Source organism: Vigna umbellata, chromosome 1 (genome assembly GCF_029865625.1).
Source record: "Vigna umbellata cultivar VRB3 chromosome 1, Vumbellata_1.0, whole genome shotgun sequence".
NCBI classification, from domain to species: Eukaryota; Viridiplantae; Streptophyta; class Magnoliopsida; order Fabales; family Fabaceae; genus Vigna; species Vigna umbellata.
This window is the reverse complement of record NC_142165.1, coordinates 75704868-75819867: the sequence shown is the minus strand read 5'-3', so window position 1 is coordinate 75819867 and position 115000 is coordinate 75704868. Positions and strand designations below refer to the sequence as shown.

At 35.8% G+C, this 115000-nt stretch overlaps 3 protein-coding genes, 4 long non-coding RNA genes and 1 pseudogene across 19 annotated transcripts in view; 3 read left to right on the top strand and 5 right to left on the bottom strand.

Moving 5' to 3' along the window:
* LOC148206360 (protein LAZ1 homolog 1-like) overlaps nucleotides 1-6612 on the bottom strand; it is a 16146-nt pseudogene extending 9534 nt beyond the window's left edge. Inside the window, exons 1-3 of the transcript XR_015783558.1 lie at nucleotides 6493-6612; nucleotides 5667-6127; nucleotides 5499-5555 (exon numbers count right to left, since the gene is read on the bottom strand). The product of XR_015783558.1 is annotated as a protein LAZ1 homolog 1-like (transcript). The remainder of the gene's footprint in view (nucleotides 1-5498; nucleotides 5556-5666; nucleotides 6128-6492) is intronic.
* An 8873-nt stretch (nucleotides 6613-15485) lies between these two features.
* LOC148206359 (putative UDP-glucuronate:xylan alpha-glucuronosyltransferase 3) lies at nucleotides 15486-18990 on the bottom strand. The gene is made up of 4 exons (XM_088104241.1): nucleotides 18696-18990; nucleotides 18114-18323; nucleotides 17142-17779; nucleotides 15486-16704 (listed from the first exon to the last, which is right to left on the bottom strand). The coding sequence occupies exons 1-4, from the start codon at nucleotides 18752-18754 to the stop codon at nucleotides 15674-15676; spliced, it is 1938 nt and encodes a 645-aa protein (XP_087960367.1). The 5' UTR covers nucleotides 18755-18990; the 3' UTR covers nucleotides 15486-15673.
* Nucleotides 18991-48973: 29983 nt separating this feature from the next.
* LOC148206358 (uncharacterized) lies at nucleotides 48974-51896 on the bottom strand. 3 transcript variants are annotated; one of them, XR_015786001.1, is made up of 3 exons: nucleotides 51856-51896; nucleotides 51113-51284; nucleotides 48974-49179 (listed from the first exon to the last, which is right to left on the bottom strand). It is a non-coding gene; the product is annotated as an uncharacterized LOC148206358 (long non-coding RNA). The 3 variants fall into 3 exon arrangements; XR_015786003.1 differs by having other exon boundaries at nucleotides 51113-51239; XR_015786002.1 differs by having other exon boundaries at nucleotides 51113-51250; nucleotides 51856-51894.
* Nucleotides 51897-58656: 6760 nt separating this feature from the next.
* LOC148206357 (uncharacterized) lies at nucleotides 58657-62290 on the bottom strand. 5 transcript variants are annotated; one of them, XR_015783557.1, is made up of 6 exons: nucleotides 61954-62290; nucleotides 60966-61067; nucleotides 60251-60328; nucleotides 59348-59444; nucleotides 59057-59233; nucleotides 58657-58938 (listed from the first exon to the last, which is right to left on the bottom strand). It is a non-coding gene; the product is annotated as an uncharacterized LOC148206357 (long non-coding RNA). The 5 variants fall into 5 exon arrangements; XR_015783554.1 differs by lacking the exon at nucleotides 60966-61067 and adding an exon at nucleotides 60473-60627; XR_015783553.1 differs by lacking the exon at nucleotides 60966-61067 and having other exon boundaries at nucleotides 60251-60627.
* Nucleotides 62291-62642: 352 nt separating this feature from the next.
* LOC148206356 (uncharacterized) lies at nucleotides 62643-66264 on the top strand. Of its 5 annotated transcripts, none has more exons than XR_015783547.1 (6): nucleotides 62644-62979; nucleotides 64306-64460; nucleotides 64605-64682; nucleotides 65477-65573; nucleotides 65688-65864; nucleotides 65983-66264. It is a non-coding gene; the product is annotated as an uncharacterized LOC148206356 (long non-coding RNA). The 5 variants fall into 5 exon arrangements; XR_015783550.1 differs by lacking the exon at nucleotides 64306-64460 and adding an exon at nucleotides 63866-63967 and having other exon boundaries at nucleotides 62645-62979; XR_015783546.1 differs by having other exon boundaries at nucleotides 62643-62979; nucleotides 64306-64682.
* Nucleotides 66265-67691: 1427 nt separating this feature from the next.
* Nucleotides 67692-75466, top strand: LOC148206354 (serine carboxypeptidase-like 42). Its single transcript, XM_088104240.1, has 10 exons — nucleotides 67692-68527; nucleotides 69636-69743; nucleotides 69966-70058; nucleotides 73010-73102; nucleotides 73378-73463; nucleotides 73596-73874; nucleotides 73970-74103; nucleotides 74673-74765; nucleotides 74872-74989; nucleotides 75099-75466. Exons 1-10 carry the CDS (start codon nucleotides 68269-68271, stop codon nucleotides 75264-75266), a joined length of 1431 nt encoding a protein of 476 aa, XP_087960366.1. The 5' UTR covers nucleotides 67692-68268; the 3' UTR covers nucleotides 75267-75466.
* LOC148206355 (uncharacterized) lies at nucleotides 70555-72824 on the bottom strand. 2 transcript variants are annotated; one of them, XR_015783552.1, is made up of 3 exons: nucleotides 71462-72824; nucleotides 71253-71381; nucleotides 70555-71155 (listed from the first exon to the last, which is right to left on the bottom strand). It is a non-coding gene; the product is annotated as an uncharacterized LOC148206355 (long non-coding RNA). The 2 variants fall into 2 exon arrangements; XR_015783551.1 differs by having other exon boundaries at nucleotides 71253-71378.
* Nucleotides 75467-83435: 7969 nt separating the features above from the next.
* On the top strand, nucleotides 83436-84431 carry LOC124839816 (uncharacterized). Its single transcript, XM_047315747.2, has one exon. It carries the CDS (start codon nucleotides 83496-83498, stop codon nucleotides 84228-84230), a length of 735 nt encoding a protein of 244 aa, XP_047171703.2. The 5' UTR covers nucleotides 83436-83495; the 3' UTR covers nucleotides 84231-84431.
* Nucleotides 84432-115000: the final 30569 nt, after the last annotated feature.

Below are 115000 nucleotides of genomic sequence, written 5' to 3'. Positions count from 1 at the left end.
GAGCCGCATCTCTTTGTGATAGGGAATTGTTTGGTTCTTGAAGGGGCCATACTACTTTCCTCCCAGCTTGAAGGGAGTTGGGATCCTGGAGTGGGCTGCTGATAGAGCGGACAGATTTTTTGACTTGCAAGGGGTAACGGAGGATGAAGAGAAGGTACGGTTGGCGTATATAAGCATGGAGGGCAGTGCTGGATATTGGTTCCAGTTCTGGAAGGAGAAAGCCAGAAACCAATCTTGGGAAGGGTTGAAGGAAGCGATGGTAGCGCGGTTCGGGGGAAGAAGCAGGGGAACCGTCTATGAAAGGTTGGCCACCATCAAGCAGACCGATTCAGTGGATGAGTTCAACAAAGAATTCGAAATCTTGGTAGGACAAACGTCGAAGCTACCGGAGGAAATTTTGTTGGGATATTTGATGGTTGGGTTGCAAGAAAAAATACGTAACCAGGTGCGATTACTCAACCCTCAGGAACTGATGGTCGCAATGCATATTGCGCGCGACGGGGAAGAACTGCATAGGGGTGCGAAGTCAGGAGGAACGGGAAGAAGCATGACGAACTGGAATAAGCCGATCGGGACAGTGTCGCGGGTGGAACCCATACGTCAAAACCACAACCGAATAGGGCCAGCGGAGAGTAGTGGGTCGGTGCGTAGAGAATCGACACAGGCGAGTGGGGTGGCGTCATCCAATATCGATAACAGAGGAAGAAATTTTCGAAACTTGCCTTACGCCGAATATGTGAAACGTAGGGAAGAAGGCAAATGTTTCAGATGTGGAGGGGCTTTCGGGCTGGGCATCGATGCCCAGAAAGGGGTTTGAGGATGTTGATTTTGGCAAAGGACAAAGAGGGAACTGAGACCAAAACAGAGACGGAGTTAAGTCAGATGCAGATGGAGCTCTCGGCGTGCTCTGCAGGAGGTCTGACGCAAGCTAAGATGATGAAGTTGCAAGGAGAAATCACAGGGAGAAGAGTTTTAGTCCTGATTGACAGTGGCGCGAGCCATAATTTCATTAGTAGAGAGCTTGTGGGAGGACTGGGATTAGACACGACAGAGACTGGGCCTTACATGGTTAGCCTGGGCGATGGGCAGAAAAAAGAAACCCGAGGATGCTGCGAAGGGGTGCAGATTGGTATAGGGGAAGTGGAGGTGACAACTAGATTCCACCTATTTGAATTAGGAGGAGTGGATGTGATTATGGGGGTGGAATGGTTGGCTACTTTAGAGAGGTAACTATGGATTGGAGCAAGCTGACCATGACTTTCAGCCTGGAGGGTAGGAAGGTAACCATAAGGGGGGATCCTACGCTAACCAGAAGCTTGGTAGCTCCAGAGGCATTGTTGAAAATAAAGGAGGCGGAGGTTTGGATGCTAGTGTGGGAATTGGGAGAGATGGAGAGGGGTGGAGTAGGGGCACCTTACCCAGGAATAACAGAGATCCAGAGAAAAGAAATAGAGGAGGTACTGGACTAGTATGCAGGGGTGTTCCAGGAACCCAACGGGTTGCCCCAGAGAGACTTATGGTGCATCAAATACCCATGAAGGAGGGAGTTGACCCAATAAACGTGAGGCCCTACAGGTACCCACATGTGCTGAAGAATGAAATAGAGAAGCAAATGGCGGGAATGCTGCAAACAGGGGTGATACGGCCAACCAATAGCCCATATTCCAGCCCTGTTATATTGGTGAAGAAGGATGGTTCTTGGAGATTCTGTGTGGATTATAGGGCCCTAAACCATGCCACAGTTCCGGATAAGTTCCCAATTCCAGTGATAGAGGAGCTGTTAGATGAGTTGAGAGGAGCAAAATATTTCTCCAAGGTTGATCTTAAGGCAAGACATTCAGAAGACGTCGTTTCGCACTCATTTGGGGCATTATGAATTCTTGGTAATGCCATTTGGCTTAACCAATGCCCCTGCAACCTTTCAAAGCGCGATGAGCAATTTACTGCAGCCCTACCTAAGGAAATTCGTGCTAGTTTTCTTTGATGATATATTGATTTACAGCCAGTCATGGGCAGAACATATGAGGCATGTGGGGATGGAGTTGAGGAGGCTGGAGGAAAATCAATGGGTTGCTAACAGGAAGAAGTGCGAATTTGGACGTGTTCAGATAAGGTATCTCGGCCACTTGATTTCTGAAAAAGGGGTAGAGATGGATCCAGGAAAAGTAAAAGAAGTGTTGGATTGGGAGAGACCAAGGAGTGTGAAAGCCTTGAGGGGATTTCTTGGGCTGACTGGGTATTACCGGCGTTTCGTCAAGGACTATGGAAAAATTGCTAAGCCCTTGACCGACTTATTGAAAAAGGGAGAGTATAGTTGGACTGAACGTGCTGAAGAAGCTATGTCTAGATTGAAGAAAGCAGTTACTTCAGCTCCTGTGCTAGTGTTACCAGATTTTGATCAGCCATTCCACATAGAATGTGATGCGTTGGGAGGGGGAGTTGGAGCAGTGCTGACACAAGGCCGAAGACCCATAGCCTATTTCAGTAAGGCCTTATTTGAGGGGTCATTGAACAAGTCAATTTATGAGAAAGAACTCACGGCCTAGGTGATGGCCATACAACATTGGCGACCATACCTGTTGGGACAACGGTTTGTAGTTCACACAGACCAGAGAAGCTTGCGGTACTTGCTGGAGCAGCGGATTACAACCCAGAATCAACAGAATTGGCTTGCCAAACTGCTTGGGTATGACTTTGAGATAGTCTATAAGGCAGGGAACACCAACAGGGCAGCGGATGCATTGTCCAGAAGAATGGAGGACCAGGGGGAAGGGGAAAAGGAATTAAGGGTAGTGACTAGACTTTATTGGCAGGATTTTGGGGATATTTTAAAGGATGTGGAGCAGGATGAATACTTAAGGAAGGTGGTGGAGGATATTAAGAAGAACCCAGAGGCACACCCACCTTTCACTATGGCTTTCACTATGGAGAATGAACGGCTGCATTATAAGGGTAGGTTGGTGATATCAGCTCAATCATCCTGGTTTCCAAAACTGCTAGTCGAGTTTCATCTGACCCAAACTGGGGGGATTCCGAAGTGTACAAGACCTACAGAAGGGTGGCTCAGTCTCTTTATTGGGTGGGAATGAAGAAGGTTGTTACAGACTATGTGGCGGGTTGTTTGGTGTGTCAACAACACAAGTACCTTGCATCTTCCCCTCAAGGACTGCTGCAACCTCTACCTATTCCTAATGTGTGGGAAGAAGTCAACATGGACTTCATAGTCAAGCTGCCACGATCGAATGGGTTTGATGCAGTGGTGGTGGTGATGGATCGCCTTAGTAAGTATGGCCATTTCGTACCCTTGAAGAACCCTTATTCAGCTCACACGATAGCTGAAGTATTCATTAAAGAAGTGGTCAGGTTGCATGGTATACTAGCTTCTATTGTGAGTGACAGGGATCCCCTGTTTTTGAGTAATTTTTGGAAAGAGTTGTTTAAGAGGCAAGGGACTCAACTACAGATGAGCACAACTTACCACCCAAAGTCCGATGGCCAGACGGAGGTGTTGAACCGGGTATTAGAGGGGTATTTGCGATGTTTTTGCTCGGAGCAACCTAAGGGATGGAGTTTTGTTTTGCCTTGGGCGGAATACTGGTACAATACCAGTTTTCAGGGAGCAGCGAAGTGTACACCTTTCGAGGTAGTCTATGGGAGATCACCTCCATCTTTGCATAGGTTTATTCTAGGCGAAACAGCAATGGAGGCAGTAGCACAGGAGTTACAGACCCGAGATGAGGCTTTGAAGCAATTGAAGTTCCACTTAGTGCAAGCCCAAGAGTTGATGGTAAAGTAGGCTAATAAAAAGCAGAGGGTAGCAGATATTGAGGTGGGCGACTGGGTATATCTCAAAATCAGGACGCATAGGCAAACATCCATGCCATCGAGGCTGCATCCGAAATTGACAGCGAGATACTATGGGCCTTTCCTAGTTGAGCAGAAGGTAGGACAGGTGGCTTACAGGCTTCAGCTACCTGAAACAGCTCGCATACATCCTATTTTCCATGCATCACAGTTGAAGAAAGCAATGGGGGCTAGGAGTGTGGAGAAAGAATTACCTGCGGATTTACAAGGGGAAGGGCCGTTTTATTGGCCTATTAAAGTCTTGGGTAGGAGGCAAATAAGGCAGGGAGACGAGGAAGTGCCACAAGTGTTGATTGAATGGCAAGAAGGGGGAACATTACCATACGTGATCAATACCCGAAATTCAACCTTGAGGACAAGGTTGAACATGGGGCGGTGGGTAATGATAGGCCCTGGTTAGTTTACAAAAGGAGAGAAAGAATTAAAGAACCTAATTGTCTTAACAGTTAGGGGGGGCGGATTGTATAAATAACCTCTGTTTAGCAGAGGTGGGGATCTTTTGGCAGTTATTGTACAGACAGGTTCTTTGAACCTTGTGAGGGAGGTTATGTTCCAAGACTATTCTTTGTACAGGCTATCTCTTGAGAAATAACAGAATTCTTTCATTCTTCTTTGCATTTTGTGTGTGTGTGAGTGTTTTGGCTAGGTTTCATACTTACAAACCTATCAGCTGCTCTCACCCATGGCATGTGTCATTGACCACCCAAAAGATCCAAGTGTTTTTTTTAGTTAGAGAGTCAAATAAACTTAACTTAGTGTTTGTTTAGTAGAGTAGGAAGAAATGAGTGAATGAAAAGGGTCAATCTAAATACCTAAGAAATAAAGTGAAATTAAAGGATGTTGGTTAAAGAAAAATAGGAAAGAGATAGGAAAAACATTATAGATAAACGAAAAAAGGTGAGAAAAAGTAAAGTGAATCCCATCAATTTAAAAAATGTTTCCACTCTTTTTTCTCTCACAAAATACCATACTTAATTTCATCCTCTCTCTCCCCCTTACATTTCATCCCAGCCAAATAGAGATTACACTTTCCATGACTGAATAGTTCTTTCAGTATGTAAAAAGCAAAGACAATTAACCCTGAAGCTGAAAAGGTAAAGTAACTAAACAACATGCACTACAAGTGTTAGACTCAGGAACTTCCAATGAAACAGAATTTCCTAGATCACAATTCTGGAACTAATAAGAACTAACGCTCACAACTGATAACACAAGTTTCTGCTCTAATAAAGAGAATCCTCCTTCAGCACTGCAGAAACAATGAAAAACAGACACCCAACCTAATTGATCTCCTTTCCTATATCTATAATCCAAATTGCCTATGCCCACTGATATTTAACAATATTTTATTGATACTAATAACTGCCCTATTTAAAAAACTGTCATACATAAATAACAAGTGTCTTTTATTTTTTCTAACATATACCTTCAATGGAATAACAGTAAGTTCCAACCTACTCCCACCGCTAGCAACTAAGTTCATCCAAACATGTGAATCAAAACCAGCGGCAAGATGAAAAACAAAAGAGGAAAACATGGATGCTTATTCCCAAGAATATATGTCATAAACTCAAGTATAAAATGTAATAAAAGGAGAGCAGTAAGTATTATGTAATTGAGTTAGTGTCTCTTACTGATTCCAATGCATAAACAGGAACCATTAAAATGATACCAATCAAAAACTTTTGTTCCTGTAAAGTGAAATTGAAAAATAAAAAAGACAATTAGCCATAGAAAATATTACAAAAGAAAAACACTGAGGTGAAATAGGAAAGTCAGTTAAAAGTGAAAACAGAATTAACCTCGGGCTGATTATAGGAGGCTAAATGCTCAAATACTAAATACATGGAGAGAACAAGAGCAGCAACAACAAATATACTTGCACTGAAGACGGTCAAACTCACAGTTCCTCTGGACTCCTCACCCAAGTTTTGGAGCCACATAGTCCCTTCTCTTCCAGTAGATTCAACTGGGATAAAAAGAAATATGGAAAAACAAAAAATCCCCATCAAACCCATTCGATAGAAACTTGTAATTGGTACTAATCACACATGGTCACATTCACATGTACGATTCACTACAAGAGTCTATGCTCCCACGGAAACTTTTATTTTATCTAAGTTTCCCTCCCTCCTTGTCTAGATGTAACAGAAATTCCTCAAATTCAATAGGTAAATGCAGAACTAACACATTCCTCCAACAATTTAATGCAGTTCTTGCTTTTTATTCACACGAAAAATCCAAAACGAGATCGCAAGGAATCCTGCAATGACAATCATGTCGACTAATGATTAACAAAAAATAAAACAAAAAAACATTAAACATTTTAAAAATCTCAAAACTCTGCTTCAAGGCAGGTACTGTTAGTTTAATCAACTAGTGCATATATGTATAATCTTTAACAGAGATAAACTAACAGAAACACAAAACCCTCAATGTTACAACGTTAGTTTCAAAATACACATTTCACACCGATAAGGTTTTAAATAACGGTATTGATCATTCATCATTAATGAAACGTCAAAACCCTAGGCTCTGGAAAACAAAGTACTCACTGAAACTGAAGAAAGAAAACGATGCCATGTCAAAAGCATTGAAAAGAAAGAAAATGAAGAAGAGAGTTCAAACCTGTTCTCTCGACTCTTATTTTCCTTTTTCTTTTTCCAGGAAAAATGAAGATGGTGCATTTTACCAAAATATAACGCGACTTTGCCTTCGGAGTTGGAAAACAACGTTGCAAAAAATCGCTAAACTCGAGGTAATAAATAAATAATTATATATATATATATATATATATATATATATATATATATATATATATATATATATATATATATATATATATATATATATATGCAATTTGGCGATAAGGGCAAGAAATCAAGATAAAATAATTTATATGGATTAAATTAATTTTGTCTTGAAATATTATCTGACAAACAAAAATCTTGAAATATTATCCATTTGGTTTTTTGTTTGTCACTATAAACTATTAATGATTTTATATTTATAAAGCAAAAATAAAAATTATTTTAATACTTATTGAAAATTAACGTTAACTTTTGTTTAATAAATATATGGTGATAATTATTAAAAATATTCAATTACTTTAATAATTTATCGAAAACAAATAAAAATAAGAAATTTAAATACTTCATATTTTTATAATATTAAATATTAAATATGGAATATGTCAATAATTGATGTATTAAATGGATTATTTACTTTTATATTAATTTTGATATTGTAGTATTATATTATTATAGATAAATGTGTTAATATATCATGAAATGATATTTTAATATTTAAAGCCCAATATAATAAAATATAAAACATATTCTATTATCACTTATAATATCCTAAAATTCTATCTATAATTTCTATAATTTTATATAAAGAGTATTGCATTTGTAACTGCTCAATAACTTTATTTGGAATATACATTTCATTATCATTTTATCTTTAATAATATAAATTATTTTATTAGTTATTTTATCCTTTAAATTTTGCTTCTATTTTTTATAATTATCTTTTAGGAATATATATTTTTTAATTTAATACATTTTATATTTTAATAATAATTAGAATAATTAATTTTCATTTTTTTATTATCATAAAATAAAAATTGATACAATGTGCACTAATATAATATAAAAGTAATCATTACTCTCCTTTTTTTATCATTACATAATTTAAATTCAAGATAAAGAGTTGGCTTAAATATCCTTGTAACCCTTACATGTATTATCTCTCTTGTTTATTTCAAAATGTTGAAATTGTATTTCTACTTTTTTTAAGTTATTATTATTAATTATTATTAATTATTAAAATATAAATATATTAATTAAACCAATTAAAAAAATTACATAAATAATTCAGTTAAGTAAAATATTTAATATTTTTTATGATTAGCAATTCTCAAAAACTAAAACATATTTAAAGGTAAAATATTTGTTTGTGATATATTATAAAATAAATGGTTTTATAATCATAAAACCTACAATTTAAAATAATGTATGTTTCTTTTTCTTTTTCTTTCACTTTAGTTTTTCAATTTTATGAGCTTTCTAAAAAATCAATTTTGTTAACGACAAACAAAAACTAAACTCTAATATCTTAGGAGAGAAATTTGGAACTCTCATTTCAAATTGAGAACAAAAATAAAATGAAAATGTTTCAAACAAAGATAAATGTTATGTAAAAAGAAGACAAAGTTAAATCTCATACATCATACTCAGTATTGTTCTAAATACAATTAGAAAGTGTAAAAGTGTTTGATCAAAGGAGAAAAAAAAAATTGTTGTGGTTTCTAGGAAAAAAGGTGCTCGTGACATGTGACAAACTAAAGGTTTATGTTATTTTACCTAAAGAAAAGCCAATAGATTAATACCAGAGAATAAATATAAATCTTAGGTGGGTTAAATATGTTTTTAGTCCCTAAACTATCACGCGATTTTGGGTTTAGTCCCTATTCGAAAGTTTTGTTTCTTTTAGTCCTCTTAGTTTTGAAACTCTTATTTTTAGTCCTTAAAATTGAACGGCGTTAAATTTTCTTTGATGTGGCAAACAACGAGCCATGTGGTATGCCACCTTCACTGACTACTTTTAATTGACGTGGCAGTAAAGGTGTGGTGATCGGTCGGCCTGGTGGGTGGTCGGCCACTCGGCCTGGTCGGCCACTCGGTTTGGTCGGCCACTCGGCATCTACTCCAACGAACCGTTCGACCTCACTTCCTTTTGTCTTACCGTTCGGTTTCTCCTCTAGTGCACCGTTCTGCCTCAGTCACTCTTCTATCTTTCGCTTACCGCTCGGTCTTTTACTCACCTCTCGGTCTTACACCCACACACTGTTCGGTCCTGCACACAAACACACACTTAAGAGGTTCAATGGATTATGCCATTGAATATAGTGGATTTTCCGCTGCACTAGAAGGGTAATGTTATGCTAATTGGATATCTGATTCAGATGAGACAAAATCCACTAGTGGTTATGTATTCACACTTGGGGGTGGTGCGATTACATGGAGATCAGTCAGACAAACAATTATTGCAAGATCAACAATGGAATCTGAGTTTGTTGTTCTTGAGATGGCTGGTAATGAGGCTGAGTGGTTGGAAAACTTCTTAGCGAACATTCCACTAGGAATGAAACCAACTCCATCAGTATCAATACACTGTGATTGCCAATCGGCATAGCTATAGATAAAAACAAGAATTACAATGGAAAAAATAGACATATTCAATTGAGACACAATTTGGTGAAGCAACTGTTAAAGAGTGGAACTATTTCCATTGATTATGTGAAGTCAGAACGAAATCTAGCAGATCCTCTGACAAAACCCCTGGGAAGACAAATGATATTAGAAACATCGAGGGGAATGAGACTTAAGCCACTTGCAAACAAACAAGTGATGATAACTCAACATTTATGATTGGAGATCCCATGAATAAGGTTCATATGGGTAAAAACAAGTCTCTTGTTAGTTCTGATAGCACTAAATTGATTTTAATCAATTATGTCCCTTTCTATGGTGTGTGAGCGAAAATGCTAGAGACTGCATTATTAAGAGGCTGAACTTTGTCATTAAAATTCTATATGGTGATAGAATTTTATCTTAAACAAAGTTTTTAATGATTGTCATATCCCTTATGGGTGTTGTATGATTTGCAACATACACTTGATGAAATCACCTATATGAGTGTCAAGTGGGGCCGCTTGCATGAGATCTTGGCATGATCTCTAGAGCACTCATGAATACCGGGCACGCGCATGGCCTAGTAAGCGCAACACAGCGATAACAGCAAGGATTGTGGGAGTGTATTGGGATTGATAAACCTCTAACACACGTCAAGTGTCTTTGGTTCATATAGCTTGCTATACCAACTACACGTGTGTTAAGTTTCTACATCTAAGATTGGTTCATATAGCTTGCTATACCAGCTCTGATGCATTACATCCTTTGAGACCCAGAATAAAAGTTTTTATCTTTTCTTTCAACTCTCTTTTGCAATATGTGGGGGATTGTTATAATATATAGTGATATTGCAAAAGTTAAAGACTTGGAATGTTTAGAACGTTGGTTGGCAACGGTAAAAATATATTTTATTAATTGCAACGTTAAAAGATTTTAATGAGCAACGATAAAAAACTTTAGTGCTCCAACGTTAATTTGTTTTGCTTTTATTGTCTTTTTTGTATTTTATTCTTTCCTAGTTCTATAAATAGAGAGTTATTTCCTCATTCCAAAACACACCAAAATCAGTCTTCTCTCATTCTTCTTTTCCTTTTCCTCTTTTAAAATTATTCTGGGTTATTCTATACTCTTTTTAGAGATCCTTGCTAGTTCTGAGATCCTCATAAATATTCTGGGAAGTTCCTGTTATATCCTACGGGGTTGCGCAATACACCGCAGATAAGCCCTTAAGGACAACGACTCTACACGCCTTAGGAAATATTGTTTTGTCAGCTTATCTACAACACTTTAGAAAGTAATATAATGGCTCAACAATTTGACAGCATTTCATTACTAATCTCAAAGTGAGAATATAAGGATGAAGACACTTCTATTTATAGGCTAAGGGTGTCTCCAACTTGTAGAAGCAAAATTGTAAAAGCGCAAGCTTGACCTAACTTGGAAATCAAGGGAAAAGTCATATCCAACAGTAGGAGGACATGTGGCCACTACCTATGGAGAATCCTCTCCATTCCTAGAATCACATATGGCCACTAACTATGGAAAATATTTTCCAATGTGAGCATGATACATGGTCACACTCATAAAAGTGGGACATCTCATCCTCTTGTTCACTAAGCTAAGTTAAAACTTTGACCACATGGTCAACACATGCTAATAGACATCCATTTGGGTCAACATTGAGTGTTGACCTTTTTAGGTCCAAGTTGACCAAAAATCCTACACTACTTGACCTAAAATACAAGGCCCAAAAAGAAATCTTAGACTACTTGGCCTATAATACAAGGCCCAAATTATTCATACTCTACTATAAGCTCCATGATGGTCCAAGATGGCCTAAGAAAAAAAATCTAGGCTCATCTTTCATAGATGACTTCAACCCTTCTTGAAAGTGCTTGGCTAGGGGGTATGTCATCACAACTGAGTTTGTTGGTGGCAAAAGATACAATATGTTCATTATAGATGATTACATTAGATGGACCTAGCTTAGGTTCCTTGTCTCCAAAGATGAATCTTTTAAGGTCATTTAAAAATTATACAAAAATACTTGAAATGAAAAACAAAACTTGTTTATTATAGCAATTATAAGTGATCACGAATAAAGTAGAGTACATAAACAGGCGTTTTCAATTATTTTGTAATGAAAGCCCGCATCTCAAGTTTTCAGTTATGTTTGTTGTTTAAGGTTCTTTTCTTCTATCAATTTCATTCTTCATTGATGTTATTAAAATTTTTTTTCATTCCTATTTCAATTTATAAGTGTTTGTATTTTAAATTTTGCAATCTAATCTTATTCCTTGTATACTCATGATCATGTGTTGAAATCATTCACTCAAGTTTTTAATGGGTTATTATTGATTTGAAATAATAAAAAGATTTTTGACTTTTGTATCTCATGTGCTAAATTACTTTTCATGCTTAAAAAACTCTTATAACTTATATAAAGAAGCATATTAATTCCATGAAGTACAAAAATAAAAGTAGTTTTTACATGTGTTTTTATAATTAAAAGTCATAATTTTTTTACTTTTCTCTAAGCTTTACTTCTAACTCTTTATATTGTGTTTTTATTAAGCCGATTATGAGGAACAATATAAAAAATATATTAATGTTACAAAAAATTATTTGACAAGTAAATTCAAACTATCATATGTGCAAAAACATGCACAAAATTTACAAGACCCTTCTACACAAAACACCACAACAAATTGTCTTTATAAGTATAAAATTATTGTGATATTTGACATTTTCTCTAATTATTATTTTCTCGTAAAGTCAAATAAATGAAAGAAAATCGAGCTTTAGAAAGGAGAGTTGGATAAAACTTTTAAATCTTTCAAAAAAAATATTATTGTAAGATGGTTTATTCGATATTGTTAAACTATTTGATAATTTTGAAAAAAGAAACTTCATAATTGTTGCAACCGAAATTACGACGGGACGGCGATCCAAAAAAAGACGGATTTTGAAAAAAAGATTTGGTTGAAAAAGAGATTTGGATTCGCCATCATGGTTTATTCTGGAAAACTACGGAAAAATCATAAAATGATAAGCTCCTTCGTAAATGCACCCCACACCAAACCCTAATCCATTGACGAAAATGAAGAGAAACATCTTATAAATGTTTTACTGTGTTGAGAATCCAAAATTTTGGTGAAAAAGGTGCACACAAATTTCTTCTCAATCTTTTAGGTGTTGTGTGGGAGAAGAATCAATTTTCCTTATTCTTAATTTGAACAGAATCGGTTCTTCTCCTCTTAATAATAACAAATATAATAATGATAACAATAACAAATAATATTAATAATAGTTTATTTAAACTAATTATATTTTATTTTAAATTAATTTTAATTATATAGATAAAATGATAGTGAGTCAATTATATCAATTAACATATTTTTTAATTTATCAAATCTATTATATTATTCTCTAACTTAAGTTTTTCTCTTCTCTTCCTTCATTCCTTATAGAGGTTTTAGGGTATGCGTGCTTTTAATGATGAATGTGAAGGATAGCAAGTAGATAGATTTGAAAAGATATAAAGATAAAGTTTATGTTGATTGTTTTAAGAAATTTGAAAGTGAAAGAGAAGATATTTAAAGATAAAACTTGTGAAAGTTTTTGAATCAATGTGATAGATAAAAATAATATTTTAATAAATTAAAAATGTAAGATTACAATTTTACACTTATAGTTAAAATAAGGTTTAAACCCTCGGATGATCCTCGTATTTGTACGAGAATCTCAAGTGAGTCCTCATATTTGAAACTGTCTCAATTGAGTCATAATATTTGTAAAATTGAGCCAATTTTGTCCTAACCGTTAAGTTGTCACATACGGCGTTAAGTAATGATGACGTGGTGTATAGATAATATGTTGATGTCTATTATTTGATTATGTGGACTTTGTTATTTAAATAAGCAGTGTTTGACATAGCACAAATCTAATTGTTTACTTTAGGAAATTAGGGATTTCATTTGATCTCTTCGTCTTGTCTAAGCACTTGATACTCTTCGTCTTGTCTAAGAAATCTGTGTTGGTGCAGTAAGAAGCTCTTTCTTTAGGGATTTCTTCCAAGAACGAGAAAAAAAGAGGTTGTCCCATTCTTCTTCCTAGCTAGCCGCAATAGAGGGTTTCTCTTCTTCAAAAAGAAAAGGGTTCTCCTTTTGACCAGTGTTGCCACGCACCTCCGTGGCCGGCCGAAATCGCTGCCGGCAACGTCACCCATGCTGGAAGCGCCGCTGCCACCTGCAATGTTTCTCCCTTCACGTGCTATGACTCCTGGACTGTGCCCACCTCCACGACCAAGGCTCGCCACCAAATCGCCACACTATGCCACTACCAACGCTCATCGTCACGTCGTCGCCGGTAATTCTGGTCGTTACCAAAGGCATCGCCAATGAGGGAAAAAACACACTCTATTATGTGAATCCTGAGCTGTCGTGATCGATTCGCCTATACTCGGAATCCACACTCGTCGCCGGCGATGTCGTCGACGATTATCTTCTTATTTGTATTGTGTTTTATTGGGTATGGCTTTGGGGTTTCGGGTGGTTGGAGGTTGAACATGGTTGTGGCTAGGATGTTGAATCTGTTTTTTAGTGTTCTCTGTTATTGGGGGCAATGAATAGGTATTGATAAATGGGTTTCAGGTTCTTGTCTCTTTTTCAGGTGACGATCAGTGTTTAAATTGGGTGATGAAGACATTACAGAGCCTAAATAGTATCTTTGAAAAACATATTTGTATACACAATAAGTACAGGCATTAAAATATTGAGTTGGGGTTGTTCGCAAAATCGAAAGAGATATGGGAAAGAAGATAAGTGCTCTCGTGAAGGAAGAACCTTTCCCAAAGTTGGGGTTGTCCGCGAGACCGAAAGAGATATGGGGAAAAAGATAGGTGCTCCCCTAGAAGTCCTCTTGCACGAGATCAAAGAGCCCTCAAGCTAGGTTTTATTTTTTGAGAATTAGGAGCAAAAGTCTGAACCTTTTGTTCAGAGTTCACAGGATAGATTGAGAAAAAAAAAACCCTAACGTATTTAGAAGAGGAAGAGGGACTACCCAGATTGGGTTTTCGAATTAAAGAGAGGAAAGCAATATTTGGAGTTCAATTTAGGTTTTCTAGGTTCAATTAGGATTAAATTGGTTTAATTACATTCCCCATTTCTTCCATGGGGAGGTTTGGTGGCCGGTGACTTACGACGAGGTCCATCGGGAGCGAGTCTCTGTAAATTTCGATTAGAAACCAATTTCTGTGATTAGGAATAAATTTTGCCACGTCAAAAACTCTTACTTTAAAAAAAATTCCACATAATTAGATATTTTTACATCAGCGTGCACCATGTCAGCACCTCTTAACATGCACCATGTCAACACCTCTTAACAGTTACAAACATGAGGACTCACTTGAGATTCTCATACAAATATGAGGACTATCCGAAGGTTTAAACCTTAAAATAAATATAAAATAAAATCTAATAATTATTATTATTTTTAATATTATTATTATTATTATTATTATTATTATGTTTAATTACTCAGTTTTCATTATTATTATTTTTAATTAAACCTTATTATTATTAATCACATCTTCTGCAACTGGTTCATTTTCAACAATGCACATCTTCAACCTTTTTCCACACCTCTAGATCCACCCGCTGCCACCAGCCCACACTTTTCTTCAACTTCTTCATCTTCAACCATTCACACATCCAAGCTCTTTCACCACCTTTACTTCCTGGCACCACAACCACAACATCACCAGAATCAATTTCAAACGAGCAAAATAGGTTCTCATATATGGGACAAAATAAGCATTGACCGTTTTATAATTTCACTTTCCATCCCTTCAAATCTTCTCATCTCAGTGAGGTTGTTGGTGATCTTTCTCCCTCAAATCCGCGCCTGCAAATCCACCCAAATCGGTTGAAGCAAACACACATAAAAAGTGAATAACATTAATCATAATTAAATTCGCCTAACACGCGTAACAACTTTAATATGCACAATATAGTTCGCCGTAAATGGCATATGTGTATATACATATACTCTCTAGTGATGAAAATGAAGATAGTGATCGCCATGCAAGAGCGTGAGCGGTACTTTTGACCTTGAGGAAAATAAAATCTCAGAAATAAATTTGTGTCAGGATAAAAAGGAAATAAATATATTTAACTCCTCAACTTTTATCGTTAATTCTCAAATAATTCAGAGTGTTTTGGCAGAGAAATAAATCAGTGCAGAAATATCAAGTCCTCATGCCATCCATAAACCCCATCATACTTTCAGTTTCAATAAGATCAGAGAACCAGTATTAATTCATCATTCGTGCCACTTTTTAAGGTAACAGTAGATGCCTAATTACTGATGCCGAGTTACAGCATGAAAAGATAGAAAGCACAGCGAAAACGGCGGCAGGAGAAGATATTTAATGAAATATTAAAGTCATTTACTTTGAATATAAGAGTAACTGATGCACTTTCAACGTATAATCCTTTGACCTAAACCATACTTTGGGACCAAAAATAGCCTTATGCCATCACTTGCCTGTAGACGAGGGTAATGAGAGAAACACTACAGTAAATATATGGAAGTATGAACTACGAGAAGTAAATTCATAAAGACGAGAGAGATTTGGTTTGGACAACAGGTGGCGAATTGTTAACAGTGGAATTATCTGTCCAATTCTTTTCACCCCAATGCCATAACATGCTCTCCCAAAAACAGAAATCCTCAAAGCACGTTTTCAATCTTGGATCTTCTATCTTGATTTTCCAGTGACCGTCACTGTAGTTTCCCTTTTCTGCTTGTCTACGATCCCACTCTAATGAAGCCTTCTGCTTGGACCTAAGCAGACAGTACTTATGCAAGTTTTGTGGCATTGCATCATGCACCTTCCACCATCTTGCATGAGCCACATCACTTGCAAACTCCTGCAGAATGTCCACATTCCAGTTGCAGTCATAGTCTCGAAAGCAAAGCCATGGTTTATAACCCAGATAATGGATGACATAAAGGATTGGTGGATCGGCTCCGAAGAGACGGGTTTTCATCACTTTTTTCTCTTCCTCATCACCTTCCCAGAAGTGCTTCAAGAAGTTCATATGTTTTGGAATCCGGTGCCACCATGTGAAGATTTCATTAAGATACCCCTGGTCCCCTCCATTGTAGGAGACAATCTCATTGATGTGATCCATAAGCAGTTGGAATGTACAATTTGATGGTTCAACCACCATTACACCTGAGTTGAACAGCGTAGCATTGTTTCCTATGGCAGTTATTTCAGGCATCTCAAAAAGGAAATCGATATTTCTAAGAATCAGAAGGTCAGCATCAATGAAAATGATTTTATCATAATCTGTTAGCTGCCAGAGACGGAATTTGCTGTAGTTCCACTCGTTGTATGCCTCTGGTTCTGCTTTTGGATTCCTGATTCTTTGGATTGTGTGAATCTTCCATCCGGCAGCCTCCAAGCCACCTCTATGATAGTCAGTAATCGTGTCGTCAACAAGAATCACAAGATCTCGTGTTGAACCAGCCATTCGAATACTCTGAGCAGCAGTAATAGCTCCACAAACATATAAGTGTGCAGAGTGCAGGATGGTTGCATAAGCTTCTCGGTGTGGCCTTTCTGAATAGAAATTTTCTGGTAAAAGAATATAGTTAGTCTCTGATCAGTGTATCCAGTTAATTTCAAAGATCAAGAAACTTCAAAGGCAACGGAATAATATACTTTCAGAAGCCACATTGCCTTTCAGGACTATATCATAAAAGAAGTATAATAACCTAAAAAATAATTTTGATGCAACAAAACAGGATTTAATTAATTTAAAAGTTCATGTTTTCAGTGGCACTACAAAGGAAACCTGTTGTGACATCATACACCATGCTCCTTGGCCAACCTTTTATTTTCCATTTTAGTCTTCAATAAAGAAAAATGTGGTACACTTAAATTTTGAAACTCAAACTGATTGTTGCTTAAAAAACATGATGGAAACATGATTCCGGGATAAGGAGACCAAATGAAAAAAGCAAGGACGAAATGAGAACATGGCGTAAGAAACAAGTTTATTTGAACCTGACCTTTAGCCTTCATAGGAACTGCTAGTTCACATGAACCAATTGGTAGCTGCAGCTTATCCCTCAGTCTATTCAGGTTGGGTTCATAAAGCCAGGCACTCCCTTCATGCTGTATAAGGTCCTTGCAAGTAAATAGATTTGGAATCGGGAAGCAATCCGTGACCAAAAGCACACGCACTGGATGATATCCTTTGGAAGAGGCAGCAAGTCTTGCAGCTTCAATTTGCAAGTGCAAACGAGCTACATCTCTAGACCAGCGTCCTGACGTGTGGCAGGGAAGCTTGACAGCAATAAGATCAAGCCGTGGCTTTCCTGGTACCTGAATCCTAGGTAGAGCTGGACAAGTAGGGAACTCATATTCTTCTTCTTCATCTATCCATTCGGGATACAGAACTTCCCAAGTAATATTACTTGAAACATAGTCCAGACTAAGGACTACATGCTCTGCTTCTGGTATCAGCTCCTTCCAGTGGTCATTCTCACTGTCATTGAAGTTTAATAAGCCAACACCCTGATATGTGTCCTTATCCTTCAAATTTTCGAGAACATTAGATATTTGGTTCCACTCAATATTGAGAAATGATGCATAACGTGAATCAATTCCTCCAAATCCTCCTCTCCAGCTGTTTATAAAAGTTGGCCTGCATAAAAAAAAAAAAAAAAAGACAAGTTAAGACAATGAAAGATGTAACCGTACTAAATCACCCTTTACGATCTGAACAAATACATTGCCGCAGTATTTCAAGAACACCAGACATAATCTTCGAACCGACACATGTTTATACATAACACTAAATGAATTCTCCTTCTAATACATACTGCAAGAAGAAGAAATCCAAGAGCAAGCTTCATCTTCCAGAAAAGCAAAATTTAAGAAACAAAACTACTACGAATATATAACAGCAGGAAACTACCAGAGCTCGAAATAGAAGGATGCAAAAAATGTGAAAATACGGAGAAAAACAAAAGACATACCGCGACATAATAGAGTTTGACAAATGATCGGTATTGTAAACAGCTGGAGGATGGAAAATGGTAACCAAGGTTCCCAATATAACAATAACCAAAACTAATTTCCAATTTGGCCTGCATGTTATACTCCTCTCTTGGAACGGAGTATGCAACAACTTCTCAACATCTTTGTAATCTTTACTTCTTTGAGACCTTCTCTTGCCGGTATCTTCACTGCACCAACAAGAAAGAAAAGTAAACAAAAATTCAGTATCCAATAAACATGAGAAACAGTCCAAGTAGCACGAAATCATCAAGATCAAGGTTCAATTTCCCTCATCATTATTGCATTGCTGAGATACCAAGATCCTACGAACATATCGCGCCAATTTTGAATTACGACACAAGAAATACAGTTCGCCGGCAAAAGATTCCGTTATCTTCGTAGAAATAAATAAAAGCAAAAATTGAAGCAGATAGCGAGGATTTCGAAATTCTCTACAGCTCAAGTGCTAAAAATAGATGTGACATCTAAAATGCAGTTCACACAAGAAGATACAAAAACAAACGCAAACTAAAGTAAGGCATGAAGTAACGGTGCAAAACCTAAAGGAGGCGGAGGAGCGGTGGCGTGGCTCCACGAAGTTCGGAGACGGTCCCCTCATTTTCCGATTCGGTTCAAGGAAGCATCAGATTCGAATACAGAACGAGGAAATGGCAAGGGAAGAGGAAAAGTTGGAAGTAGAAGAAGTGAAGTATGATTGGATTCAAATGGAGGAAGATCAAGCCAAAGAAACAGAATTGAAGGAAAGAGGAATCGACAAATGTCGCAGACGGTTTAAATGCTGCGTTTGACGAGTTTGTAAGAAGCAGAAACACAGAGACCTAGTCTCTCCCTATATACATATATAACTCTGCTGTTACACTCCACCTTTAATAACTTGAAAATAATCACATTTTGAGATCATTTCACTGTTGCTGATTCGACCATTTATCACAAACCTAGTTTTCTTTTCTTTTATCTGGAAAGTCCACCGTGTGTGAATTTAATCATTGTGTTACTGTGAGAGTTGCAAGTTTTCACATATTACTAATTTTTAATTTTTAGAGCTGCAAATTTTGTGAAATAGAAAAAATAAAAATAAGTCAACATAAACATAAAATTTAAAGCATAACTACTTATACTCTCTAGTTAAAAATAAAATACTATATAAAACTAGAAAACATAAAGATTTGCCAAAGAAATTCCGCCTTCTAAATATTTATTGGATTAGGAAACAGTCAACACTATATTTTAAGTATTTATTATCATTAATTCATACATTTTTATATACCAAAGTAGTAATTAGTTCTGACCAAAAGTTATTGTTAGTGTGTGACAGGCAATTTTTTAATATTAATTACTAATGACCCAGAAATCTTTATTTTATTTATAAAAAATACGTTATTTTTTTTAAATAATTGACATTTAATAAGTAAATTATAATGATGTTCAATGTAAATTTTGTTATCCTTTCACCGTTAGAGATTATTTGACCAAGTGAAAAAAAAATGCAAACGAAAACTAAAACTAAAGTTAGAAAAGTTTGTGAATTTGAGTATAATGTTTAGTAGTTGTTGTATGTAACATTTCAATTTTTGAAATGTTAAAGGTCATTAACCATTGATAAAATTTAAAATTTATCATAACACGAAACGTATTTGATGAGGAAGCTTCAGGTAAGTTTTTTATATTAGAGATAGCTAAAGTAGTTGCTTGGGGTTTGACAGCAATGGTGTAGAGGGATTCAGTGATGTTGATGATGGATGTAGAGCTATTTGGAGGGTGGAACTCTAGCTCAAACGGCCTTCACGAGAAGGAAGCTAGGTGGAGAGGAAAAGCTCAATTTAGAGGTGACTTTTGGTTAGAGTTTGGGTGTTGGAAATGATTTAGCATGGTAAACTCTCATTTCATTCAAAAGTGAGTTTACAAAGAGGAGGTGGGTGAATTTATAGGAGATTCACCCTTCCTGATACAATGCTGATCATCAGCCATGATTTATGAATCTAATGCCACATATAGGGAAGCAAATATGGTGTTGGGTTCATGACAAACACGTGATCCATGCGTTGAAATAGCTGGCTGAAGGAAGTCGCGCTCGAGTGCTCCACGGTCCTCGCTCAAGCGTGCGATGATCTTTCTGGATTTTGTGAAGCAGCGCGTACTGGCTGATTGGCGCTCAGGCGCCTCTTGGTTGCGCTCAAACGCGCGATGGTCATCCTACAAAGTATTCCAAGGTGTGTTGGCTTGTTTCCCAGGTCCTTGTAATGCCTTATTTGTCATTCTTCTAGTGATGGGTCCTTGACTAATTGATGGGCTTGGACCCAAGTCATCATCTCCTCCCCCTTGCGAAGGATTTGTCCTTAAATCTGGTGGGTCGTTTTGATTATGAGGACTTATTTTTGCTGACTTCACAAGAATTCCTCCTGGGTCAAATGTCCATCTGTAGTAAGCATCAAACATATCTCGAATTAGATTTATTTCACCCATTAAAATATATAAAATAATATGTTTAGAAGAGGGTTTCCTGGTTTTGCAATTGTCAAATTTAATACAACAAAGAAACTTTGCTTCTTTTGAAATTTTATTTTTGCCTTGAGTTAGTGGTATCCATAAAGGTAACCATAACTCAAGTTGTGAATTGCCAGGTCTTGAAAGTTGTGAATTATGAAAATATGAAATGACAATTGCTCTGAAAGACAAGTTAAATTTTGAAAACTTAAGGATAGACGGAGAAAAGTTAAAGGATAGAAAACCTCCCCTTAAGAGTCTTGGTTCTATGAGGAGTGTGGGAGGAGGTTGTGTTTTTAGTTGTTCTTTCTCCCTTATCTCTTGTTCTCTTCTTTCATATTTTTCTATTCTCCCTTTTTTCCTTCTTCTCGCTTCTCTTTCCTCTTGCTCTCTGCTTTCTTGATCTATTTTCTCTTGTTGTCTTTTCTCTTTCTTTCTTCTTCTTCTTCTTCTCTTTCCTCTTGCTCTCTTCTTTCTTGTTTTATTTTCTCTTCTTCTCTTTCCTCTTGCTCTCTTTTTCTTCTTTCTCTTTCTATTTCTCTTCTTTTCTCTTCTTTTCTCTTCTTCTCTTCTCTTTTCTTCTTCTCTTCTTTTCTCTTTTTCTCTTTTCTCTCTTTCTTCCTTTTCTCTTATCTCTTGTTCTCTTGCTGATAACGTTTGAAAAAACTGTTATCTGTGATGTAATTCAGATGCTAAATGCACCCATTTATACTTAGAAACTTGGTTGAAATAATGTTTTTGCTTTAGTTTTGTGAATAAGAGAATTGAGGTTATACTTAATGATTTTATTACTAAATTCCCCTAATCTTGTAGGTTAATGGAGTGATTTGGAAGAGGAGCAAAAGTATGAAGGAGTCGGAACTCAAGGAGCGAGCAGAATTGCAAAAAAAGAGAAAAAAACACAGTGCTGAAAAAAGCTATCCAAGCCTGAGCGCCCCTTTTAGGGGGGCTGAGCGCAAGAAGTTGTTGTCCAAAGCTTGGGCGCCCTTTTAGGGGCGCTGAGCGCCAGCGAGATGGGCTTGGGCTTTGTTTCTGTTTTGATTCCGCTCTATTTAAAGGACCCAGACGCCCTAGGTTTTGTATCTTTGGCAGAGGAGGCGCAACAACACACTCTTCCACTCTTTGAAGGCGGATTTGGATGCGGGAGCTTCCATCTTCAACTTTTAGGGGTTTTCTATCTCATTCTTCTCCATTGTACATCTAGTTTCACCTCGACAATAGGGAACTAACTTCTATTTGTTGTTGGGGGATGATGTAACCTTGTGAACTCTCATGTATTTGAATTTATTCTTAATAATATATGCTTCTTTTATTAATTGTTAGGGTAATTCTTTTGTGATCAATACTTGCTTTGTTTAACTCATTCATAGCGTGATGTATTTACTGCATGAGTGCCGGGAGGTTCCTTACAATTCAGGTTCTTGTAGAATTACTCCCAAGAGCAGTATTTCTCAGGGATGAGGGTATGAGTCTTGGTTGTCTTAAGCTCCTGATCTTCAGAGTTAATTATTAGGAATGCTAGGAATCATATGAACTAGTAATTAAGGATAGACTTTCTTCACCGAGGGATCGGGTTTTAAGTAATTTAGTGAGTGACGTTGACTTTAATGAAAGAAGAAGAATTCTTATATACATGAGAGTAAACTTAGTGAAATCTAACCCCAACAACATATTCATCTCATAACATAAACATCACTCGTTCATCGCCGTGCTACTCTTCAATTGATCAAAACTGCATTCATATTTAATTTTCTGTATTTGCATTCTAAACCAATGATTTCATTCCCTTGTAAGTCTTAATTAATCGAGTTATCACACGACTGTCCAGTGCCGAGAGTATCTAGGAGACGGTACTTGGTCTTACCATTTTATATTACTTGTATGATCCGGTACACTTGCCCCTTGCTCTCTTCTCTCTTGCTCTTTTCTTGTTTATTCTTCTTTTCTCTTTCTTTATTCTTATCTTCTTCTCTCTTCTTCTCTTCTTTCTTGTGATTCCTTATGTGCTCTCTCAATTTTTCTTTTACTTGTCTCATTCATGAGCATCAGAAGTTTTTCTCTAAACTCATGCTTCCTACGAGAAAACCTGCTTAAATTTTTAATGAATGCCTTGCCTTCTTTAATGAGTTCTCTCATAAGCTCATGGTTTCTCTCAAACGAAGGAGGAAGATGGGTTCTTCTCATGCAATCTTTTAATTCACTCTAATCATGGATGGGGGATTTTCTTCCGTGTCTAACACTGATTTGCTTGTTATCCCATTACTCTTTTCTATAATCTTAAAATTGGGAAGTGTATAAACTAAGGAAATAGGATTCACTATTGCTAGCAAAGAATGGATGTAACTCATCAATTTTCTTCTCCCAAACTAAATATGATAACGCACTGATATTCCTACCAAAAAATGGGATATCTCTCCAAGCTTGATAATACACTTCACTCATGTTCTTATTTTGCTCATGTCTTTGTCGCCATAAATTGAGCTCTCTAAGTTCTTGTTGTTTCAAAGTGATGATTTCCTCAAAATGAGGCTCTAAATGGTGAGAAAACATATTTTAATTTCAAAAGTGATTTCCTAAATTTTAAAGGTTTAAGATTTCACCAAAAGACAGTTCCCAAGTAAGAGAGGTGAGCCAATGGCTACTTAAGTACCAAGTCTTGCATAGCCAGAATGTCTAAGGTTACTTACATGATCAATTTTCAAAAGAAGATTCACTATTGAATTTAAAAAGTGGACTCAAACAACCAAAGGTTAAAACATTTAGACTCCTAATTGCGGACTTGTAAGACTTTTCCTATGCACTTAAAAGAACTGAAAGAAGTGAGGTCCCCTGGGTGAGGCTTGGAACTTTGGATCCAAGACACCCTCACCGTCTACCAATTTTAATGAGAGATTAAGAACAAAAGTTTGCAAGTGATGGAAGAACACTTGTGAATTCTTCCAAATCACTTGCTTAATGGCCAATTACAAACATTTTGCAAAGCAAATGAATTTAAAAAAGGAAATGGGAAGTAAATGATGTGTGGCAGCTTTGGCTTCTCTCAAAGGATTAAACTATGGTAGTTCACGGCAAATCTCACAGCTACTGTTGTAATGAGCTACTACTGCAGTACCTAGAAAATGTGCAGAACAGTTAAAGACGTGGTTCTGCTGTACCAAAAATCAACTCCAAAGTTGATCTTTCCTTGCTACCAGTATTGTAGGACCATCTGAGATAGTTCTGCGCTCAAAATAAAGCTCACACAGACCACCATCAAGTGATTAAATTGTAATAAAATTGGTCCTGCTGCTGCCAGAAAATGCTAAACTAGAATGCACCACTGGACTTTTGTCAAACAATTTATGTGTAGGAAATTAAACAACTAAAAGCAAGCAATTAAAAGGGATTCCAAGAACAGAGGCACTCAAAAGGATCCTAGGAAATGCTCTAGATTAGATTCAGAAAGCAAGAAAACATTTACAAGTTGCATAAGATGAAATTCAAGCTCAATTGAGAATTAGGCAAAACTGTTTGTGAAAATGCCTGAATGAAAAATACTGAAAGTAGTGCATCAAGTATAAATCATAACTGGCACTGGTTTGGTGATAGACGAAGACTCTAAGCGAATCGATGAGAAGACATGAAATCGAGAGTAGCTCGAGCTGACGAACCGAAGAAACAATCGAGAAAACGATTTAAACCGTGAACCCGTAGGTTTGGTATCGAAGAAGCAACGGAAGACGAACACAGAGGCAACCTTGGATTTAGTGGTTTGATCGGGATAGATTCTAGGGTTGGGCTTCTTGAAGGTTTTAAACGATGAACAAAGAGGATTCACCGATTGAATCGATGGAATGGAATAGATCTTAGTTTTAATCGGTCAAAAGTGAGGGTAGGGTTCGGTGAGGGTGAGATCTTGAGAGAAAAGCAAAGACGATGGTGAAAGTGTGAAGAGTAGGGTGCTAACCGTGGATGGTGGATGAAGATCTCTTGAGAGAGAGATGGATGACGCGATGAAGACGAGAATGAGGAATGACGTGATTCTCTGAGGTGCAAGAATGAAACGTGGCTGATAAGGCTGATGACACAAGCCACGAGGAAGCTACGGATTGGTGAGAGTGGCGTGAGATGGATGCCACGGTGGAGGAGTGAGAAACTGATGAGAGTGAATGAGAATGGTAGATGTGAATGGAAGGTGGCCAGAGAGAATCCCTTGGATTCTCTAGCCTTGACTTTCAAGGTAGAATTATTCTGGAGTAATCTCTATAGAATGACAATTCATTATGCTCAAAAGTTATTTACAAGAGGTTGTGACATGTCTATATATAGGACTAAAAGTCCCTCCTATCTACCACATGCCTAACACCTTTTACACATGCTTTAATAAAAATAAAAGAAATACTATACTAAGATAATTGGGCTTGGGCCCCGTCTATCATCCCCTCCCCCTTAGAAAGAATTTGTCCTCAAATCTGATAGTGCTCCTGAGGACTTGTTTTTGTTGGCTTCACAAGAATTCCTCCTTGGTCAAATATCCATCTGCAATAATCATCAAACAAATCTCTAATTAGTTTTATTTGATCCAATAATATATATAGAGGAATATGTTTAGAAGAAGGTTTCTCTATTTTGAAATTTTTACTTTTAATATAACAAAGAAACATTTCTTCATTTGAAATTTTATTTGTATCTTGAGTTAGTGGTAACCATAAAGGTAACCATAACCCAAGTTGTGAATTGCCATATGTTGAAAGTTGTAACATTTTTAAAGATGGAATGACAATTTCTTTGAAAGAAAAGTGAAATTTTAGAAATTCATAGATATATGGAGAAAAGTGAAAGGATAGAAAACCTCTCTTTAATAGTCTAGGTTCTATTATGTGTGTAGAAGGAGATGTTGCCCTTAGTTGCTTCTTTTCTTCCATTTCAATTTCTTCCTTTTCTCTCTTTTCTTTTTCTTCACGCTCTTGTTTTTCTCTTCTTTCTTCCTCTTCTCTTATCTCTTGCTCTCTTCTTTCTTCCTCTTCTCGTCTCTCTTTTTCTCTTCTTCTCTCTTTTTCTATTCTTCTCTCTTCTTCTCTTCTTCTCTCTTCTTCTCTCTCTATCCTTTCTCTTCTTTCTTGTAATTCCTTATATGCTCTCTTAATTTTTCTTTTACTTGCCTCATTCATGAATGTCATAAGTTTTTCTCTAAACTCTCTTTCCATATGATGAAACATGTCTATATTTTTAAGAAATGATTTTTCCTCTTGAATGATCTCTCTCATTAGCTTTAGGTTTCTTTTAAATAATAAAGGCACAAACCTTCTTCTCATGCAAGCTCTTAATTCATACCAATCATGAATGGAGGATTTTCTACCTTATCTAACACTAATTTGGCTTTGATCGCACCACTCTCTTGCATGCCCTTCAAACCTAGAAATGTATAACCAAGGAACCCAATTTTCTTTTGTTTTAGAAAAAGCATAGGAATTACAAGGATCACTAATTTTAGCTAAGAGTGGATGTATTTCATTAATTTTCTTTTCGCAAGCTAAGTAGGTTAATGCACTTGTGTCTCTACCAAAAAATGGAAGTTCCATGTTAGCTTGATCATATATATCACACTAAATCCTATCCAATTCCCAAAAGGTACAATATTTCATGGTTCTTTCAAGTGTTTCAATCATTTCTTTGAAAGTATGTGGTTTGTTGATAACAGTTCAATATACCGTTATCTATGATACAAATTTGATATTAAAACAACCTCTTTGACTTAGAAGCTTGCTTGAACTCATGTTTTCAACTTATTTGTGTGAATAAGAGAGTTTAGGTTATACTTGAGGATTTTATCACTAAATTCCCTTGATTTTGTAGGAAATTGGAATGAATTTGAAGAGGATTAAAATATCAAGGAGTTGGAACTCAAAAAGGACAGAAAGAGCACCAGATGAGAAGGTTGCAGAAGCTCGCATTCACACCTGAGCGCCCTTTAAGGGACGCTGAGCACCAGTTCTCGCGAACCGTGCCACGCTTGAGTGCCCTTCTTAGGGCGCTGAGCGCCACTTCTCTCGCAAGCTCGCTTGGGCGCCCTAAGTAGGGGCGCTGAGCGCTGGCGATGTTAGCCCATGATCCAATTCAGTTGTATATAAGGACTTGGACGACCTAGAGGGAGTATCTTTTGACAGAAGGGACGCAAATTCAGACTTTTTCAGCTCTTCAAATATAGAATTGGATGCAGAAGCTCTCCTTTTCAAATTTTAGGGTTTATCTTTCATTCTCATTCCATTGTTCATCTAGTTTCTCTATGACAAAGGGGAACTAAATTCAATTTGTTGTTGGAGAAGATGTAACCTCTAAACTCTCATGTATTTGAATTGATTCCAATTTATTTATGCTTCTTTCATTAATTGTTAGGGTTATTCTCCTTTGCTCTATGCTTGTTATGTTTAGCTCATTCATGGCATTGCAAGGCCGAGGGTTAATGCTACAAATATGAAGATGAAACCTGCTTTGATTCAATTGGTGAAGAACAACCAATTCAATGGATTATCACATGAAAATCCATATGAGCATCTGACCACATTCAATGAGATATGCAATATTGTGAAGATCAATGGTGTGCCAGATGAAGCTATTAGACTTAGTTTATTCCCTTTCTCTTTGGGAGGCAATGCTAAGATGTGGTTGAACTTTTTCCCAGAGAACAACTTTACTGAGTGGGAAGCCGTGGTTGAAAAGTTTTTAAACAAATACTTCCCACAATCAAAGGTGAACAAAGGTAAACAAGAAATTTCTTCTTTCAGACAGGGCATGGATGAAACATTAGGTCAAGCGTGGGACAAATTTAAAGGCTTGTTGAGGAAGATGCCCACTCATGGCTTTGATGATCCTATAGTAGCCATTCTATTCCTTGAAGGTCTAAGCTCACAAACTAAATTGATGTTGGATGCCTCAGTTGGAGGTAATATCAAGTGTAAGACTCTAGAGGAAGCTTATGAGTTGATTGAAAATATGGCTACCAATGATAATGAGATGCACAGTGAAAGAACTCAACTTCAACAAAAAAAGAGTTCTACAACTATAGTCTCAAGATGCTCTGTTGGCACAAAACAAGATTATGACTCAACAACTGGAACTTTGATGAAGAAAATCTCTCAAGTTTCTCAAGTTCAACAACAACTTTGTGATTTGTGTGGTGGAGAACATATTAATGGTCAATGTGGTATGCCAGAAGTTACCCAAGAGGAAGTCAATTTTATGGGTCAAGGTAATCAATTTCGTCTAGGTAATTACAACCAAGGATGAAAACCTCACCCAAGTATAAGTTAAGGACAAGCTGGGCAATTCAATAGACCACAACAACAATAATGGCAACAACAACCCTCATTATATGAAAGAACTGCAAAGCTAGAAGAGACACTCCAACAGTTCATGCAAGTGTCTATCTCCAATCATAAAAGCACTGAAGCTGCCTAAGGAATTTGGAGATACAGGTTGGCCAACTGGCTAAAAAGTTGGAGGAGAAATCTGAGAAGCAGTTTGGGGCTAATACTAAAGTTAACCCTAAGGGGGAATGTAATGCTATCTTGAGCATAAGTAGTGAGAGGTTGGAAGAGAGAAAAATTGAGAAATCTCTTCCTTATCCTAAAGAGTATTCTAGAAAGGAAAAAGAGAGACAATTAGGTTATTTCAAGGAGGTTTTCAAGAAATTAGGGGTTACTATTCCCTTGACTGAGGCATTGCACCAGATCCTTGGGTATGAAATTTTTTTGAAGAAGTTCCTCAAAAAGAAGAAATATTTAGATGAGGAAACAATTGAAATCCAGGGCAGTTGTAGTGTTATTCTGTAGAAGACACTTCCTCCTAAAGTCAAAGATTCGAGAAGTTTTACTATTCCTTGCACTATTGGGAATTATGATGTAGGGAAAGCTCTAATTGATTTAAGGGCTAGCATCAATCTAATGCCTTTATCTATGCTAAAAAAGATTGGTGGTATTGAGGTCAAACCCACAAAGATGGTGCTACAAATGGCGGATAGGTCTACCAAGAAACCCTACGATGTAGTGGAAGATTTAGTGGTTCAAATTGGTAAACTAAAATTCCCGGTAGACTTTGTGGTGATGATGGGGAAAAATGTGGAAAGCCCACTCATTCTTAGAAGACCATTCATGAAGAAAGCTAAGGTCGTCATTGATGTAGATGATGGATTGTTAACATTGAGAGATCAAGATGAGGATGTGACTTTCAATGTCTTTAATGAGGAGCAACCGATTCAAGGAGGTAAAAATTGTTTCTTGTCACAGGTAAAGGAAGAGAAGAAAGAGAAGATAATTCACCAAGACTTGGAGTGTGATGATGAATAATTCAAACCTGGCAAACCAGTCAAGTATAGGGACATGTTATGGGTTGTGAAGGAGATTAAAGTGAATGGAGTTATTGAGATTAAAGCTCCATATTCTAGAAGAGTCAAGAAGGTGGACAGGAAGTTGTTGAAGATATGTTGGTGTGATGAAAGCAAGAAGAGCACCAACATCAAAGCTTCAAACTGAGCATAATGGCGTCAGGCTCGTGACGTTAAACAAGCGCTTGCTGGGAGGCAACCTAGTGTTTTAGAAACTTTTGTTTATTTCTTTGGTTATGTTTTGTGTGCTTGCTATTGTGTGATGTGATCTAGTTTGCATTAGGGATGTTTTTATGGATGTATGGTTATGATGTGCATCGAGAGTCTTAATTATTTTAAGTGTGAGATGTTAAGATTGAGTTAGAAAGTGGAAAGTTTTGAAAGAGCAAAAATCTAAAAAAATTAAGGGTTGAAGTTGAGGGCCCCTACCTAGGGACGCCTAGGGCAAGCAAGAAAAGAAGGAAGGAACACCTAGGAACGACGCTGTTTTGATTCTTTGGGCTCTTTGAAGCTCAGTGTCATTAGGCCCAATTCAATCTTTTAACCCTAAAAGGCGCGACTTTACCCTTATTTCTCACTCCCACACTTTCCAGTCACATTAAACCCTTCCCTAGAGTTCTCTCTCACTTTCCCCTTTCATCCCATCACAAAAATTCACCATTTCCACTCACCTTGCTTCATTCCATCAATCAAGTTTGGGGTTTTTAGTGTGCTATTGCAATTGTCCACACAAGCTCTAAGTTTTCACAATATTTTTTGTGCATCTTTCAAAAACTTTTCTATCCACTCAAGTAAGCATCTTACATTTTCAATTTTTACTCTTGAAAGGTTTGATTTTTGATGAAATTAATGAATATGCATGTTATATTGTTGATGCTCTTGATTAAATTGAATTGGGATGCATTATTGATGAATAGAGTACTGTGGAGAGCATTTGAGTGAGGTATTTGGCCAGCTAGGGCTTTGAAGTGTTTGCTAATATGGCGTTGAGGACTGCCTAGGGCGTTCCGCGCGAGCGCGGCTATTTGATGTTGTGTTGTTTTGTGTTCTGGTGGTTTTGGTTGTGTGTAGGTGACGCTGAGGGCCCCTTGATTAGCCCTCGACGCTGGAGAGAAGGTTTTGATGCTTTAAATTTAAGATGCCTATGTTTGATGTGTTATGTCAAAAGTGTGAGTTGAGTTATGAGCATTAGAAAGCATGTCTGTGATCACTGGTGAGTATGTGTTGAGTGAATTGTTAATGTGGATGACTTATTAGTGGTGTGTATTATGTATGTTTGTGGTGAAAATATGGTATCCTCCTCTGGTAAGCGTATTAAAACCACTGCCTCCAAAACAAAAAGAGGAAAGAAGAGGCAAGAACAAGTGTACTCTAACAAGTTCCTCTCGCCCATGCATGGGAGGCCTTTCCAGATATTGCAAAACAGAAGGTTGCTGATGGAAAGAAAGGTGAGATTAATACCTACCATGGCTCCTGAGTTTGAGAGGGAGCTTGGAAGAAGGCAGTAGGAGAATTTAGCTTCTTATCCAGCACCTACCAACATAGTTGTAGTGAAGCAGTTCTATACAAATGCAAGGGCATTCGGTACTGGTCAAGATGCCTATACCAACTATGTGACTGGAAAAAGAATACCCTATGATGCTGCCACAATCAATATGTTTTTTGGTACTGAATGGATAGGGGAGTAGTGTCAGTTTGTTGTAGCACTAGATGAGGATATTAATTATGCTGATATGGAGGGGATTTTTTGCATGTCAGGTGGCCAATTCCAAAGAAATAGGAATGATACACCTATTCATATTAGAAGGTCCTAATTAACTCCTTTGGCAAAGTATTGGATGGAATTCACACATGCCAATATCCAATCCTGTTCACATGTATCAAACATCACCATAAACGTTAATGTGGGGCAGGTAATAGCAAATGAGATCAAGCACTATGCCCATGCTGTGAGCAACAAATCACCTCTGGGACACCCTTCTCTTATTACTCACTTGTGTGAGCTTGCAAGAGTGAATACCTCCACACCGCCACTTGAACGTCCAAGGAAGGAGATTGATGCCTCCTATTACACCTAGTATTGTATGCTGGATGAGGCAGGATTACCTATGCCAGCACCACAACCTCCTCAAGCTCATAGGAGAGCGTCATAACAGGCCCAGCAGGAGAAAGCTCATGATGCTGCTCCTTTTCAGATGAGAGACATGTATATGTCTCTAATGGAATCATGGATGCAGGCACTGCATAGAGGCAAGCAAGTGTTACTGATGACCCTTACATCTGCCTCTCTTGAGCACCAGTTCATGTCTCAGGATGATTTTATGGCTCATGTTGCATGGCCTACTGATCCGGCTCAAGCCAGTGGAGGAGTTGGAGCATCTGGAGCTACTGCTATGGAGGAGGATGGTGATGATGAAGAGGAGGATGAGGATGAAGATGAAAAGGAAGAAGAAGAAGATGATGATAATGATGATGATGAGGAATCCGATGACAGTAGAGGCTGATGACTCAGAGGATAACATCTACTGATGGATGCTATTAAAACATGATTTTAATTTTTTTTATGCATGATTGAACTATATGTTGTTTTAACTTGTGATGTACTTTGCTAACCAGATTGATAGTCTGTCTTCAATGGTTTGGCTATGATGAACTGTTTTGTGGTGAGTAATATGATCTTGTGTTTGCTCTATTGTTTTGGGATGCATGATTGAGATGATGATTGGTTTAGCTTTCAAGCATAGATGGTGGTTGCTCATAGTTGTGATGCATGATTTCAATTGTGATTAATATGTTGGGCAGAATGTTTATCAAATGTGGAACTTGAGTTAACCTGTGAGAGTTTGGACTCTAGAGTCTTTGATTGATTGAATGCTATTACTTTGGAAGCATGATTGATTTTGCTTGATTTTCTACGATTGAATCACTTGCTTGCTTGTTACACATGATCAAGGCCATGTTTTTCTTCTCCCATATAAGCCAATGCCAATATGTGAATCCAATAAAGAACAATGTTTGTTCTATCCTTTGAACCTTGAGCCTAAATATGAAATTTTGAATAAAACCCTTTTTTTGAAATCCTTACCTTGAGTTGAGTAGAGTATGTGTATGTGGTAATGGAGAATGGTTCAAGTTTGCGGTTGTGAGAAACTGGAAAGAACTTTGTGAAATTCATTAAAGAGCATTGAGCAAAAGCAAAAAAGCAAAAGAAAAAGAAAAAGAAAAAGAGAAGAAAAGAAAGAAAAGAAAAGGTTAAGCTCAATGCAAGGAAAGTTGAGAATGAATTGAAGATTGGTTTCTCACATAAAAGCTAAAAAAGAGATTAATGATGTATCATGAAGTAAATTGTTCACTCTCTTAACTCAAGGAATTTTATTGTCTAGAAAGACCAATTTTCTTCTTAGCCCGACCTCAATATAAGCCTAGAAAAAGTCCTTGTGATGATAACTTGCTTGTGAGTGTGTTTGATATGTGGTTAAATGAAAGGAAAAATTGTTTCATGTGACATTGTCATAGTAGAGTGTAAGAGTGTCACCTCACTATACACCTTTGAGTTTGAGTGAAACACTATCTTGGGTGAGGAATTATTCCATACACTTTATGATAACATTCTTGCTTGGTTGTTGATTATTCATGAGGTTTGCATCTGTTATGTATGTTTTCATGATGTGAGCAACATAGTTGAGTTTGATTGGTTAAAGCATTGTTATGTCTTGATTGATGTTGCTATGAGGAGCAGACATGAGTGACTTACTTGTCTTAGAGAAAAATGTTTTTGGTGTGCTAGACCATTGTAGTTTTGCTATGTTGTTAAGCCAGGTTTTGTTTTGCTTGAGGACAAGCAAAATTTCAAGTTTGGGGTTGTGATAACGGTTGAATATACAGTTATCTGTGATACAATTTTGATATTAAAACAACCCTTTTTTACTCAGAAGCTTGCTTGAACTCATCTTTTCAGCTTATTTGTGAGAATAAGAGAGTTTAGGTTATACTTGAGGATTTTATCACTAAATTTCCTTTATTTTGTAGGAAATTGGCATGAATTTGAAGAGGATTAAAATATCAAGGATTTGGAACTCAGAAAGGACAGAAAGAGCACTAGATGAGAAGGTTACAAAAGCTCGCATTCAAGCTTGAGCACCCTTTAAGGGACGTTGACCGCTAGTTCTTGAGAACCGTGCCACGCTTGGGCGCCGTTCTTGGGGCGCAAAGCGCCACTTCTCTCGCAAGTTCGCATGGGCGCCCTAAGTAGGGGCGCTAAGCGCTGACGATGTTGGACCATGATCCCAATTCAGTTGTATATAAGGATTTGGATGTCCTAGAGGGAGTATCTTTTGACATAAGGGACCTAAATTCAAACTTTTTCAGCTCTCCGAAGGTAGAATTGGGGAATTTCTCCCATGGGAACTATTGCCTAGACATAGGGATAAAACGCTTGGTTGTCTTAAGCTTCCGTTCGTAATGCAAAATTAAGGTTTAATGTCTCAATAGGTCCCTATTTTTGTTCAGAATTTGAAATAGGTCCCTTTATTTTTTGACGTCTCAATTGGGTCCTTATTTTTGTTAATTTGATGCAAATAAATCCTTTCCGTCAATTTCATCAAACGGCGTTAATGAATGTGTGACGTGGCCATACACGTGTCAATACTGTCCTCAGGCCACGTCACACATTCATTAACGTCGTTTGATGAAATTGACGGAAAGGATTTATTTGCATCAAATTAACAAAAATAAGGACCTAATTCAGACGCCAAAAAATAAAGGGATCTATTTCAAATTCTGAACAAAAATAGAGACCTAGGAAGACATTAAACCGCAAAATTAATTATTAAGGAGACAAGACATTGTAAACTATAGTAATTAAGGATAGACTTTCTACGCCGAGACATCGGGTTTTAAGTACTTTAGAAAGTGACATTAACAATTAATAAAGAAGAAGAATTCATATATGCATGAGAGTGATTAGGTGAAATCTAAACCCCAACAACATCTTCATCTCATAGTTTAAACATCATTCACTGTTGCGTTTCTCTTCAATTGATCAAAATTGCATTCATATTTACTTTCTTGTTTTTGCATTTAAAACCCTAAATTGTTCTTCAAAGTCTTAATTAGTTGAGTAATCACATGATTGTCTAGTGCCGTGAGTCTCTTGGGAAACAATACTTGGTCTTATCATTTAGGCTTAATACTACTGATGGTCCCTATTTTCGTTAGGTGTGTGCGATTTGGTCCTAGTTTTTTTTTTCTGTTCAATGTTGTCCTAAAGAATGTAATTTTTGTTTAATTTAGTCCTTTTTGCAAACAGCGTTTAAATCGTTAACGACCATTGCTCCAACTGTGCAAACCCCAAATGAGATGACATTTAACTTCTGCCAGATCACCATATTCTTCAACCTTTAGCCCAAACAGAAATCGAAACCCTACTTTCTCGAATCGCACCACCAAATCGCTAAGTCTTCACCGTCAATAATGTCGCAAGCCATCATAATATCGAAGTCCATTCGAATCTTCATTCTCATGCATCAACCATGAATCATCCAAATCGAGAGCTTCATCGTCAGCGCGACAATCCTTGTCGCCGTCGCGCAAAGCTCTAGGGCCATCATCTTCTCCAACTTGCAGAGAACCACAATGAAATCCAAAAAAATCCCAAATCAAAGAAACCTAGAATCGCGTCGCTGCTTGCCTCCACCAGCCACCATGAGTGCTTTCTTACACAACTAGGTTCGACTTCTTCATGCTACCATGAGACGCACAATTCGCGAAATCATCCTCCATTGAAGCAAAACCGTGAGCAGTGTTTTCCTTCTTCTCACAGCACAAGCGTAGGAAGGTTTCCCCCAAATGCAGAACCCTAACTTTGGGGTGGTAAAGGAGCTGCCACGAAGACTTTACTTTTGACGTGGTAGTAGTGAAATGTCATCTCATTAGTTTTGTGCACACTTGGACTGTCTGTCGTTAACGATTTAAATGTCGTTTGCAAAAAGGACTAAATTGAAAAAAAATTACATTCTTTAGGACAACATTGAGCAGAAAAAAAAAAACTGGGACCAAATTGAATACACCTTGCGAAAATAGGGACCATCAAGGGTATTAAGCCTATCATTTATTATTACTTGATACGATTCGGTACACTTGCCGAGGTCTTCACATTTGTCAAAACTAAAATTATTACTCCTATAAGACCTATAACTTGACATCCTTTGTTCTTAAAAGTTTTTCTAATCTAAAGGGTTATAAGCTTCACCTAGACAAGTCCCAGGTACGAGAGGTAAATCACAAGGGTTGCTTAAGTACTAAGTCTTACCTTGCCCGAGATGTCTTACACTAATTAATTACCCCTTAAACTAAAATCACCTTTAAAATCAATGTTCATGACTCACAAACAAACACAACTAATCAAACACAATTAAAAGACTAGACTCATAAAGGTGGACACCTAATGTGAAAAGGCTTAGAGTTTAATCTCTTGTAGCTAAAATCACTCCTAAACACGCAAAACAAAAATTCAAACACAAACACAAATCAAACAAGAAATGTTGCCAAGAGTTGAAAGAGCACCAAGGACTCTTCCAAAACACTTGGACTTTAAATGGCCTTTTACAATGGAATTAAGAAAAACTAACACAAGAGCGTATTACACATCAGATTAAAACAATTACAAAAAATAAACAATCCTATGCTATGGTCCTAGTCCACTTCTACATAAAGAATCACATGCTCCACTTCTGTTGCTTCTGGACAACTTTGTGCTTTCTAACTGCTTGATTCAATTCTTTTGGTCTGATTTTCCAATCTGATACAATGATGTTTGTCCCTCGCAGTTACTTGGTAGCACCACAGATTCAATTCACAGTTTGCAACTCCTTGATTCAAGCAAATTATTGACTCTGCACAATGAAACATTCAGCAAAAATAGTTAGATGAAAACTGATTCACTCTCTCAATTTATCAAGGAAATAGGCCAAGTCAGCCACTTAAATCTCATAGACTAATATTCTCTCTACTGGAATGCACTCAGCTGATTGTGTTGAGAAAAAAATCAGTCTTGACCAGAGAATCCTGTGAATCACCACCACCTAATATGCTGCCATTCACATTACCTTCTTTTCAAATCCCATAATTCAAAATAGAATCAGATTTCTCAATCAGGAAAATGGCTAGGCTAAACAATGCAATGGACAAAACAGGACATATCAGCCACTCAAAAGAGTTAAGCACAGGCAATGAAGATGACAACAGAGTAGACTCTACTCAAGGAGACTCTAGACTAGATGAAATAAGCAATTAAAAGCTTCAATTAAAGATTGGCAAAATAGATTTCACATGTGATGTAGACACAACCAGGACATTCAACAATGACAAGTCAAGAAAAAAGCAATGAATAAGGTAAGCACACAAATACAACCTCACAAGGGTGCTAGAATGGATTTTAAAAGCAATAAAAGACAACAAGAAGCTGTTGAAATGTCTCAGAGAAACCCAGTTTCTGGTTAGGTGTTTTATTTTTAAAAACAAACATAGATTGCACAGGCCTATTTGGCTTTTCAGAACTTTCTCTTGATCTTTTTTTTGATGAATATTTTATGCTAAAGATAATATGACCACTCCTTTTGCTACAATTGAATTACAATGCTCAAAACCAGAATCCGAATTATACATCTGATGTAACAACTTGTGAATGAAACATGTCAAAAATTTGGTGGTTTAAATCATGAAATTATGTATGGCAGCTAGAACTCATACTATTTTTTTTGCATCAACAAGTTTAATGCATAATTCAAACTGGTTTAATCAGGTTAATGATGCAGAAACAAAGTACGTCATAATATTGATGTTCCAACCCCCCAAATTCATTCAAAACAAGCAACTCTACCACCCAAATTTTGACTCAATGATTAAAACTTGAAAAAAACACCAGGAAGTTAATGCAAGATGTCCATCAATGATCTAAATGTCAAACAAATTTAAAAACATAAAAAGGACTCAAGCAAAGAATGTGCAGATCGGCCAACTACTACAACAATGTTAAGTTATGTTCACAAGTGCTACTGATCTAGGCTATCCCTTTCATTGATCTTTGTTGTATGGACTTGATTTTTAAGAAGAGCTCAAAATCCAGAAATGAATTTAGCAAAAGAATCTGGACTAAAACAGTTTTCAACTTTAAAGAATCAATTGGACTGGCCAATGGATATCTACCAACCAACTCATTCGTTTGAATGTTTCATTGCTTTTGTGGTGTGATAAAGTTTATACCAAGGCTCAAACACAATTTGACGATCAAATGCACAACTGAAATCAGTTTTAGGACAGATCAAAAACTATACCAGTTTCAACCAATGCACATGACTTTTAGACAAAACTGAACTTGGATTTCAAAAGATAGTTGACTCAAAATAGAATGCATTGATTTAAAATGAGGAAACACTAACTCAAGCACAAAAAAATGCACATACAGAATATTATAGAATCCTAAACACGAAACACATAACAATGAACAGATCAAATTGAATTGAAAGAAACAAAACTCATATCAAAGAAGTGACTCAAGACAAACTATAAATCAACCCAAAACAACACGAAATTTTGAAGAAACCAAACGCAAGAAACTTAAACTCAGATCAGAGACGCGAATCAATGGAGAGAGATACTTAGCTGGTCGGAGCAGCGCCATGGCTCTGAATAACACTTGATAGGTCCAGGTCGAGGCGAATCGATGAGGAACCGTGTAATTTGGCGCAAATTGAGGTGAAGAACCGAGAAGCAGCAGAAGAAACAAATCTACTCAAGAACCCTAGGCTTCGAAGGTTTAATTGGTGGGGATTCTAGGGTTGGGGTTTATGAGGTTTTAATCGGTGAAAAAGAAGGTTTCATCGATTGAATCGGTGAAATGGAACGAGAAAGTGTTTTATTCTGTCAAAAACGAGGGAGAAGGTGTGAGAAGGATGAAAATGGTGGTAATCGTAGTTTCAATTGGTGAAATCAGAGGCAAGATGCATTCAACCAGTAGGAATGAAAGAATTCAGTGGTTTAAACGGCCAAAAATGGAGAAAATTGGGTGAGTGATGACGAACCCTAGCAGAGGCCGAAGATAGGATTTTAGGAGATGTTGTGCTGTGAAAATGGAATGTCTCGCAAAGGCAGTGGAAGCAATGAAGACGTGGCGTGAGGATGGTGCAAATTAAGGAGAGGATGTGGCTGATGCGGAACGTGCCACAAGCGTATTGGTTTGAGTAATGGTTGCGTGGAGGAGTTTGAATCTGAGGGAAAATGAGAGAAACAGAAGTGTGAGATTGAAGGTGGCTAGAGGATATCCTTTGGGATTCTCTAGCCTTGACTTTCAAGGTAGAATTGCTCTGGAGTGTTCTCAACAGAAATGCAATTCAATTAATCTCAAAAGTTATTTACAAGAGGTGGTGGCATGTCTATATATAGGACTAAAAGTCCCTCCTATCTACCACATGCCTAACACCTTTTACACATGCTTTAATAAAAATAAAAGAAATACTACAATAAGATAATTGGGCTTGGGCCCCGTTTATCATTTAGTCAGCTTTTTAAGAGTGTTTGTTCTCATTTTCTTTTGACATTTGAGATTTCTTTTAATGCAATTTGACCAAGCTTTTGCTACCAATTCTCACACAATTATTGATGTACCAAACTAGCAAACATTTATGCAGAGGAAAGCAACTTGTTTTAAAAAAATAAGTGCTGCATTGGTGGTTGGAATATTCAAATTGCACAAAGTTGTTAAAACATACAATCTTATGGCACGAACAAGTTTAGTTTATGATTTTAAACTTGTAGATTCTACCAGCTGTGGTTAGATATCAATATTTCCAAAATTCACTAGTCAAGTTCCTTTTAATCATCAATTTTAACAACTCCACCAACCAAATTCAAGCACACAAGAGTGAAAGGATTTTGAGCACTCGAAATGAGTTCAACACAAGGATTTAAAACTGGAGAAGGGCACTGAAAAATCAAATTAAGATGTTCATCAATGAACTAGATGCTAAACCCGATTAAAAACTGAAAAATGAATCAACTATTGAAGTGTAGCTCGGCCAACTATAGTGATGTAGTTTTTGGACATTGTATGATGATGCAACAAAGCTTGTTGACTTAAGCAATTCACTGTTCATTTGGTATGCACATCCTTCATATCACAGAATTCAAAAACACAATCAGACTTCATTTGCTACACGCATTGCAGTCCAAAATATTCAAGCAGATTTAATTACTGCACACAACTGAAACTGCACTTGATGGCAATCATGATGCACTCCAGCTATTGCTCTTATGATGTGCAGTTATTGAATAACCACTCAAGTCAAGTAGATTTATCCAGGCACATTTTTAACTCAAGATTTTGACAAAATGAATCAAATACACATGAGCAAAGACAAACAAAACAGATTGTAAAATTTAAAATGACTCAAATCCAGATTTGACTGAATAAAATGATAAACACCATCAAAGAAAGGCTGGCACACAAGAAAATAAACCCAACAGAACCTAATGGATTTAGATTAGCAATGTAAGGACAGTGGAGAATTAATGAAGAACGCTTAGTTGGAGCAACCACACAACACCGTGAGCAGTCTAGGCTCTGAATACCACTTGATGAGGAAGCTCCAGGTAATTTTTCAGATCAAAGGCAGCTGAAGTAGTTGCTTGGGGTTTGGTAGCAATGGTGTAGAGGGATTCAATGATGTTGATGATGGATGTAGAGCTGTTTGGAGGGTGGAATCTCTAGCTCAGACGGCCTTCACTAGAAGGAAGCTAGGTGGAGAGGGAAAGCATAATTTAGAGGTGACTTTTGGTTAGAGTTTGGGTGCTGGAAATGCTTCAGCATGGTAAACTCTCATTTCATTCAAAAGTGAGTTTACAAAGAGGAGGTGGGTGAATTTATAGGAGATTCACCCCTCCTGATACAATGTTGATCATCGGCCATGATTTATGAATCTAATGCCACGTATAGGGAAGCAAATCTGGTGCTGGGTTCATGACAAACACATGATCCACGTGTTGAAATAACTGGCTGAAGGAAGTCGCGCTCGAGCGTCCCACGGTCCTGCTCAAGCGTTCGATGATCTTTCTAGATTTTGTGAAGCAGCATGTACTGGCTGATTGGTGCTCAGGCGCCTCTTGGTTGCGCTCAAACGCGCGATGGTCATCCTACAAAGTATTCCAAGGTGTGTTGGCTTGTTTCCAACGTCCTTGTAATTCCTTATTTATCATTCTTCTAGTGATGGGTCCTTGACTAATTGATGGGCTTGGACCCAAGTCATCAGTATTTAAATAAAATTTTATCGAATTATATTATTTCAAGTAATAAAATAACGAAGGAAATATTTCAATTATATTGTCTTAACTTGTGAACCAAAATAGCTTTAAATGAATCCGAAGGTTATTCCTCTTTCTCTCTCGAGTCAATCATGTCTCTGGAACATCTGTAATATTATATGCTCACGTATAACACACTATACGATCATCGCCAATAATTTCTGTTAAAATAGAATGGCTCAATTTCTCACACCAAGAGGGGGGTGAATTGGTGAAACGTAAAAACAAAGTCTTTTGAAATCTATTTCGCAAAAGGTGATGCCTTTAAAGCTTTCTTGAAACGCAAGGTAAAAGACTTTCTAATGCAGCGGAAACTTAATCGAATAAGTACAGAGTAAAGTCGATTAAAAGTAAAAGAGTAGGGATCAAAAAAATTCAAAAACTGCTTTTTATACTGGTTCGGCAAACCTGCCTACATCCAGTGTCCTTCCAACCACAGGAAGAAAATGCACTATAATGATCAAGGTTTTTAGAACAAGGCTTTTATAGAGACCTCACATCAAAAATATAAAACACCTCTCTAACCCTCTAATCAAATATAGGCAGTACAATAACTAGACTAACAACAAGAATCCCCTCTTGTGTTGTTTAAACCCTTTGAGACACCTCTCAAAGTCAAGAACGCCACACGCTCTTCTTCCTGTAGTCACAATAGGGAACCTCAATCCAATCTTCACAAGATTGTAGACTCTGATCTCGCAGTTACACCCAAATGTGCAGAATTGATTAGCCCTTTGAATACACAACAAACTTGCTCTTTAAGAAATCAAAAGGAGATGATCACCACAATCACTTCTTGATTCTTGGATCTCTTTTCCTCTTTCTGCGAGATAGCACTTTCTGAAAAATATCACAAAAACTAGTAGATTCAAAAATTACTTACAGAAATTAAATTCGCGTCAATTTATAATATAACACATCTCTGACGCATTTTAATCGACTAAGCTACTAATGCAGTCGAATATAACACTTCTGTTATAGCAGTTAGCAGCAGTCAAAGCAATTAATTGAATTCGCAATTAATGCAGTCGAATGACATTTAATGCTTGGTCAACATATTTAAAAATATGACTGTTAGACAGTTATATCAAGCATTAACAGAATTTCAAACAGTAACAGACTTAGTCGAATGCAACATGCATATAATCAACTGTGTAACAGTGTAAATCAAAGTTTTGAAAGCTTTTCTCTTTGAAAAATCTCACAACACACTTTGAAAAAGGTTTGTGCAAAGACACAAGTTTTAATCGACTCATCCCATAATGAAATCGACTTAAAACTTTTGTTTTGCCACACAATTAAAATTCAACATTAGTGCTTGTGGTTTTTCTCATCCAAAAACATGTGTCATGCATTCATGTATAAAATCACATTATACAACACAATGAAATGTAGTGAAATGCAATGAACAACACAGCAACAACACAATCATGTTCTCATATACGCATATAACATGTAAGCATAGAACATGTAACACATAATACACATGTGTTATTAATTATGCGTTGTCACCATCAAAAACTTAGATATTATTGAGATTGTGAGTTCAGGTAAACAAGTGCTCCCCTTATCAACAATCTCAACAATTTCATTCACAAACACACAAACACATATATGGGTTAAGCTATCGATAAAACAATCATAACAACAAGATACATACATAGTGATTATATCAACCATAATCAAACACAACAAGATACATATCTTCTGATTATACTAATCATAATCAAACACACAAAAAGATACATACCTTTTGATTATATCAACCATAATCAAACACACAACAAGACACATATTTTCTGATTATACCAACTATAATCAAACTCACAACAAGATACCTACCTTCTGATTATATCAACCATAATCAAACACCCCATACATAGTAGTAATAACAATAGGATTCCTAATCCTTTAACATAAACAATCCAATCATACTGAATTGTTCAATCCCCGATCCTTGAACTTCGATCATCGATTCTTGATCTCTAACCCTTGATGTCATCATTCACATCTCACACATAGACCCTTGGTCTATCCACTCATTAACACTCATGTTAACTACTTACTATAACCATTATAGTAACACTATCATCATAACATAACCTGAAGCATCTCAAGTACCATGATCATCATCATAGATACACCACCATCATGATTATCCCAATCATTAACAACACCATGAGCATCACCGTACCATAATACCATAGTGAAAAGAGTCCATCTCACTCCTATACCCTACCTCACTGACTGTAGCCGCTCCTACAGCTCACATGTAGCCTTCCTTACAAGACATTTATAGCCTTCCCTACAGATCCTCTTCTTTCAATGCACACAAGGCAAAATGAAGCACATATTCGCAGATAGAATAAGGATTTACGAGTTACAACAAGCTGACTTAGCCTCCAGTCTCATGCATATCAATCACATACTCAAGTACATCCCAACACAAGTCAAACTGACCCTAAACATAATCACTAACCTCAATATCTAATTATCATCAAGTTTCATGTAAGACCCTTCAAAATAGTTGTAATTAAGATACTAGATTTTTTTGAAATAAAAATCATAATTTTATGTATAAAGCTATAGTAAAATGCTACAGTAAAATATGTATAGTGCTACAGTGAAATATGTATTGTGCTACACTAAGAATACCTCGTGAATCATGTGTTGCTATAGTACTGCTACAGGAAAAATGTAGTACAAGCTACAGTACTGCTACAGTGAATTGTAGTACAGCTACAATACTGCTATAGTAAAATGTAGTACAACTACAGTACTACTACAGTTTTGCTACAGTAACCCTAACTTCAACTATAAATACGGGTGAGAAATGAAGTTTTGGGGGAAGGAGAGTGAAATTGAGCAAGACTTTCATCAAAAATAAGGAGATATTAGGACTAGAATCTGAGTTGAAGAGAAGGTAGCAAGAACTTCTGAAGATGTGTTCTTCATCCAGGAAGGAGCGAGAATCAGGTAAGAGGAGCTAACCTTGAGTCTTTTGTTTTTTTTGGTATGATCTAAAATCTTGAATATGTTTAAAATTTTGAGTCTATTTATGGATTTAGAATGATATTATGCTTCTGTTGTATTTTTCTGGAAGGATAAGAAGTTGTCTAACCGGCTATGCCAGATTTAACTTCTTGTTTCCCCTAGGACTTTTATTGTGTTTCCTTTTCTCTTGCATTGTTTTTTTTTGGAAGGATAAGAAGTTGTCTAACCGGCTATGCCAGATTCAACTTCTTGTTTCCCCATGCCTTTTATTTAGTTTCTTTTTCTCTTGTATTTTTCTGGAAGGATAAAAAGTTGTCTAACCGGCTATGCCAGATTCAACTTCTTGTTTCCCCAAGACTTTTATTGTGTTTCTTTTTCTCTTGCATTTTTTTGGAAGGATAAGAAGTTGTCTAACCGGCTATGCCAGATTCAACTTCTTAGTTCCTCAGAACGTTTATATTGTGATATTTTATTATTGTTAATTTATTTTTTGACATACTCATTTTGTATGGAATCTGTGATGAATACACTTTATTATGTTGAATAAGTAAACTATAAAATTGTGGGAGTAAATACTCAATCAAATTGTGAAATTTAAAATGTTTTTTTTGCGAAGTTATCTTAGTAAAACTCTAATTGCTACTTAGTCTACCGTTTGATCAATCTGGAAATTTAATACATAGTTTATAAGACATAGAATTTAACTTTGACCATTAGGATCTTTAATTTAAAAATTGTACTTAGAGGAAATAATATTATAATTTTGGGTAGAATGACCATCACTTTATTTCTATGTCTAACTTATATCGAAAAAATCTAAATTCCCCCTTCTTTTTCCAATAGATTAAGTTGGAAATTTTGATAAATGATTCCAGAAATATATTCCTATATTTTGACCACTCAGATTTGTAACTGGATGTCTGTACTTGGAGGAATTAACTCTGCAATTTTGATAGAGTCGACAACCCAATTGAATAATGTTTTCGAGTTGTATAAATCTCAATATCTACCTAGATAACCGTTAGATTAACCTAAAATTTAGATATGTAGTTCCTAAGACATGTTGATGTATTGTGACTGTTCCATTTTTTTAAAACTAAGTGGTGTTTATTAAGGATCTCAATTTTATGTTCCTGAATTACAAATGCAAAATTTCAAATTTTCACTTTATTAATGGTTAGATCGAACTGAAATTTTTATCTAAGATTCTAGTAAATTATGATTCAATTTATCAGTTTAGATCCTGAATGAAGAACTTGTACTAAGAACAAATTTTTTTGTGTAATGTCAAGAGAAAATAATAATAAAATTTGGTTGATCTATAACCTTTGATTGGTGAAATTATGTTGAGTTTGTACTCGTTATGGGAAAGATGAGATGATAAGAAGAGTATTATATCTGACAATATGTTTATTTTATTTTGGATATTGACACGAAAATGGGTTATTATCAATTTATGATTAGAGAACAAACATGATTCAATGAGGTGGATGAAATGATATGATTTATTGATTTTAGGAAATGTTGGGGTGAATATAAGAAATCATTAATTATGAAATGATGTTTACTACCGGGAGTAGTATATTTGGTTTATATCATGAGACCTTGATATAAGCAGAGTAACCCATAAGGTTTATGAAAGCAGGCAGAGAGTGGTCTGACCATAAGGATTTGACATAAACATATTACTCATAAGTCTTATAGAAGCAGGAAGAGAGCAGTCTGACCATAAGGCTTCAGAAAGTAAAACATAGTATACGGGTTAGATGTTAAGACCTCGGCAAGTGTACCGAATCGTATCAAGTAATAATAAATGGTAAGACCAAGTATCGTTTTCCAAGAGACTTACGACACTAAACAATCATGTAATTACTTAACTAATTAAGTATTTGAAGAACAATTTAGGGTTTTTTAAATGTAAAAACAAGAAAGTAAATATGAATGCAATTTTGATCAATTGAAGAGAAACGCAAAAGTGAATGATGATGTTTGTACTATGAGATGAAGATGTTGTTGGGGTTTATATTTCACCTAATCACTCTCATGCATATAAGAATTCTTCTTTTTTTATTAAATGTCAGTGTCACTTTCTAAATTACTTAGAACCCGATGTCTCGGCAAAAGAAGCCTATTCTTAATTACTAGACCACAATGTCTTGCATCCCTAATAATTAATTTTGCATTACGAACGGAAGCTTAAGACAACCAAGCGTTCTATCCCTATGTCTAGGCAATAGTTCCCTTGGGAGAAATTCCTCAGTTCCAGGTTTTTAGGTATTTGTCAATAACAAAGAAAACCAAAAATCATGCCATGAATGAGTTAAACATAACAAGCATAGAGTAAAGGAGAATAACTCTGACAATTAATGAAAGAAACATATATAAATCGGAATCAATTCAAATACATGAGAATTTAGAGGTTACATCTTCCCCAACAACAAATGAATTTAGTTCCCCATTGTCATGGAGAAACTAGATGTACAATGGAATGAGAATCAAAGATAAATCCTAAAAACCAAAGAGGAGAGCTTCCGCATCCAATTCTGCCTCTAGAGAGTCGAAGAAGTCTGAATTTGCATCCCTTCTGTCAAAAGATACTCCCTCTAAAACGTGCAAGTCCTTAAATAAAGCCAAATTGAATCATGGGTCAATGTCGCCAACGCTCAGCGCCCCTACTTAGGGCGCCCAAGCGAGCTTGCGAGAGAAGTGGCGCTCAGCGCCCCAGGAGGGGCGCCTAGGCGTGAAATGGTACTGGAAGCCTAGCGCTCAGTGCCCTTAGAAAGGTGCTTAGGCGTCGATTCGAGGCTTCCTGCACTGAGGGCTCCAGAAAAAGGCAGTTAGGCGCCCATGTGAGACATCCTGCGCTGAGGGACCAGAATGGGCAGTCAGGCGCCGATGCGAGACATCCTACGCTAAGGGCCCCAGAAAGGAGCAACTAGGCGTCCTATGACCTTCTGTAGCCTTCTTTTCTAGTGCTTTTTCTATCCTTTCTGAGTTCCAACTCCTTGATATTTTAAATCCTCTTCCAATTCATTCCAATTTCCTACAAAATCAAGGGAGTTTAGTGATAAAATCCTCAAGTATAACCTCAACTCTCTTATTCACAAAAAATAAGCAAGAGATCCAACAAGTTTCTAAGTCAAAAATGGTTCATTTATTATCAAAATTGAATCCCAAATAATGGTGAAATCAACCGTTATCATAAGGCTTAAGGAAGTAGGCAAAGAGCGGTCTGACAATAAGGCTTCGTGAGTAAGCATAGTATACTTGTAAGGTTTATGAAAATGAGAAGGATGATTTTAAAAGAAGTTAAGGAAAAATGAATTAATGACATCGAGATAATTGTGTTTATAAATTATAATAATACATGATTGAATTATATATTATAAATAAGTTTAATGATTGTATGTTATGGTTAGCTCACTCTTATTTGTTTGTGCTATGATTGTATAACTCATGTTATACGTGAGTAGATAATGTTGAAGATACGATTGAAAAAGCATAGAGATGATGAGAGACATGCTGGGAAAAACTTTCAGTGATTTTTGTAAAAAAAAAATATTGTATTGGAAAAATATGTTGTGTAAGACTTGTAAGTTTAATTTCGAACTTATGTTAAGTGGTGAAGACTATATTGTTTAAAGTTTGTAAGTTTGTAACTGTACTTTGGTTGAATTGAAATAAAGTTTGGTTGTTTATATCAGATATCGAATTAATTTAGTTTTTACTACTAGTAATACCCTTAAATTATTTGGGTGATACATTTCATAGCTCCTCAAGCTTGGTTCACGTTCATTCTTCATCAAATTCATCATTTTCACCAAAATGAATTGTGATAATTGACTATCACTTACGATAATCAATTATCTCACCGAAATTTACCCCAAAACATCACACAGGAAGGGATAATCAATTATGATGATAATCGATTATTCCCGAAACCACACTCAAAACCAACGTGTAGATAATCGATTATAAGTAATGATAATCGATTATTATCGAATCGAAACACATCCTAGACATGATTTAAGCATTCAAACATACATAAATCAACCCTAGATCACGTGGAAACATAGTTAACACATCATACATGCATTCAAGCATCATATTCCCATGTAAACATACTCAAACACATATAATACATCACTTGAATCGTCTAGATCCAATCATTGACATGTTATACCCCTAATAATAGGGTGCAAAAGAGTCTCCGATAAAAACACCAAATAGAGTTTTTAATCAGCTAAACTAACTAAGCATAATGGTTACAAATGAGAACCAAGAAGATGAAACTTCTCCAAAATGGAGCTGCTAATGCGAGGCTCTTTACTCCCAAACTAGAATTCCTATTGAAGATCTGAATAGTCAGAATGAAGAACCATACGTTTGGAACCTACTGTCCAAAAATCAGCCCGATCCAACGGTGAACGACTTCACAACGACGAAAACACCAGTGTAGATTTTATGAAATTCTCCAAAACAGAGCTATTAATGCGAGATTATTTTCTCCAAAACTAGATCTCGAATTGATGATCCGAACGGTCAAATTGAAGAACCATACGTCTGGAACCCACTGTCCAAAAATCAACCCAATCCAAGATGAACAACTACACAACGACGAAAACATCAGTGTAGGCTTTATGTTATGCGGGAATGAGTTCTTCTCTTCCTTTCTCTCTCACTTGGCTTTTCCCTCTCTTCAAATGACTCTAATGTGCCATACTAATCTGACTCATCTACATTAATATAAAATGAGACATAATAGTCCATATTATTTGGCCTATTCTTCACATAGGAAGGGAGCCTAATGACCTAACACTTACAACATATATTTACATGGAAACCCCCAAGCATCATAATTGTGTTCTCCCTTAGCATCAAACCCTTTTTTGGGATAACTCAACAAGACATACATAATATATTCATAGGGAAAACTCATCACAAATATTACATAAACCCTATGTCCATTCATACAAAAACTTTTACCCAACAATAACCATAGATAATCATAATCATATACACATGTATCAAAACAAGGATTACCAAGCAAGATAATCAAGAACACATATAACATACAACCATAAACAAACAAACACTACAAAAAAAGGTTATTTAGAGGAGGTTTTTTTTTCGATTTGCGGAGGTTTTCACCCTCCGTAAAATAAATTCCGGGGGTTTTTCAAACCGCCGAAGTTTGAGTCGCCACAAACTATCTGCGGGGGTTTTTTGCGACCCCTGGTATCACGTTCAATTTGCGGAGGTTTTTCTGCAGAGGTTAAAAACCTCCTCTATTACTGACTATTATTTTGTGGGGGGTTTTAACCTCTTTTATTTTCAACTATTTGATCACAAAAGTTTTCTATATTTTTGTCAGTTTTTTTATTTAATGATTATTAAAATATATAATATTGTTTTTTGTTTAATGATTATTAACATATATAATAAATACCTATTTTCACCAATTTCTTTCTTTTCTTCTTTTTTTTTAATTTGAAAATTAAATAAATTTATTTTTTTAAAATTATTAAATACCAAACAAATATGATTCCTCTGAATAAAAAATTGATATCATAGAACAAAAACCCCTGAGTAGGAAGGAATTTAGAAAAATAAATTGAGAGACAATTGTATGTTACAGAAGGATAGACTAGAAGTCAATGTAATCCTATTGCAGAAATAGTTACAAAGAAAGAAATGTGATCCCAATTCATAATAAACTAAGTATACTTTGATCCTAAATCAATATCATAAATTTCCTAAAGATTACTTCCATCAGATGATTGTCTTGTTCCCAAAGGAGACTCTGACTCATTTGCATCACGAGCTTGCTGAAATAATATAAAAAATATTAACAAAATAAACTTAACTACATGTGCTCACATTTTGAAAATAATATATAAACAATAGAATTCAAGACGTGTAGCTCATGCACTAGGTACAATAATGTGTCAGTTAGTTTGGATCATTCTGTGAAGTACAATAACGCACCAATTAAATGAGTGAGGGTTAGTGAGATCGATGTAGGGGAGTGGCATGAACCAAGTCCTTATGTAATCTAAGTTGAAAGTGAAAGAACGATGTTATATATAATAAACAATAGAATTCAAGTTAAAGTAGTGACAATGTTTGGGCCAATGTTTGTTGATATTAGAACTACAATCAGACCAAACCCATAAAAAAAGAGGTTTCTAAAAAGCAAATGGTATAATTTCACAACATCATAAAGGACAATCCAGCCTATATATAATCCTTGTCCTACTGAAAGTACCACAAATCATAATAGAATCAGTATTTATCAAAGAAGACTTGTTAAGAACGAAAAAGTTAGATGAGTTATCAAGATTGGATGTTTAGATAAAATTTTGAATATATCATTATTCATCATTCACAATTTTGTTAAGACAAATAATAACTTATTGGTCAAATCACTCCTGCTTTTCGAATATCATTTTCATTAGGGCTTCAGCTGCAGCAAGCAAGCCCATGTCTCTCAGAATAGCAGCTTTAATAATTACCAGAAGAATAAACCCTGCATTTCATCCCCAACTATTTCTCACTCATAAATACTTCCAAACTATAAGAAAATTCATACTTAATATTTGATAAAAGTATACTCTAACAAACAAAAACTAACACTACTCAGTAAACAGTGTCAGATTCACATCTCACAAACAGTAAATAATTTACACGGTATTCCTAAACCCTATGTATTTTTTTAATTGCACTAAATAATTTTTAAATTTAATAAATTATAAGTTTATATACACAATTAGTAATAATATATGACATCAATTTTTACATAAAATAGTTTTTATTTCAAAGATAGATATTATCAGACAAAGTCTTGTCAACCTACAAATTTCAATCCAATTCAAGTTACATTGAAGTCATGCTTCCACATACAACTTCAGTTGCAATCAATTTACACAGTTTATTTCAGCTTTAGACGACTTTCGTAAAAATTAAAATCCAATAAAATTGTGCTAACTTTTCACAATTTCTGTAAAACTTAAAATTTAATAGTTGAGCCTATTTCCACGACATGAATTAAAATGGATAAGAAATTTGTAAAAGGAATATAAAATTTGAAGGAAAAATTGTGTTATAATAACTGTTTTTGAATAAAAAATTGGGACATGAAGGAAATTAAGAATGTAGATTTGGGTGATGTGTGGAAATGTAAAATGGGGTTGTCTCTGAAAGACTGAGTAGCTAGTCGTGTATGATGCATGCTACACTACAGTACAAGAAAAGAGAAATGGCAATGGGCATTGATAAGACATGTTAAGATTAAGGCGTGCCTAATTTACTTAATTTTCTCATCAGTAAGCTTCTCCATTTCTATTGGAATCTCGCCAGTAAGTTCATTCTCAATAACACATATGACCTTGGCGTTTGTTAAATTTCCTATATGGGGAGGGATGGATCCGGTGAGTTGATTTGAAGATAAAGATAACAGGGTGAGCCTGGACAAATTCCCAATACTGGCAGGAATGGATCCAGAGAGTTTATTTTCGAAAAGGTGAATGGATTCTAAAAGGAGCAAGGTTCCTAAGGTAGGAGGGATTGACCCAGAGAGGTTGTTGGTAAATATATTGAATGTGAGAAGAGACTGGAGATGATCCACTTCATTAGGAATAGAACCAGAGAGACTATTGACACTAAGATTCAGATACTTTAGTTTGGAAAGATTACAGATGGTTTTACAACTGTTCAATGTGTGGAGGAATACTTCCAGACAAGGAAAAGTTTGAAGTGTACCTTTTAATCCAACACGTGTAAGATTTATGTGAGAAACAGAACGGGAATCATCACATTCTATTCCCAGCCAGATGCAAGGATTAGTGCCATTCCATGAGAGAGAGAAGCTTGACTGTGGCTGTCAAGGCTGCCTTTCCACTTCAACAAAGCATTTGCTTCCGAATCAGAAGAACTGACAGCATCATAATGTGGAAATGCACAAAACAATACAACAAGCATCGATAAAGGTTTTAGCTTCATGTACAGAAGCGTTGGAAAGACGAACACCATGATGAAATATTCAATTCAAGAGAAATAACTTGCATGCAGTTAATGGGATTTTGCAAATACTTATGAGCATAAAAGTCAAGAAATATTCTGCTGTTTTCTTTTCTTGAATTGGTCGTTGTTACTGCAGCGTATTTTATCAGAGACAATTTACAATTACCCCACCGAAAATTTACCATTATGTTGGAACTAAAGACAACGTTCTTATCATTCTCACTAAGTTTAATCTCTCTCCACCCACTGACACTAGCACTGCCACCACTGGAGAACATCATTTTGCTAACAATGCACTTACACAAATACAGAATTTCATTACTATACGGATAACCAAGAGAAATTTAGTCTACACTCCTCAACTAGAATCGGTGAGCTTTATGTAAGGCAATTCAAGGTATGTACACCCATAATCATTGGGATAAGGTTTATAGCAATTAACTAGGAGTAAACGACCAAAGCAATTGGTGTTAGAGTTAAACCTTAGGAATTGGGGATTCTGCAGAACCTAGGTGTTGCCGGTTGATGAGTCAATATTTTATTCACTTCACTTAGTTTAGTGTGCTAGAATTAATCAGGGAATTGTGCTTAAATGTCCGGTATTTTTCCGTTTTTGCTAATTGTGCTTAATTTGACCAAAAATTCTTATTTTAATTAATTTGAATTATTTGAGCTAATTATTTGCATTATTAATTGTAGGAAAATTGTTGGATAATATTTGGGACATTTGGAGGTGAAAAGAAATACCACATCAATTATGTTTTAAACTAAGATGAGAGAGGAGGTGTGGATTTCAATTTTAGGGGTGCACATCAAGAAGCTGGATTCATTTGGAGAGGTGAGCACATGGCATGCAGCACACGTCCAGCGGGGTGCACCCAGCAAAATTGGGGGTGTGTCCAATAGCAAGGGGTGCATCCAGCAAAGAGATCCACGTCCACGCCCAGCTGAAGCAAAGAAGCATGCGACCCACATGAGAAGCAGGGTCCAGGAAAAGGAGAGAGCTGCACGGAAGGGGTCCATCATCTTTTAATTTTGAAAGTTCCAGCTGCAACCGAGGAAAGGGGCTGTTACGGATGGAGTAGGAGGTGCAGCCAGCAAATTAGAAAGCACACACCTGGAGCTTGAGGCCGGACTTACACGTTCTTTTGGGGCTGGAGTTTCGGGTCCAAGAAGGAGGGTGACGGAGCGCTGTTACATTGGGGGTCATTCACCCTTATTTTTAAGGGCTACACACATTGGAACAACGGGGGGGGGGGGGGGGGCTGTTGGACGTGCGTGGGAGCCGCCACTGGCCATTCTCTCAGTTTCATGATTTTCTTAGGTTTGTGCTTGGTTTTTCTGAAAAAATGTAAAAAAACTGGGAGTGTATTCATGCTGTCTTTAGAAATGGATTGAGCACTATTTTGTCTTTTTGATTCCAAGGCTGTCACGGTGACATTGTTTGGCATTGGTTCTTTATTTCGTTTTTTTTATTACGCTTACCTTTAAGCACATGGCATGGTGTGTGTAGAGCACTGGAAATTTTTCTTTTACGCTTTTACGTTTATTTCCATGGAATGAAGAAGTGGATTAGGATGGAGTAGGAGCTGTCAAGTGCTACAAGCTGCACACGGTCTGGATGGGATTTTATTTGAATTTTTTTTGGAAGCACACGCGCAAGAGAAATGGAGCGGTGATTGAGATTGGATGGAGTGGAATGGAAAGCATAGCACGTACGGTGTAGTGTTTCTTTTGGCTTGGAGCATACACCTGGATGTCTTGGAAGAGTCATGGCTGGAAAGAGTAGCACACGGTCACAGCATTGATTCACTTTGTTCATTTTGGAAAACCGTGAAAGTTGATTCACGTGAAGAAAGAGATACCCACGGTCTAAACAAAATGTTGCAGCATATTTCATTTTATTTGAATTAACAGTAGTGTGGACATTCCATGCATTGCTTTTATTTGGTCCGTGCACTTTATATTTAAGTTTTCGGTCTACAAAAGGGGATTGTGTGACACGGAGAGGAGGAGTTGATTTAATTTGGCTTGGAGAGCTCATTTGGCAGTAGTATGCATAAGTGGTGTCGCGGCCTCAGAAGAAAAAAAAAATGGTTCACAACAAATTTTATTTTACAACTTCAAGCATTTATTTTTTTTTGCCATTTCTGTGATGTATTATTTATTTTATGTTTAGGTTACAACATTGTGCATTTAATGTTCTAGTTTAAGTGTTGCATTTTTACAGCTTGAATTGTGTTTGGATATTTATCTGTTGTAGTTTCATTTTAATGCTTTTATTTATATTCGGTTGTGTTTAATTTTCATTTTTTTTAGTTCAATTGCATTCACAAAAACATTTTCAAAACCCCCCACTATGTGTTTGATCCGAGACTAGAATCACATTTGGTCCTTGAGAAACGACCTAGGAGTCACTTCCTAGTCTATACTGCATTCTTTTATGCACAACTTTTGTGGGAGGTGCGACCCTCTCATCACCGGTGCTGGTGCTGGCGCTGTTGGTGCTTCGGCTGGTGTGGGGGATGCTATTGGAGTAGGTAATAGTGGTGAGTCAGCTGGTGGAGATGATGTTGGAGATGAGACCTTGGGAACCGCTGATTTCACAGGTGCAGATGATGTTGGAGATGAGACCTTGGGAACCACTGATTTCACAGGTGCGGATGATGTTGGAGATGAAACCTTAGGAATTGGGGATTTTGCAGAACCTAGGGTTCAGGTGAGCGGAGTGAGCGGAGTGAGCAGAGAGCAGAGTGAGCTAGGGTTCAGGTGAATTGTAAGAAGATTTTTAGAGAAAAATTAACTTTTAGAAAAATAATGGTTTTAGGCACAGATGTGTTTTAAATCTGGAGGGAATAAAATTTTAGAATTGTTAAAATGAAACTTAGTCTAAAATTTTTAGAGGGAAAAATGTAAAAGAATTAGAAGATGATGAATAAAAATATATTTTTATTTGAAGAGGTTATAAACTTCTCTTGAAAGGAATTAAAACTCCCACAAATATTGTTAGTTAGATAATTTAAATTAAACATCTTAAAGTATGTTAATTTGAGGGGGGTTTTTATAACCTCCCCAAAATAACCTCCTCTAAATAAGATTTTTTTTGTAGTGAAAGGTAAGTTTCCCCACCTTGGTTAATCATAAGGCTTTATCTACAATCCTAAAACACCATCAATCTTCCTTTACACTAAGAGTTTCTCGTCGCTCTCTCTCTTCTTCTCCCAAAACATTAATATCCTTTCTTCCTCTGTTTTCTCTCTTTGATTTAGAGTTTTTAAATACGAAACCACTCCTTAATTAATTTTTACATATATTAATTAAAGGTAAAAGATCCTTTTGCTCGTAGGCAAAAATATAAAATTAAAGAAATAACATAACAATTATGTTCTACCAAATATACACTCAAAAACACTAATTTTCAAACAAAAACCAATAGTCTCAAAACTATTTTATTTTTAAAATTCTTATTTTCTCGGGTCTTAACTAAAAAAATTTAATTATATTTTAATATATTTAGAAAATAGTTTATAAAATAAACGTTTAAAAATATATAAATGTAAAATATATTTTTTTAAAATATAAATTAAAATAAAAATTTAAAGTAAATAAAAAATTATTATAAATTCTTAATATATAAATAACTAAAATAATTATTTCATTTGATGCCAAAATTTAAGGTGATTAATTTTATTTATTTATTATTTTAATATTTTTTTTAATTATTTATCTGTCAAACTGAGCTCGTCACTAGTACAGAAAGGACTTTAGACGTCTGTTATTTTGGGTTTTTAACGTTTGATCTCTGTCCGACGTCTATATGGGTGACGTTAATGAGACGTCGGACCCTTTAGGTCAGACGTCTCTATAGACGCCGGACCTATATAGGTCAGACATCTCTATAGATGTCGGACCTATATAGGTCAAACGTCTATATAGACGTCCGATCCATACAAGTCAGACGTCTCTGAGGTTGCTCCTGACTCATGGTGATTCGAGTTTACAACTTTATAATTTAGTTGAAGAGAATGTATTATACATTTTTTTTATTGGATGGTTTTAAAAACATAGTGGAGGGAATTGGAGGAGTGCAAAACGCAAGAAATCGCCAACGAAGAAGCCGCCCAAGGACACGAGAATAACTGCACCAAAACCCAACCAAAACACATTTTAATCAGTTCAAATTAAATATAATGCATCAAAGAGTGATGTAATCGGAGTAAAATTAATTTAAAACGGTGCAAAAGTGAGAAAATGAACCTGAAAAACGTAACCCGTAGAGAGAAAACGCGATGAAGATGATGAACAATGAGTGCGCGTAACGGCTGTCTTGCATTCGCGGTGTTTTAATGTCGACATTTAGATGTCGGTTCCCCCAATAACAAACGTCTAAAGTGCTTTAGAAGTCGGAGTGGCGTGATCAGACGTCTAAATGGAGTCAAAAAGTGACCTTTTAAATTTCGGGGTTGTGTATTTAGACATCGGTTCCCCCGATAACAGACGTCTAAAGTGCTTTAGAAGTCGGAGTGGCGGGATCAAACGTCTAAATGGAGTCAAAAAGTGACGTATTTAGACGTCGGTTCCCCCGATAACAGACGTCTAAAGTGCTTTAGAAGTCGGAGTGGCGGGATCAGACGTCTAAATGGAGCCAAAAAGTGACTTTTTAAATTCTTGGGTTGTGTATTTAGACGTCGGTTCCCCCGATAACAGACGCCTAAAGTACTTTAGAAGTCGGAGTGACGAGATCAGACGTCTAAATGGAGTCAAAAAATGACTTTTTAAATTCTTGGGTTGCGCATTTAGACGTCGGTTCCCCCAATAATAGACGTCTAAAGGGCTTTAGAAGTCGGAGTGACGGGATCAGACGTCTAAGTGGAGTCAAAAATGACTTTTTAAATTCTTGGGTTGCGCATTTAGACATAGGTTCCCCCAATAACAAACGTCTAAAGTGCTTTAGAAGTCGGAGTGGCAGGATCAGACGTCTAAATGGTGTCAAAAAGTAACTTTTTAAATTTCTGGGTTGTGTATTTAGACGTCGGTTCCCCAATAACAGACGCCTAAAGTTCTTTAGAAGTCGGTTCCCCCATAATAGACATCTAAATAGAATAAAAAATTATTTTTTTTTATCTTTTTTGTTTAGTTTTGGCGTCTATTTGGGGGAGCCGACTTATATGAGTATTTAGACATCAGGTCCCTCCATAGCCGACGTCTAAATAGTTGTTTTATTTACGAAAAATGTCACTGGTCAATTTTTACGTTGGATATTCGAGGGTCAGACGTCTAAAGGGTGACATTAAAGGTCTTTTTTGCACTAATGCGTTTTAAAATATTATATTATACTTATATATTTAATTAATTTACCGTTTTTCTTTTGCAGTTTAGCATAAACAATTTTATTCACATTTCATTCTTGATTTATCATGTATTTATTCTTCTTAAAGTTTGTACTTTCTCAATTTTTCTTCTTACACATTAAACATGCTCTCTTTTTTTGGTCTTTTGAAACAAACATAAGTGATTAGTATAGAGATTGTGTACATGTAAAGTTTTGTTTCTTTCAATTATCACATTCGGTTGAAGAGTTCTTGGTGGATATAGAAATATGAATTATGCCTTTTTAAACCCTCTCATAATCACTCGTAATGTCTGAGATGTAAAATCATTTATTCATATGTATTTTCTTAATAATTTTCAAAACACTCTTTAAATCCACTTTTATAGTTAAAGAAGAATACTCGTGTAAATATTTTGTAGTTGTCTAGCATAACCCGTTCATACTTATTTCCTTTTAAACTCAATGTTTTAGTTCGTCCGAATATATCTATGTGGAATAGTTACTAGACCTAGAAGTGAAAACCCTTATACTTGGTTTGAAAGATTTTTTAATTTTTTTCCCTTTTTTGTTAGGTCTAGCAAAAGAAATTATTAACACAAAAATAATTTATTATGTTATTAAATTTACATCTAACATATAAGTAACTAGCATAAAAATTGCCATGGTGACATTTTTGTAATATGAGCATTAAACTTAAAAAAATGTTTTTATGTCTAACGCTAATAGGTAAAAAATAAACATATATAATATGCATAAATTTACGTCTAACCTATAAGCATCAAATATATTTTTTTTATGTTTGACGTTTACAGGTTAAACTTAAATGCATTTTAAAAAAACCTACCGCATCTACTTCTCTTCACTTTTCTCCCTTGTATGAAGCTTCCTCTTGACACCCACTATCATTTTGTGTTAGTCAAGACCTCCATTAAAAGTTGTATTTTTAGTCATTCTCGTGTGCGATTCACAGAGAAACATCTTTCTCTTCACATATATTTTTTGCATTAAGATTAGTTTCTTATCTTTCTTGTTATAGTGTTGGCATGCATAACTATTTTTGGGGAACTCAGTCATTGTTATGTATGAATGTCCTCCTTGTTTGTCTTGACTATGAGTTTTATGATTTATATTAGATGCTTGATTGATTTTAGACTGATTAGATTAAGAAGAAGAGGGAAAATGAGATAAAGAAGGAAAAGGAGAAGAAGAAGGGGAAGGAGAAGAAGAAGAAGAAGAAGAAGAAGAAGAGAATGAGAAGAAGATGAAGAAGAAGATATTTGGTGCAAATTAATAAAAAAAATTATGTAAATTTACGTATATTATAAATGCAACAGACGTAAATTTACATATGTTCTTAAGTCACAGATAACTGACGTAATTTTCTTGACACTAAGTTGTCCTACAAAACTAACAAACAAAAGAATGAACATGTCAATTTAAATCAAGTCAACTAAGGTCAACAAGTCAAGTCAATATAAAACTAAACCAAAAGAAAGTGAAGAAAATCTCTTTCTAAACATGTTTATTTTCCCTGGGCACGTGTCATGTGCCCCCATTCTTAGTAAGGGTGTGTTAAGTGTGTGTGTATGTGATAATGTGTGTGTGTGTTAAGTGTGTGTATGTGAAAATTAGGGGTGGGCAAATCAAACTAAACTGCACTGCACTACTAAAAACTGTATTGAACTAAAAACTAGTTCAGAAAAACTAAACTGCACTAAAAAATAGTTCAGAAAAACTGAACTGAACTGCTTTTGTTTTATTAAACTGTACTGAACTGAACTATACTTAACTGTACTAAACTACAGTATAAACTGAACTGAACTACTAACTATACTAATTTTGAACTAAATTATACTAATTTTAACCAAGAACTGCACTAACTATACAACACTAACAACTACAGCACTAACTAGTAAAATTGTATTAATAAAACTGCACTTCATCCTGTAAATTAAACATGAGAAGAGCATCATTAATAAAAATCAAAGAAGATATAATATAATGCTAAATAAAACTTACAAACTGAAAATAAGTCTTTATAAACTCTTCAATACAAAATCGAACTTCAAATCTCCAGCACATAATCCTTTTCTAAAGACAAAAGGTATTAACACGCCATCTTTTGTAATTTTTTGACAGCAGATTTTGATTCATGATCTTATAATGGTCTGAGAATTTTATGGATTTCAGGACCAAGGCCACTACCAAGCATGCAATCTGCCTCATCCAACACCTGCTCAAGAAGCATGAAAAAGAGTAGTGTGATCAATGATAGGAGCTTCCAAGAACTGGTAACCTGCGAGCTCTACATAGATTGACACAAATATTTTTAAGTGATACTAATTACTAACCAAGTATCTTATTTCAGAAGGAACAATGCTGCCCTCTTCAATATATTGAAGAATCTCACAAGGTGTTCCTATCATTAGGCCAATTGAGGCTTGCGACTGCCCATTATCTGGTGAAGCACAATCCTTTGCAGACTTCAATTTTGTGTTATGGATGATATATTTTGCAGCATTGAAGCACTGAAATGCCAATAAATTTTGAAGGAACATGATCAGTTCATAAATACCAGGAAGGTACTCTACAGAACTAAATAGACAAGACGGTGAGATAATACATAGTAGAAATTGAGTCACCTGTGCAGCTTTCTCCTCCGTAGCACAAAGCACGATGGCTTGTGGATGTTTTGAATTTGAACCAAGCAACTCTCCATCCCGTCTTAGCAACTGACAACTGTACAAGTTGACATATTTAATTTACTCCATTTTTTCTCTAAGGAAAATAATAAACATGGCAGGAACAGAACAGCAAAAAGTAGATAACAGTTATCATCGTTTGTGTTGATGTGATGAAAATGAAGCTAAAAAAACTGTCACTAACTTTATAAGTATTAAATTATTCAACCCTATTAGAGATCTTATATAATCTTGAAATATGACCAAATTATAATATATATATATATATATATATATATATATATATATATATATATATATAAACATGGGTGCAAACTTGATAGTGCCACCCATTTGTAAAATTGACATAAGAAAACATTTGAAATGGAGATATTTTATAATTCAACTCAATACAATGATTCTAAGATAAATCACTAATTCGATCATAATAAGTTGACTTGGGAAATTTGTTTTCTCTTAGTGCAATTCTCAAGTTAAAAATCAATTTTATATAACAGAGTTCCAATAGATGAGACATACAAAAATCCTTTTATGCCATAACATGGTTGGTTATGAACCAATTTCACTTGACATCACCTTCCAAGTAACAAAATTATGGTATTTTCTACAAACTTGAAACCCATACCAATACAAATACCAAACAAATAACGCAACAACAATGGTCATATGAACTAGGTGAAATACCAGATAAATAAAAATAAACAAACTACAAAAATTTAAGCCAGCCTGCAAAGTGAATGCATTCCCAAATTTCAGTATCTAGTATCCACTCAACTCAAGGAATTTGATCCTAAGGCTCAAAAGTCAAAACCTTGGAAGGAAAATGAAGAGAATTAAAGTAACCTGAATAAGGGACAAAACTTCAATCATCCAAATTAATAGCAACACTTGAAGGTCCCACTTCATCTTGAGAGGTTATCTCTACAAAAATAAAATAAAATATTTCATAATTTTTTAACACTTAAAATATAAATTAAAAAGTATACAAATTTGTCATATAATCTTAAATGTATTTCAAAAGACAATTTTATAGTGTTCCACTGTAAACAAAATGAACTACTTGACCTGCTTCTACTTTTTATATATACAGTGCTATGGGTGTGCATATCGTGATCACTGTAAACTGAGCTGCCCATACAGTGGAAGTATACAGTGCTATGGGTACGGTATAATTTAGAGTTTATAGGGTATGGTATAATTTTGAGTCTCAGATGCAGAACCTGCAAGGAAATTTATTAGAAAATTGTACAACTGAATTATTGTCTCAACAACACGGAAACTGAACAACAATTGATATAAAAGTCTTCATAAATATCTAACTTTTATGAATAAAAAACAGTAAAAGAAAACTCCAAATTACATGATAATCAGTTAAGGTTTCTGATGAACCAAACTTGGTTGCCAGAATAGTGCCTTTTGACAAGATTTAACAGCAGGAAAAGGAAGAACCAAGTTTAAACCAGCAGTGTCAAATCCTATGCTCAGATAATAAACAATTTAGTGATTGCAGGTTACTAAGTATGGTGGTTTCTGGTATTTGAATGATTCAGTACTATACATTGGAAATACGCATCATTGGCATGAACATAAACGTTCTTGGATGGCTTCAAAGATGCCTCAATAATTCATGTGGGAAAATCCATCTGTTTTGTATTCCCATCTGTTTTCATGTATATATCAAGAATAGACTACATGAGTATAAGATAGGGATATTTTGAGTGACACAAACAGAATATAGAATCTTTTTCAGGTGAATTTCTTGGTTGATTCATGTAATCATAAACTCAGTAGTTTATCATTTTATAAATGATGATACATTTAGTGCAATAGCCAATTTACAGTTGGTGACTCCTACCTACTGATTATCCAGCCACTTAATTCCATGCCAAATTAAATTGTCCATGTGATCCCAATTTCCCAGTTATGAGAACTAAAAGACCATTGAGTCGTATCATAAAACATAATTCATATACTTACATTAGCGAAATAAAACTTTAAATTGAAGATTGCTTGGGCTAATTAATTAAAAGTTTTTTTCTCTCCTTCAAATTCCTCAATTTTCAGAAGGGAGATAAACTAAGTGAAAGGAGATTTTAGCCCCCTCCATTCCTCTCTGCTTCCCTCCTCTTCATGCTATTATTGTCACTCCAAATGCCATCAAACACATAATTACCTCAATGTCCCTTATGTTAAACACCATATCAAGTCACCCAAACTATCCCATTTGCACAAAGAATGCTTTTATAGAACTAGAAAACATACAAACTACCCAGTTCCCAAAGTTAAACACTTTTGTATAAAAGACATAAATCAACAGTGCGAACTTTATTCTGCATAGATTCTCTTTCTCTATTTTCCGTAGCATCTCTATTCCCTCCGGAAACCAGATTTGATTAATCAACGGAATAATTCACCATGTTAGAAGAGTTAACAAAGACAATTAACAAGACAAATCCTAGTACTCTCACATAAGCACGGACTGAAATTCAGGTGAATTGTGTCTTCTGCAATTCATGAAACGAGACAATTGTGAATGAGATAGATACCTTCGAAGTAGAACGAGGGGACACAGAAATTGTAGAGAGTTCCACGTGGAGGGGGAACAGGGAGGTTGAGCAATCCACTCTTTTACCCAGAGAGTGGAAAGGAACTCCGAAAGGGTATGTAGAAGAACCTTCGACAGTTCGGCGACGATAGAGTGCGGCAAAACCTTCGACAGCGGTGAGCCTCCGACGGCGGCGAACCTTCGACGGCGACGAACCTTCGACGATGACAAACCTTCGACGGCAGCGAACCTTCAACAGCGTTCAGCATCGAGTGAGATGTAAGGCAGAAAGCAAAATGAAGCTGTGATTGGGAAAGAATGTATAAACCTAAACTGCACTGCAGTTAACTGTACTTAATATAAAATAGTTTAGTATTTTTAAACTGTACTATTAATTAGTTAATTAGTTTTTAGTTAACTGTATTATTAGTTTTTTAAGTTTAAAAAAGTATGGATTAACTATAGTTTAAGTATTTTAAGTTAATTCTGCCCAGCCCTAGTGAAAATGTGTGTGTTAAGTATGTATGTGTAGGGCTGGGCAGAATTAACTTAAAATACTTAAACTATAGTTAATCCATACTTTTTTAAACTTAAAAAACTAATAATACAGTTAACTAAAAACTAATTAACTAATTAATAGTACAGTTTAAAAATACTAAACTATTTTATATTAAGTACAGTTAACTGCAGTGCAGTTTAGGTTTATACATTCTTTCCCAATCACAGCTTCATTTTGCTTTCTGCCTTACATCTCACTCGATGCTGAACGCTGTTGAAGGTTCGCTGCCGTCGAAGGTTTGTCATCGTCGAAGGTTCGTCGCCGTCGAAGGTTCGCCGCCGTCGGAGGCTCACCGCTGTCGAAGGTTTTGCCGCACTCTATCGTCGCCGAACTGTCGAAGGTTCTTCTACATACCCTTTCGGAGTTCCTTTCCACTCTCTGGGTAAAAGAGTGGATTGCTCAACCTCCCTGTTCCCCCTCCACGTGGAACTCTCTACAATTTCTGTGTCCCCTCGTTCTACTTCGAAGGTATCTATCTCATTCACAATTGTCTCGTTTCATGAATTGCAGAAGACACAATTCACCTGAATTTCAGTCCGTGCTTATGTGAGAGTACTAGGATTTGTCTTGTTAGTTGTCTTTGTTAACTCTTCTAACATGGTGAATTATTCCGTTGATTAATCAAATCTGGTTTCCGGAGGGAATAGAGATGCTACGGAAAATAGAGAAAGAGAATCTATGCAGAATAAAGTTCGCACTGTTGATTTATGTCTTTTATACAAAAGTGTTTAACTTTGGGAACTGGGTAGTTTGTATGTTTTCTAGTTCTATAAAAGCATTCTTTGTGCAAATGGGATAGTTTGGGTGACTTGATATGGTGTTTAACATAAGGGACATTGAGGTAATTATGTGTTTGATGGCATTTGGAGTGACAATAATAGCATGAAGAGGAGGGAAGCAGAGAGGAATGGAGGGGGCTAAAATCTCCTTTCACTTAGTTTATCTCCCTTCTGAAAATTGAGGAATTTGAAGGAGAGAAAAAAACTTTTAATTAATTAGCCCAAGCAATCTTCAATTTAAAGTTTTATTTCGCTAATGTAAGTATATGAATTATGTTTTATGATACGACTCAATGGTCTTTTAGTTCTCATAACTGGGAAATTGGGATCACATGGACAATTTAATTTGGCATGGAATTAAGTGGCTGGATAATCAGTAGGTAGGAGTCACCAACTGTAAATTGGCTATTGCACTAAATGTATCATCATTTATAAAATGATAAACTACTGAGTTTATGATTACATGAATCAACCAAGAAATTCACCTGAAAAAGATTCTATATTCTGTTTGTGTCACTCAAAATATCCCTATCTTATACTCATGTAGTCTATTCTTGATATATACATGAAAACAGATGGGAATACAAAACAGATGGATTTTCCCACATGAATTATTGAGGCATCTTTGAAGCCATCCAAGAACGTTTATGTTCATGCCAATGATGCGTATTTCCAATGTATAGTACTGAATCATTCAAATACCAGAAACCACCATACTTAGTAACCTGCAATCACTAAATTGTTTATTATCTGAGCATAGGATTTGACACTGCTGGTTTAAACTTGGTTCTTCCTTTTCCTGCTGTTAAATCTTGTCAAAAGGCACTATTCTGGCAACCAAGTTTGGTTCATCAGAAACCTTAACTGATTATCATGTAATTTGGAGTTTTCTTTTACTGTTTTTTATTCATAAAAGTTAGATATTTATGAAGACTTTTATATCAATTGTTGTTCAGTTTCCGTGTTGTTGAGACAATAATTCAGTTGTACAATTTTCTAATAAATTTCCTTGCAGGTTCTGCATCTGAGACTCAAAATTATACCATACCCTATAAACTCTAAATTATACCGTACCCATAGCACTGTATACTTCCACTGTATGGGCAGCTCAGTTTACAGTGATCACGATATGCACACCCATAGCACTGTATATATAAAAAGTAGAAGCAGGTCAAGTAGTTCATTTTGTTTACAGTGGAACACTATAAAATTGTCTTTTGAAATACATTTAAGATTATATGACAAATTTGTATACTTTTTAATTTATATTTTAAGTGTTAAAAAATTATGAAATATTTTATTTTATTTTTGTAGAGATAACCTCTCAAGATGAAGTGGGACCTTCAAGTGTTGCTATTAATTTGGATGATTGAAGTTTTGTCCCTTATTCAGGTTACTTTAATTCTCTTCATTTTCCTTCCAAGGTTTTGACTTTTGAGCCTTAGGATCAAATTCCTTGAGTTGAGTGGATACTAGATACTGAAATTTGGGAATGCATTCACTTTGCAGGCTGGCTTAAATTTTTGTAGTTTGTTTATTTTTATTTATCTGGTATTTCACCTAGTTCATATGACCATTGTTGTTGCGTTATTTGTTTGGTATTTGTATTGGTATGGGTTTCAAGTTTGTAGAAAATACCATAATTTTGTTACTTGGAAGGTGATGTCAAGTGAAATTGGTTCATAACCAACCATGTTATGGCATAAAAGGATTTTTGTATGTCTCATCTATTGGAACTCTGTTATATAAAATTGATTTTTAACTTGAGAATTGCACTAAGAGAAAACAAATTTCCCAAGTCAACTTATTATGATCGAATTAGTGATTTATCTTAGAATCATTGTATTGAGTTGAATTATAAAATATCTCCATTTCAAATGTTTTCTTATGTCAATTTTACAAATGGGTGGCACTATCAAGTTTGCACCCATGTTTATATATATATATATATATATATATATATATATATATTATAATTTGGTCATATTTCAAGATTATATAAGATCTCTAATAGGGTTGAATAATTTAATACTTATAAAGTTAGTGACAGTTTTTTTAGCTTCATTTTCATCACATCAACACAAACGATGATAACTGTTATCTACTTTTTGCTGTTCTGTTCCTGCCATGTTTATTATTTTCCTTAGAGAAAAAATGGAGTAAATTAAATATGTCAACTTGTACAGTTGTCAGTTGCTAAGACGGGATGGAGAGTTGCTTGGTTCAAATTCAAAACATCCACAAGCCATCGTGCTTTGTGCTACGGAGGAGAAAGCTGCACAGGTGACTCAATTTCTACTATGTATTATCTCACCGTCTTGTCTATTTAGTTCTGTAGAGTACCTTCCTGGTATTTATGAACTGATCATGTTCCTTCAAAATTTATTGGCATTTCAGTGCTTCAATGCTGCAAAATATATCATCCATAACACAAAATTGAAGTCTGCAAAGGATTGTGCTTCACCAGATAATGGGCAGTCGCAAGCCTCAATTGGCCTAATGATAGGAACACCTTGTGAGATTCTTCAATATATTGAAGAGGGCAGCATTGTTCCTTCTGAAATAAGATACTTGGTTAGTAATTAGTATCACTTAAAAATATTTGTGTCAATCTATGTAGAGCTCGCAGGTTACCAGTTCTTGGAAGCTCCTATCATTGATCACACTACTCTTTTTCATGCTTCTTGAGCAGGTGTTGGATGAGGCAGATTGCATGCTTGGTAGTGGCCTTGGTCCTGAAATCCATAAAATTCTCAGACCATTATAAGATCATGAATCAAAATCTGCTGTCAAAAAATTACAAAAGATGGCGTGTTAATACCTTTTGTCTTTAGAAAAGGATTATGTGCTGGAGATTTGAAGTTCGATTTTGTATTGAAGAGTTTATAAAGACTTATTTTCAGTTTGTAAGTTTTATTTAGCATTATATTATATCTTCTTTGATTTTTATTAATGATGCTCTTCTCATGTTTAATTTACAGGATGAAGTGCAGTTTTATTAATACAATTTTACTAGTTAGTGCTGTAGTTGTTAGTGTTGTATAGTTAGTGCAGTTCTTGGTTAAAATTAGTATAATTTAGTTCAAAATTAGTATAGTTAGTAGTTCAGTTCAGTTTATACTGTAGTTTAGTACAGTTAAGTATAGTTCAGTTCAGTACAGTTTAATAAAACAAAAGCAGTTCAGTTCAGTTTTTCTGAACTATTTTTTAGTGCAGTTTAGTTTTTCTGAACTAGTTTTTAGTTCAATACAGTTTTTAGTAGTGCAGTGCAGTTTAGTTTGATTTGCCCACCCCTATGTGTGTGTATGTGAGTGTGTGTGTGTTATCAATTCTTTGATTATATAACTCTTGTAATATATATTAAATAAGTTAGGTGTCTAACAATACACATTAGTTGACCGAGTCCATGTATTGATTAAACGAGTCTAAAAAAACATATTAGACGAGTTTGTTATAACAATACTTATTAAACTAGTTTGTTTATACATTTATTTGTATTTTTAGTGAGTCAACTCTATATACTTTTACCTATCCTTTATATTTTTAGACAGACTACTTTATTTTTGTCACATTTTATCCTTTATATTTTTACAAAATTTCTATTTATAATTTTTATAAACATATACATTTATTTGTATTTTTAGTGAGTCTACTCTATATATTTTTACCTATTCTTTATATTTTTAGAGAGACTATTTTATTTTTGTACACATTTTATCCTTTGTATTTTTACAAAATTTCTATTTATATTTTTTATAAACATATTGAATTTTCTACACTTATAAATCATTTTTTAAATTTATTCTATTCAAAACTTAATTATAAACTTAAAAATATTTATTATTTTTTTCTTATGTGTGAGTAAAGACAAGTTTAAAACTAGTTTATTCCAAAAGACCTAAACAAATATTAAATTAACATACAATATTCACTGTCAACATATACAACAAATTGTCCATACTATTTTACTAAGTTATTCTCACTTTGCGAGACTAGCTTGAGTTATAGCTTTTCAACTTTGCACTCTAACGAACAAGTATTGAGGTGGAATTAATTCCCTTTCAAAATGACAATACTACTTTATTTAATTTAAAACATTAAAAACATAAAACTATAAAAGAAATCAACTCAATTAAATAAGTGCATGACAAAACATCATGACAACGCGTAAATGGTGAGATTCAACAAGAGAAATCTTAAGAAAAAAATAAAAAATATTTCAGATTGTCAAAAGCACAATTTTTTTTATTGATTATTTTAAAAAAAATTCAAATTTCTTGGACATTTAAGAGTTTAAACTTGTTTTAGATCCCAAAATCTTAATTTCAATAATGGGCTGAAATCACCAATATTGTAAAATTAGGATACTGAATATCTCTGTTCTAAACTAGGAGACATAAAGTATAAATTTAAAGAAATAGGAAGATTGAAATTGTATTTGAACCTAAATTGTAGTTCACTCGTTTGATCAGTTCTTGATTACCTTATTTATTTATGAATATTTAGTTTTACACTATTCTTGACATATATACCGTTCCTACTTTTTCCCTCAATCTGTCTCTGTTTCTAACTTTTTTTTTTCTTTTCTCCTTTTAGCTTAAATCCATGTAAATCATGCCGACACATGTAATTGTCGAAACGCATCACTTTCTTTCTATTTTTATTATGCTCATTCCTTCATGCATTTGGGTCATACTCTGCGATTAAGCTCTTTAGGTTGGGACATTCGCTAAAGCCAATCCACGACTCACGTGCCTCCTCCTATCCCATAACAAACGTAAGTCTATTAAAGACAAAAGTACCATAGTTAATTTTCTTCATTTGACTTGGGGAATAAACTATTTGGAAAAAAGATTGCTTTTTTGAGAGTGAGGAGCGGGTTAGGATTTGCCTTTAGTATTAATGTTCCTGTTTTGGTCAATAAAGATAAATTGACAAAGGGTAGCTTTCTAGTGAGGGTGTTGAAGGTTTAAGGGTGATGGGTTACATGGGTAGGTGTTGGTTGGTTGGGGTCATAATTGTGGTGTGGTGTGCCATCTTGCTGGGCACTGCTGGAGTGAAAGGGTATCCAACTGAGGATTTGGTGGTGAGATTGCCTGGACAACCTAATGTTGGGTTTAAGCAATTTGCTGGGTATGTTGATGTTGATGTCAAACATGGAAGGAGCCTCTTCTACTATTTTGTGGAGGCTGATCGAGACCCTGACAAGAAGCCTCTCACACTTTGGCTCAATGGAGGTTGGTTATGGATTTATGTTATGTCACCCTTTTTTACACTTCTTCAATTGCCACACCCACTTGTGAATTTTAAAAACAAGCTTGGTTTCATAACTTCATTCATCACACCTGCATGGTTCTTTAACCCTGTGTAGCTTGTTCTGAGATTTGAGTTGGTTCAAGTTAATCATGAAGTGGGTGCTCCTGGCTTGAGTCAGTTTGCTTCTTGAAAGTTTCCGGGGTTGTTTGTTTGCAGAAGTTATTTCTTTCTTCATGCTTTTGTTTATTTATTTATTTATTTATTTTGTGTTTTTTATTCTTTTTAGGAGCCGTTGATTATTTTGATTCCTTTTTCCTTTCTTTTTTGTCAAGCCAAGAAGGTGTCATTGATTTGTCCACAAGGCATTCGAGTTGTGTTGTCTTTTTACTCTACCAAAAGTGCTGTTTGCTTACACTGTTGCTCTCTTTTGCAGAGCCTCTGAATAACTGAAAAAAAAAAAAGTGAAACGACTACGGTTTTCTGTAGTACCTACTTTTTGAAAAAACTTTAACAGCTACATCAAATCATCCAACATAGAGATTCTTCTTGTCAGTCACTCTATCACATAGCTCACAGTAAAATTTACTTTAAGCATGATTCATTTTTCTTTATTTTTAAGGTGAGCTATGACAGTTCAGCCTAGCAAGGAGAATTTTGTGAAATGTGCGAGGTTTGTATGAATTAAAGTTGCAAAAGTGCTTTTAGAAATTCCCTCATAAAACAAAAGGAAGAACGTAGAAATTGTTGCTTGGAAAAGAAAACCAATTTTGTACACTTCCCACTACAATGCAAACGTGCACTAATTGAAATTTTGCTCATGTTCAGATGTTCAGTGTAGACAAGACAGTACTTAGTCTAAGTTTGTTTATTGGTTAATGCTGCACTAAATCATATACTTATATTTTTAGTCATATCATTGTCACCTGTGTGAGAAGACAGAGCTAGGCAAGTTTAAGGTTAATTTGGATATTTTAAACAACATTGAAATAAAATAATACTCACCCACGTGAATTTTTCACACACTGTTAGTTTCAAAAGTAGACTACAATAATCTAGTAAGAAAAGCCAACAAATTCCATTGTTTTTCAGGCCCTGGATGTTCTTCCGTTGGAGGAGGTGCTTTTACTGAATTGGGACCCTTTTATCCTAATGGTGATGGACTTGGTCTCCGAAGAAATTCCATGTCTTGGAATAAAGGTATGAAACATACACATCATAATGTGGTTCAAATTGGAATATTGATAATGTCACTTAAGATATGAGATAAATGTTGAGAAGTGTATAATCTGAAGGTTTGGACAATGTTTATTATTACTTCCAACTATGGATAATTCTTTCCATTACCATGGTTAAAAAAATAGAACTTTTATTTATGTAATTTTTGGAGTCACACTTTCCTGATATTTTTGTGATTTGTAGCATCCAATCTCATTTTTGTGGAGTCTCCTGCTGGAGTTGGTTGGTCATACTCAAATACAACTTCAGATTACAATACTGGAGATCTCTCCACTGGTAACAAAATTGGCCTATTTTCTCTTTTTTGTCATTTTCAGTTACTATGCTGATGTTCTTTAAGGCTTCGAACTTTTATTTTTACATTATCTCCTGCTTCGAACTATAAAAGGACAAATTTACATACAGTATTATAGCTGCAGTTCTCGAATCAGTTTTTTTGAATTTTACTTCAGTAATTTACATTAGATGCATTGCATAGTACAAAGCTGAAATAATAAATATAATTGGAAAACAGCACTAAGAGTACCATGAGTACTGCTGTATGTAAGTTTCCTCCTTAATTTAATTATCTAAATAAAATTTCACGTTATTCAAAGTAATACAGATCGAGGAAGATATATTTCTTTAGATTCGAGCTGGGTGAATGAAATGGAAAACAGATTAAGTTATTATTTGTGATTTAATTGAAAAAGTAAGCATTGTAGATATAATGATATTGAGCTAGGTGAGTTGAAATACAAGAATAGATATTTGAATATAGGATAATGATAATTTGACACTCAAATTTGACAAACTTTTGACACCGGACACGTGTCGTAAGCCAATTGGTCCATGTGTTCAATGTTTAAAAAGATTGAAAATGAGGTGAAAAATGAAGGGCTGGAGGGGTTTTGAAACGCGAGATTAATTTGAATTAATTTCAAAAAAGAGAAGGTCATTTGCATCAGAGCATTCTAGAGAACCGTCCTCCCTCCCACCCACTGACAAGCTTCGATCTCCCCACAAGGCTCGTCAGTGTTGACGGAGTTTGAAGGTTGCTGAAGTGTCGCTGTTGACCGGAACTGCATACGTGCCACTCCTTCACCATGAACATCACCATCATCTGGTTCACAATGAACATCAACAGCAAAAAATGAAGGTTGTTGTCTTTCTTGCCTTCCATCACCAACCATTGCAGCCAAATCTCTTAACTTCTTATTCATTTCAACCATTCTCTTTTGTTTGTCTTCTATTCTCTTCATCAGTAGTTCTTCCCAACTCATCCCAATCTCATCTACACCATGTTGTGGTATTGCCCCTTCATTCAAATGAAGGGCTACACGAATCAATGGGTTCCCACGGTCTTCCTCGCACACAAACCACTCCCAACATATCTATCAACATCCAAATATAAGTAATCAATAAAAAACAATAAAGAAAAGCATGTAAAACAAATGAACTAAATGTACACAGAGATATCAAGTAACTTACATCCTTTTTCTGAAACAACTCTTCTATTTTCTTTGACCTCAACTTAAGCGAAGGTCAATTTATTATTCTGGGGAACACAATTTCATGTTCACCATCCACTAAATCCAAACGTTCAACGGCCCAAAGCTACTAAACACAAATAAGCCAAAATGAAGACCAAATAATTTACAGTTTCAAAACAAAAAAGTAAAATAAAATATAATTGTTACCTGCAATACTGCAGCATTGCCACTAAGCCCTACAGAGTCCTTTATCTCACGCTCCCTTATCATCATTAACCCCTTTGTTAAACTATTAATCACAAATGTATGCACAACTTTTGTCCAATCATATTGATACAAACTATCAATGTTATCTAATACTCTAAAAGGCAGGTTACTAACTGCCTTTGATTTCCTAGAAAAGTACAAAATAGTAAAAAAAAAGTAAAATATACAAACGAGATACACAATCCACCTCGGACTCATTATTTTCTATTAACAATTTTATCCTATTTACAACTTCTTTTGGACTAAATGATTTTGAAGAAAATTGTGCACAAACGACACCACCAACATTATCATCAAAATTCACATCTAATCCCCCAACACCCAGGCCTAGACCCATGCAAACATCCGTAACTGTAAAAGGTACCATTCTTTGCTTCAAAATGAATCATTCATTGCGGCCAACCCACCGGGTCACCATTTCCTTCAACAAAGGAGTGCATAAGTCAATCGGCCCGTTCATATGAACACACTACTTGAATGGAGTTTGGCCAATACGTGTCCGATCAATTTGTCTTAGTATACCATTAATTTGGATTAGGCTTTGGTGTCACACCACGCCCGCAATCGAAACTACATATTATTTTCAACAAAAACAACCATTAACTAACATTATTCAAACGAACATTTACATTTTCAATACATCACATTTACTTACATTGTTACGAGCTTCTTCTTTAATGCACTTCATCATTGTCAAACGAAACAAAATACAAAACCTAAGTTAAAATAACCCAACAGTAACCCAAAAAATTCAAACTTTGCACCCAAAAACAACATAAACGCGAAAATGTTCAACAAAAGTTCAAACCACAATTAACCACACCACGAGAAACAACCAGATAACAAAACAAACCCTAAATGGCCAAATTTTTTTAGAAAACTTAAACCCACGAACAAAAACAATGTTTTACCGAAACGAACGGCAAAAAGCTTCAAAAACCACCTCCAATGGCGGTTTCGAGGTAAGTATACTCCAAACGGCGGAACGTATGCAGTTCCGGTCAACGGCACTCCAGCAACCTTCAAACTCCGTCAACGCCGACGAGCCTTGTGGGGAGATAGAAGCTTGTCGGGTGGGAGGGAGAACGATTCTCTAGAATGCTCTGACGCAAATGACCTTCCCTTTTTTGAAATGAATCCAAATGAATCCCGCGTTTCAAAACCCCTCCAACCCTTCATTTTACACCTCATTTTCAATTTTTTTAAACATTAAACACATGGACCAATTAGCTTACGACACTTGTCCTGTGTCAAAAGTTTGTTAAATTTGGGTGTCAAAGAATCATTATCCATATGATGACAGAATCACCAAGAAACTTTGGCCTTGTGAGTGAAAGATTGATACAAGTGCAAGAAATATAGTCTACAAAGGTAAAAGACAAATACAAAAATTTAAAATGATAATAATCTAAAGGACCTTGATCTAAATGCCCTTTTTGAAAAATGGGAAATTTTTGTGAGAACGCACATACATTTGTTTTTTTGCAGCCAATGATATGTACTTGTTCATGTTGAAATGGTACGAGAAGTTTCCATCATACAGAACAAGGGAGCTGTTCGTCACTGGAGAAAGCTATGCAGGTTCAAAAACTAATCATCAAATTCAGTTTTAGAATTTACTCGTTCAATTGAAATTTCATGATGAAAATCTCCTCTTTGAAAATATTCTATATAACGGACGTGGTTTAGTTAGACTACAATTATTTATGAAAATTTTCAAATGCTAGTAAACTGTGACATCATTCCTAGGGGGGTAGTGCTGCAATATTATAGTACCTACTTTTGTTTTTTATATTTCAGTGCATTGAACTCATGAAACATTGGGATTTTTTATTAAACTTTATCAAGTCATGCAGGACACTATGTACCTCAATTAACTAATGTTCTCTTGGACCATAATGCTGGTTCAACTGGTTTCAAATTCAACATCAAAGGAGTTGCTGTGAGATTCCATTCACCTGATTCATCTTTTGCCTTAAATTTTCTTTGAAGTTTCTTTTTGTGTTACAGTTGGACAAGTCTCATTTGTCTCAGATATTTTAAAGGTCATATTAATGCACCCCTTTTTCATTAGATTGGAAACCCACTTTTGAGACTTGATCGGGATGCACCAGCAACATATGAATACTTCTGGTCACATGGAATGATTTCTGATGAAATTGGCCTTGCCATTATGAATGATTGTAATTTTGATGACTATTCCTATGAAAGTCCTCACAACGTTTCTAATTCATGCAACAATGCCATATATGAAGCAAATCTCATTGTTGGCAACTACATAAACAACTATGATGTGATTCTAGATGTTTGTTATCCATCCATAGCGGAACAAGAACTGAGATTGAAAAAGATGGTAGGCCTTTTCCAATTTTGTTCTGGTCAAATGTTATTGGTAATACTTTTATTCTATGAACTTGTATGCTATAATACCCATATGACTGAACGCAGGCAACAAAAATAAGTGTAGGTGTGGATGTGTGTTTGAGTCTAGAAAGACGGTTTTATTTCAATCTCCCAGAGGTTCAGAAGGCTCTTCATGCAAACCGTACAAACCTTCCTTATAGGTGGTCCATGTGCAGTAAGTAAGTAAAGAAAACTTTACAATAATCAGTGGCTATGTGATAGCTGTCTTGAAAACACATCAATGGATTAAAGAAGAATGGTGTTTATTGACCTTAACTCTAAAGTAATGTCAGATTTTTTAATGTACTAAAACAAATATAAACATTTGCTGGTTTATATAATATTTTTGCTATCAACACAATACAGGGATTTAGACCCATGTAAATTATGTTGGGTCAAGGCTTAAATTAATAGAGTAATACCATTAACTAACATGCCTGAATATTCTAATCTAAGTTTATGTTTAACTTAGATCCATGTTAAATTGAAGTGGTTTGTAGAGTACCTTTATCTAAGGGCATTTCCAAGAAACTTATCTAAATTGATCCATATGCAACTTAGTCTAGTTTCTCTGTTAGAGTTTTTTGTACTGTCCTATACACTAGTTTTTCGATATATTTGAAAAAAGTCTAATATATTTTAAAGACACAGCAGAGAACAGTACAAAAACACTCAGCAGAATACAAATTCAATGCAACTCCATCTTTCATATCTGTCTTGTGTTATTGATCATGTTTCTTCTTTGTAGTGTTGTAAACTACAGTGACACTGATGGTAACATCAACATCCTTCCAATTCTCAAAAGAATAGTCCAAAACCATATCCCAGTATGGGTTTTCAGGTAACTTCAATGTAAAACAGACACCCTGATATGGCAATCCCCAGTATCATTGGATACATAACCTTTTTGTTTACGTCTAATAGTTTAATGTTGAATGATCTCTCAGTGGAGACCAAGATTCTGTTGTGCCATTATTGGGATCTCGAACACTAATGCGTGAACTAGCTAATGAATTGCATTTCAAGATTACAGTCCCATATGGGGCCTGGTTCCACAAAGGGCAGGTACCTTAAAATATTAAGTTTTGAGAATGTTTTACATTGTTAGCTTGTTCTTTTGAAATATCAATAGTAGCTATTAAGTTATAATTTGATGTTGAATGGGAACATGTAGGTTGGAGGTTGGGTGACTGAGTATGGAAATTTGTTAACTTTTGCAACTGTAAGGGGTGCTGCTCACATGGTACCTTATTCTCAACCTTCAAGAGCACTGCATCTGTTCAGTTCATTTGTGCGTGGTAGGAGGTTACCCAACACAACACATTCTTCCGTTGATGATTGAAGGAAGACACTTAAAGGAGTTGTAGCAAAAAATTGGCATGGCCATGGAAAAGGAAGTGAGAGAAAAGACTGTTTCTTTATGAGTTCCTAGTGGTTTCTATGGAAAGGAAAAGGAAAATGAACAGAAAAAGGAAATTATATTATGTCGTTTTTATACTTTCTTCATTTGGTACTAGCACAGATTTCTTGGCTTCATTCTTAGGTGCTGTGGGATTCTATTGGAAAATGTAGGGTTAAATATGTTTTTAGTTCCTAAACTATTGGTCGTTTCTGGTTATCGTCCCTCTTTCAAAGTAAGGTACAATTTGTTCCTTATTCTTTTCGAAACGTTCGTTTTAGTCTTCGGAATTTTTGTTTTAGTCCTCATTTGTTGCTAAATGAGGACCAAATTTTTAAACAGTGTTTAGTTTTCGAGGACTAAAACGAACGTTTGGAAAAGAATGAAGACCAAATTATACCTTATTTTGGAAGAGGGACGAAAACCAAAAACTACCAATAATTTAGGAACTAAAAACATATTTAACCTGAAAATGTAAGCGACTTTTTTTTTTTCAGTTATATGAATTTATTTTCAGTGAAAAATGGATTCTTGAAAAAGATTAATTTCCAAGAGGTTTAAGAACTTTCAACTTATAATTATGTACTTCAATGGGTCTTAAATAAATATTTTTAAGATTGTCTGGACTTAATCAAACAAACATTTTGCTTACATTAATATAATTAATTGGTTTAACTTGAGTACATGATAAATTTGAAAACTTTTAAATTGAGTTTCTGTTAAAATTTTCTAGTTTATTTAGTTTTCAAAATTTTAAGAGTTTTTACTTTAGTTTCTGTAATTAGATTTTTCTATTAATTGACCGTTGTTATTTTCTTATAAATTTCATACTATAATATTTTATTGCAAGATATCATAATATCAATATCTTTTTTTTCCAGAATTTGTTTTATTTAATGAAAATCATAATTATAAAATTATTGGTAAAAAGAACTCAATTTTCTTACAATTTTATAATATAAATATTTTAATTTTTAATTTTGCATATTTGTAATTTAATAATTTTATATATTTGTAGTTTTATAATTTCATAATTTTATAATTTTATATAATAAAAATATTATGAAGTAATATTTTAAGTACGATGACAATGCATGTAAACTATCATATCATATAATTAATGAAAAAAGTTAACTACAGCCATACAATTGAAAAAAATTTAAATTATAAAAACTCAATAGATCAAACAAATTTAATATAAACTTTATTGAATTTTTTTTAATTTCTTTGAGACTCAAAACTTAATTAAACTAAATAATTTGATCCCTCTTAATGTATAAAAACATTGTATAATGAAAAATTTTACTTACAAAACAAAACTTTTCATGATAATAACTTCAAGTAACAAGATTCTTAAAAATAAACTATGAAGATAAAGGGTCAGAGAAGTAAAGAGCAATAATTTACCTTAGAAAGAAAAGAAGGATAAAAAGTAGATGTTTGGACTCATGTATCCTTTAGTTCACGTCATATTTATAATGTTTAGCCGTTAGTATTTGAAAAAATAAAATAAAATCACAATTTTCACTTCTTGTGAATGTTGCTACTAGGAACATGTGTTACATTTTTTCTTTATTGAACATCGTGTGTACTGTTCTCGATTCACTATATTTAATAACTATTTCATCACTTTTCTTTTTATTTGAATTTTTCTCAAGTTGATCTACCTTTGAGGTGATTGAGTTTTTTTTTAATAAAATTTTAATATATAAGTAAATATAAATTTTATTTTATAAGTTAATTTTATAAAATTAACTTAAAATTATTTTCTGGAAGGTATTAAGGCCGCATGGACATGTAAAAGTATTTGATGTTTTAAATATAAAAGTAAAATGATTAGAAGGAATGTATTATCATATTCAAACAAATAATATAGAGACAATAAAAACATTTTAAAGAAGATATTTGAACAACAATATTTATATAAACAAATATTAAAGGTTATTTGAACAGTAAGATAAGTTATAATATTCAAGTGATAGAATTAATCAAGCACAGAACTTAAGTTAATATAACTTTTCACACATTTGAACCTGGTACATATAATTCGAAATCAACATAGGACAATTTAACTTTGTTCTAGTTAAATCAAATGTTTGGCACAAAAGATAAACATAATAACCTGAAATCCAAAACAAAAAGTGAACCATAATAGTAAGTTAGTTACAAATGTGCAAAAGAATCCTTGAACATGGACTTACAATAAAAGTTATTATTCTTAAACAATACATGTAGGCAACATTCATTAATATAAGGAAAATCTTTTTTTAACGATTTTTTTCACAATTTCTTTTACAATTATTTACATGATAGCTCGTGGTTGGTTTGTTTCAAATATACAAATCAATAAAATAATAACATATAATTTATTATCAAAAAATTATTAGAAAAATGATTAACATATTCTAGTCTTTAATATAATAGAGTCTACCAAGTGCAAAGGGTCGTACAATTATTATAACTATGAATGTATCCACTTAAAGTCCATTAGAAAAAAAAAGCAGTTTAGATAAATTAGAATTTCTAAAAGTGGACAATTTTTTAGTTCAAAATACACATAGTTTTTACTCAACAAATAGATCAATTTGTAAGCCCTTGCGGCTTGTAACATCTCACAAAAATTCTTATTTACATAATTAACAACAAGGACTCACTCAAATGACTTTTTGATTAAAAAAAAAAGTTAATTTGAGGTTCTTGATAACTCTTTCTTCTTTTTATAACTTTATCCATTACTTATAACCTTCTCTTTTACGTTTGATCATTGTTGTGTTTGTTTCCTTTTTGGAAATGCATATTTTGTTGTATTTAATCAATGACATTATTATGTTTTCTAATACATTATTCAAACATCTTATATATAGTACAAATATATAGGTATATTGATTTTTCTTACAAATGGGAAAAACTCAATTATAGTAGATATGATTAGTGATACAAAATTCTAGAATGAAAAGTAAGTTACATTACGACTTGATAATCCAATTTGTAACATCCCAAATATATAATAACCACAATCATATAATATAGGCATCAACATCCAAATAAAGAGAACAATTAGAGTATGACTTGCAATTAAGTACGGAATTACAGTCATCCAAATATGAAGACAAAATTTTAAACTTAAACAGTTTAGAGTATTCAACACTTCAAGCGTTCAAATAGGAAATTCCTAAGTAGACTGCACTGCAGCATCAGTGTCCTTTAGTTCTTGCTCCAAAGGTATCTCCTCAACAATTTCTGCTTCCATCATAGTGGATGATCATCGCAAAAGAAAACATACAAAAGCAACACACAACAAAGAAGCAAGGGTGAGCTAGATAAACAAGCAATAATCATATAGTACAATCAATCGATGTCATCATGCTTAGTTACATACAAAAGAACAATTAAAGCATACCCTTTAAACCATGACTCAAACACTCACACGACTCATCCAGATTGGTATAACTGTCGAACTATTGGTCGTCTTTGCACTTGCGTAGTTCAACTGGCACTCCCCAACACTATGCAAGGTAAATCCCCCATCTGTCTATGTCTAAACTCTAAGGCTATAGACGAGGACCTCCCTCTACTCTCACCACTTACACTGCTCTCCTCTATTTGAGCATGAACAATGCTTCGAGTGTAGGGATAGACATACCAGTTCAAAGTTCCATACAGTTATACAGAACAACAACAACACCCCACACATCACTTTCAATCATCTCACCCTGAGATGTCCAGTTCACACTCAATTTCATCATTTCAATTTGCAGTCACATTATTTCAAGCCACACAATTCAAATATATGGACATACATACATCTTGTTAGTCAAACAACATCAAACAGCTCAAACAGATGTGGAAAAATATGAAACTCACTGAACTAGGTCTCACAATGCACCAAGATGCAAGGCAAGACAGCAAAAATTCGCACAGCGCACCACCCTTGGTACGCTGAGCAAATTTTCCTGACGAGGGAAGTGTTTTTCAGCTAAAATTTGCATAGCGCACCACCCTTGATGCGCTGAGCGAATTTTCCTGACAGGGGGACAGCTAAAATTCTCATAGCGCCCTAAATTCACTATTCGAATTAATTTGGCTAATTTCCCAAGCTAGCAACAGTCGCAAAGCGACTATATTCGCTACGCGACTTTCCAAACAGATAGTAACCCTCTCTAGTCTTTAGCACATCGCACCTACTCGCTATGCGAATGCTCAAACAGAGAGCACCTCTTTGTGAGGACTCGCTATGCGAAAACATTCGCTTAGCGAGTCTGCATAATCTGCAGAACACAAATTTTGCAGAATTACCCACTCACCCACTCCTTACCACTTCTGGGCCTTTCTTCCAACTTTTAAGCCTTGTAATTCATATTTTGTACCTAATTAAACTTGTCTAGATGATTATCAAGCGTTATTAACATGATTTTAAAGTGATCAATACCCAAGTTTTAACTTAAACTTCCAAGTTCATTAACCCAAGGACCCAATTTTGATTCTACCATTTTAAACATGACTTTACTCATCTAACATGACTAACACAGGATTTCCACCTCAATCACATCTCCCTAACCTCAATCACATCAGTCTTACCTTCGACGCCAGCACATATGACTAGTCACAACTGACTGGACCAAGCTAGGGCTGCTCTATGATCAGGGATGTGCCAACTCAGGTTTTTAAGATTCTTCTATCCTACCAACAAAGTGCTCTCAATAAGTCACAATTGATCCCTCCAAACTGTTTCAACACTATAACTCATCCTAGACCTTTGTTACTCAAAATCACTATGTCACTTCCCTTAAATTGACCTGGACTACTACCAATTTACTCAGAACAGTGCATACTTACCTTACCTTCCATCTAACCCTCCTTTGACAGAACCCAAACCTTAAACTTATTACATTTGAAATATTGCTCAGTCCAGCCAAAACCACAGTCACCAATTCACATCATAACAACTTACAACCAATACATTTTTACATGCACAATTTCCAGCATCACAACACCAGCCAATTTATACTCAACAGGTACATCAACAGGAACATAACAGTTTAATTCAACACACAAATTCAGGATTCAACATGCATATATCTCATAAATTAATTTCAAACAAAATAACTAGCTCCCCTTACCTTGAAGTTGAGAAGTACAACCAACTAGAGTGCCCTAACCGTGCCTTCACAGCGAAAACTCAAACAGTACCCTACAACCACCTAAATTGATGAAAACAGCTCTTAGAGCTAGAATAGACAGAGAATCGAAAGGAGATGCTACCCAGCTGCATGCAACGAGTAAAGTTGCATGCCCTAGGTTCAAGAAAATGGAAAAATCGACTTACCCGTCCAAATCAAAAATTAATCGGATGGATAGAAAGCCCTCAACTCCGTGAGCGAAAGAACACCACCTAATCGAAAATGCAACGGTGGAAAGTTGTGAAAAAGTAGAGAGAGGTCAGAGCAAGAAGAGGGAAATGGTACTGAGTTTAGAGAGAGAAAAGGGAAAAACAGAATGAAGAATCTGGCTTTTGGGGGAAAGACCCTTGCTAAGGTCAGGTTCCCTTAGTCTGGACCTGACTACCTCCAACTAGGACCCAATGGCCTTATAATTTTCCAGGCCCTCACCCAATTAAAAATGATATTATTGTTGCCTAGTTTTCAAAGTGTTTTTGCTTACTATATGTGTGGTTCCTTTTTTAACTATCATATCTAAAGCAAATAATCTAAATTTTCAATAAAATTTTGCTAACATAACGCAATCCAGATTTATTATCAAATGACTCATTATATATTCAATATTTAACATTCTTTATATGCAAATTAATTTGAGGTTCTTTAGAACGCTTTAAATTGAATTGCAAACAAAAATAAACATAAGAATTGAAAATTAAATTAAAAAAGAGAGTCAATTCACGTATTCAAGATTCATTTAATTCCTCTTATCATGCTTGTTCTAACTATTTAGATACTGAACTTAACTAATTCAATTAATTAGCTTAATCCAATAAACATCATTAAACCAAAAATACAAATCAAATCAAATTTTATTCAATATAATTTGTATCTAATTATCAAATCAAAATTTAATTGACAATTAATTGAATTTCTAGATGAAAAATTCAATTTAATATCATAAAGTCCAAATCGAAATTAGAGAGAAGAAAAACCAATTTGAAGAACAAAAGATAAAGAAGAAAAGGAAAAAATAAAAATAAAAAATTGAGAGAAAATGAAACGAAGAGACAATTTATAAAATTAAAAAATTATAGAAATAAACTGAGTGTATTTCATCAGCACATTTAAGTTATATATATAAGCTTCATGATTAGTTGGATGTATGGACCTAAATGTTGCTACAATTAGGTTTAAGCTAAATTACAAAAGCTTAAGCTCAAAGAAAGAAAATCATATCTAAGCTAAATTACAAAAGCTTAAGCTTAAAATAAGGAAAATCATATTTACTAGATTTCAATACAATAAATCTTCCACAATTTTCAAAAGTTATAAAAAATAGCACAAGATTCTAAATCCAATAAACAATATGTTTGTTTTGAAGCTTTGTACAACCCAATACCTCTATATACAATCTAATGTAACTAGAATAAACTAAAAATAATATTCACAAAAAAAAATATGTCTCTTAAGTTAATCAATATAAAATTTTGTATATTATTTCATATTTTCCAATTAATTTTATCTCTGTTCAAAAAACTTTTAAAATTAACAATTATATACTTATTAAGGTGAAGTTTATACTCACTTATATATTATAAATTGATCTTATTTTTAGTCTACGTGAGACTTCCAACCGTTAACTTTAAATTATAAACATTTCTTCTTAACAACTCTTTATAAAACATAACAACATTTCAAATCAATTAACAACTTAAGCCCTTTACAAAATTGTTTTATAAATTGAATTCAAAAACAAATTTTAAACTAATTTTGAAAGTCCAAATCAATTCTATCCTAATAAATTGATATGAATTCAGTTAATTTATTTGGATTTGAATTGAGCATGATACTCACATCCAAAAAGTGGTTGACTCCGAAGAGAACAAAGATGTCGTAAAAGGGAGAATTACTTCTCATTTCAATTTAAATACTTCAATTTTTATTAAAAAGTAAGGTGAAAACATCACACATTCTAGTATATGGATTCTATTTCCCAATCAAAATCAAAGTTAATTTACTAATAAACAAGGACCATATATTCTCATGATTTTGAATGCATAAAGTTAAGACGTCAAAGTATAGTTAAAACACAATTGATTGAAAAAATCTTTTTTTTAAACTAAATTATCCTTAACATGAATACTTTATTTGTCTTTTCTACTCTCTGTTTTTCTCTTTTTCCTTTCGCCCTGAACCAATAATGCATTTCTACCATTTTATCCTTTAAACTAAATAATACAACAAAATGCTTACCATTTTTTTAAAACAATCTAAAGTTTGATATATCTAACCATGAATTTATTAAAGGAAGCTTCTTATTTTTATTAAATTTAACACTTGTCGCCAAATATCAATGAGTATTATATAATTTTTTATTTTTTATTTAAGTGTAGTAAGTAAGAATATATTTTTTACCTTACAATTTATGATGAATACAAAACTTTAGGAGATATGAAAGGAAGTACATTATAAAACCTAGAATTCATTCGAAAGTGTATATAAGAGTGTTTAACCCGACAACTACTGTTGATATTAAAATAATATGCCAGGTAATTGGTTTTAAAAATTCTTATTGAAATCAAACCACACATCTATGAAAATTAAGAAAAGGTACCAAGTTAAATACATTTTTTTTTTAAATTAAACTACACTTTAAGATAATTCTAACTCCATTTTTTTAAAAATTAAACTACACAATAAAAATTTCATCCAAAGTAAACTATCAATCATCACTCTCAGCACAGTTAACACATCTTTTCAAACAAAAAAAGAAAAAGAAAGAAGAGGAAGCAACACAAGTCAAAGAAGCTAAGTAAAACCATAGAGAAGTGTTTTCCACTACAAACAAACCCTAACAAAACTTCGCATGCGAGTCAAGTTACTAAACATATGATACCACATAGCTTCATACCCAACAATTTTCTTATAAATCTACTCTCAAATAACACTAAAAAACCCATCTTTCGAAAACATCAATTCATAGTCATTACAAACAACCTTAAACAAAATCAAAATGGCTTCAACTCAACCCAACAACTTTACCTACCCACGTTTCCCTCCTCCACCCTTTCAACCCTCCACTCCACCACCACCACCACCTTCACCCTTCTTCAACCCTCCACCACCACCGCGTTCATTTCCTCCTCCTCCACCTTCTAGATCGCCACCACCGCCATTACGGTCACCACCACCACCGAAGCCATTTTCTCCTCCACCTCCAAAGGTGCGCCCACCGCCGCCACCTAGTCCCATTCGTCCTTCTCCCCCGCCACCACCTCGACCGGTTCGTCCTCCCCCACTTCCTCCTCCTGCCCCTCTTGTACCTCCTCCACCCTCTCCAAGCAACCCAACAGTGATAATAGTGGTGGTGGTCTCATTGGGTGGCCTCTTGTTGCTCACAATGGTGGCTTTTGCTCTCTTCTGCTGCGTTCAGAGGAGGAAGAAGAAGACGCAAGGAAAGGAAGTGATTCACTTTGATGAGCAGAAAAGGGTACAGGAAACCATCGTGCCTGGTCCCTTCGGACAAAACACAGTGGTGGTAACCGTTGAAGATAACGTGCATATCGATGAAGAAATCAAAAAGAGTGAGAAAGTTGGTCACGGTGTGCATGGTGTGCATGCCAAATCATCGTCTCCACCTGGAGCAGACGAAACTACTTCTAGCGGCATTGTTGAAGTAGCAGCAACTCCTCCTGCACCTGAACATCACGATGATCCTCATCACCACCACCTTCAAAACAACCCGTGATTGAATCAATTACGAATGCCCTTTCGCATGGGAATTCAAAATCCTTGTCTAAACACTCCTAACAAGGATCGTTTACATGCCCTTAACTCATTTCAACGAATAAATAAATGTCATTAATTTTTTTCTTTCTTATTTCGCGTGAAAAACCCCTCCTTTGTAAAGTTTTCAAGTTTGGATTTATCGACTATGAAAGTTTATGTTGATACTGTTTTATTTAGTTTTAGGCTACTTATTTACTCTAGTTATAGGTTATTATAATTAAAGTAAAAGTAAATGCAATATAGCTAAATTCCAACAAGGTTAATATTAGAATGAATCTAATTAATATTCTATATAATTATACGGACGTTGATGTTTTAAGGATGGCATCAATTTAAATTGAATTGGAAATATTAAGGATGAGATATGTAGTCTATTTATAAATGTGTTAAAGAAATTATATTTTTATCCATGGGAAGTGGATGGACATGGGAGTGGTACGACGAGCTAAAAGTGATGTGTGAGAAAGAGTTTATTATTTGTTAAAAGAGGGATGCTAATTACAAAATACAAGGAAAATTTGTTAAAAGGAGGTTATTATTTGTTATCCATCAAGACATTATGGAGAAAAGAAGTTTGAAACTATTTAATGAATGGGTTTCACTAGAAGACAACATAGTGTAAATTTCTCAGTTTCCAAACTGCAAATAACAAAACGAGGAACAATAATTATGTTCCTATTCACCAATTTCTTTCATTTCTTCCTCATGTTCATTTTCTATCTTATTGGAAATTTGCTTTTTTTCTTTATTTTTAATTGCTTGTTTTCAATTAGTGAATCATTCTTATTTTTTTCATGTAATTTCAATTGCCATCTTTTTGTTTATAATACTTCAAGACCTCCTTTTTTTTAATTTCCTTGAGTTTATGTTCTTGTTAAAGACACGGATGGCCTAGTACTCATCAAGTACATCATACTATCTGAGTGTAAAATATTTTAATTATAATCAATATAAATAAATATTTGAATTAGTCATTTAGTTTTGAACTTTTTAACATGTTGATGGAACCTTCTCCTAACATTAAGCATGCAAGAAGAAGCTCCAAAACAGATGCATAACGGAATGAAAAATGGTCTAATGAAATGGATGCATAGAAGGTGTTTGATGAAAGTTTGGATGAAGGTATGGTGTGTGTATGATGCCTTCAAGCTAAAAAGGCCTTCCTACTAAGGAAGGAAGCTAGAGGAGAGTGAGAGAATTCAAAATTTTCAAGTGACTGAAGAGTATAAGAGGCTAGAACAAATCCTACAACATTTCATTACACTCCAAAGTGAGAAAATACAAAAAGATTACTCTCTTATTTATAGGTAAAGATGAGCCATCCTTTTGGCACAAATTCCCTCCCAAATTCAAATTAAAATCATGCAATATAGGCGCCCTTAAACAGATTACGTAGCCCCTACTTCAAACCAGGTCAGAAACCACACATGTGAAAAACACTTATCGTAGTGGCTGGGCTTGTCAGGTTTTTGGCTGGGCCGCTTCTTCATTCCGGAAGGCAAATTCCGGCACACTTTAAATCTGGAAGCCAATCTTCCCAATGCGAAAGCTAACCAGAATTTTGTCTTTTCTTGATTCTTTTGCTTCCTTTGACTAGATGACTTCATTTTTGGTTGGTTCATGACCTCCTAGCATTATCCTACAAAATACATATAAGCATATTAAAAAGAATCCCCTGAAAAAGGAAATTAAGAGCCTTTAAAAGTCCTTCTTCAACTTTCCTTTCTTAGCCTTAACTTAAGTTGATACTCCTTTGAATGGAATTCCCTAAATGGGTTTCCATCATACCCTCCCTCTTGAAAAACGATTTGTCCTGAAATCGGAAAGATATAAAGAAATACAAATTTGGTTTATTGCTTTCCTAGTGGATCAAAAATATACTTACAATAAGCATCAAATATATCTCCAATTAGTATCAATCCAAGAAAGAATTCTTTTTTAGAAGTAACTTTAGAATAGGGACTTTCTATATTTTATTTTATAGTTTTAAGGAAATTTGAAAGTCCTAATTCACAAGTCACTTTCTTTTATCTTGAGTTCCTTGTATCCTTAAGGGTAACAGTAAGTCAAGATTTAAATTGCCATCTTTCGAAGAGGGTAGTATAATGAAAATTGGTATGGCGATTAGTTTAAAAGAGAAGTTATCATTCAAAGACTTAAAGATAATTGGAGAAGAATTAAAGGATTGGAAACCTTCCCTTTTGGGTTCCTCTCTAATTGTAGGAGTAGAAGTTGCCATCAGTAGCAATTTATTTTCTTCTTCTACTCTTTCTTGCTCTCTTCTCTCTTTTCTTCTCTATCTTTCTTTTCTTCTTTTCTTCTTTCTTCTTCTCTTCTCTATTCTTCCCTCCTCTCTTTTTGTCTTCTTTCTTCCTCTTTTATCTCTTTTTCTCTTGTCTCTTCATCTTTACTCTCTTTCACTCTTCTCTTAATCTCTCTTTCTATTTTCTTATCCTTGAGCTCTTTAAGTCTTGCTCCAAATTCTATTTCTTTATGAAGGAAACCATGATCATTTAAACTTTCAAGAAATATTTTTCCCTCTTGAATACTATCTTTCATTAGTTCTAGGTTTCTCTTAATGGTTGGAGGCACAAACTTTATTTTCATGCAAGATTTTAATTCATATCAATTATGAATGAAGGATTGTCTACCTTTATTAACCCTATATTGCCTTTCATCCCACCACTCACTTGCATGTTCTTCTAATCTAGAAAGATATATGTTAAGAGCAGAGGATTCACTATCTCTAGCAAGAAAATGATATATTTTTATCAATTTTTCTTTCCCAAGCTAAGTATGTTAAAGCACTAATGTCCCTACCAAAGAATGGAATATCTTTCCTAGTTTGGTTGCACCTTTCATCCTTCCATCTTTCTTTTTGTTCACCTTCATTTTGATTTTTCATGTATTGGGCAAACAAGACCTTAAGCTCACTCATTTCTATTCCTCTCTTGGTGATCATGTTTTCCTTAGACATCTTTTTAATTTCAAAAGTGGATTCTTAGTTTGAAAAGGTGTAAGATTTTACCAAGAGACAATTCCTAGGTAATAAAGGTAGCCAAAGGCTGCTTAAATACCAAGTCTTACCTAGCCAGAATGTCTAAGGTTACTTACTTGACTATTTTTCAAAGTAAGATTCACTATTGAATTTAAAAATGGACTCAAACAGTCAAAATGAAAGACAAAACACCTAGCCTGCTAATGGAACAAAAGCTTAGAGTGTGAAAATAAAACATAGGAAATCTTAGGTGAGGCTTGTAGCTTTGGCTAAAAAGACACACTCACCATCTACTATCAAAGCAAGCAAAGAAAATTGCCAAGATTGGAGATAGCACCAAGGACTCTTCCAAACACACTTGGTCTTAATGGCCTTTTACAAGAAATCAAATGAAAATTAAAATGGAAACAAATTACAAATTTAAAATTCCAAGAGGATCAAGCTACACTGCTATGCTGCTCCATATCTGCACTGCTTGAACATGTCCAACTGCCTCCTTACTTGTTTTGATCATTCAACTCTTATACATTGGTGTTTCAATCTTGTAGACCAAAACTAGCTACTACATAACATGTTTTCTGCACTGGAACAACTTGTATTTAGCCATGGAGATGCAAACAGATATAGGCTTGATGATTTGTAAATTGCTTAGCTCAAAGATCTTATGAAAATGTGGCTGCTGGCTTATACAAGTAATTCCCCATTAATTCTGCACATCTGCAACATACCATAATCCAGTAGATACAACAATGAATTAAGTGCAGTGGTCACTTCGAAAAAATTTGGTTGAGTATAGTTTCTAATTTAGCCAAATTGATTAAACAGTGTGTCATGCTAATGAGAATCAGTTCACCACATTGATTGAAATAAAGCTTCTTAAAATCAAATTTTAATCAGCTATATAGAGTTCAGTTCAGTGGTATTTTAATTTGACAAAAGAATTATTAAACAACTATTGTTGCACTACTACAATTATTACATAATATCCTTTTGTTCAGTTTCACAATTGCCTTAATCAGCTTAATCAACAAATAGAAGAGGGGTTAGATGCAGTGACAATAACCAATATAAAAAAATTGTAATAGCTTAAAACTAATTACTCATTTTCTCAACAAAGGTAGCTTAGCTTTAGGTGCAACCACTCAAATCTCACTTCTAAACTGTTTCAGGTGTTTTTCACTCCACTAACAATTTTCTTTTGGATGATATGCACTCAATCTCACCATCATTCAACTGTTTGGCTTGTATCTCAAAATTTGGATAGTGAAGTTGCCAAAATTTCACACTTTTGCTTGCTGGACAACCCCTTTGAATTCACAAATTATGCTCCTTCTCCACTTTCTAAGATGCCACCTTAGTTGGAAAAGGTTTCTAAAACTGGATTGCACCACAAAGTCTTCAGAACACCACAATTTCACACAAAATTAGCACCAAACCAGATAAAAAATTGCACCAAAAATGGTCACTAGACAACACTAGAATGTGACTTGGATTGGACAACTTGAGAGGCCAAAAAATGGAACATCAATTATCAATAGGTATTGAACAATAGTAGGCACACAAAATGAACCTAAGAAAGGTGATAGAATGAATTAAGAAAGCAAGAAAATTAAAATCCATCCAGACCCAAATTGTTTGATATTTTGCAAAGGTGTTTGATAAAATGCCCCAACGAAATTCAGATTTTGAGTTTTTGAGTTTTAGGGCCTCTAAACTGGATTTGAAGGGTTCTATAAGCTTTTTATCACTTGATTATTCTTCTTTTGATAATTTATTTTCATTTTCAAACATTGAACCAGCTTTTACCAATCTAGAAATGAATTTGAGCAAAGAAAATAAGCAAACAATTGCTAGAAAGTAAAATATGCACTAGAAAAAGTGGACTGAAATGGTGGTTTTAAACCCAAAAACAAGTGGAAGTGATTCAAAAACTCATGTGAGTTACCAAACAACTTTGCTTGATGATTTTAAGTGTGTTCAAACTCTTAAACAACTCAGAAACTGTTGAAAACTCAAAATCATTGGTTCACTTCCCTTTTAACTCAAAAAGTGATGGTTTAAAGACCAAATATGCATATAGGCTAAAATTTGACCAAATGAACAGTGCTATCAACTTTCAAACATCAATTTAAACATCACATAAACAACACCAACTGAAATCAGACCTTGCAATAGCCAAATACGCAGTAAAATACACCAACTCACCACCAAAATCAGTTTTAATAGATCAAAAGCTGGAACAGTGATCAAATTGACTCAAGGAAGTGTAAATGCACTAATCTAAGCTAGAATTGGAAAGCTTAGCATAACCAAATTGGAATTAGACCAAACAAAGAATTTTAGCACAGTGAAAGCTAGAAATGAAAACTGAAACAATAAGATGCTAAGGATTTTGAGCAACCAAGCTATACATATTGCACTTCATTGCTTATTATGGTTTGTTGGACCTTTAGCAACCTTCAACAACACTAAACAATGTTGTACCAAGCTTTAGAATCAAAGGAAAACCAACTGAAACAGATTTAAGGATTTAAACCAGAATTGAAATTCTTGAGCAAATTTGAAACTAGAATCAATTTCTAGTGTTTTGGCTTATATCACCAAGACTAGAACATGTTCTCATTGCCTTAATTGGTTGATTTAAAGCTTTTCCAGCACTCTAAACTCACACAAACCGAAAAACACAGTAGAACAGATTAATACTGGAATAAACAGAATTAAAACTAGAGTTGTCAAAACGAGCCACCCGGCTCGACTTGGCCCGACCCACCACGGGTTGGTCACTTAGTGAGTCAACCCAACCCGACTCATTTATTAGCGAGCAAGAAAAATTTGAACCCGACCCAACCCACCACGGGTTGGTGGGTAAATGGGTTGGCTCACTGGCTCACTTAATTACATTTTTTTTAAATAAAAAAATTAAAAACTTTCTATAATTCAAATCTAAATAAATTTCACTCCCAAATTTCACTTCCAACATGGGTGTTTAATTAATTTTTAAAATAAGGAATTTAAATAATTTTTTCAAGCAAAATCAAAATAAAAATATTTTTTATAAAATTAAAATTAAATTTTAATAAAATAAAATTAGGTAGGTGTGTTGGTGGGCCAACCCGGCCAACCACGGGTTCAACCCGCATGAGCCGGGTTGAAATTTGACCCGCATAAAAAAGATACAATTTTTTCAAACCCAACCCGGCTCAAACCCGTGGTGGGCCGGGTTGACCCATGAGTTATGACCCATTTTGACAGCTCTAATTAAAACTGCATCAGAATGTACACATGACTTATGACAACTTGAAATTGAAAGATAAGGCTGCAAATGACTCAAGCAAAGAAGATTCATCATTTAAAATGAAAGATAAACATGATTACACAATGGAAACACAACAACAACGACTGGAAATAGACGTCCGTTTAAGAGGCTGAAGCAATGAACTCTTCAACTACCCTGTCAGCCTCTTATATGTCCGTTCTAGAGGGGGCCGGACGTCTATAATATTATAGACGTCGGGGCCCTGCAAGAACGGACGTCTACAGTCCCACTTATTTACGGATATGCCACCGGTCAATTATTTACGTTGGGGTTTTTGTAGACGGACGTCTATTGGGTGACGTTAAAGGCCAATTCTGCACTAGTGAAAAGGTATCAAATTTATTATTTGTATAAATGGTATTAATTAGTTTATTATTATAAAAAACATGGATTAAGAATATATTAGTTTTAAATACTTAATTTTTTTCTAAAATATTTATACTTAATTAGTTTTAATCTTATAAAACAACATAGATTAACAAAACATGAATTAATAACATATAATAATGTAATATGTTAAAAAGTCATTTTAAATAAAAATATCATCTAACCTCTATACAAAAGATAAATTTGGTCTCAATTTGTAGAGAGACAATACTACTCCATTTTGAGAAAATACGGATTAAAATGAAATCAATTTCTGACACTAAAAATGCCACATACACACCAAGGACTAACACATGACAACAAAAAATTATGCAAAAATATTTTTAAAAATTTTAAAAACCACAAATTGACGCATGATATGTCGTTAACATCGTTAGTCTTTTTTATAAAAGGACCTAATTGAAGCATTCTTTTGATACAATTGAAACTTTTCTAAAAGAGGAGACTGACTTGAAACTTTCCCACCAAAATGGGGACCAAGCGAGTAATTAGGCCTTTAGTTAAACTAAGCATAATAAAATTTGTAAGAATTTATTTTGTATATTAGTATAACATATGATTTGTATATTATATATGGCTAAGTACCCCTCTGTCATACCAATATTGGTATTATCCTTAGACGATGCAACATAAATTATAACTGAATATGTCCAAAATGCCTACACCTAACTAAACGTGTCCAGTCCGTATTGTAAGTGACTACTATTAGGCGACTTGATCAATACCTTTTGATTTATCAGAACTAATATCTATGGAGTATCGATTACTCTGCAATTGTTATTAGGATATGATCAAACACACTCTCTCTACTAAGGTAAATGGGCCTCAAGGCCCAAGCCTAGGTCCACCTAGGTAAAAGCCCACAACACAATAAATAGTATTATAAATGACATAATCGTCGAGGCATTTTATTTACGATATCATTAATTTCATATTTATTACTTTGTTGACGTGAGAGGTTGGCTTAAGCATCAGAATGTCTTTGTAGGCACAACTTCCTTTCCTTTTACGAAGGACGAGTATCGAGGAGAAGGATGAATACTTTAAAGATTTAAGGTTGGAGACATTGATGTGAATCCAAACTGGGCTACTATGATACCGAGTTTCAATGTTGTTGAGCTTTTATTATTATGATTTCTACTAGGCTACTATGATGTCGAGCTTCTATTATGTCGAGCTCTTATGCAATGTTTCCATCTTCTGTACGTGTTCGTGATTAGTGGCTAGTTAAGTGGTAGATTGAGTTTTATTTCTTTTAGGTGACTTTTGGTTGTCACAACTTCAGTTATAATCAACCATTAAGTAGTTAGATCATTATTAGTTTAAGTGGAATGTAATTGAAATTAATGATCGTTTGCAATTCTAATTGTTAAAGCTTTTACACAAGCTGAATCATTTTCATCAATGAAAAAGTATGAAATGAAGTTTTATGTAGAAATATTAGAGTTTTATTTGTTTTATCTTTGTGAAAGTGATTCTCCTAAGTTCTTGAGTGATTCAAGAACCCTTGGTTGTATTAAAGGACTTTCCCATCCTTTGTGTGTTGTCTCCTTTGGAAATGTGGTTCTTTCCTTCCACCTTTCATATTTTTGTCTAAGTTTATCTCATGGTCATATCTTTCATTCTACGTGCCCAATGAAGTGATTCTTGAGCCTAGATTGAAGTCCAGAATGTGAATTTTCACCTTGTTTTAGAATCACCTCAATCGGAGTTCTATAGCAAAATATATTGATGTTTCTAAAATATTGTCCACCTTCTTACTATTTTTCCAAATTTCCAACTAGGTTCAAACCCTAAAGATCCTAAATCAGTCCAAGGTTTTATCAAAGGACTTTCCTTGCAACATCTTAATTTAGGATGTCACATGTAGAAAAGGCCTTTCACGTCACCGTTTAGACGCCCAACCCCCGAATATCCAACGTAAAAAATGACCGGTGGCATTTTCATAATTAGAACAAGTATTTAGACGTCGGCTATGGGGAGGGGAGCACCGACGTCTAAATACTCATACACGTTAGCTCCCACTAAATGGACGCCAAAAAGATACGAAAAAGTAAAAAAGTTAATTATTTATTCGTAATAGACGTAGGGGTGCAGGGGGGCTGACGTTTGTAGTCTATTTAGATGTCAGCCACCCATATCAGACGCCTAAAGGGTCAGCCCAAAATCCAAAAAGTTATTTTTTCACGCCATTTAGACGTTCAATCCCACCACTCTGACGTCTATAGGCTATTTAAATGTCGGCCCCGCTTCCCCGAACGCCAAATGGGCTGCGAAAAGTGACTGTTCAATTGGCATTAGGCGTTTGTCGGCCAGCCCCGACGTCTAAATAAGAATTAGACGTCGGCCACCCTATCCCGGTCGTCTAAAGTGTGCGCAAAAATTAATTTTTAAATGCTTTAAACATCGGCTAGGTAGGGGCGTAGACGTATAAAGCCATTTAGACGTTGGCTAGGGAGGGAGCCGACGTGTAATGGTCTGTTATTACCAAACCCGTGCGCGAGGCAACAATTACGCACACTCATTGTTCATCATCTTCCTCGAGTTTTGTCTCCACGAGCTACGATTTTCAGGTTCATTTTCTCACTTTTGCACAGTTTAAAATTAATTTTACTCCGATTACATTACTGTATGATGAATTATCTTTCATTTGAACCAATTAAAATGCGTTTTCGTTGGGTTTTGGTGCAGTTTTGCTCGTGTCCTTGGGCGGCGTTCTTGGGCGGCGATTTCTTGCATTTTGCACTCCTCCATTTCCCTCCACTACGGTTTTAGTCTGTTAAGAAGGTTAGCATTCTTGTTTAAAAGTTTTTGTGTATGCATGTTATTGGCTTTTGGGTATGCATGTTATTAGCTTTCGGAATTGCGTGTTATTGGGTTTTAGATATGCATGTTATTGGCTTTTGGATATTCATGTTATTGGCTTTTGGATTTGCATGTTATTTGCTTTTGGATATATGGATGTTATTGGCTTTTGTGTATGCATGTTATTGGCTTTTGCGTATGCATGTTATTGGCTTTTAGGTATGCATGTTATTGGCTTTTGAATATGCATGTGATAAAGTTTTGTTGTGTTATTATGAATTGCATGTTAGATTATAAGTATCAAATCATTGAGTGAAACTTAGTTTCCCTTTGAAATTTAACACAAACGATTAATCTTTTAATCGTTTGTATTAGATTTTGAATTGTCCGATTGGACAGTTTAGGAAAACTATTTTTCATAATTTACTATAACATGTATGTTGGAGTTTATGGATATAAATGTTTGACTATTTAGTTTTTCATTTTAGTGTAACAAGCAGCTAAATTCATGGGAATGTGGCTACTATGTGATGTCTTGGATTAAAACCATCATTCAAGCTATCATTATAGATGACTGGATTGAGGTAATGATTCTTACCTTCAATACATTAAAAATAAAATTCATCTTTGAACATATGCAAACATAATGAATCTTTCTTCATTTTACAGCGCTTCAAGAGTATATCTCCTATACTAGAGGACACAATTAAGAAGAGAAGACAAGAGTGGACAACTTATCTTCTCCAAATATGTACCTAGGAAGATTTGTTATTGTTGTTGAACATTTACATTTAGTTTAACTTTAACTTTTGATAGTTTAGGTTTGGATAGTTTTTTAGTACTTTGATAGTTTAGGTTTGGGACAATTTTCTATTTTTTAGGTGTGGTTTTATTGCAAAAGTAAATTAATTTTAAAAAAAACACCCAGTAGACGTCTGTTATGGTATTGTCTGACGTCTATTGATGTCTGCCAGTGCACATACCGACGTCCAATGGCTTACAGTGGCTACCCACGTTCCAGCGGCTTAGACGTCAGCTATCACCCAGTCAGACGTCTATGTAGACGTCTAATATATATTGTCTGACGTTTATATGGACGTCAGCCCTGTGCTGTCCGACGTCCCATTAACGTCTCCCACAAAGATGTCGGGTCAAGATTAGACGTAAAAAGAACAAAATAACATACGTTAAAAGCCTTTTCTGCACTAGTGAGAATGATATTTTTTTTAATTAAGATAAACAAAACTCTGATACCATCACAATATAGTGAAAATATTTAAAATTTATTATTAAAACTCGCGAATATAATAATCAATCTCAATACAACTCGGAAGATCATATTAAAACTCCTTAACAAAATTTATTTAAAAGAAATAAGGTTTGAAACCTCGAAAATAACTCCTCACTCACCTCTTGATCTACACGACAACAACATCATCGACAATAATCTCTGTAACATCATTTGCTCCCCTATAAATACGATCATCACAGGTGAAAATTATCATCACAAATGTAAGGGTGAGCTAACAACATCAACATAAAAAAACACATTAATCATATAATTATTATAACACAATTATCTATTAAAATTATAAGCTCATATAACATCTTTACTCAAATCAATTTCACAAATCAATATCACATTGTTAATCCAAACTTCAATCTAGACAAACTATATCACCACCACCAATCACTATTGTTATATGTCATCTTCCATACTTTAGCACACACAACCAGTTCACCAAAACTAGGCCTACGCACCAACGTATGACTTTTCCGTTTACAAAAATGGGGTCTACTTCCAATAGTAGAGCTTTCTTGTTTACCAAAACAGGTTCTACTTTCCAAAGTAGGACTGATGGTAATCCTCTAATTAGCACAAGCCAAATCTAGTAGGAACAAGCCATATAGCTCACGGTTTTGGAGTGCGAAATTTTGGTGGTGGGGAATGATTGATTGTGTCACGATTTTGATGGGTTGTGTGGTTAAAGATGAAGTGTTTAAAGGTTCTATAAGGCTTTGTTCTCTTGAGATGATTTGGGGGAGAGTGATTGAATGGATTTGAGAGGATTTGAAGGTAAATTTTTTGTTGTTTGTTTGAGTGGATTTGGAGGTAATTGAGAATGGATTTGGAAGTAAAGTTTATGAGAATTAGTGTAGGATTTGATTGATGTGACACATAAATTTTTTTTGTTTAATTGATAGAAATTAAAGATTACCAAAATGCCCCTAGTTATTAATGTAATATAAAATGATAATTGTTAATGTTATATTTAATTGTAAAAGAGTTTATAAAGACTAAAAAAATAATATTAATTATTAAAATTAATTTTAATATTGTACAAAAATTTTATTTTAGTTAAGTGAATTTATTTTTAATTGTAATTTAATAATAGTCAAAATCAACCATTGCCTAAAGCCATGGAAAAGAATTGGAGATTAATGTGACGGGAAATACCTTCGCTTTATAAATGTGGAGATGTTTTAAAATAGCCTCCCAGTATTCAACCACCTTTGCTGTACCAAAACATATTTCTGATTCAATGTGAACCTGTAAAGCCTCCAATTCTGCACGTGTCTTCCCATGCAAAAGCCTCTTTATATATGGCTCAACACTGGAATGCAATTCCCTTTCTTCTGTAAGCAACTCAACAGGAGGTTCTTCTCCTCGCACTCTAGCTCGGTCAAACGCATCTTTTTTTCGCACTTTTGCTAGCTCCTAATCACACACCAAAAGGAGTGTTTATGTGAAGACGACATTACCTCCAACCTCTGAACACCTGAATCTCAAACAAACTGTCAGAGGTGTTCATCTTTCACCCACCTCCATGGACTCCAATGCATGCACTGGAAATGTTTGACTCCTCTCTACATTACGTTGCTTCGTCTTGTTCTCCACCTTCTTCAAGTGCTTGAAGGAGCATGGGATGAAGCTGCATCCTCCACCTTCGTCAAACATCACGACGCCTCCACCTCCACGCCAACCTTGCTGCTTGGAACCGCATACGCAGCTTGGAACCCAATGCAACAGTTCGAAGTTTGGTTTTGAATAATGGGAACCGAATACCACTACTAGGTAACAAAATACATCTGTTTTTATCAATTTTTGGCAGGCCTGGAACTTGATACCCTGTTAGCGAACCGAATACAACGTGTTTTGTGAATTCTTCACAGGGGTGGAACCGGATACCACTCTACTGGAACCGAATATGCCTTGGTCAAATTTAATTCCAAGCACTGTTCATCATCTTCTTTCTCTCTCAAACCCGCACATTCATCTTCAACCCTTTTCTTCTTCATGCCATCAACCTGCAGAAGCTCCTTCTTCGTCCCCAAAGTGCACTCTCATGAATCTCTACAAGCACACTAAGCGAAAGTAACTCTAGTTACTCGTGAATCCACAGTAAAAGGCTGTTCAAGAATCGGTTCTGTTTTAATTAGAATCGATTATGTATGTTAAGGTGATATATACAGATGGAATTATATAATATGTTGAGGGCACATGAGACTTTTTCCTATAAATCCCTCCGGATCTCTTCACTTTCGCGGGTGCTCCAAAACCTCTCCATCCCGCAAATCCATCTTCGACATTCCTTCCCTTTCTTCTCAAACGAACACGCAATTCATTGCAAATCATTCTTCGCAAATTTATTTGAACAGTATCATCCATAGAAGTGAACACAGTGTAAGAGATGTTAGGAAAATCTTGGAGGAAAGTGGCTAGAGGAGACCACTTAATTTGCTTTAGCCTAGGGTGACCTTACAAAGAGTATGAGTGCACAAAATGGTAGCATAACATTATTGTAACACAAAATGGTAGCATAACATGAAGTTGACACCTCTATTTATAGGCTAAGGTGTCTCAAAATGGGCTAAAACTTTAACCTAAAATAGTTACATTGGTTGGCTTGGAGAGCAAGGAGAAAAATTTTCCAATAGGAAGGAGACAAGTTGCAAAAATCCTCTCAAATGAGAGGGTGGCATATGACCATTAGCTATGGAAAAACTCTCTATTCCTAGAGTGATATGTGGCCTCTAGCTTTGGAAAAACTCTCCACCTATTATCTTTGGAAGGTTCTTTGTGGGGCTATCTCTCCTTTTCTTTTTCCCTATCTCTAGATCCCTCATATTTATATTTGGAGGGATAACCTTCCCTCTTTATATCTTTCCTACGATAGGATGTGCTAAGGTAGTATTTCTTAAAGGTATTTTTACTCTTTAATTGTTTCTCCACCTTAATACTTAGTGGAACTAGGTTATTAAGGTCCATATATGGTAAATGATCTACCCTATCCCTAATTTAATTGTTTAAGCCACTTTGAAACCTAGCTATTGTTAACCTTGGTTCTTCCCTTATCCAGTCCTTAACATGAGTAACTCTATTTTTTTGTCTATATTCTTTAACACTCATGTTCTTTTGTTGGAGTCTTTGGAGCTCTTCCATCAACTCCCTATCATAATTAGAAGGTATATGCCTTCCTCTAAGGACAGTCTTAAGTTCATTCGAATGGTGGATTTGGGAAAAGTTATTGATTTGACGTTCTTTTACAAAGGTAGTCCACCAATACATTGCATAACTTTGGAAACTTATAGTAGCTAATGGTACTCTCCTTTCCTCACTGATGTGGTGACACTCAAACAATTGTTCAACCTTCATCTCCCAATCTAGGTATTCTTCTATGTTATCTCTTCCAAGAAAGGAGGAAGGTCAACTCTAGGTTCCCTAAGGGGACAATCTTTATGCCTATGGGATCTCCTTGGTGGGGATTGGTAGAAATCATTATGGTGATGGTCACTACAACTAGGAGAGGATGATATTTCTTTAGTGTACTATCTCCTCCTATGTGAGATTTTCTCTTGTTGTTTCTCCTTTTTTTTTATTCATCATGATTTAGGCAAACATGTTCTTTAACTCACTTATCTCTATCTTTTGTTGTTGAAGCTCATCTCTCAAATGAATGCCCTCTTGGTTATCTCTCACACTGCCATGTACACTATATTGATGAGATTGTTCACTCATATTGTGAAGTAGAAAGTAATTTCACAAAGGTTTTCAAGAGAACTTCACAACTATGAATGAAAAGGATTTCACAAATGGTTTTCTTTTTGGGTGGAGGATTTCTAGAAAGAAACTAAGAGTAAAGATGTTTCAAGTAGCTCCCAGGAAAGAGAGGTGAGTCTTAGTGGACAAGCTTAAAAACCAAGTCCTTCCTAGACAAAGTTTTCTTAGATTACCTTTATAAAAGCTTCTAGGTAAAAATCTTCCAAAACACTTTTATTAATGTTAATGTAAAATTGCTTCTAAACCAAAAGAAAGATTTATCTAATAAGCAACAAAGTTACCTATATATCACATAGACCTATAAAAGGAAACAAAACAAGGAATATAAAGAATGTAAAGATGTAAACAATCTAAATGGCCCTAGGTGAAAGTGCGAGTGACACTTTGGAGTTCCTTGACACACTTTCCCTTCTGAGTGGAATTAAAGCTATTACAACAATTTAGTTATGGAGATGAAATTGCACTAAGGGCTTTTTTCCCAAACACTAAGCAAAGAATTAAGTAAACCAAAATTACAAATCAAATGGACCAAAATTACAAGGCAATTGAAACAAATGACTACAAAATTTCGTGATATGCCAACAACACAAAAATGTCGTGAGCTTGTCCCTTACTTCTTCGACTTTTGGCTTCGCTTTATGTCACTCCAAGTGCCTCCTTGTCATATTCCTTTTTCAAGCCAATTTGAATTATCTTCTACAAGCTTCTTTCCCACCTTTAAGATGCTACTTGAAAGGTTAATCAACACTCTAAAAGAAGCAAAATTCCAAGTTTTATGAATATTGTAATCAACTGATATATTTATTGACACGATGTATGAAAAGATGTTTTGAACATATTACGCAAGATAACATTCATAAACGATCAAAACATTTAATGTCATTTAATGCATGTATGGAAAAAGTACTACTGTGCTTGTATATCTTGTCCCCAGTTAATGTTCAGACCAAAATTACACAATGGGATAATCAGCTATGTGGATAAAGACGTTGATAGAGGAAGAAAATGTTTTGAGAATGATCTAAGCATAAACTCCCACTTCGACCTAATGTATCAGTTGCGTGATGTATTATTATTTTGTTCTATTCACTTAGCTTTCCGCACCGAATTTAATTAGTGAATTGTGCTTATTATTAATTAATTTGAATTATCTAAGCTTAATTATTCTTAATTATTCTTATATATACACTTTGATGTAATCATAATAAAATTAGACATGGTAGATACTTTATAAAGTAAAAAAAAAATTGTAGAAATTTATGTAAAAACATGTTGACACAGTATGTTAATCCATTGGACTAATATTAGGGTGTGTTTCTTCAAACTTGTATATCATACTCTTTTCTTTTTAGTTTTTTATTCTTAGTTTAAATTATATAATTTTCTTTTCTCGATACGTTTTATATAAATTTATGTTAAAAACGTATATAATAAGGTTTAGTACAAAATGAATATATTTATAATTTATATAAATAAGAGAAGACAGAATTGTTGACATAAATATAAATATAGGAATTGTGTTTAAATTCAATATACAACTTGAAAAATTAATCTCAAAACAATTAAATCATAATCTAAAAATAAAATCAAACGGATATTCATTATCTAGAATCCACCTTTTCCATCGTATAGGGATGGAAAAAAATTATGTATTCACATGTATGTATAAATAAAATCTATTATGGATAGCAGGTAACAAGCATCCGCAAATAACAGGTAATTTAGTATATGTTCATTAGTGAGTCAAATTTAAATATCGTACATGTATCCGTTAATCTTTAAGAAAATGAAATTATATTTTTATTTTTTTTAAGTTTAAGTAAGTTTCCATTTGTTAAAATGTAAATCTAAACTACCTAACTTTTGTATATGATATACATATATCAGTTTTCTTTTAATGAGAAGATAATCGTTTTCTCTATTCTCTTGCATCACGTTTTCATTTTCTACATTCCGCCACTCTATTCTAAAGCACACTACTGGTCCAGCGTTAACAATGATATCAGAGCGACAGGTTAAAGAACCTAGTGAAACTCCGAACAAGTGAAGAAGGACTTAATTTGCGAAGAAGGGTTCTCGTTGAAAGGCGATTGCGGGGATGATCCAGAACAGCTTGCCAGTGTTCGACGAAAAGAATTACGATGACTAGTGTGTGAAGATGGATGCTATTTTAGGCTTTCAAGAAGTTGACAAAATTGTCAAGAGAGGATTTAAAGAACCCTCAAAGGAGGACACGGATGAAGCAAAGAAAGTCTACAAAGAAAACAAGAAGCTGGACTGTAAGGCACACATGCTCTTGCATCAATGTGTTTCTGCAACGATATTTTAGAAATTCAGGTATGGATGTATTACACGATGGATATATTACAAGATGGATATCGAAATTCATGAAGGGTGAAGAAAGTGAGACTACAATCGCTACAAAGACAATATAAGCTCTTGAGTATGGGAGAGCAAGAAACCATTGAAAAATATATTGGCAGAATTTAGGTGGTTGTTAATGCGATGCGGGCGTGTGATAAAGTGGTGAAAGACAGAAAGATCGTTGAGAAAATCTTGCGAACTCTGACAACCCAGTACGATCACATTGTGGTGGCGATTGAAGAAAGCAAAGATTTGGGAATTATGAAAGTTGAAGAGCTACAAAATTCTCTTGAAGCTCATGAGCAGCGCCTGATAGAGAGAAGAGTGGCAGAAAAAAATGCTATACAAAGTACAAATCAGGCACTACAAGCTAGAAGCAGTCAAATCTACAAGAGTCGCGGAACTAGCAGAGGCAAAGGAAGATTGCGTGGTGGTCGTGGTGGTCGAAATGGAGGCAGATTCGCTAATACTTTCGAACTGACCAAAGATGACAGCAGCAACGAACAAAAGGAAGGAAATTATAGAGGAAGAGGAGGCAGAAAGAACGTTGACAAGAGAAATGTACAATGTTTTACGTGTAATAAATATGGCCATTACTCATCTGAGTGTTGGCACAGTGAAAACGCTAAGAAAGAAAAGAGTGATGAGGCGAATCTTGCAAAAGAAGAACTGGAATCGGATTCTGATCATGTTTTGTTGATGAGAGTCGCAATGCATGACAAAAACGATGACAACTGGAGAATTGCACAGGAAAGACATGTTCAAGAGACGAGTGGGGTAACAAACAAGTGTCTAAGAAAGATCGACCCAACAGGACATGTGTCGCTTGCTGGAGAAACAAGCCATGAAGATGAAGAAACGTTGTGGTATTTGGATATAGGTTGTTCCAACCACATGACTGGCAATAGAAACTAGTTGCTCGACTTAGACACAAGCATCAAAGGCATTGTTCGTTTTGCGGACAACAACATCATTAGAGCTGAAGGTTCGGGCAAAGTGATGATCACACGCAAAGATGGAAGATCAGTGTACATGCACAATGTTTTATATGTTGCCATGATGAAAAGCAATCTTCTAAGTCTCGACCAACTCTTGGAGAAAGGATATACCATGAAGATGCAGCAAAGGCATATTGAGGTATTCGACAAGAGACATCGAATGATACTCAAAGCTCCTCTTGCGAGAAATTGAACTTTTAAAGTGAACTTGAACGCAACAAAGATACAGTGTCTGACTACAATGAATGTTGGAGAAGAAGAGTGGTTGTGGCACTATCGTTATGGACATCTAAATTTTAGGAGCCTGAGTCATCTGAAAGATAAAGATCTTGTGAGAGGCATACCTACAATTGTTGCACCAAACAAAGTCTGTGAAAGTTGTGCTGTTGGAAAGCAAACCAGAAACGCACCCAAGAGAGCAAGACACCTGTTGGACGTTGTACATGCAGATGTGTGTGGTCCTTTTGACGTGCCATCTCTAAGAGGTAACAAATATTTTTTACTCTTCGTAGATGAATTATCTAGACAACTCTGGGTATATTTGTTAAGAGAAAAGAGAGAAGCTTACACACAACTTGTTAAATTTTGTTTCATGGCCGAGAGGCAATCTGGTCAGCAACTCAGGATTCTCAAGACTGATGGTGGAGGCGAATTTAATTATGGAGAAATGAGTAGATTTTGTGTTGACAAAGGGATCCTACATGAAGTTACAACGCCTTACACACCCCAGCACAACAGATTAGTTGAGAGAAGAAACCGAATGCTTTTGGATATGACCAGGTGTATGATTAAAGGGAGAAGACTACCGCATTACCTATGGGGAGAAGCAGTCTCGAATGATACCTACTTGCTGAATAGAAGTCCTACCAAAGCTATGTCAACATGCACACCCGAAGAGGCTTGGACTGGAAAGAAACTAGATGTGCGTCACCTGAAGATTTTCAGTTCGGTCTGTTACAAACACGTCCCAATTGAACGAAGGAAGAAGTGAAACTCTCATTCTTGTAGGTTATCATCCAACAGGTGCATACAGGCTGTATGATCCATAGAAGAGGCAAATCTTGATCAGTAGAGATGTGATAGTAGACGAGTCTGCTACGTTTAGATGGGCTGATGCAGAAACTGAATCAATCGAGCACTCTGGTGCTGTTGTTCCTACCTGGCTGGAGGAGAAAAGGGCAGAGGAGACCGAGCAGATATCTACAAATGAAGACGCTGAAGCTAGAAGGTCACAAAGAACACGATTTCCATCTACGTGACTCGCTGGTCATGAGATGTTTAGTGACAGTGATATCACAGACTCAGGTGATATAGTTCATTATGCTCTTCTAACAGGTGCTGAAACACTTTCATGGGACAAGCCATCAAAATTAAAGAATGGAAGGAGGCTATGTTGGAAGAACTTTCAACAATTGAGAAGAACAAGACGTGGAATTTAGTGGAACTGCCTCAGCATAAACGGGCCATAGAGGTGAAATGGGTGTTCAAAACTAAATATAAACCAGATGGAAGTGTTGCAAAGTTGAAGGCTAGGTTGGTTGCAAAAGGTTTCTTGCAGAAACCCGGGATAGATTTCACTGATGTTTATGCTCCTGTGGCAAGACTAGAGACTGTAAGACTTGTTGTTGCCTTAGCCAACTTCAATGGTTGGAGCATTTACCAAATGGACGTCAAATCCGCATTTCTTAATGGCCCTCTCGAAGAAGAAGTTTTCGTGAAGTAACCACCTGGCTTTGTTAAGAAGGGACAAGAGCTGAAAGTATACAAGTTGGACAAGGCTTTATATGGCCTCCGTCAGACACCACGAGCCTGGAATAAACACATTGACGCATTTCTTATCAGGTAAGGTTTCCAAAAATGCATTGTTGAATATGGAATTTATATGAAATTTGTTGAACAGCTAGGTACTCTATTAGTGTGTCTGTACGTCGACGATCTACTGGTCACTGGAAGCTCCACACAGCAAATTGAAGAATTTAAGGTGAAGATGAAGAATGAACTTGAAATGACAAATCTTGGTAGCTTGGGGTACTTTCTTGGGCTGGAATTCGTGCAGACAGAAGATGGAATGTTCATGCATCAAAGAAAGTATATTTTAGAGACTCTGGAGAGATTTAACTTGAAGAACTGTAATAGCACATCCATCCCAGTCATGGCAAACTTGCAACTCACGTGTCAACAAGAAGAGACCAAGGTTGATGCAACCGTGTTCAAGCAGATTGTAGGAACTCTTCGTTACATTTGCAACAACGGACCGAACATCAACTTCGGAGTCGGGCTTGTCAGCAGGTTCATGCATGATCCAAGACAGTCTTATCTTGCAGCAGCCAAACACATTCTGCGCTAGTTGAAGGGAACAACGGATTATGGTCTTCATTTTCCCAGGAAGGTTGATGAGTCGTTATTTCTTGAATTATATTTAGTTTCTTGCACTTAAATAAACCAGGGAATTATGTTTAATTGCTTGTTATTTCCCCGTTTTTCCGAATTCTCCTTAATTTGGTCGGAAATTTGTAATTGTGCTAATTTGGATTTTCTGAGCTGATTAAGTGCATTTTTGAAGTGCAGGAAAATTTCGGAAATACATTTTGGGACATCAGGAAGATTGCCAAATAAATTCAAGACTCTCCGCGCAGACATTTTAGAATTAATTAAATTGTAATTCAGTAGTTTAGAATTTTTGAATCAACTCTTATATTTTGGGTCAATTTTTGGTAAATTAGATTAGACCCAAAATTAGAAATTAATGACTTGGCACCTAGGGTTTTATTTTTGTGGACCCTACCCTAAAAAAGGGGACACACGGTCTTAGAAGTTAGAGGGCCAGCCGCCACTTGTTTTTTTTTTACTGTACACACTTTTCGGCTCTTAGTTTTTGGGGGGGACTACTCTTTTTAGTTCCGTTACTCTCGGTTTTTTTTTGGATCTGAGCTCTTGCTTTTGAACGTTTTGGATGATGAATGAAGAGATGATTTTGACTCTGCATTTTTGATCTATTCATTGCTGCTTCCAATTGCACGTGGCAGCAGTGTGGTGTCACAGAAACAGTCCAACATCACATGGTGATTCACGGGAGAAGAAAGGCAGCAAAGTGGGAGACGCATAAATGGAGCAGCGTGAATTAAGTTTTTATTCTTTCTTCAAATACTAGCGCGGAAAGTGGAGTTGGATGCGTCTCGGGAGCGTACGGGAAGGAGCTGGAACGTGCTGGAAACAGTCCTGGAGTGTCACTTCCGTGATTAAGTTTCATTTTTCATTTTAAAAGGGAGCGGTGATTGAGATTGGATGGAAGGGGCTGGAAGTGAAGCACGCCTACGTGGAGTTGGAATAAGAGGAGAAACTTTAATTGAAGAGGCGTGTTGAGCTGGAAGCAGAGAAGTGCAGATTTAAGGAGATTCAAGAAGCATGGAGAAATTGAATGAGAAATGAAGTAGATTAGGTGGGAGAGGTGCGTTGATGTGCACACGGAGAGGAAGTGTTGATTGGAAGAAGGGGAATGGTGTCCGCATGTTGTGCTGGAACGTGTTGAAGTTTGATGCATTTAATTTGGTTTTGGAAGCAGGAAGCAGCAGCCACCGAGAGGCGCTGGTTCCGAGTGAGAGAGAGAATGGTGTGCACGGAATGATAGCTGGAAGAAGTGAAGCTGCAGTAGGTGTCTCGGTCTGGAGCTGGAAGAAGTGAGGCATGTGGAAATGTTTTACTGGATGGGTTTATTCTTGCTTTTAAAATTTCGGTCCAGCACGTATGGAAGGTGCATTCCATTTTGTAGTAGCTGATACGTTCACGGAGAAGGGCTACCCATTTGCAATTTAGGAATTGATACTTTGTAGAAAGGAGTTGGTGGTGTGCACGATGATTGGGTGATGGGACGTTGGCAGCAGAGGCACATGCGTGAATTAGCTTTGGAGAGGGCTCCTTTATTTTCTTTCTAGAAGCACAAATGAAGAATGAATGCAGTACCCATAAGCTTGTCACGGTAATGAAAAAGAAAAGGGAGTAGGTGGTGTGCTGAAACATGGCAGGGCTGGAAGAGCAGCACGGTGATGAGATCTCCTTTGCATTTAGATTTAGCTTAGTAGGTGTGCACTCGGTGATTGAAGAATAGAAGAAAAATGGTTCAAAACAAATTTTATTTTACAACTTGAAGCGTTTATTTTTTTCCCGTTTCTGTGATGAATTATTTATTTTATGTTTAGGTTACAACATTGTGCATTTGATGTTTTAGTTTGAGTGTTGCACTTAAACAACTTGAATTGTGTTTGCATATTGATCTGTTGTCGTTTCCATTTTAATGCTTTTATTTATATTCGGTTGTGTTTATTTTTCATTTTTTTTTAGTTTAATTGCATGCACAAAAACATTTTCAAAACCCCCCACTACGTGTTGATCTGAGACTGAACTCAATTTGGTCCTTGAGAGACGACCTAGGAGTCACTTCCTAGTCTATACTGCATTCTTTTATGCACAAATTTTGTGGGAGGTGCGACCCTCTCATCAAATTTTGTGATATCGTTTCATGATTTTAGGGTGTTGTGACTTAGTGCATGACTAGGGGAAACCCTGGGCCTATACCACCCTTTGATCCTGAGATTGATAGAACTTTTCATAGGTTAGCTAGGCATTCTAGAAATTTATCTTTAGAGTCTTTTTTTGAGTCTGTTCCATTGGATACTGTGCATCCCACTGCTGAGTACTTTGTGCATACTGCATCTACTGCATCTGTTGCATCTGCACGTGATTCTGATTCTGATTCTGTTGTTTTTCACACTGAGAACAATATGGCACAACCTCCACCTCGCGAGAGGACTTTTAGGGAGATGGCTGCACCTGATTTCGATATCGAAAGCTTGTGCATCCAATATCCTGATGAGGACGTTCCATTTGTTCTCAAGACTGGACTGATCCATTTGTTGCCCAAGTTTCATGGTCTTGCAGGTGACAGTCCTCATAAGCTTTTGAAGGAATTCCACATTGTCTGTTCTAGTATGAAACCACATGATGTTCCTGAAGAGCACATCTTCTTGAAGGCATTCCCTCATTCATTGGAAAATGTTGCTAAGGATTGGTTGTATGGTTTGGCGCCTAGATCCGTCACTAGCTGGGATGATCTGAAGAGGCTGTTCTTAGATAAATTTTTCCCAGCAGCCCGGACCACAGCTATCAGAAAGGACATAACTGGGATTAGGCAGCTTGGTGGAGAGAACTTATATGAGTATTGGGAGAGATTCAAGACACTTTGTGCTAGTTGTCCCCACCATCAGATACCTGAGCATCTCCTTGTCCAGTATTTCTATGAGGGTTTGAACAACATGGACCGTGGTATGATTGATGCTGCCAGTGGTGGAGCTATTGGAGACACCACACCTGCTGAGGCCAGGCAATTGATTGAGAAGATGGCCTCCAACTCCCAGCAGTTTAGCACCAGGAATGATGCCATTGTGGTGAGGGGCGTACATGATGTTGTTGCCCAGTCTTTATCAGCTGTTGAAAGCAAGTTGGAAGGAAAGATTGACTCCCTTACGAAGTTGGTGACACAGTTGACTACCAACCAGAGATCTGCAGCTTCATCTGCATCTGTTGCACGGCTATGTGCTATTTGTCCTTCCAGTGACCACTATACAGATGCTTGTCCTTCTTTGCAGCAATCTGCTGCCTCTGATGCGCCTCAGGCTTATGCTACAAACATCTACAACAACAGGCAGCAACAACAACAAAATCATGACTTATCTAGCAACAGGTACAACCCAGGGTGGAGGAATCACCCCAATCTGAGATGGAACAATGCGCCACAGCATCAACAGCAGACACCACCTTTCCAGAATGCTGGAGCACCTAACAGATATGTGCCTCCACCAATGCAACAACACCAGAGGCAACAACAACAGCAACAACAAGAGGCACCTACCCAGCCAGTTGCCCAACCTTCCACTTCGTCTGAACCTTCATTGGAAGAGTTAGTGAGACAGATGACTATGCAAAACCTGCAGTTTCAGCAGGAGACTAGAGCTTCCATACAGAGTCTCACTAACCAGATGGGTCAGATGGCTACTCAGATAAACCAGGCGCAGTCTCAGAATTCGGATAAGTTACCATCCCAGACTGTGCAGAACCCAAGGAATGTGAGTGCCATAACCCTTAGATCAGGGAAGCAAATTTTTGTGCCTTCAGAGCCCGCTTCTACACCTACACCCATGCCTGCTACTTGTCCTAGAAAGAACGACCATGACGGTCCGAGCAAGGCATTTGAGGTGGGTGAATCTTCTTCTCCAGCCGGTGGTTCTTCTTCAAGTGGATCTTCTCCCTCTTCCACCACCACCGCTGCCGCACCTTCTCCATTGGTTGACCGACCTATCCCTCTACCATTCCCTTCACGGGCACTTCCTAGCAAAAAGATGGAAGATGTGGATAAGGAAATTCTGGAGACCTTCAGGAAGGTAGAGGTGAACATACCTCTACTTGATGCCATCAAGCAGATACCGAAGTATGCCAAATTCTTGAAGGAGTTGTGCACACACAAGAGGAAGATGAAGGGAAATGAGAGAATTAGCATGGGAAGGAATGTATCTGCGCTTATTGGTAAGTCGGTCCCGCACATCCCTGAAAAGTGCAAGGACCCAGGTATATTTTGCATTCCTTGTGTGATTGGAAACAATAATTTGAAAATGCCATGCTTGATTTGGGTGCTTCTGTTAATGTCATGCCTTTATCTATATATGCTTCTTTGTCTCTGGGTCCTTTGCAAACCACGGGTATGGTCATTCAGTTGGCTAATAGGAGTGTTACCCACCCAGCAGGTTTCATAGAGGATGTCTTGGTTAGGGTTGGTGAATTGATTTTTCCTGCTGACTTTTATGTTTTGGAAATGGAGGAGGGATTCTCTCATGGATCCGCTCCCATTATCTTAGGCAGGCCATTCTTGAAAACTGCCCGAACTAAGATTGATGTGTATGCTGGAACTTTGTCTATGGAATTTGCTGATATTGTTGTTCATTTTAATATCCTTGATGCAATGAAATTTCCAGCTGAGGACCATTCTCTGTTTAAGATCGATGCATTGGATGACATTATTGATAAATATGTTGTTGATGATTTTGATTCTTTGCATAAGAAAGAGCATTCTTTTCTATCTTCTCTACATACATGCATTGAATCTGAATTTGAGAATGATGTTGATTTTGAAGAGAACTTTGATATCCATGATGTTGATGATGTTTTTGATATGGATGATGTTGATAATGTAATTGTCATGGATATGGATTTGGAGCTTGATGAGATAGGTGTTCCGCCTTTACCTGTGAATTCTTTGGAGTCAGAATGCACTAACCACTTTGTAGGAAGTACAAATGAATCTGACTTGCAGGCACCTACTCCTGAGTTGAAACAGCTCCCAGATAACCTCAAGTACGTGTACTTGGAGGATGATGAGAAGAAACCGGTGATCATTTCCACCTCCCTTGATTCTATTCAAGAGGAGAAGTTGCTTGGTGTGTTGAGGAAGCACAAGAAGGCCATTGGTTGGAGTTTGGCTGACATACCTGGTATTAGCCCATCCACATGCATGCATAGAATTCTTTTGGAAGATGGGGCAAGGCCAGTGAGACAGCCACAAAGAAGGCAAAACCCCGTGATCATGGACGTCATCAAGAAGGAGGTGACCAAGCTTTTGCAAGCTGGGATCATGTACCCTATTTCAGACAGTCAGTGGGTTAGCCCCATCCATGTTGTGCCCAAGAAAACTGGCCTCACTGTGGTGAAGAATGAGAGGGATGCGCTCATCCCAACTAGAGTGCAGAACAGTTGGAGAGTCTGCATTGACTATAGGAGGCTCAACCAAGCAACCAGGAAAGATCATTTCCCCCTGCCATTCATTGATCAGATGCTGGAGCGCCTGGCAGGTAAATCTCATTATTGTTTTCTTGATGGTTTTTCTGGTTACTTTCAAATAAATATTGCTCCTGAGGATCAAGAAAAAACCACATTCACCTGTCCCTTTGGCACTTTTGCCTATAGGAGGATGCCCTTTGGTCTATGCAATGCCCCTGGTACCTTCCAGCGGTGCATGCTTAGCATTTTTAGCGACTTTCTTGAGAATTGCATAGAGGTGTTTATGGATGATTTTACTGTGTACGGATCCTCCTTTGATGCATGTTTAGACAGTCTGGAAAAAGTTTTGAAAAGATGCATAGAAACAAACCTTGTTCTCAATTTTGAGAAATGTCACTTCATGGTTGGACAAGGTTTGGTTCTAGGGCATATCATTTCTGAAAAGGGAATAGAGGTAGACCCTGCTAAGATATCTGTGATTTCGCAGTTGCCTTACCCCTCTTGCGTGCGAGAGGTGCGATCTTTTCTTGGACATGCAGGTTTCTACAGGCGCTTCATCAAAGATTTCAGCAAGAAGGCGCTTCCTTTGTCCAGACTGCTGCAGAAAGATATTGACTTCTCTTTTGATGACAGATGCAAGCAGGCGTTTGATTGCCTGAAGGAAGCTTTGACCACCGCCCCTATCATTCAGGCACCGGATTGGACAGCCCCATTTGAGCTCATGTGTGATGCGTCTAATTATGCATTAGGGGCTGTCTTGACACAGAAAATTGACAAGCTGCCGAGAGTGATCTACTATGCTTCACGCACTTTGGATGTTGCCCAGGCAAATTATACCACCACTGAAAAAGAGTTGTTGGCAATTGTTTTTGCCCTTGATAAGTTTAGGTCATATTTGCTTGGATCACCTGTTATTGTGTGTACTGACCATGCAACTCTAAAGTTTCTGTTGAAAAAGGCGGAGTCAAAGCCTAGATTGATTAGGTGGATGCTACTGCTCCAAGAGTTTGACTTGCAAATTGAAGACCGGAGTGGAGCACGAAATTTGGTTGCAGACCACCTAAGCCGGATTGAAAAAGCTGATGATGAAGCTGATGTGTTGCCCATACAGGATACCTTTCCTGACGAGAGTTTGTTGATGATTTCTTACTCTCACCCCACTCCTTGGTTTGCACACATTGTAAATTATTTGGTTGCTTCTGTTTTTCCTCCCTTAGCATCACGTGCTCAGATTGCTAAAATTAAGAGTGATGCTAAGTATTATGTTTGGGATGACCCATATCTGTGGAAGTTGTGCAGTGACCAGGTTACTAGGAGATGCATTCCGGACCATGAGATTGACTCGGTCCTGCAGTTTTGTCATGCCTCCTCACCTGGTGGTCATCTGGGGATACAGAGAACAGCTCGCAGGGTGCTGGACTGTGGTTTTTATTGGCCTTCCATCTTCAAAGATGCGGAGAAGATCTGCAGCACTGTGAGCCTTGTCAGAGAGCAGGAGGATCAATTCACAGAGACAAGAGATGCCTCAACAACCTATGTTGTTCTGTGAGGTGTTTGATGTATGGGGTATAGATTTCATGGGTCCTTTTCCTGTTTCTTTTGGTTTCTGTTATATTCTCCTTGCTGTGGATTATGTTTCAAAATGGGTGGAAGCTAGAGCCACCAGGACTAATGATGCTCGGGTTGTTGTAGATTTTGTTAGATCTCACCTCTTTGCAGGTTTGGAGTGCCTAGAGCAATTGTTAGTGATCAAGGAACCCATTTTTGCAACAGATCCATGCAAGCCTTGCTCAAGAAATATGGGGTGACGCACAGAGTTTCTACACCTTACCACCCCCAAACAAATGGGCAGGCTGAGATCTCCAACAGGGAGATTAAGAGGATTTTGGAGAAGATTGTCCAGCCCAACAGGAAAGATTGGAGCAATAGGTTGGACGATGCTCTTTGGGCTCACAGGACAGCTTACAAAGCACCGATAGGGATGTCTCCTTACCGGGTTGTCTTCGGAAAAGCATGTCACCTACCGGTCGAGATTGAGCATCGGGCATATTGGGCTGTGAAGATTTGCAACTTCTCCATGGACCAAGCTGGAGAGGAAAGAAAGTTGCAACTGAATGAATTGGATGAGATCCGATTGGAGGCATATGAGAACTCGAAGTTCTACAAGGAAAGGACAAAGAAGTTCCATGATAGTTCTATTGTTAGAAAGGACTTCGAGGTTGGCCAACAGGTTCTGTTGTATAACTCTAGACTCGGCCTCATGGGTGGTAAGTTGAGATCAAAATGGACTGGACCTTTTGTTGTGACTAATGTTTATCCTTATGGTGCAGTAGAGATCCAAGGTCCATCTACAGCTAAAAGCTTCAAGGTGAATGGGCATAGACTGAAGCCTTTCCTCAGCAACCCTTCTTTAGTGGATGTAGTGGTGGAGGAGACGTCTTTGGTCCACCCCACCTATCCTCCCATCTGACTCAAGGAGTTTCTTTTCTCCTTCCCTCCTCACTTTTACTGCACTTTGTCGATATCTGATGATTGTTCTGATTGTTTGATTTACTGATGGTGACACACTGAGGACATTGTGTCGTTTAAGTGTGGTCTATTAGGGGAGGTTGTTTCTTTGTTCATGTTTTGGTTTTTATGTAGTTTGTTGTGTCTTGTGTACAGTTTTGCATACTTTTCGTAAATTCTGGATTGTGGTTAGGTTGTCAGTTTTCCTTCACTTCATTGATACTCTGAGATGTTGGATTCCTTGCTTTTCTTTGCTTGGAAGATGATCATGATGTTTGAGAGTTGAATTGATTGTGACACAATGCCCTGTGTGAGAATTTGAGCCACTTTATGTTCTTTCTTGTGTGTGATATGTCTCTTGATTGCTTGCGCATATGCCTTGGCTTGACTCTTGTGACCACTCTTGATTGATATGCATGTTTGGAAGTGATAAAGGCAGTTTTGTTCTTGAGCCTCTCTAGCCAAATAAGCTTACCTTGTTCTAATCCTTTGAAAACCATTTTTGAGCCTATACTTTCCCCCATTTCTTTATTTCGAATGCTCATACACTAGCCCTAAGTGAAAAACCATGATTACCTTAACCTTAGGGAATTTTGGAGCTTTGGAAGTGTCTTGGGAACAAGTGTGGTCTCTTGGGGGTTTCTGATGAGTTGGCTAGTTGGTTCCTCAAAAGAGACAGGATGGAAAAAAAAAAAAAAAAAAAAAAAAGAGAGAGCAGAAAAATAGAAAAAAAAAATTGTGAATAATTGTAAATAATGGAGTTAAGAAGAGGATGGAATTAGAGGTTGTGGGTGTGTTTGAATGTGTTTACACTTGTTCCCCATTGCTCCTCTGTTCCTTATGGTTTGTAGCTTTATATCCAGATAAATCCTCCCTTGTCCTTGGCCCCATTACAACCATGAAAAGACCTTTTGATTTGAACATGCATATGTGTTTGAGTGTTGATATTAGAGGCTTGCCAAGTCTGTTGTTGTTTGCTTTCTTGAGTGCATTGAGTGACATTGATTTACCTTAAACACTTGAGAGAAACACTGATTGTGTGCATCTGTGAGGCTCTGTTGCTGTTGATTCATCTCTTGAACTGATTGACTGCTTTCCTTGTACTGAATTGTTTGGATGATTCTTTGAGTATCTGCTTTCATTGACTCTGTGTGGGATTCTGCCTATACCTTTTACCGTCCAGAGTCTGTGAGAATTGTGCAACTGTGTTTCTGTTTTGGAGTCTTGTGGTCTGTCTTTCGAGTCTGTGTCAGCTTCCTGAGGTTTGAGTAGTTCCCTGGTTTTCGTCTTGGTTTTGCCCAGGAGTGCAAAAGACTAAGTGTGGTCTATTTTGATGAGTCGTTATTTCTTGAATTATATTTAGTTTCTTGCACTTAAATAAACCAGGGAATTGTGTTTAATTGCTTGTTATTTCCCCGTTTTTCCGAATTCTCCTTAATTTGGTCGGAAATTTGTAATTGTGCTAATTTGGATTTTCTGAGCTGATTAAGTGCATTTTTGAAGTGAAAGAAAATTTCGGAAATACATTTTGGGACATCAGGAAGATTTCCAAATAAATTCAAGACTCTCCGCGCAGACATTTTAGAATTAATTAAATTGTAATTCAGTAGTTTAGAATTTTTGAATCAACTCTTATATTTTGGGTCAATTTTTGGTAAATTAGATTAGACCCAAAATTAGAAATTAATGACTTGGCACCTAGGGTTTTATTTTTGTGGACCCTACCCTAAAAAAGGGGACACACGGTCTTAGAAGTTAGAGGGCCAGCCGCCACTTGTTTTTTTTTTACTGTACACACTTTTTGGCTCTTAGTTTTTGGGGGGGACTACTCTTTTTAGTTCCGTTACTCTCGGTTTTTTTTTGGATCTGAGCTCTTGCTTTTGAACGTTTTGGATGATGAATGAAGAGATGATTTTGACTCTGCATTTTTGATCTATTCATTGCTGCTTCCAATTGCACGTGGCAGCAGTGTGGTGTCACAGAAACAGTCCAACATCACATGGTGATTCACGGGAGAAGAAAGGCAGCAAAGTGGGAGACGCATAAATGGAGCAGCGTGAATTAAGTTTTTATTCTTTCTTCAAATACTAGCGCGGAAAGTGGAGTTGGATGCGTCTCGGGAGCGTACGGGAAGGAGCTGGAACGTGCTGGAAACAGTCCTGGAGTGCCACTTCCGTGATTAAGTTTCATTTTTCATTTTAAAAGGGAGCGGTGATTGAGATTGGATGGAAGGGGCTGGAAGTGAAGCACGCCTACGTGGAGTTGGAATAAGAGGAGAAACTTTAATTTAAGGAGATTCAAGAAGCATGGAGAAATTGAATGAGAAATGAAGTAGATTAGGTGGGAGAGGTGCGTTGGTGTGCACACGGAGAGGAAGTGTTGATTGGAAGAAGGGGAATGGTGTCCGCATGTTGTGCTGGAACGTGTTGAAGTTTGATGCATTTAATTTGGTTTTGGAAGCAGGAAG

Bases quoted from the DNA above. Each gene is read 5' to 3' on its own strand.
- LOC148206354 (XM_088104240.1), top strand. From the start codon at position 68,269: ATGGGTTACATGGGTAGGTGTTGGTTGGTTGGGGTCATAATTGTGGTG. The intron at 69,744-69,965 runs GTATGAAACATA...TGTGATTTGTAG, and splicing joins TTCCATGTCTTGGAATAAAG to CATCCAATCTCATTTTTGTG. The intron at 74,104-74,672 runs GTAAGTAAAGAA...TCTTCTTTGTAG, and splicing joins AGGTGGTCCATGTGCAGTAA to TGTTGTAAACTACAGTGACA.
- LOC148206359 (XM_088104241.1), bottom strand. From the start codon at position 18,754: ATGAGGGGACCGTCTCCGAACTTCGTGGAGCCACGCCACCGCTCCTCC. The intron at 17,780-18,113 runs GTATGTCTTTTG...TTTTTTATGCAG, and splicing joins TCAAACTCTATTATGTCGCG to GCCAACTTTTATAAACAGCT. The intron at 16,705-17,141 runs GTCAGGTTCAAA...TTCTTTTACCAG, and splicing joins AGTTCCTATGAAGGCTAAAG to AAAATTTCTATTCAGAAAGG.
- LOC124839816 (XM_047315747.2), top strand. From the start codon at position 83,496: ATGGCTTCAACTCAACCCAACAACTTTACCTACCCACGTTTCCCTCCT.